Source organism: Rhincodon typus, chromosome 6 (genome assembly GCF_021869965.1).
Source record: "Rhincodon typus isolate 14 chromosome 6, sRhiTyp1.1, whole genome shotgun sequence".
Lineage (NCBI taxonomy): Eukaryota > Metazoa > Chordata > Chondrichthyes > Orectolobiformes > Rhincodontidae > Rhincodon > Rhincodon typus.
In genome coordinates this window covers 38,253,534-38,384,048 of record NC_063337.1, presented here as the reverse complement: position 1 = coordinate 38,384,048, position 130,515 = coordinate 38,253,534, and the positions used below count along the sequence as shown (strand labels likewise).

The window sequence follows — 130,515 nt, the reverse complement described above, 5'->3', positions numbered from 1 at the left end:
GCCCCTCAGTTTCACATTCACACATTCACTGTTTCTCATTCTCTGCTCCTCATCCTCTGTTTCTACTCAGCTGTTTATCATCCTGTGTTTCTCATCTGCGCCTCTGACACGCATCCTCTGCTTCTCATACTCTGTTTCTGATCCACTGTTTCTTATGCTCTGTTTCAGCCTCCATCTTTCTTATCCACTGTTTCTCATCCTCTGTTTTGGCCCATCTCTTTCTCATACACTGTTTCTCATTTTCTATTCCGCATTCTCTGAATTTCATTCTCAGTTTCTTCCTCCCTGTTCCCGCCCCTTTGTTTCTCCTCCTCTGATTCTTATTGTCTGTTTCTCATACTGTTTCAGCCTCTTTTGCTCATCCTCTGTTTCTCTTCCCCTGTTTCTGCTCTGTTTCTGCCATTCTGTTTCTCATTCCCTGTTTCTCAGTCTTTGTTTCTCATTGTTTGCTTAGGCCTTTCTGTTTCTCATCCTCTGTTTTTCATCCTCTGTTTTTGCCCCTCTTTTTCTCTTCCTCTGTTTCTGACCCTCTGTTTCTCATCCTCTGCTTCTTCCCCTCTGTTTCTGCCACTCTGTTTCTCATCCTTTGTTTCTGCCCCTCTGTTCCTCATCCTCTGTTTTAACCCCTCTGTTTCTGCCCCAATGCCTGTCATCCACTGTTGCTGCCCCTCTGTTTCTCGTCGTCCGTTTCTCCTCCTGTTTCTCATCCTCTGTTTCTGAAGCTCTGTTTCTAATATTCATTTTCTAATCATTTGTTTCTGCCCTCTGTCTCTCATCCTCTGTTTCGGCCTCTCTCTTTTCCATCCATTGCTTTTCATTCTCTGTTCACAACCTCTGTGTCTCATTCCCTGCTTCTCATTCGCTGCTTCTCATTCTGTTTCAGCCCCCCTGTTTCTCATTCTCTGTTTCTCATCCTGTTTCTGCCCCTCTGTTATTCTCTCTTTTTTCCCCCTCTTTCTGCCCCTCTGTTTATGCCCCTCTGTTCCTGCCCCTCTGTTTCTCATTCCCTGATTCTCATCCACCGTTTCTTACCCTCTGTTTCTCATGCTCTGTTTCCTATCATCTATTTCAGCCCCTCTCTTGCTTATCCACTGTTTCTCATTCCGTTTCTCATTCTCTGTTTGTCATTCTTTTTTTCTCATCGTCTGTTTCTGTCCCTGTGTTTCTCATCCCCTGTTCTACCCCTCTGTTTCTCATCCAATGTTTCTGCCCCTCTGTTTCTTACACTCTGTTTCTCATCCTATGTTTCTGCCCATCTATTTCTCATCCCCTGTACCTCATCCTCTGTTTCAGCCCCTCTGTTTCACATCCTCTGTGTCTGCCCTTTTGTTTCTCATCCTGTTTCTCTTCCCCGTTTCCGCCCCACTGTTTCTTATTCTCTGTTTCTGCCCCTCTGTTTCTCATTCTCTGCTTCTGGACCTCAATCTGTGCCCGTCTGTTCCGGCTCCTCTGTTTCTTATTCCCTATTTCTCATTCTCTGTTTCTCATCCTCTGCTTCTCATTCTCTGTTTCTCATTCAGTGTTTCCGCCCTTCTGTTACTCATCCTCTGCTTTTCGTTGTCTGGTTGGGACCCCCTGTTTCCCTTCCTTTGTTTATAATCCTCTGTTTTGGCTCCTCTCTTTGTCATTCACTGGTTTTCACTCTTTGTTCCTCATTCTCTGTTTCTCATCCTCGGTTTCTTCCCCTCAGTTCCGGGCCATTGCTTCTCCTCCTCTGATTCTCATTCTCTGTTTTTCATCCTCTGTTTCTGCCCCTTTCTTTCTCATCTTCTGTTTCTCATCCTCTGTTGGTGGGTGGCAATGAAGGATTGCTTTTCGGACTGGAGGCCTGTGACCAGCAGTGTGCCACAAGAATGGGTGCTGGATCCACTGCTTTTTGTCTTTCGTATAAATGAATTGGATGTGAACATAGGAGGTATAGTTAGCAAGTTTGCACATGACTCCAAAATTGGTGGTGTAAGGACAGCCAAGAAAGTTATCTCAGAGTACAAAGGGGCCTTGATCAGATGGGCAGGTGGACCGAGGACTGGCAGATGGAACTTAATTTAAATAAATATGAAATGCAACATTTTGGTAAGGCAAATAGGGGCAGGACTTATACACTTAATGGTAAGATCCTGGGGAGTGTTGCAGAACAAAGACACCCTGGGCAGCACGGTGGCTCAGTGGTTAACACTGCTGCCTCACAGTGCCACAGACCTGGGTTCGATTCCACCCTTGAGCGACTGTCTGTGTGGAGTTTGCATATTCTCTCCATGTCTGCGTGGTTTTCCACCAGGTGCTCTGGTTTCGTCCCACAGTCCAAAGATGTCCACGCTAGGTGGATTGGCCATGCTAAATTGCCCACAGTGTTTAGAGATGTGTGGATTATGTGGGTTACAGGGAAAGGGTAGGTGGGTGGGTCTGGGTGGGATGCTCTGACGGTTGGTGTGGACTTGATAGGCCAAAGAGCCTGTTTCCATACTGTAGGGATTCTATGAGTATAGGTTCATTGTTCTTTGAAAGTGCAGTCACAGGTAGATAGGATAGTAAAGAAGTTGTCTGGTATGCTTGCCTTTATTGGTCAGTGCATTGAGTATAGGAGTTGGGAGGTCATATTGCGGCTGTACAGGACATTGTTAAGCCACTTTTGGAATATTGTGTTCAATACTGATCTCCTTGCTATAGACAGGATGGTGTGAAACTTGAAAGGGTCCAGAAAAGATATACAAGGATGTTGTCAGGGTTGGAGGGTTTGAGCTGTAGGGAGAGGCTGAATAGGCTTGGGCTATTTTTCCTAGAGCGTCGGAGGATGAGGAGTGACTTTATAGATGTTCATAAAATCATGAGAGGCATAGATAGGGTGAATAGCCAAGGCCTTTTCACCAGGGTTGGGGAGTCCAAAACTAGAGGGAACAGGTTTAAAGTGAGAGGGGAAAGATTTAAAATGGACCTAAAGGGAAACTTGTTCACACTAAGGGTGGTGTGTGTATGGAATGAGCTGCCAGAGGAAGTCGGAGGCTTGTACACTTGTAACATTTAAAAGGTATCTGGATGGGTAATATGAATAGAAGGGATATGGGCCAAATGCTCGCAAATGGGACTAGATAATTTAGGATATCTGGTTGGCATGGACGAGTTGTACTGAAGGGTCTGTTTCCAAACTGCACCGCTCTATGACTGTATGACTCTGAATCCTCATCAGATTTAAAAAAAAACACTTGGCTATGCACTTGAGGCATCATAGCCCACAAGGCAATGGACCAACAGCTGGATGGTGAATTTAGGTAGGATAGTTCTCTTCCTGCCAGCAGGAACATGCTAGACCTTCGGGACTCAATTTCAAGTTACAATTTTAAGGCTTGAGCACCTTCTCCCATGTCCTTACCCCAACCCTCACTTACCAGACCTTGTCATCACATGGGCTGTTACCTCAAATAACCCATTGTCAACCCCTAATTGCTCCCATTAGGTGCTATTCATTCTCCTACACTGACCTTTACCCATTTCTTTGTCTGCTCACCTGGTTTTCTCTTTCTCAGGGCTCCATCTCCACTTATCATTTACTCTTTCCTCCTCCCGCCACCGCTTCTTTATATATTATAAATATACCAACCTTTTCTCAGCTATAACCAATTCTGAAGAAGGATCACTTGTCCAATATGTTAGCTGTGCTTTCTCTTCACAGATGCTGCCAGACCTGCTCAGTTTTTCCAACAATTTCCATTTTGGTTTCTGATTTCCTGCATCCACACGCAGTTCTTTGGTTTTTTTTTTATTTAGTGTTTAACTCACTTTCACATCTCTTCCAGGTGCGTGCCCACCTTCAGGAAGTTCTGCTCCTCTCTCCAACAGGATTTCTGTTCTAATCTCTTTTTCTTATTCCTTGTCATTACTTTTGTTGTTGCTCCTGGTGTTTGGCAAGATATTTGCCAAAACTTGCTTCCTCAGCCACATCACATTCCTCAGTAATTGCCTCTGATTCAGATTCACTCCATGTGGTTTCCAACTCAAGTTCCATCTTTTGTGTTTTGAATCCACCCAGGATAATAGATTTCTCCGTGATGTACAACACTCCTCAGACAGCTGCTCTCGCTACATCCAGAGATCCACACTCAGTACCATGCGTCGCCATCCTGCCAAATTTTTCCATTGACTTAAGCCTAACTGTATCTGTTGGCAGAACTCCGTATGTGCTCTTCAAAGCTTAATTTCCTATCAATCTATGTACCATTAGCAAATTTAGCAACCGTACATTTGATTCCAAGTCATTAACATAGATTGTAAATGGTTGAGACCCCAGTGTTAATCCATGTACAAATCACTGCTCATTACATCTTGCCAACACAACAATAGTCCATTAATCTCTACTGTTTCCACTTAGTAAACCAATCCTCGGTTCATGTCAATATATTACCCCAAACACTATAAAGTCATATTTCCTTTAGTAACCTTTGATACAACTCCTTGTCAAATGCCTTCTGAAAATCAAAGTACACATTTCTGCAGTTTCTACCTTATAGAAACACAGTAAATAGAATTCTCCATATTATTTGCTACTCCCTCAGAAATCAAGAAAATTAGTCAAAAATGATGGCCCCTTCACAAAGCTATGTTAAATTTGCTTGATGCATTAAGGTGTCACCTGCCCAGATGCACCTGTTCCCTCTATCACCTCTGCAGATGTCAGATTGGTCTTCCTGGGAGTAAACCCAAGGAAAGCAACAGCCCAGATGGAGTCCTCAGTCATGCATTTAGATCCTGTGCAGACCAGCTGGTGGAGGTATTCACTGACATCTTCAACCTCTCCTTGCTACAATCTAAAGTCCCCACCTGCTTCAAAAAGACCACCATCATCCCAATACCAAAGAAAGTACATGCAATGTGCCTCAACAACTACTGCCCAATGGCTCTGACCTCCATAATCATGAAGTGCTTCAAGAGGCTGGCCACGGCCCACATCAACTCTAACCTCCCAGCCTACCTCATTCCCCTGCAATTTGCCGACAAGCATAACTAGTCCACAACGGATGCCATCTCCCTGGAGCGTCTGGACAACAAGGACACATACATTAGGTTCCTACCCATCGACTACAGCTCCACCTTCAACACCATAATCCCGACCAGACTATCCAGAAACCCCAAGACCTAGGTCTTGGCTCTGCCCTCTGCAACTGGATCCTCAGCTTCCTGACCCACAGACCGCAAGCATTGAAGATAGACAACAACACCTTAGTAATCCTTACCACTGGCATCCCGCAAGGATGCGCTCTCAGCCCCCTACTGTACTCCCTGTACATCCACAACTGTGTAGCCAAATTCTATACAAACGCCATCTACAAGTTTGCTGACAACACCATCGTTGTATGCTGGGTATCAAACAACGATGAGTCAGAATATAAGAAGGAGTAGAGAGCTTGGTGTTGTGGTGCAATGATAACAATCTCTCTCTCAATGCCAGAAAAACAAAAGAACTGATCTTTGACTTCAGGAACAAGGAGGAGGACATGCCCCTATCTTCATCAACGGAGCTGAGGTGGAAAGGGTCAAGAGTGTCAAGTTCCTAGGAGCGAGATAACCAACAATCTGTCCTAGACTTTGAACATAGATGCAATGGTCAAGAAGGCATAACAATGTCTCTTCTTCCTCAGACAGCTTAGGAAATTCAGCATGTCCATTAGGATGCTCACCACCTTTCACTGATGCACCATAGAAAGCATATTATCTGGGTGCATAATGGTCTGGTATGACAACTGCTCTGCCCAGGACCGAAAGAAACTACAGAAAGTTGTGAGCACAGCCCAGACCATCACAGAAGCCAACCTCCCATCCACAGATTCCATTTACACTTCTTGTCACCATGGAAAGGCTGCCAACATCATCAAAGACCCCTCCCGCCCCGGTAATGCTCTCTTCCAACCTCTTCCGTCAGGCAGAAGATACAGAAGCTTGAACACGCGCACCAACAAGTTCAGGAACAGCTTCTTCCCTGCTGTTATTAGACTACTGAGTGGACCTCTCTAACTTCAAATAATGTTGATCTTGCTAATGTTAATCTTACTTTGTACACCTCCTGTGCAGTCATAACCTTGTATGCCTCGCTCTGTCTAAGCACCCTATGATCTGTATGTCTGTGTTTGCTATGATCTGCCTGAACTGCTCACAAAACAAAACTTTTCACTGTACGTAGGTACACATGACTACAATAAATCAGATCAAATCAAATCAAAGGAACCTGTTTAATCTCGTTATAAACAGATTCTAGCATTTTTCCAGTGACAGATGTTAAGCTAACTGGTCTGTTGTTTCCTGTTTTCTGACTCTCTCCTTTCTTGAACATTTGCTATTTTCCAAGCTGATAGACCCTTTCCAGAGTCTACTTCTTTTAAGACACAAAAATGAAGTGTTTCAGGATCGTAGTAAGACCATAAGATACAGGAGCAGAATTAGGTCATTCTGCTCAGCCATTCAATCATGGTTGATACGTTTCTCAACCCCATTCTCTTGTCTTCTCTCTGTAACCCTTGATCCCCTTACCAATCAAGAACCTACCTACCTTTGTCTTAAATACACTCAATGACTTGGCCTCCACAGTCATCTGTAGCATTAAGATCAGTAGATTAACCCCTTCTGGCTGAAGAAATTCTTCCTTATCTCAGTTCTAAAGGGTTGTCCATCAGGTCCAAGTCTCTCCTACTAGTGTAAACATTTTCTCCACATCCACACTATCCGTACTGGCCTACCAGTATTCTGTAAGTTTCAATCAGATGCCGCCCTCAACCTTCTAAACAGGGTCCAGTTCAGACCCAGAGTGTTCAACTGCTCCTCAGATGACAAGCCCTTCATGCACTTGTAAACCTCCTCTGGACCCCCTCCAATGTCAGCACATCCTTCCTTAAACACAGAACTCAAAACCACTCACAATATTTCAAATGTGGTCTGACCAGAACCTTATGTAGCCTCAGCAATGCATTTCTGCTCTTGTATTCTAGCTCTCTTGAAATGAATTCTAAAATTGCATTTGCCTTCCTAACTGCATGTTAACCTTAACAGAATCCTGAACCAGGACTCCCAAGTTCCTTTGTGCTTCAGATTTCTGAAGTCTTTCCCCTTGTAGAAAATAGTCTCTGACTCTTCTTACCGAAGTGCATACATAACCTCACAGTTTCCCACATTGTATTCCATCTGCGACCATCAGCTAGCAGCAAAACGGCACAATGAACTCTCCTTAACGTGTACAATGAAGGCCATCAGTTTAACTGGAACAAAGTAACCATAGTAGCCCAAGCCAAACATATACACGCACGGGAATTCCTAGAGGTATGATTCTCCACCCATACTTCAATCAACAAACATATAGAATTAGACCCCATATATAAACCCATACAGATCAAAACCGGAAATGACAGTACTCACCATAACGGACCGGACAGTATAAATTCCAAGCGGAGTAGAATAACATTGCTTCATCGGAGGCTCCACTGATGATGTCACCTAGCATGGTGACAAAACTTCTGAACAAAAACAAGCCAGCTCGGTGAACAAGTCAACAACCTCAACCTCTACCTGAGGTTGAATCAGAATATTTGTAATCTTGGCACCCACTAAACTCTGTGCTGAGATATCAAGCCCTCCTTTCCGTCAACTATATTGCCTTTTCCATCTTCAAATCATCATCTGTTTCTTGCCCTGCTGCAGCTAATTTGCTGTTAAAATCTTAATTCATTCCCTGTTACCTGTAAAATTAATTGTTCCAATGATTTTCTGGCTGGACTCCAACATTTCACTCTCTATGAATTTGGACTTATTCAAAACTACCTATGTCCTAAGCTAGTAAGTCTCATTCATCTGTCACCCTTTTCTCACTGACATTTTCTCCTAGTTGACTAATGCATCAGTTTGAAAATTCACATCCTTGTTTTCAGAGCCCTACACAGCTACAGTCCATGACCTACCTGTGTTATTTCCTCCAACCCCTACAACCCTCCGTGATACTTGTGCTGCTCCAATTCAGGCCTCTTGAACACCACCTGTTTTAATTGTTACACTGTTGGAGGCAATGTCTTCAAGTGCAGCCTGGAACATAAGATGTGGAATTTCTACAACTCAAACACCATGCTGCAACACCCACCGCCACTCACTTCTCACGACCCCCAACTTTTCTACTGTTCTTTCCTTTTTAAAAATGTTCTTTAAAACTTGTTTCTTTCAGACAACTTTCCAGATATCTGCATTTGTTGCTTGATGTCAAATTTTGTCAAAGAATTATCTGCAAATGGTAATTAAGGCAGTTATTTGAAAATCAGGATTCTAAATAGCAAGAGGAATTTGGGATTATTCTAATTTGTTTATGTGGGGAAATTATTAGCATGCTATAAGATATAGGAACAGTAATAAGCCATTCAGCCCATTGTGTCCGCTATTCAAGGAGATCATAGCTGATCTGATGATCCTCAACTACACTTTCTTGTCTTATCCCCTAACCCTAGACTCCCTTAATAATTAGAATTCAGCTTTGAATATACTTAACAACCCAGATTTGACAGCCATCCTCAGGCGACTGTCTGTGTGGAGTTTGCACATTCTCCCTGTATCTGCATGGGTTTCCTGCAGGTGCTCTGGTTTCCTCCCACAGTCCAAAGATGTGCAGGGTGGGTGGATTGGCCATGCTAAATTGCCCATAGTCCTCAGGGATGTGTAGATTAGGTGAGTTATAAGAGGATGGGTCTGGGTGGGATGCTCTGAGGATTGGTGTGGACTTGTTCGGCCAAAGGGCCTGTTTCCACACTGTAGGGATTCAATGATATCTATGAATTCCACAGATTCACCTGCCTTCAAGAGAAGAAGTTCCTTCCCATGTCTGTCTTAAATGGGTGACTCCTTACTCCGAGATTATGCCCTCTGAACCTAGTATTTTCCACAAGGGAAAACAACCTTTCTGTATCTACCCTGTCAATCCCACTAAGAATCTTATATGTTTCAATAAGGTCTCCTCTCATTCTCCTAAACTCCAATCAGTACACATTTTCTATAAAGAAAATCGATCGATTGATTGATTGAATGATTTATTGTCACGTGTACTGATGTACAGTGAAAAGCTTTGTTTACAAGCAGTACAGGCAGATCATAGTAAGCAAGGATGTACAGATCAAAAAGACTTAGACAGAGGCATACAGGTTATATTGCACAGAGCATGCACCAGGCAAGATCAACGTGGCAAGATCCGTATTATTTGGGGCTAGAGAGTCCACTCATTAGTCTAATACCAGTCGGAAAGAAGCTGTTCCCTCCATACACTAGATCAACCTAGTGAATCTTCTCTGGATTGCCTCCAATGCCAGCATATCTTCCTTTAGCTAAGGAAAAAAAAAACTGCTCACAGTATTCCAGGTATGGTTTGACTAGTACCTTGTTTAATTTTATAAAGGCCTCACTATTTTTATACTCCACTCCCTTTGAAGTAAGGGTAAACATTCCATTTGCTTTCACCATTAACCACTGAACTTGGATTCTAATTTTTTGTGATTTATGTACCAAGACTTCCAAAATCCCTTGTCCTGCAGCTTTCTGCAGTCTTTACACATTTAAATAATATTCAGCTCTTCTATTCTTCCTGCCAATGTGCATAACCTCACATTTTCCAGCACTATATTCCAATAACTAAGCTTTTAGCCACTTGCTTAACCTGTCTATATCCCTTTGTTGACTCTTTGTATCATTGTCACTACTTGCCTTCCTGCCTATGTTTGTGTCAGCTGCAAACTTGGTGATCATGCGTTCACTAGGGGTGAACCAAGTGACCAGTCATTGTCATTATCATAAACGAAAACAGAAGTTGCTGAAAAGCTCAGCAGGTCTGGCAGCATCTGTGAAGAAAAATCAGAGTTAGTGTTTTGGGTCTGGTGATCCTTCCTCAGAACTGATGGAGGCTAGGAAAATGTTGGTTTATATGCAGAAGATAGGATGGGGGAAGGGGGTAAGGAGTAAACGATAGGTGGGTATAGAGCCCAAAGAGAGAGAACAGTTGGACAAAGGAGTTGATTACAATCTGGCTAGGATGGTGATTAGCTGTTAATGGAGACTGTCAGTGGCTGACAATAGGTAGTGTGTAATGGCAGGTCTGATGTGTGGGGTGGGGGACGAGGACATGGGAGAGTTCAAACCCTAAAATTACTGAACTCAACATTGAGTCGGGTGGGCTGCATGGTTGCCAAGCGGAAAATGGGGTAACACAGTGTGGAGCTGGAGGAACACAGCAGGCCAGGCAGCATCGGAGGAGCAGGAAAGTTGATGTTTTGGGTTGGGACCCTTCTTCAGAAAATGGAGTGTTATCCTTCCAGCTTGTGCTGATCTTCACTGGAACACTGCAGCAAGCCTGAGACAGAGATATTGGCCAGGGAACAGGGTGGTGTGTTAAGGTGGCAGGCAACTGGAAGCTCAGGGTCATTTTTGCAGGCAGATGTTCTGCCTCATTTCCCCAAAGTAGAAGAGACCACATTGTGAGCAGCAAATGTTGTAGACTAGATTGAGTGAAGTGCAAGTGCTGCTTCCCTGGAAGGTATGTTTGGCCCCTTGGATGCTGGTGAGGTAGGAGGTAAGTGTGGTAACAAGGTGTAGAGCTTGATGAACACAGCAGGCCAAGCAGCATCAGAGGAGTAGGAAGGCTGACTTTTCGGGCCTAGACCCTCTAGCTTGGCCTGCTGTGTTCATCCAGCTCTACACCTTGTTATCTCAGATTCTCCAGCATCTGCAGTTCCTACTATCTAGGAGGTAAGTGTTGCAGCTTCAGTGGTTGCAGGAGAAGGTGCCGTGAGGCTACTGGGGAGGTTGGTGTCAGGAGAGAAGGAGTGTGGACCAAGATATCCCGAAGGGCACGGTCCCTGCGGAAGGCAGACAAGGGAGAAGACGGTAAGGACAAGGAGAACCTTATTGCTGTTGAGGGAGGGACAGTGGATAGTTCGGACCCCGTTGAGAGCCCTGTCGGCAACGGTGCTGAGGAATCCTCGGTTGAGGAAAAAGGTGGACTTTCGCTCTAATGCCAATCACCGTGGGCGGTTGTCAGGAGCAAAAATGGTCGCTGTATTTGTCACAAACAGGTTGTTGACATGCGCGTGCTGCGTGCGCAGCTCTCGGGGCTTGCTCGCTCTCTATGGTGCGGTCGCCATCGTTGAGAGAGCGGCGGGTAGGGAATATGGCGGTGGAGTCTAGAGTCACCCAGGAGGAGATCAAGAAAGAGCCAGAGAAGCCGGTGGATCGCGAAAAGGTGAAAACTGTTCATACTGACGGGGGTTGGCGGGGGCTAAGGTAGTAGCGGCGGCCCTGCAGGTTGAGTCAGGTCAGGGCCTGGGAAATGTCAACTCCGGGAAAGTGCACGTTGGACGATTCCGCTGCTGCCGCCTGAAAGTGTCCGGAGCTCGGATTCTGACTGTAAGGGTGCGGGCTCTCTCTTTCACAAATGTGAAGCATTTCTCACTGAGTGAACTGACTGAGGGGCCGCGGTCTAACCTGATTGAGGGTGAGGCCAAGGTTTCCCCTTCAGCCCAATTTTAACCAGTAACTGGAAATTTCTAAATCAGAAATTAGAAGTATTTTGTGTTTCAACCTTTGTTTTGTTCTGAATGTTTTTCTTTGTGATGTGTTGTGACGGTGCTAATAGGGTTCCAGTTAACCATAGAATTACGGCTAGGGATCAGTGTAATTGGAGCGGGGAGAAACAGGCGGTATCGGTCGCCTACGAGCGCCTACTGTTTAATTTCATTGACTAAAATTAAACTGGACATCGGGTACGTCGTAGAGAGGTGATATGACCCCCATTTTGCCAGCGCTCAGAACAAATTTCTGTTTTCATATATAAAAACAAAAAAGGGACACAGTGGTTTATGCAAATAATTAAGCCATGCCTGAATTTTGCATCCAATATTTTATGCCTGTTCACAGCATTCTTTTCTCTTCACATCTCAGTTCATTTGTGAAACGTATCCCATTCAGGAGAAAACGTAAATCTCTCAAATTGTTTCAAAATAGGTGTGAAATTAAATGGAGAATTTTAAATGCAGCAGGAAGCTTGTTTTTCGATAGCTTTTTAGCTTGTGATTTTTTTTTAATAAAAATCAGTTTCACTGCAGACTTTTGTGGGGTTTTTTGTTTCTTTGAACACCGGACCCGAAACGTTAACTCTGTTTTCTCCTCCACAGACGCTGCCAGACCTGCTGAGCTTTTCCAGCAACTTTGTTTTTGTTCCTGAGTTACAGCATCCGCAGTTCTTTTGTTTTTTTTTTATAAGTCACATCAGAAATAGGTTTCCACAATTCAGTGTTTTTTTTTCATTGTGGAATGTGAATGTTGCTGGATACCTAACCTAATGTTATGCCCATCCTGAACTGCCCTGGCAAAGGTGATGGTGAGCTACCATCTTGAACCATTTCTGCCGTAAGAGTGTAGGGACACCCACAATGCTGTTAGGAAGGGAATTCCAGAATTTTGATCCACAGCAGTAGATGAACTTAATGCTGTTGATTTTCCCATGTTTCTGCTACCCTTGTCCTTGTAGGCAGTAGAGCTTTGGAAGATGCTGTCAGGGGATCCTTGGTAAAATACTGTAGTGTACTTCGTAGGTGGTACACATTGCTGCCACTATGTCAGTGCTGAAAGAAGTGACTATTGAAAGTAGTGGTTAGGGTGCCAATCAGGTGGGTTGTTTGGCCTGGATAGTTTCTTGGCTGTTGTTGGAACTGCATACAGGCAATGGAGAGTATTCTGTGCCACTCCTGATTTGTGCTAGACTTGATATTGGGCAATGAGAATTTCCAACAGTTTTTTCCCCAGATTTTACAGCATTTTGCAGTATCTTGCTTTTACCTTAAATCTGTGTCCTTTGGTTCTCAATTCTTCCACCAACAGGAATACATTCTCTCAACTCTGAACTACACAATTTTTGACAAATGTCCTCTTTGGGGTTATCTCTAAGAAGAACAACCACAACTTCTCCAATCTATCCAACGAACTGAACTTTCCTATCCCTGAAACTATTCTCCAAAATCTTTTCTGCATACTCTGTAATGCCTTTACATCCTTCCTAAAAAGCGATGTGCTGACGTTGAGGCTGAGCCAATGTATTATACAGGCGTCTCAATTTTCTTCCTTTTGTGCTTCGTTCCTATTCTCCTGAGCATACTTTAGAAACTCTTTCACAACTAGCACAAAGTGCTGGAGGAACTCAGCAGGTCTGGTAGCATCTGTGGGGATAAACAAAGTTAAATTTTCAAGTCCAGGATGACACAAATGTTGCCAAACCTGAGTTTTTCCAGTATTTTCTGCATGTTACAGATTTCCACTATCCACAGTATTTTGCTTTTATTAGAAACTCTCTTCCCCTTTCTGCCCTTTATGCTATTACTATCCAGTCTCTACCGGATTAATTAAAGTTTTCTGTTGTAACTACACTATAGTTCAAGTATGTTCTGTAATTACGTTGCAGATTTGTTCCTGTACATCTTTCCCACTAGTTAGTTGCCTGTAGGGTACATGCAGAAGTGTAATTATATCCCTCTATTCCATAGCTGTATGACTCCTCTAGGATAACCTCTCTCACTAGTACTCTAATTTCTCTTTAATTAGTACTGCTCCCCACTTTTTTTTTCCAGAGTACCTTGCATCTAGGAATATTTAGTCACTCACTCTATCTTACTCATTCAAGGCATCCATTATCGCCACAACATCATTTGCATGTGGCTATTTGTGTCTACCCCTCACCAGCCGTATTTGGTGCACTCGATACATTCACATGCATCCATGTTAAAACTTATAGCATGCCCCTTACATTGACAGTATTTCATGTCATGTTGTATCCTATTTGAGTGCTTTGTCTTTCCAATTCATTGTGCACCTTGTTTTGCTTTGCTAATAATACCACCTTGCCACGCTTGTACCAATTAGTTTAAACCCACTGCAGTAGTATTAATAAACCACCTCAGCAGCTACTCACTAATCAAGTGCTGATGTCTGATATCTTTTTGCTTAATAGGGAGGCCAACTGAAATATTTTTGTTTAACTCTTATCTAAAAACCTTGGATTTAAATTTACTGAAAAATTCACTGTCCCTTAACTATTTAATTTTAACTGTATCTATCAGGTCTGATTAATTGAATACTGATTATAATGGAATGATGGTAGGCGCTGACCTAATCATATTATCAGTAGCCTATTAATCTAGAAATCCTGATAATGCTTTGCGTCATTGGGTTCAAGTCCTACCATGGCAGATGGTGCAATTTGAATTCAATAATAAACTTGAAATGAGAGTCTAATGATGATGTGAACCATTGCCAATTGTCAGGAAAAACCCATCTGATTAACTAATGTCCTTTAGGGAAGGAAATCTGCCATCCTTACATGGTCTGGCCTACATCTGACTCCAGACCCTTGCAATGTGGTTAACTCTTAACTGCCCTCTGGGCAATTAGGGATGAGGCAATATATACTGGCAACCACATCCCATAAATGAATTTTAAAAATCATAATAAATTATGAAATTATGTCTTTAGCTTTTGGTTTTGTACTTCTTAATTTATACTTGATTAATTTAGATTAAATCAAATTGTTACCATTACACTTGAACCACATGGTTCCTAATTCCAGGGGCAGCAAAGTTTCCATTTAGTGGTTATCACGTTTGCCTCGCATGCACAAGATCCCCAGTTTGATTCTGCGTGGAAACATTCTGATTACAAAGTAGGGAAATTGTGTCACTCAGTGTGCATGATAAAATATTCTTATTCCAGGAGTTTTTTCTTCCTCCACATTTTCATCATAATTTTCTTGAGGACTACATTTTGATTTTCTAAAACTCCTTTCGTTTTCACTAGCTGCTTCTTTTGGTGATGCAGTCATGTCATAACAATAACTTTTGCATTTGCGTTGACACAAGGGGTATTTGAACTCTTGGAAGCAAAAAGAATTTGACAGTATACACAATGACCGTCATTTCTCCATTAAACCTAAAATAGCAACGCATAAGGAAAGCATCAATTTCTAGAGACAGTTTTTAAATTGGCACAAGGCATCAGTTAGAAGTTAGGGAAAAACTTAGCTTTCTTAAAAGAAACTACAGATCTCTACACAAATCCATCAACACAAATATGATATCGAAGGACTGGTGTGATCACAGCTAAAGGGTTGCATGTTATCTTTAACATGGTCATTGCAGCCAAGTGATTTACAGAATGTGAGGTGCTTTGAGATGTGATAACCCAAGCGCAAGGCTTATCTGAAAGAGTGTTCAGTTATAAATTATCCAGTTGACACAATTTTCATTATGATATCATAAACGTTTGTTAAAATGTTTAAAACTACTCTCACCTGTTTGCAGCCCCTGTTCTTTCCTCCTCCTCACCCCCTAACCCCCACCCACATGCACATACATCCACCCCATTTCTTCCACTCTGCCTTACAGTGGGAGGTTTGACCACTTTTTGGTATGAATTCTCCCACCGCCCTAACGTATTTTGTATGTTGCCTTGTTCTGTTATGTCACTAAGTGATTATTTTTCCTTTTCGTTAAGTTCAGACTCTCTGGTCCCACAGTCTTGTTCAGTTCCTGATCATTTTAAACCTTTGCTTCGGCTGTTCAGTTCCTGTTTGTCTCAAATCTCTGCTCTGACTGCTCAAGTGCCACTCTTTTAAAATCTTCCATGAAGGTGCTTATCTGTGTTTATACATAAATTTGCAAAGTTGGCTTCATAAGTCCAGCAGTCCCTAACACTGACTTTAACCAGCTTAATCCTAGCTCGTGATGCAATGCATTTAAATCATGTAAAGTGGGTGCAGTAGAGTTTCAGAAATATAAGGTGTCTATTGACATTATTATTTTACTGTTACCTTTCAATTTGGAGAGCATACATTGTTTAGTTTACTTTAAATGCTGTGATTCAAAGAAATAAATTTTAATGGATGTTCTGGATGTTTATTAGAGAAAAATACAACTGAATCTCTGTGCAGCATTTCCCAAAGTTTGCTGCAAAAAAAAACCTGAAGTCTTATTTATTTGTGTTTCTGCTGTTAATTTCTTCGACCTAGACTTCACATTTCTGCCGCTGTTTTAGTGATGTCAAAATCATTAGAGAAAAGTTACATTTGAGATTTAATTTTAATTTTCCAAATAGATTAGATTCCACAACATTTTAAAATAAAATTTGTGCAATTTATGGTGGTTTAAGAAACAAATTATATTGATTTGTTAACTTTTTTTTTATTTAATGTTTAAAAATTAGACATGCCCTCTTCTGTTGAGAGTGTTCACAACTAACAATGGAAGGCATCACAGAGTCGATGATTTTGCTAGAGGAAATGTCCCATCTAGTGAGCTACAGATCTATACTTGGTAAGTATTGCAATTCTGCTGTAAAACATGTTTCCAATCATTAAATGATACAATTTTTGTACTTTATGACCATCTTGCTTTTGGAAATGGGAGTTATAATTACTGGTCTATTCAGTCAATACAACATGTTTTGCAAGGTTATTTTTATTAGATTCCATTTCAAAGATTTGTCTGATTCAATAGCCAGCTCTTTGCTTCGTTGACTAATCGTTTTTTTAGCCATACCTCCAATAATTGTCAATCAAATTGTAAAAATCCTTTTCTGATTTCAATTTTCTTTTTGCCTACAATCATAAAATTTGCATTATCTCTCCAATTATGCCTCTGATTCAACCTTATAACAGTTCCCTACCCACTTTATTGAATATCCTGAATAATATTTCTCTTACATAGAGATCAAAACAATCATTGCAAACAATTTTCAATCTTCTATTTTCTCCACCAATTCTCAGTAATTGTTTGTTCAGATAGCTTAAATTTATTGCCTTCTCTTTGGCTTTGAAGTAGACATACAATACAAAATTCCCTAATCAAGCAGTATCATATTGCTAATGTTTGTGTGCTTTGTATTCCTGATGGGTGTTATCCTTAATTAGGAAAGTTGCTCGAATATTTTAAATTTTTTTTAGAAATAACAACTCATTTCTTTGTTACCCCACCATCTGTGATAAGCTACAATCCAAGTCCATGCACATGAGCATTTAACAAAATTGTACTTCCATTGTTGTTTGAATTCAGGATGGATGCTACACTGAAAGAACTAACAAGCTTAGTAAAAGAAGTCTATCCAGAGGCCCGCAAAAAAGGAACACATTTCAGCTTTGCAATTGTGTATCCAGATCCGAAACGACCTGGCTACAGGTTTGTGTAATGATACAGTGGTTTTATATTTAATGTTTTTATGAACTTGAGATTGAAGGAGTTGTGTATCTGGATTAGTTTTACATAATTCGTCGAGAAAAGGTCATTAAAGTTAATAGAACTTTTTATTGAAATTCACATAGTTGGAAGTAAACATTTATACACGACAATCAGGATGCAGCTTCTGCACTGAAAATTAATTGGTGGTCTGTCTGTGAAAGAGAAAGAGATTTCCAACTCTGTTTCTGGAAAACCTCAATATGGTCCAGTCTGAACCTTGATTGTCTTCATGAAGAGCATCCCGAGGAACTTTCTGTGAAGATACTGTTTCCAGAGAAAGCTACATTAGAAAAGATCCCTGTGACATTGGTTTTTGTTTGCTGATCTCTATCTTTATAGGCCATAACTTTAGACAGAGACAACTTCTGAACATTGCACATTTTATCTCTTGTCTACCTTTAAAGACTAAGGCTTTTCGGCAAAATGTATCTTTCCCAAAATGATTCTCCACAGGGAGAAATATATTCTTTTCCTCGCAAGTTTATTGTTGTAATTGTGTTTGTTTGTGCGCATTTAGTTTATTTTGTTGCCAGTCCTTTTCAGGCAGCATAAATATAGTACTCCCTCAGAGGCATTTTCTGCACTGGGAGCTGGTGAATGAAAAAGGGGTAACTTTTATCTAAAGCCTAGTTTTTCCTTTTAATTTATGAGTTATCTAAATATTGCACTTTGAATTAAGAGAAGTTTTTTTTATTGCAGCCTTAAATCTCTCTCTCACTGCGAGAGAAGCTGTGTCTAATTAATCAGTGGCTGGATTAATCCAATTCTTTGGAGTTTGTCAGTTGTTTTCAAGAAGCGTCAGTAGAGGCTTTCCTCAGTGCTGCTTTGGTTGTGCAGAGTGGAAAGTATGAATTTATTGAGGTAGAGGAAGTTTGGTGAGGGGCAGGAGGTATTCCTTTCTTCTCTAATTTAACTTTTACAGCCAGCTGTAGTTGGCTTTTCCTTTGGTACAGGGAAAGAAGCTGATTGGTGAGAACTATTATGTTCTCTATTATTTCAAGTGTAATAATCTTTAAAATTACAAGATGGCAGGTCAGAGTGGCCAAGTGGAGTGTACATTCTGAATATCTATGAAGTCATTGATACACTATTTGTCCCAGATAAACTCTGCAGGAAGTATCACAGGCTGTAAAACCCTGAGCTCAGGATTTCAGAACTTGAACAACAGCTGGTACTCACTGCAGTGTAATCACAGGTTAGGAGCATACAGAGAGCAAATGGATGACTGCCAGGCAGTGTAAAGAAGAAAATAGACAGGCATTACAAGAGTCTATCTTGCTTGCTAATTGGTATACCATTTTAGATAGAGTAAACTTTGTTTGAACTGGCATTCTTGATAAACGGGCAAAAATTATATACCTGAAATACCAGAAATTTACTGTATTATCTCAATCTCCATGATGTCCAAATAGTCTTTTGAGGGTAAGAGTCTGTCTCTGCTGGTAAGTTTTATTTAAGGCAAAGTTGCATTATTATTTAAGTGATTTATGCTGTAAATAAAGTATAACAGTGATGCGCATACCCCCTGCTTTATGTTTCTATTACTTAGTATGTGTTTTTACATTGATTATGCAGACCTTTTGATCAACCAGCACAATCCTGGTCCCATAGGTGCTCGTTATAAAAAGTTTGCTGTACTAGTAAGGGTGAATGGTTCTTCAGGGGTGTGCAACCAGAGCAAAGTTGGTGGTACTACGGGCAGCTGTACAATGGAGGAAGAAGTTTAGAAAAGCAATAGCTATAGGAATTCCATTGTCAGAGGATCATAAGACATTTGTGTGGACATTAATGAGGCTCCAGAACGGTGTGTTGCTTCTCTAGTGCCAGGGTAAAGATAGTTATAGAGTTGCTGCAAGACAGGGTGATCTGCTAGAGGTCATGGTCCACGTTGGTAACAGTGATTTAGACAGGAGTGAGGCTAAAGTCCTGAAAGCTGATAGGGAATGAAAGGCAAAAATTTGTTAAGATGTAATCTCAGGATTACAGATTGTCCCATGTGTTCGTGAATGTAGAAATTTGAATACATGGCTAGGCAGCAGATTTCTGGGGCACTGCAACTGTTTCTGGTGAAGGTCAGACATATACAAGCCAGATATTCAGGTGCAGACTAGGACTGGGATAACTATCCTTTGCAAGGGAATTTGCTAGTGCTAATTCTAAAGAAGGGTTACTGGACCCAAAACATTAACTCTGTTTTCTTTCCACTGCTGCCAAACCTGCAGAGTTTCTCCCGCAATATTGTGTTTGCTTGTTTGTTTGTTTAAACTAGATTGGCTCGGGGGTTGGAAACCTGAGGACAAATTCAAAGCCAGAAACATAGGGGCAGAAATTTAGAGTGACTCTGAAAGACAGACGAAGCAGAGGTTGAAAAGTATACAACACAAGAATTTGGCAGTGTTAAAGGTAATGTAAAGATAAGGAGCATAGCAAATAATGCCGAGGAGCTGTAGACACAGGCATCTGGCAGCATCATATCGTTACTATTATGGCATCTTGGCTTAAGAACGGTCAATGATGGCAGCTCAACATCCCTAGATAGAGCATTTTTAGCAGGTTAGAGAGGAGGATAAAAAGGTGTGCACAGCATTCTTATTTAAACCTTCAATTATAGTTGAGAGAATGGATGATATTCTAAATGAAGTGTCAAATGTGGCCACTTATGCGTTAAGTTCAGAAACAAGAAAAGGGGCAGCCACATTGCTAGGCGTGTACTATAGATCCCCACACAGAGAGAGAGGAGCAAATATGTAGGCAGATTTCAGAGTAGAAAAACAACAAATGGTTGGGGACTTCAACTATCCCAATATCATTTGCGATACAAACTACCTGATAGACAAGGAGGGCACAAAATTCTTAAAACACAATCAAGAGAACTTTTTTAGCCAGCACGTAACAAGCTTATCAAGGAGGGCACATTGTAGACTTTGTCATAGGAAATTAAGTTGGGCAGGTGAATGAAAGAGCAGTGGTGACCATTTTGGACATCGTGATCATAGTATAATTAGATTTAGCATCATTATGGTTGGAGGAATAAACATAACATGAGTAACCATTCTAAATTGCAGTAAGACAGAGTTACAAACCTGAGGTGATCTGGATAAAGTCAGTGGGAGGCATTCAAAAGTGCACTTCTGGGCACGTTGTAGGCACGTGTCTACAAAAAAAAAGTGTGGTATTACCAAATCTAGGGCATCGTTTTGTTAAGGGAAGTTTATATCTTAGCGGCTTGGGTTGTCTTCCTTAGAGCAAAGACGACTGAGGGGTGACTTTATTGAAGTGTACAGAATAATGATGGCCTTAAATGGAGTGGACAGGGAAGACCGGTTTCCTGTAGTTGAGAGATCAGTTATCAATGGGCACAGATTCTAGGTTTTTGATGGGCTGGCTAGAGGGGACATAAGAAAAAACCTTTTCAACCAGAGGGTGTTAGATGTTCAGAATTCACTGCCTGGTTTGGAGGTTGAAATGGAAGCCCTCAACTTATTCAGTAGGAACGTAGATTTACACGTGAAGCATTGTAACCAGCAAGACTACAGATCAAGTGCTAAAAAATGGAATGAGGATTTATTCAGCCAAGGCAGAGGTGGTCAGGTTGAATCGCCTCTTTCTGTGCTGTACTTATCTGTAGTTCTGAGAGTTATTTGGAGGAGTAGAAGTTTGTATTTTTGTATTATAAATTGTTAACCAGATTTGCATCATTATTGATTTATTAGAAAGGTTATACATTTTTGTGTTTATTATAGAGAGCTGGTTGTTAGATCTTACGTCTTGGAGTTTAGAAGAGTGAGGGGGCTTCTCGTTGAGACTTACAGAACACTGAGGGGCCTGGATAGAGTGGATGTGGAGTGCGTTTTCTCAAGAAGGAGAGAATAGCACCCGAGGGCGCAGCTTCAGAATGAAGGGACGACTCTTTTGAACTGAGATTAAGAGGAATTTCTTCAGCCAGAGGGTGGTGAATCTGTGAAACTGATTGCTGTAGAAGCCAATGAAGGCCAAGTCCTTGAATGTCTTTAAGACAGATAGTTTCTTGGTTAGTAAGGCATCCAAGGAGATGGGTTGAGAAACAGATACAATGGATCGAATGGCCTGACTCTTCTACAATATCTTATGGTCTGATATAGAGAAACCATATAATTGACCATATCAGGAACAGATCGAGAAAGACAGCACTGTCCTCCTATCTCGGTCATAATAAGAGTGATCATATTGGATGGTGAAGCAGGATTAAGGGCCAAATGAGCTGCAAATCCTATACACTACAGGGTCATGGTGCCCACACACAAAATTGGAATTAGTGCTGCTATTAATTTGCATATTTTAAATTGTGGATGTTATCATTTGATTTTTGAATCTTCCGTCTGTAATCTAACAATACTCAATACCTCTTTCTGAACAGAAATATTTATACAAGGCCAAATTTAATATCAAAAACGCATGGCATCTTCAATTCAAATTGAGTTAGGGAGTGATGGAAAAATTGGACCAAGATAGAAGGATCCAGGCAGGGATCAAAAGGGAAAAATGACTAGGGTATAAAAGAGAGGGGAAATTATGTCAATGGGAGCAGCATTTATGTGGGACAATGGGTGTGCTGTGCAGCGTTGGACATTTAATACCTATTGCGGGGTTGGGGGGGTGTTAAGACGACAAAAAGAAGCATTTTCTTATGGAGGAAAACAGGAGGCACAGTTGTATTGCAAATATTAGCTTCTTGGTTAGTGGACCGGAATGTTGTAACATTGCAACAATGACTATTTTGCAGTGTTGATGGGGTAAATGTGGAAAGTGACCTTTTAACAGTAGTGTAGGTGTTCAATTGTTGTAATATTTTGTACACTGCCATTCCATTTACTGGCATTGATGTACGTCTGTGAACTTTTTGGAGATTTTCTATAGCTCTTGGGGTAGAAATGCAGTACTTGAAAGGGGGTGGGGTAGATTCCTAAAAATTCTGCACAGATATTTATGGGTGAACTGTGTTGTAGAGATGAGCATATGATGTGTAAGATATGTATGCTGTTGGGTGTCAGCTTTAAAGCGGCAGTGTGGAGGTGAGCAGTATGGTTAAGATGGATAGGAGGCAACAGGCAGGTGAATAGAGTGAATAAATCCACTCATCAGCTATTTTTTCATTGCTTAAGGGGAAAGGATTTCTGTCAAAAGATGTATGTTGGGGTAAACTATGTATTAAATAAGTTGCTTCCAAATAATATTTTCATAAGGCAAGTTACTTACTAGTTACTCATGTTTAGTGACAAGTTTGAGAATGCAATTGATGCGGAGTTATTTGGTAGCCGAAGCCTGAACTCTGTGGGTGCTTAAACTAGCCTGTTTCTTTTATTCACAGATGGGATGTGAGTATCGCTGGCTGGGCCAGCATTTATTGTTTATCCTTAATTACCCTTGAGAAGGTAGTGGTGAGCTGCCTTCTTTAACTGCTACGCTCCATTCATCGAATAAATGACATTGAAGGAACAGCAATATCTTTCCAAGTTAGGAGAGTGAGTGGCTTGGAGGGGTACTTGCAAATGCTGATATTCCCGTGTATCTGCTGTCCTTGTCTTTCTGGATGGAAGTGGTCATGGATTTGGAAGATGCTGTCCAAAGAGTCTTGGTGAATTTCTACAGTGCATCATGTAGATGGTACAAACTTCTGGTGTGGGGTATTGGTGGTCTAGGGAGTGGGGAGTATTCCATCACACTCCTGATTTGTGCCTTGTAGTTGGTGGACAGGTTTTGGGGAGTCAGGAGGTGAGTTTCTCATGTGAGGATTCCTAGCCCGTGACCTGCTCTTGTAAGGCTGTATTTATAAGGCTGGTCCAATCCAGTTTCTGATGAATGGTAACCCCCAGCATGTTGATAGTGTAGGATTTAGTGATGGTTATGCCACTGAACATGAAGAGGCAATGGCCAGACTCTCGTTGAGGAGAGTCATTGCCTGGCATTGGGAGGTTTGAATGTTACTTACCTGTTATCAGCCAAGCCTTGGACATGGACTACTTCACTATCTAAGGAGTTGCTGTATCTAAGTCCGTTGTTCTTGACTTTTCATATTATCAATATAAATCAAAACAACATAAAAGTAAGTGGATTGTACAGAGCATGTAGACTTGCCTGATTTGTTGTTTATTCATTCACGGGATGAAGGCGTCGCTGGCCAGGCAGCATTTATTGCCCATCTTTAATTGCCCAGAGAGCAGCTAAGGAATCAACCACATTGCTGTGGGTCCAGAATCACATCCTTACCAGATCAGGTAAGGATGGCAGTTTCCTTCCCTGAAGGACATTAGGGAACCAGATGGGTTTTTCCTGAAAATTGATTCATGGTTATCATTAGGCTCTTAATTCGAGATTTTTTTTTATTGAATTCAAATTCCACTATCTGCTGCGGCAGGATTCAAACCCAGGTTCCCTGAACATTATCTGGGTGTCTAGATTAACAGACCAGAGATAATACCGCCAGGCCATTACCTTCCCTGACATCGATACGCTATCTAAAAGGGCAAATGAGGTGCAGAATAATGCAAAAATTATAAAGTCTATGTAAAATTTGATCAGTGAATGTTTTGTATTATTAATTAGTCCCATTGTGGTTTTAAGAGGATATTTAGAATTGCTTAAAGAGAAAAGGTTAAAGTATAGAGTGTTTAATTTCATCTTAAACAAAAAGAATTTGCCCATTGAATAGTCCCAATAGATTTTTGTTTGTTTTTTAAACTGGTGAAAATTGCATCTGGATGACTACTGTTTTGCTTTTGTATAACAGAGTGAAGGAAATTGGTACGACTGTTTCAGGGAGGAAAGGACCAGATGACTCGATGACGTTACAATCGCAGAAATTTCAAATTGGGGACTACCTGGACATTGCAATAACGCCACCTAGTAGAGCACCGCCCCCACCTGGCCGCATGAGACCATATTAATGTTCCTTCCTTACCCTCTTTGGGCAGCTGTGGCTGTAATTTGGTGGCCCTGTACTATGTAACCAAGAATGTTCGCATGTTTCATTGTATTTTGTTCCTAAACAAGATAATTTTTGAGAAATAATTTTGACTGACTGCAGATGTGGGCAAGTATCTGTGCATTCTAGCTGCAAAGTTTTTGATTTTGTTCAGATTGTTTGCAATCTTTTAATAAAAGTGTGCCTTCATTTCATTGTTTTTGTCTCTAGAATGTGCGCATAGAATTTGTCTGAACTTTAACGCAATCTGGGTAATGTTAAAAATTAGATGTCACAATTTTCATAGTTTATGATCCTCTTCTCAACACCCTGAGCCAAGTTGTACTTCAGTTCACAACAATGTAACTCTACAGGTGTAAATCAGCTAGTATGTTCACGGTTTTAAAAGATTTACAATAAACTGCTGTTTACTCAGAATTATTCCTCTATTTCTTAAATATTACTGGTGGTCCTTTGATTCCGGTGGTCACTGTTGCCTTGTTGACTTCACCATGGTAAATCTCCTCTGTGCTGTCTCCAGTGCAATCACATCCCAGCTATAATGTGAATTCCAAATTGCAAACAGTATTTTATACGGTCTCAGCATAACCACTTTGCTCTTAAGCTGTCTGCTCAGCCAGTAAGGGCAAGTATCCTATATGCCTTTTCAACCACTTTATCTACCATTCCGCTACCTTAAGGGACCAGTGGATATGAACACCAAGCCCCTCTGATCCTCACTGCTTCCTGGGTCCTACTGTTTATCAAGTATTCCCTTGCCTTGTTCTGTCCAAGTGCGTAACCTGACACTTATCTGGAATGAATTCCATTTTGCACTGATTAGCCTAACTGACCAGCCCATCTATAATCTAAGGTTACATTCCTCCCTATTTACTACTCCTCCAGTTCTCGTGTCATCCCGTGAACTTTCTGATTAACTCTCCTACATTTGATTAAAACAGCAACCTCGGCCAGTGCAAGAATTGAGCCAATGCTTCTGGCGTCACTGCATTGCAAACAAGCTATTTGGCTAACTGAGCTAAACAACACCCATTCAAGTCAAAATCATTTATATATACTACAAGCAGTGAGGGTCATGTGGCACCCTGCTGGATGCCGACTTCCACTTACAAAGACAGCCCTTGACCATCACCCTCGGTCTCCTGCCACTCAGCCAATTCTGGATCCAATTGACAAATTTCACGGGCTCTTAACATCAGATATATTACCCTAATGTACACACCTGGTTGTCTCCTTGAAAAATTCAATCAAGTTGGTCAGACATGACCTCTCCTTAACAAAACAATGCTGGTTGTTCTTAACTAATCTCTACCTCACAAATGCAAGTTGATTCTGTCCTTCAGAGTTGCTTCCAGTAGTCTCCTAACCATTGAGGCTAGATGACTGACCTGTAGTTTCCTGGTTTATGCCTTCCTTCCTACCATGAATGATGGTACCACACTGGCAGTTCTGTGGCACTTCTACGATTAGAAAGGAATTGAAAATTACTGCCAGCAGCTCTGTTATTTCCTCCTTTGCTTCACTCAACAGCCTGCAGTGCATTACATCCAGCCTTGTAGATTTATTTTTTAAGCCTGCCAGACCACCCAGAACATCTGTGTATGCTACTTTCTTTCATAATTATCATAGTCTTACTTCCCGAATTCTATACGGATATAGTCCTTCTCACTAGTGAACAAAAGATTAACTTGGGGCCTACTTTTTCCCTAGTTATCCTTTTACCCCTAATGTATTTGTAAAGTAACGGGATAATTGCAGGTAAAAAAGGAAAATCCTTACATGATCCCTTTTTGCTGTTCTGATTTCCTTTTTATTAAGTTTCTCCTTGGACAATCTATACTTCTGTAAAACCTCTGCTGTTTTGGCACTTGGTATCTACCATAAGCCTCCCTGATTTCTTTATCCAATCCCGTATATTCCTCTATCTAGGGTTCACTGGATTTGTTGATCCTACCATTAGTCTTTATTTGAACAGATTAGCCCCGACAAACAGTGCCAATGTCCCAGAAATTTATAACCCTCCTGCATCATCTTTCAAACTATGCATTCATCTGGACTAACTTCCTATTTTCATACTCCATAGAAAGTGGCACTGGGAGTAGGTCAGAGATTATAAGTTTTTGGGTCCTGTTTTTCAATCGACTGCCTAGCTCCTTAAATTCTACTTGTAGGATCCCGTCTCTTTTTCAGCCTTTGTTGTAGTTATCAGTATGTAGTAAGATCTTTGTCTGATTGCCCTCCTCCTTCAGATTGCCCTTTAGCCGTTCAGTGATATCCATGACCTTGGCACCGGGCAGGCAATATAAAATCCTGGAGTCTCTTTTGTGGCTGCAGATATACCTGACTAGCCCTTTTACAGTTTAATCTGCTACCACTGTAGCCTTGCTGTTCTTTTTCCTCCCATCTTGGGCAGCAGACACACCCATGATGCCATGAATTTGGCTCCCACTGCCTTCCCCTGTAGTCGCCTTCCCCTGTAGTCACCTCCCCCAACACTATTCAAAATGGTATATCTGTCAGAAAGGGGTGTTGGGGAAATCCTGGGCTACTTAATTTCCTCTACTCAAGCCCTTTCTGCGTATTCAGCCTTCACCTACAGTGTGACCACCTCACTGAATGTGCTATCCACAATGTACTCAGTATTGCAGATGCTCCATAATGAATTCATACTCCAAAATGCAGTTAGCCAATATTTGCAGCTGGACACACTTATGTTCTAAAGAAAGGTCACTGGACTTGAAATGTTAACTCTGCTTTCTTTCCACAGATGCTGCCAGATCTGCTGCATTTGTACAGCAATTCCTGTTTTTGTTTCACACTTCCTGCATGTGGTCACCAGGGTCAATTGAAGTTTCCATGATTTTCCACACCGTACAGTAGGAACACATCACAGCTGCAAACTCTGCTGCCATGACTTCCCTTAAGCCGATCAGTTACTCCCTTTTGAAAAGAAAAAATGCTTTTGAGTCATATAGCATAGAAATAGTCCCTGTGGTCCAACCAGTTCATGCCGACCACAATTCCAAACTGAACTAGTCCACCTGCCTGCACTTAGCCCATATCTATCCAATCATTTCCTATTCATGAACGTATCCAAATGTCTTTTAAATGTTGTAACTGTACTTGCGTCCACCACTTCCTTTGGAAGTTCATTCCACACACAAATCACTGTGTAAAAGAAAAAAATGCCCCTCAAGAAGAGTCCCAACCCGAAACATCAGCTTTCCTGTTCCTCTGATGCTGCCTGGCCTGCTGTGTTCCTCCAGCTCCACACTTTGTTACAACGTCTGCAATTCTTGCTATCTCGTCAAAATGCCCCTCATGTCTTTTTTAAAATATTTTTCCTCTCACCTTAACGTATGCCCTCCAGTCTTGAAATCCCCCACCCTAAGGAAAAAGCACCTGCCATTCAACTTATCTATACCCTTCATCATATTATAAACCTCTATAAGGTTACCCCACAACTTCCAACACTCCAGTGAAAAAAGTCCCAGCCTATCCAGCCTCTTCTTGTAATTCAAAACCTCCATTCTTAGCAACATCCTGGTAAATCTCTTCTGAATCCTCTCCAGCTTAATAATATCCTCCCTATAACAGGGTGACCAGAACTGGACACGCTACTCCAGAAGCTGCCTAACCAACATCCTGTACAACCTCAATATGACATCCCAACTCCTACACTCAAATGTCTGAGTAATGAAGGCAACCTTAATCTTCTTAACCACCCTGTCTACATGTGGCACAAACTTCAAAGAATTATGTACCTGAATGCCTAGGTCTGTCTGTTCTACACCACTACTCAAGGCCCTACATTTAACTGTATAAGCCCTGACCTGGTTTGTTTTACCAAAATGCAATACCTCACATTTATTCAAATTAAACTCTATCTACTACTCCTCAGCCCATTGATCCAATTGATCAAGATTTCTTTGTCATCTTAGAACACCTTCACAGTCCACTATACCACCAATTTTGGTGCCATTGGCAAACTTACTAACCAAGCCTTTTATATTCTCATCTCAATCATTTATATAAATGACAAATAAAAAAGTGGACCCAGTACCAATCCCTATGGATCACCACTGGCAACAGGCCTCATGTAAGAATACTATAAATTTACCTTCCTTATGCTAAATGTGTTTCCCTTTCCCTACTTTGCTTTAATTGCTTTATATTGCCCTGACTTTCACATTTCTGTTGTTTCTTCATAATTTTTTTTCCAAAAAATACACTTTTTAAAATCACTAACCAATTATTATTCTTCCTATGCATCTGTTGGTTTACTGCTGAAAAGCCTCACCAAGCATCTTGTGATTTATCAAGGCGGCAAGAAAGTTTGTGGGACAGCACTCAGTTTGATGTGGCTGACATCTTCACGAGATCTTAAGTAGCTGTGTCATGAAACATCACAAAAGCAAACAGGCTCATAGTACAGAAATGGCCGGTTGATTTTACTAAAAAAAAAGGTCAAAACTAAATTCAGCTCTGCTGTCTCACCTTAGTTCTATCTGTTTCAAATATTCGTCCTTTTTTCCCCTTAAAAGATGCAATAGACTCTGCTTCAACCAGTTTCTGTAACAGAGCATTCAATGCTTCTAAAATCTATCACATCAAAAATCTAATGCCCTGTTCCCTGTGAAGCCTCAGAACCGATTTTCTCTGCTTAGAAACATGCAGGCTTATTAAATAGGAACAGAACATTTGACCTCTCAAGTCTCCTTTGCCCTTCAGTAGATTCATGGCTGCTTTATTTCTGTTTCGAATTCCACATGCCCTTCTGCTGTGACAACTTATGATTCCCTTGCCTAACAAGAATTTATGTTGCTCCTTAAGTATTCAATGATTGCCTTCTGAACCAAAGTGTTCAAAGCTGTTTTAACTCAAAAAAAGGTTCCTCCTCTGTCCTGAAATGGCAACTCCAAATTTTAAAATGCTAACCCTAATTCTGGACTATCTGCAAGAGGAAACATCCATTCCACATTAATTTTGTCAAGACCAATCAGGAAACTATACAAAATGAAAGCAAAATACCGTGGATGCCAAAAATCTGAAACAAACACAATGGTGAAGAAAGTCAGCAGGTCTGACATTTGTAGAGACAGAAACAGGGTTAACGCTTTGACTCCAATACGACTTCTTCAGAAATGGTTCATACTAGACTCATAAATTAACTATTTCTCTCTCCACAGATGCTCCCAGACCTCTTAGGTTCTTCTAGCATTCTCTGTATTTATTTCAGGATCTTACACACTTCAATCAAGTAACGCCTCATTCTAAACTCCAGTGGAACCAAGTCTAGCCTGTCCTTGTAAGACACAACCTGCTTATTCAAGATATTTATCTGGAGTAAATTTCCTCTGAACTGCCTCTTACACATTTACATCATTCCTTAAATAAGGAGACTAAACTTTACCCAGTATTCAAGATGAGATCTCACTAATAGTTTGTATAAATGAAGCATAAGATCCTTATTTCTCTGTTCAATTCCTCTTGTAATAAAGGATAGCATTCCAATAGCCCTCTTGATTATGTGCTGCATCTGTATGCTTAACTTTTTTTGAATAATGCACGAAAACAGATAAATCTGTCTGCACTTCAGAATTTTGGAGCCGTTCTCTGTTTAAGTGGTACCCTGCATTTTTATTCTTCCTGCCAAAGTAAACAACTTCACATTTCCCTACAAAATGCTCCATCTGGCAGATGTTTTACCCACTCATCCTATTTGTATCTGTCTGCATCCTCCTTACCAATGTCACAACATGGAAGTTATTCATAAGTTGACAGTCCTCTTAATTCTGTTAATCTTGTCTACTGCTATAGAAGTTTATGGTCTAGGATCATCCTGGTGAAACTGCACTAGATGTATGACAATTTAATTTCCTGCATACAACTAGTATTGGGACTAACCAATGTTTTCTTAAGTTCTTTTATGCTACTGCACCCATGATTCTATTTACAAAATTTAAACTCAAGAATGCTTCCAGCCTTTTATGTGACTGCATACTTGGAGAATTATTTGATCCTCAGCACATTATCCTGATAAATGATTCCTTCCAAAAAATGGTACATATCCCTGATGTCTACCAGTGATAGTTGTTAACTCCACATCCATTTCTTATCCCCTTGATTTATATCCTGATCAAATTCAAGAACAACTTAAGATGTTAGTGAAATGACATTAACAATAGAGTAGAAGTCCAGTATAATATGATTCGATATGCCGTAAATTTATTTATAGTGTGGGTGTACCATGCAGCCAAAAGGTCTAAATCTTTATTTAAATCACAAATTTATGAGTTAAAAATACTGGTGTTCTAATCAACATTGTCCAGCTGTTAGTTTCACCCTGGCACCTGCATTCTAACACTTCCACTGAAGAAGTCTTGTGACCTGGAGCTTAGAAAGAGTTACATTTGAGGGGGCCTCATTAAACAAGTTTATAGATTTCTAAGCAGGGAAAAGCCACTAGTTATCCAATGAATAGAGACTTGAGGTGAAAGTGATACCCTAGACATCAAGGTAGAATTTGAGTGTGTGGCAACAAGGATCCTAATGGGAATAGGGGGCAAGCTCTCAATTGATTGTAATTATACTTAGCACCAAAGAAGATAGTTATGGATGTTGGAAACCAATCATCTTAGTCCTAGAGTATTTCCAAAGGAGTTTGTCAGGACAGATATTCTTAATCAACCTGTTCAGAGTGTTATTACACACCTCTGGAGCAGGTGGGATTAGCACTGTAGCCTTCTGACTCAGAGAAAGGGACCCTCCACTGTGCCACAAGATCCTTTATTAAAAAATTACTATGCACTGACCGATTGTGCCACTAGAAGCAAAGCACGGTAGTAAGGTTAGATACTTTCTAATCAGTTTGTTCAGAGATGTTATTATACACTTTTGGAGCAGGGGATATTTAAATCTGCTCCTCTGTCTCTGAGGCAGGGGCACTACTTTAAGATCCCAAATTTTGTCAGGATGGATATTTTCTAATAAGGCTATTCAGAGATGTTATGACACACCTCTGGGACATGTAGGGCTTGAATCCAGGCTCCTGGCTCAGAGGTAGGGGCACCTCCACTGTACCACAGGTGAATTAATTCTGTCAGGATAGAGTCCTCTGCCCAACAATCTTCAGCTGCTTCATCAATAACTGTCCTACCATAATAAGCTTAGAAGTGAGGATATTTGTTGATAATTAAACAGCATTAAGTCCTACTTATGACTCCTCATACTGAAATAGTCAATGTTCATATGCAACAGAACCTGGATGAAATGCAGGCTTAGGCTGATGAACAACAAGTCACATTTGCACCTCATAAGTTCCAGCAATGACTATCTCTAACAAGAGATATTCTAATGATCTTCTCTTGTCATTCAATGCCAATGCTGAATTCCCTCACTATCAACATCTTAGAACTAACATTGGCCAGGAAGTGAACTTCAGTCATGAGGAAACTTCTGGAAACAATAATTCAGGACAAATTTAATAGTCATATCAATAAATTCAGGTTAGTTAAGGTAAGCCAACTTGAATTTGTTTGGGACTGGGGACAATTCATGTTGAACTAGCTTTGCAATTTTTTGAACAGGTATCAGAGGGTTGCTGAAGGCAATGTTATGAATCTCATGAGAAACATCAAAGGGTTGTAGTCCATATAAATAAATCACTCCAGAATTTACTTCAAAATGTTGTACCTCAATACAGTTGAACAATCTGTTGACATATTCAGTATGCATGCAAAATAGCATTTTCCATTCAATCTACATCTTCCTGTCATAACACTACCAACACCGATGTCGCTGTCATCCAGCTTGTTAAAATGGCATAGCATGGTTTGCCGCTTCTGAAACTGGTGTGTTAGTCAATACAGCTTTCAAGCTGTGAAAGGCACTGTGACATTCCTCTGTCTGTTCAATTTCTTGCCCTTTTTCTTGCCTTGGCAAAGAAGCCACCACAGTGCTGAAAAACAGAATGGAATTCTGATAGAATCCACGCATACTGATGTAGATCAATGCTTCTAATATTGTCTTAAACATGGGAAACTTCAAGGTAGCTTTTTTTGCTTCTCTATGTACTACTTAGCCTTGTTACACAGTGTGGCCCAAATAAGTTACTTTTGTTATGGTAAACTTGCTTCTGGCCATCTTTATGACAAAACTGTATCCTCGTATCAAATCAAACAGGTCAGTCAAGTGTTGTAAATGGCATTTCTGGGTTTGACTGGACATAACCAAATCTTAGCATTTTGTAATTGTGTTCCATATATTGATTACTTGGTTGTTTAACAATTGAAAAGCTGCTGGTACTTTGTTCATTGTAAACTACATGACTTTACATTGAAAAATTTCATCTGGGCTACAAAAGCTGCTGTTTCTTTAGCTGCATCAGTCATTGGAACAAGGCAGTAGCCCTTTGGAAAGTCAATTTTTGTGACAAATGGTGCTTGCCCAATCCTCCTGTCATGGAAATTGGTCGAAATCTGACTTACTTTTGTACCATCAATGACTTTATGATAATTTACACACAATCGTTCCCATTATCACAGTAGGTACGTTCCAGCTACTGTAACTTGGCTCAATAATGTGATTATCCATCATGAACTTGATCTCTTCCCTCACTTGACTAGGTTCTCTGGGTTAAGTCTGTAAGGATATTGCAATATGGGTAATGCACCCCCTACATTAACATCATGTATAGCCAAAGATGATGTTCCTGGACTACTAACACAAATCCATTCATGCATTTGTAATAGATTTTGTTAGTCATCTCAATAGTTTCTTGGGAGATAACATAATATTCTGACCAATATTTTAAGTAACTTCATATTAGCAAATCTGATTAATGGAAGGCTGATTTTTGAATTTTCAATTTTTGATTCATTCTTGACTCTCCAATAATCCACTCCCAATGTTAACCACTATGAATACACTTAAGGGGAGCAGAAGTAGCCATCAGATGATCTGATAATCCACAATCCCACTTTCCTGGCCTTTCTGTATAACCAACTCCTCTTCTTCCTCAGGTGGCTTAGGAAATTCACCATGTCCATAAGGATCTTCACCAGCTTTTACAGATGCACCATAGAAAATATACTATCCAGATGCATAATGGCCTGGTACGACAACTGCTCTGTAAGAAACTACAGAAGGTTGTGTGCATAGCCCAGACTATGAAGGAAGCCAACCTTCTGTCCATGGACTCTATTTACACTTCCCCTTGCCATGGAATGGCTGCCAACATTGTCAAAGGCCCCTCCCACTCCAGTAATGCTCTCCTACAACCTCTTCCGTCGGGCAGAAGATACAGAAGCTTGAAGACATGCACCAACAGGTTCAAGGACAGCTTCTTCCCTGCTGTTATTAAACTGGTGAATGGACTCTCTAACTTTAAGTAATATTGATCATGTTAATGTTAATCTTGCTTCATGCACCTCCTGTGCAGTGTAATCAGTATGGCTCACTCTTTCCAAGTACCCTATAATCTGTATGCAACAAAAACAAAGTCGCTGGAAAAGCTCAGCAGGTCTGGCAGCATCTGTGAAGGAGAAAACAGAGTTAACGTTTCGGGTCTGGTGACCCTTCCTCATGTGTCCTTGTTTACTGTAATCTGCCTGTACTGCTCACAAACAAAGCTTTTCACTGTGCTTAGGTACATGTAACAATAAATCAAATCAAATCAAAATCAAAAGGATTCCTGATTCCCTCATTGATTAAAAATATCCCTCAGTTTTGAATATTCTTAATTACCCAACCTCTACTGCTCTCTGCAGCAAAGAATTCCACAGATTCGCCACCCTCTGAGAGAAGTAATTCCTGTAAGTGTTTTAAATGTGTGACCCCCTCAAACACCTCTGACTATCCTCCCTGGTGTAGTATTGATTTAACATGTTAACAAGACAAGCTGGCTGATTTTTGCTCGAGTCTGAAGGACTCACTCCATAATTTACTTAATTGAATTTCTTTTCGATTTGTTAAGATCCAGTGAATAGTTCTCCAAGGACAGATAACAGTGCCATGTTTTCAGCAAAATTCTGAGCTTTGACCTTTTATTTGCTCAATTTCAGTATTTGTTGTGCATTCTTTGAAAACTGTCCACTCACAAGCCCCCCTTCAAGTCATTCACCATCCTGGCTTGGAAATACAGTGCAGTTCCTTCAATGTCGTTGAGTCATAATTCTGTAACTTCTTCTCTAACAGCCCTTATTCATGTAACTGCACCAAATCAACTGTAGCAACTCAAGAAAGCAGCTCACCACCTTCTCAAAGTCAATTAGGAATGGGAATAAATACTGGCCCAGCCAGCAAAGCCCAAGTCTCACAAATGTTTAAGAATAAAAGTAATTATTTTTGACCAAATCATACACTTTGGTTAGTTTTCCTCAGAAATCGGACATAATGGGCAGAATCTTCAGATCCCTTAATGACATGGGCAATGATGAGTCAATCTGGAAAATTTGATGAGATTGGCAGAAATGGAATTAGAATAGTAGAATAGTAATTTATTGCCACTTGTATTTATTAAAATACGGTGAAAAGTATGAGTAGCCAAAATCAGCATCATTTTTATTATGTAAATAAAAAAAAAGTAATTGAGATGAAGTCAGGACATAGTTAATCTTTTGTTCCCTTCATGGGTCCTGGATTTCTGAAGTGGCTACGGGGCTCCACCACCGAAGCTGCCTTTGAGACCACTAAAGCAAGATTTCCACAGAGGATTCACCACTCTGCTACCTCCAAAGCTGACGCCGAAGCTGCCGCATTGCCATCATAGCCAGGAGGAACACACTGGCACTACTAAGTCACCGACACTGAAGTTGTCACCATTTTAGTTGCCGCTGAAGCTGCCATAGCCACAAGGAATGAACTGGAACCATCATGCTGCCACCGTTGAAATTGCCGCACCACTACCAGGAGGAGCAGACCAGACCCACCAAGAGCCCTCCAGACTCAATACTGAGTTCAATAATTTTAGGGTCTAAACTCTCCCATGTCCAAGCTACCTACCCCACACACCAGGTTTTGTTATCACATCGCCTGCCACAACCTATTGTTACTCACTAAGAGTCCCCATTAACAACCATTCACCCTCCTAGCCAGATCGTTATCAACTGCTTTGTCTATCCAACTACTGTTCTCTCTTCGGATTCTGTTGTATCGTTTACTCCCTACCCCATCCCCCTCCCTATTTTCTGCATATAAACCGACGTTTTCCAAGCTACCATCAGTTCTAAGGAAGGGTAACTAGACCCGAAATGTTAATTCTGATATTTTCTTCATAAATGTGCCAGACTCGCTGTCACATCTCTTCTAGGCATGCCTACCTTGAAGAAGTTCTGCTCCTCTCTCCAACAGGATTTCCGTTCCGATCTTTCTTCTTGTCCACTGACATTAATTTTACTGTCAGTCCTGGTGTTTGACCAAGTATTTGCTAAAATTCATTTCCACAGCCATATCACATTCCTCAGTGACTGCCTCCGGCTCAGACTCACCCCATATGGATTCCAACTAAAGTTTCATCCCTCATGTTTTGAATCCTCCCAGGATCACAGATATCTCCGTGATGTTCAATGTTCCATGGACAGCTGCTCTCGCCGCATCCTGAGATCCGCACTCAGTGCCATGTGGCGTCACATGCACACTCTCAACCTTTCTCTCCAACAGCATCGCAACACACAGGACCAGAGTTACAACACTCCGCAATTCCACTTCATCCTCCGGCCCATTTGTAGTGCAAACAAGAAGCTTTTTCTTTTCCTTTCAGGCATCAAGGCCCACAGGATTAAACAACTCAAAGATATCCATGGCCTTCTGGAACTTTCCTCTCCTCCCATTCCTTTTGATTCCATCCCCTCTCCCAACCCCACCTCCTGTAAGGAATTTACCATCCCTCTTAACCTTCTGCTCTCCAATACTGAATGCTCTGTACTCAGCAAAGGCCTTAGCCTTATTCCTCTGCGTCCCCGCCTTAACAAATTTCAGGCATTACCTGCTGTCTTCGCCTCTGTGCCCATTTCTTTAGACAAGAATCCTCTTCCCATTCCACAGACCCCTTCGCCCAGTTCCAATACTCTCCTTCCACCTGGACCCCTCCCTCTGGCCTTTTACCTGCATTCGGTCTTATCATTGAGAGCTGTCAACATGATACTGGTTGCCTCAATTTCTCTGCCCCCCTCATGAAATCCAATCTATCTCCCACCAAACTGACTGCACTTCGTGCACTTAGATCTAACCCTGACATTGTTATTAAGCCTGTTGATAAGTGTGGTGCTGTTGTAGTCTGGCGTAGCGACCTCTATGTTGCAGAGGCTGAGCGCCGGCTCTCAGATACCTCCTCCTATCTTCCCCTGGACCATGACCCCACCATGACACATCAGGCCATCGTATCTACTACGGTAACTGATCTCATTTAATCTGGTGACCCCCCCCACCCCCCCCACCACTGCTTCCAAGCTGATAGTCCCCCAGCCCACACAGCTCGCTTCTACCTCCTTCCAAAAATCCATAAACAGGACTGTCCAGGCAGACTCATTGTTTCAGCCTGCTCCTGCCCCACAGAACGCATCTCTTCCTACCTTGACTCAGTCTTCTCTCCCCTGGTCCAATCCCTGTCCACGTACATCTGTGATTTCTCTGACACTTTATGCCAGTATCAAATCTTGCTGTTTACAGGTTCTAGCCACCTGCTCTTTACCATGGACGTGCAATCCCTTTACATGTCCATTCCTCACCAGGAGGGTCTTAGGGCTCTCTGCTTCTTCCTGAAGCAAAGACCTGAACTGTCCCCACCCACCACTACCTTCCTCCACTTGGCCGAGCTCATCCTCACCATCAACAATTTCTCTTTTAACTGCTCTCATTTTCTTCAGGTCAGAGGGGTAGCCATGGGTACCCGCATGGGCCCCAGTTATCCCTGCCTCTTTGTGGGGTATGTGGAACATTCCTTGTTCCAATCCTATTCCGGCTCACACCCACAACTCTCTCTCCGATATATCGATGAGATCATTGGTGGTGTTTCCTTCTCTCGTCCGGAATTGAAAAAGTTCATCAATTTCGCTTCCAATCTCCACCCTGCCATCACTTTCACCTGGGCTATCTCTTACTCCTCCTTTCCCTTCCTTGACATCTCTGTTTCCATTTCTGGGGATAGACTGGCCACTAATTCCCACTATAAACCCACTGACTCCCACAGCTACCTGGACTATACATCCTCGCACCCTGCTTCCTGTAAAGACTCCATCCCATTCTCCCAGTTCCTCAGTCTCTGTCGCAAATGTTCAGATGAGACCAACTTTGACAAGGGAGCCTCCGAAATATCGACCTTCTTCTTCAACCGAGGATTCCCAGCACCTTTGTTGACAGGGCCCTCAACTGAGTCTGACCCATCACCCGCACTTCCGCCCTCACCCCTTCTCTTGCCTCCCACAACAGCAACAGAGTTCCCCTTGTCCTTACCTACCATCCCACCAGCATCCACATTGAGAAGATTATAAGACGCTATTTCCACCACCTCCAGTGAGATGCCACCACCAGACACATATTCCCCTTCCTTCCCTTGTCCACCTTCTGCTCGGACCATTCCCTCTGGACACCCTGGTCCACACTTCCTTCACCTCAACACGCCCCTACAGCACCACAGCTCCTTACCCTGCAACCACAGAAGGTGCAACACTTGTCCATTTACCTCCTCCCTCCCCACTATCTAAGAGCCCAAACATACTTTCCAGTGAAGGAACACTTCACCTGCACTTCCCAGAACCTAGTCTATTGCATTCACTGCTCACAATGTGGTCTCCTCTACATTGGGGAAATGAAGCATAGACTGGGTGACCGTTTCGCAGAATATCTACATTCTGCTTACAAAAAAAGACCCTGAGCTACCTGTTGCCTGCCACTTTAACCTACCACCCTGTTCCCTGGCCAACATCTCTGTCTCTGGCTGGCTGCAGTGTTCCACCAAAGCTCAAAATGCAAGCTGGAAGAATAACACCTAATTTTCCACTTGGGTACCCTGCAGCCCTCCGGACTCAATATTGAGTTCAATAATTTGAAGGCCTAAACTGTCCCATGTCCTAGCCCCCTACCCCACACCAGGCTTTGTTATCACATAGCCTGCCATTACACACTACTTATTGCTACTCACTAACAGTCCCAATTAATAACTATTCACCCTCCTAGCCAGATCGTTATCAACTCCTTTGTCTATTCAACTGTTCTTCTTTCTCTTCAGGCTCTATCCTTTATCCTATCATTTACTCCCCACTCCCATTCCCCTCCCTATTTTCTGCATATAAACCGAAGTTTTCTCAGTTATCATTAGTTCTGAGGAAGGGTCACTGGACCCGAAACATTAACTCTGATTTTTTCTTCACAGACGCTGCAGACCTGCTGAGCTTTTCCAGCAACTTCTGTTTTTGCACCAAAGATGAAGCCTTCACTCAAGCTGCGGCCACCATGGATGAGAGAACGGACATCCAAATCCACTATTTGCAGCTGCCACTGAGGTCCTCGCAACTGCCTTCCTCCATTGTGGTTGCAGAAAAGAAGAAAAGGTGAATTTTGATACAAAACAGAAATGAAGAAACAAAAAAGAAGAACAAAGAAGAATGCAGCTGGCCACGTGAGTGGGAGCATTCGGCCTCAGGAGCCCTAACACTTCCTATCCTGCTGCCGCCATCTTGATATCAAGAAAAATATTCTGATTCTGTAACCATGTTTTGAATGGCAAGCCTAGAATCTAGTTCTGAGGAAGGTCACAGGACCCAAAACGTTAACTCTGGTTTTTTCTTCACAAATGCTGCCAGACCTGCTGAGCTTTTCCAGCAACTTCTGTTTTTGTTCCTGATTTACAGCATTCACAGTTCTTTCAGTTTTATTAAAGCCAGAATCTTGCTAGTGAACATTGAGAGCCCTATTTGCATGCATTAAAATGCCATTAGTTGCTAATCCTGCCTCATTGACATGCAATTTCCTACTCTGTGCTGGACAGAAACTGGAAAACAACAATTCCCAACACGAAGGTCAGAGCAGGTAGCTAAGGCATGCCACTTGCCCCACCAGGCCTCCATCATGGACTGTAATCACCAACAACTCAAAGAATGCTCTAAGGCAGAGAACGACTGCACTCCATCCCAAGAGATTGTCATACAGGTACCAGCCTCTTTACATCCTCATGGCACATCAGCCATGATTGTGATGAATGGTACAGCAGGTTTAAGGGCCGAATGGCCTCCTCCTGCTCCTATCTTCTATGTTTCTATCTCTGACCGATATACAATTCTCCAATTCAATCTGCACTTTGGAGTGCACTGGCATTTCCATTATAATGTTGTTGTCAGGACACTCTGCACACAGGGACAAGCACCCATCTCGTAGATAGGACCAGGTAAAAGTCAGGACTCCTCCTTTGCTCTCTTAGTGCCTACTCACTTCATGCATACTTGAATGCTCACAATACAGTTCTTCTGCCTTGCCTTTTTTCTGCAGACACAAAGCAAGGCAAATTGTTATGGTTGTCATCAGTGATCAGTCAAGGGAGTCAACATGTTGTTACAGCACCATGCCGTGTCATTGTTACATTTGCATCGCATATCAGCAGAATAACAGCAAACACATTGCATCAGTCAAATGGCCATGTCCTCAGTCAAGTCAAGATAGACGGCCCTTAGTCAGGTGGTACTGGCAGAGGAAGTCAAGAGCAGCAGTTCAGGGGTTTGGACATGGTTAGTCAGATGCTTGGTGCGATGAGGTCAGATGGTCTATACATCTTCTATATGCAGACTAGGCCATGTCAGTCTTGTGTTTCATTTCAACCAGTATGGGAAGTCACAGTAAGTCACTCGTGGAGCTGCACACATACCAATCAGGGATATGTTCATTCATCAGTCGTGCCTATCTCTCAAAGTTGGTGGGGTGTGGGCCACGGTCAGGCCTGTGGATCTGATCACTAAAAGGCTTATCAGGGGCCACTGCTGTGGTCGGGAAGGCAGGAACTCAATTGATGGGAATGAAGCAGCATACTGGAATGGAGAGGGGATAATAATTGCAAAGGGGCCAACTCAATATTCAAGTGGGAAAGTGATAGAGCGTGGGAGAGAAAGGGAGACTGCCAGGGCGTGGAGAGTGTGGTCAGCATCACCCTAGCTTTGATGAGAAGAGATGGGGAGGGGGCTTGGCAGTGTCCACCATATCCAGAATGAATGATGGTAATTATTACGTTGGCAACTCAGGTGCCCAAAATATTATGTTTGCATCATTAGTAGGATTAATTTAATGTTGAATGATATAGTCAGAGTTCTTGGTCAGAATTCTGAGTTGTGTGTGTGTGTGGTGAAGTGGGGGAGGGAGGGGAGGTGGGGTAGTGGATTCAGCGAGACTGAGAGGCTAAGCCTGTGACTTACTCCATGAAGGGCCACCACTGCTGCCTTCCATCCTCATCCAAATGACAAGAGCATGATGGAAATGAAAATGGTTGCTGCCAAACCTGAAGTGGGTGGACTAAGTATTACTTCTCTGAGGGAGGATGCTCCACTTTCATGCAATGTGGAGTTATTCAAAGGACAATAGCATTTAAACAGACACCCACGCACTACAAGTGAAAAACATCAGAGATCAAAACATGCTGTATTTGTGACCGACTGTGACCTATGCATTGATCTGCTGTGGCAACTTAGAATTCTGACCCCAAGAACTCTGACGACATCATTCAACATTAAATTAATCCTACTAATGATGCACATACAATATTTTGGGCCCTGGAAAGATTCACCTGAGTTGCCAAAGTAATAGTTACCTTCCAAGGTACCTTCGTCAGCACCAAGCTGCCCACTTTACCCCTTGGACCATAAAACATCCAAACCATTCTCTTATATGCAATGCAGTTTTTCTTGACTATTGTAGGAGTTGGAAATAAGGGGACAGTTCCTCATTTTTGTTGCCCACACATAGTTTCCTACAGTATTTGCACCAAAAGGTTTGAGCAACAGGTAGCTAAATCAGGGTAACAATGTGCAATGCCCAAAATGAAGCATTCTTCCTTGTGGGGTACCTCCATGTCTTTGATGTTTGGAGGATGGTGTTCATATGTTGTTTGTGTTTGCTGCGACTGCTGAATGATCATATTACTGATGAGCAGCTTTGACTCTGACATGCCACACAGGATCATTGGAACCTCCTATATGGATCCAGCATCAGAAGTTGTGGTCATTATTGTGCAGTGGATGTGGAGCGAAGGCCTACTGTGGAGCTTTCATCCACAGGTGTTCTTGGCAAAGATGCAGGACAACCATAGTCACTCATCTTTCATAAAATGTTGTTTGGATGAGAGAGGGAGTAGTGATGTTGAACCTTGTCCAGAGATGGAGGTCGAAATACCACATGATGCTCTCCAGCATATCTACAGTGCAGCACCTTTTTTCTTTGGGGCTAATGAAGGATATGTGTTGACCTCCCTATATAGGTCACATTTGTGGCTTCACAATGGTACAATCCAAATGTGAGATACCATTTGATCCTCAGCATCACTGATCCAAACAACTGGAGGGTCAATTGAGGAAATGGGATGGAGAATAGCATTCTGTAAGAACCACAGCATTGCAATGATAAGGATGTGCTTCAGATAGACCAGCACTCTTTAGTACAACAGTGTTGGCCAAAGCAACAGAGGAACTTCTTTGTGAATCTTATTTAATGGAACGGAGGTTGTGTGAATTTTGTTTTATTCACTCATGGGACACGTGGGTCATTGGTTGGGCCAGCACTTACAGATTACAAACTTACAAAAGGTTACAAACAGATTGAAGCCTTTCCAACATCAGATGCTGCCTCACTCAATCCTGACAAATGTAGTATTGCTATATGCACTATGGAAATACAACTGTCACTCAGATAGTGTTAAAACATCATGTGGTATCAAGAATGTCTAGTCTCTGCATCTTTGTTGTGTAGATACAAAATAAATGATACTTGCTCACACAACCAGTGATGAGAATGTGTATTTACAAATGTGTTAACCTATTATTACTTGTGTCACCTCTGTGCCCTCAAAAGGTTATCTTCCTTTCCCCCTAGGTGCAGTCAGGATCTGCAGCTGGGGCAGAAGGAGACTGCACTATTGAACAGCCTGCTTGACATGTCAGCCAGGCAATCTCAGGGCATTAGTGGCTCAAAAGGCCAAGATGTGCAGACTGTGACTTACCCAGATTCAGGTTCACCCTAAGTTTGACCTCCCATATGCCTGCAATTGAGAACCTGGTCAGCGTTATTTCCAGTGTGGAGAAATGCTCAGTAACGCTGCAACAAGGTTAATAATCTTCTCCACTTTGTCTTTTCTCTGCTACAGCATCTACATTCCACCCAAGCTCATAGTCTACGACTCTCACTGTTGCAAGCAGCCTTTACCCTTGCTCACCCAGTCCACCCCTCACACTCACTGCAAGCACACTACAAACCGTGCATGTCCTCTGTACTGCACCGGAACTAACAACTATGCCAGTCACTTTCATTTCACGTAATTACTCCCTAGTCTCATTTCAGGAGAAAACAGCCCACAATAAAGCAGAGAGCTCCAGGATTGGTAGTGGGTGCTAGACATCTGTTTCCTCAACTTCTAGAAAGAAGATAGATTTATGCCTTAGCAGGAAAGAAAGAAACCACTTGTTTGGTGATTCCAAAATCTGTCACACTACAAATAATGTGGTACAAAAATAGGGGAAAAAAGGTAGAAGACCTAATACTCATTAAATAGCTAGTGCAGAGACAATGCACCAGATGGCTTCATCTTGTTGCGTGATCTGAAGCTGAAATGGAGAATTCCAAAGATTTACCACTTTGAATCAAGAAACTTTTATTCATGTCACATTTAAAAAGAATAATTTATTGCAAAAAAAAAAAAAAAACACCCTCTTGACATGCAAATCAAACTGATATAAACTAAATGTGGGCAAAAAGAATCACTGAATTCCTAGTAATCCAACAATCACCAATCTTTGAGACAGAAAAACTGAACTGATTCAATGAAGTATTTGTCACCAAAAGTAATCAAAAGTAGTTTGGCAAGTGTTCTGGGAAGATGATTCATTGACTTCTCTCTCATTCATTTATTCATTCATGGGGTGTGGACATCACTGGCTAGGTCAGCATTTGTTGTGCATCCTTAATAGTCCAGAGGGCAGTTTGAACCAGATGGTTTTCACGACAACTGACAAGGGTTTCACGATAGCACCAGGCCAGTTCTTTTTAACATTTGATCATACATAACCAACTTGTCATAAGATTTTGAATTTCTACTTAATATCAAGCAAGGGAGGTATAAATGTGTTATATCTCAACAAACATGAAGCAGTAAAAACGTAGTTCAGGGAATTAGCCAGGCATCTCCATTCTGGCCAGATACACCCATAAAGCAATACACAGCCTTTGAGTTCGATGCCTGGCATGTAGTACCAGGAGAGAGACAGACAGAGCGCGCGAGCCAGGCACATAAATAAAGTAGAGACAACAAGGTGTAGAGCTGGAAGAACACAGCTGGCCAAGCAGCATTTAGGAGGAGCAGGAAAGCTGACGTTTCGGGTCTAGACCCTTCTTCAGAAATGGTGGGGGGGGGTAAGGGGGTTCTGAAATAAATAGGGAGAAAGGGGGAGGCAGATAGAAGATGGATAAAGGAGAAGATAGGTGGAGAGGAGACAGACAGGTCAAGGAGGTGGGGTTGGAGCCAGTAAAGGTGAGTGTAGGTGAGGAGTTAGGGAGGGGATTGGTCGGTCCAGGGAGGACAGACAGGTCAAGGAGGCTAGTAGGTAGGAGATGGGGGTGGAGCTTGAGGTGGGAGGAGTGGATAGGTGGGAGGACAGGTACAAGCTGGGCTGGTTTTGGGATGCGGTCGGGGGAGGGGAGATTTTGAAGCTTGAAGTCCACATTGATACCATTGGGCTGCAGGGTTCCCAAGCGAAATAGGAGATGCTGTTCCTGCAACCTTCGGGTGGCATCGTTGTGGCACTACAGGAGGCCCAGGATGGACATTTCGTCCAAGGAGTGGGAGGGGGAATTGAAATGGTTCACGACTGGGAGGTGCAGTTGTTTGGTGCAAACCGAGCGTAGGTGTTCCGCAAAGCGGTCCCCACGCCGCCGCTTGGTTTCTCCGGTGTAGAGGAGGCCACATCTGGAACAGCAGATACAGTATACCACATTAGCAGACGTGCAGGTGAACATCTGTTTGATGTAGAAGGTCTTCTTAGGGCCTGGGATGGGAGTGAGGTGTAGCACTTCCTGCGGTTGCAGGGAAAAGTGCCGGGTGTGGTGGGGCTGGTGGGGAGTGTGCAGCGGACAAGGGAGTCACGGACAGAGTGCTCCCTCTGGAGAGCAGATAAGAGAACATAAGAGCTAGGAGCAGGAGTAGGCCGTCCGGCCCTTCGAGCCTGCTCCGCCATTCAATAAGATCATGGCTGATCTTTTCGTGGACTCAGATCCACTTACCCACGTTCTCACCGTATCCCTTAATTGCCTTATTGTTCAAAAAAAAATCCACCTTATCTTTAAAAACATTTACTGAAGTAGCGTCAACTACTCCACTGGGCAAGGAATTCCATAGATTAACAACCCTCTGGGTGAAGAAGTTCCTTCTCAATTCAGTCCTAAATCTGCTCCCTCTAATCTTGAGGCTATGCCCTCTTGTCCTAGTTTCACCTGCCAGTGGAAACATCCTCTCTACTTCTATCTTATCTATTCCCTTCATAATTTTATATGTTTCTATAAGATCCCCCTCAGTCTTCTGAATTCCAATGAATATAATCCCAATCTACTCAGTCTCTCCTCATAAGCCAACCCCCTCAACTCTGGAATCAACCTAGTGAACCTCCTTTGCACCCCCTCCAGTGCCAGTACATTCTTTCTCAAGTAAAGAGAACAAAACTGCACAGAGTACTCCAGGTGTGGCCTCACCAGCACCTTGTACAGCTGCAACATAACCTCTCTGCTTTTAATCTCAATCCCTTTAGCAATGAAGGGCAAAATTCCATTTGCCTTCCTAATTACTTGTTGTACCTGCAAACCTACCTTCTGTGATTCATAAGAGTGGGGAGGGAAAAATGTCTTTGGTCGTGGGGTCGGATTGTAGATGGCGGAAGTGTTGGAGGATGATGCGTTGGATCCAGAGGTTGGTCGGGTGGTACGTGAGGATGAGGGGGATTCTGTTTTTGTTGTTATTGCGGGGAGGGGGTGTGAGGGAGGAGTTGCGGGAAATGCAAGAGACACGGTCAAGGGCGTTTTCGACCACTTTGGAGGGGAAGTTGCGGTCCTTGAAAAACGAGGACATCTGGGATGTCCGGGAGTGGAATGTCTCATCTTGGGAGCAGATGTGGCGGAGGTGAAGGAATTGGGAATAGGGGATGGCCTTTTTGCAGGAAGGTGGGCGAGAGGAGGTGTACTCTCGGTAGCTGTGGGAGTTGGTAGGCTTGAAATGGATATCGGTTTCCAGGTGGTTGTCAGAGATGGAAATAGAGAGGTCCAGGAAGGAGAGAGAGGTAGTGGAGATGGTCCAGGTGAAATAATGTAGGCTGCTTATTAAGTCTCGGGAAAATTTAAAAATGTAATAACTTTGGATATGTATATGACAAAGAAATCTGGACTGCACAAAAAGCATAATTCAAAAGTTTCTTTTAATGTTATTGATAGTGCTGGTGAAACTAATTGAAAATGGTGACAGTGAATGGCAACAATAGAAAAGGTGAACATTTAGAAAACTACATTGAACAATCACAGAAAAATGTTAAGATGAAATCTACAATTTGAACAGTATTGTAATTAAAGTGTTTTTGTATATAAACCTGTCCTAAAATACAAGTTCCACAATTAGTAATTAAACTTTTCTATAGCACCTCATATGTCCTTGAAAAGCTGCAAATCTTTCAGTTCCTTTCTTTGAACTAAAGTTGCTTACACACGTAAGTAAACATAAGGAGTACACCAAATAAAGCCAAGGAGCTGTAGACGCAGGCATCTGGCAGCATCATATTGTTACCATTATGGCATTTTGGCTTAAAGATGAAAAATGATGGCAGCTCGGCATTCCTGGATAGAGCATTTTCAGCATGTTAGAGAAGAGGATTAAAAAAAAAAGTATACCCAGCATTCTTATTTAAATCATTGATTACAGTGGAGAGAATTGAGGATATCCTAAATGAACTATGGGATGAGGCCACATTTTATGGATTAAGTTCAAAAACAAAAAAAAAGGGGACAGCCAAACTACTATACGTATACTATACAGCCCCAAACTGAAAGAGACAGAGGAGCAAATATGTAGGCAGATTTCACAGTAGGAAAACAACAAATAGTTGCGGACTTCAACTACCCCAATATCAGTTGGCATACAAACTGTATGATAGTCAAGGAGGGCACAAAATTCTTAAAACACAATCAAGACAACCTTTTCAGCCAGCATATAACAAATTCATCAAAAAAAAAAAGGGCACATTATAGCTCTTGTCTTAATTAATTAAAGTGGGCAGGTGAATGAAGTAACATTGGTGACCATTTTGGACAGTGATCATAATACAGTTAGACTTACCATTGAACCCCTACAGTGTGGAAACAGGCTCTTCGGCCCAACAAGTCCACTCCAACCCTCAGAGAATCCCACCTGGATCCATTCCTCAAACCTGCCTAACCTACACATCCCTGAACACTAGGGGCAATTTAGCATGGCTAATCCACCTAGCCTGCACATTTTTGGATTGTGGGAGGAAACTGGAGCACTCGGAGGAAACCCACACAGACACGGGGAGAATGTGCAAACTCCACACAGACAGTTGCCTGAGGGGGAATTGAACCCAGGCCCCTGGTGCTGTGAGGCAGTAATGCTAACCACTGAGCCACAGTGCTGCCTGTCTTTTCCTCATTCGATAATATGAGTAAAAAGTTCCAAATTGCAAGAAAGCAGCATTACAAAGCTGAGGATCTGGCAAAGGTGAACTGGATAAAGTCAGTGGGAGGCATTCAAAAGTGCAATTCTGGGCACATTGTAGGTACATGCTCACAAGAGAAAGTGTGGTACTGCCAAATGTAGAGCTCACCTGATTATCCAGTAAAATATTGGGCAAGACAAAATATAAGAGTACAAAAGCACAAAAATTGCGATTATGATAGTCACAAAAGAAAAAGTAAATCTTTTAGGAAGCTTGCAGATTAGAGAATGCAGGAGTGACATGAAAAATAGAAGTTTGGAAAGCAGAGGGGGTAATGAAAAAAATATTGATCAATAAAATTAAGGAAAATCCAAAAATGTTCTACCAGTACTTTAGGAACAAATTATTAAGGAAATGGTAGGGTTTTTTCAGAGACTGGCATGATAACTTTAGTTTGGTTTTAAATGTGTACTTCATCTCTGTTGTCTCAAATAAGAGGGATGCTGCAGGCATTCAATTCAAGGAGGAGCAGCGTAAAATATTAAATTAAAATGAGAAGACAAGTACTAGAAGGGCACTGTCTACTTTGAAAATAGTCAGTCAGAGCCAGATGATTTGCATCCAAAGCAGTTACAGGATTGCAAGTATTGTTATTTAAAACGTTTGAGAGGGATAGGCCAAATAATTAACGGCCAGTCAGTCAAACCTCTGTGGTGGGCAAATGACTATAATCAATATTGAGATTACAACAACTGGAAAAGCACAGATCAATTGGAGATAGTTAGCATACTTTTGTTAAGGGAAGGTTGTGTCTTAGATGCAGGTACAGCTACAACATTTAAAACACGTTTGGACAGATACATGAGTAGGAAAGATTGAGGGGGATGCAGGCCAAATGCAGGCAAGTGGGGTTAGTTTAGAAACATGATTGGCATGGACAAGTTGGATTGAAGAGACTGTTTCCGTGCTGTATGACTCTATGACACAGTTTGACATGTGGTCAAATTATGCAGTGAGGTGTTAACAATAGTCAAGTTTACACCCAGTAAAATATTGGTCACAGGCAACTCTGACATGTTGCCTCTTGTATCATAGAATTTGACCATCACTTGTAACACTATGAGAGGGGCTACACACAATGTAGTACTATTTTTCCATGAACGCACATATTCATACAAAGATCTCAAACTCTGTAACTTTGTCTCAGTTCAAATTAGAATAACTGTTTTCAAAGGTCATTGATCATGCTCTTAACCAATTTCTCCCTTCTTTCCAATGATGCATCACGTATAGCAATAATGCGCAACAGAAGAACTTTGCGAATCTTCAAAGCAGGAGCTGCTGGTAGCATTAAAAAGGTTTCTTCCGTCAAATGTACATATGTCATAAATCAGGCATGAGGTGGTTTTTCACAAAAAAGTAAATCAAAGAAGTAATTTATAAATCATTGTTAAACATCTCAGAATTTCATGCAAAATTTACAAAAAGTCATTTGGCTTTATGCAACACAACATATTTATAAGTCATTCATGAACAAAATGGTATCCAAACCATTTAATCCAAAATCTGCAGGTGAAGATTTGCAATTTAAAATGGCAGTTTAAAAAGTTGAAATTACATGGTACATCTCCTCTTGTTAATTGATACAACTTTATTTATGAATAAATCAAGGGGAAGATTATAAAATGCAATTTGAGATTAGAAGAAAGGACCAAAATATATGGATTCAAATTAAAGCAAAAGTACAGTAGATCGGAAATAAAAACCAAGTGCTGAAAAAACCTAACAAGTCTGGCAGCATCCGAAGTGAAAAAGTTAACTGAATCCAGTAAAGATCTTTATTGGAACTGCTCAGCAGTTCTGAAAAGTCATATTGGACTCAAAATGGTAACTACTTCTCTGTCCACAAATGCTGCCAGATCTGCGAGTTTCTCCAGCACTTTTCCTTGCAATTTCTCGCCCTTGACCACCTCCTTCTTCTGAAGCTAGTTGTTTAATTAAATTAAAATCTTCTAAATCCTAAATTTCATAAAAAATCTGATTAAAATGCCGAATCACATTTTCAGCATCGAAAGGCATCTTATTCCACCTTAACATAACGAATGCACGGCTTCAAACACCCAAAATTATTCTAACCCAGACGCAGCAAACAAGTATAAATGGAATTTAATTTTAAGAATCATTGTTAGTTACAGCTTTGATCTGATCTTAATATGCAAGAATGGAAACACTGTTTCAGCGACGCCACTTCTTTCCTCCATAGCACAGTTTACATGGCATCCTTTACTCCGGTGTGATTTTGGAGTTGCTCTTGTACTTAATAATTCAATTGCACAGAACTGTCCATTTGTATAACAATTCAAACATTTTGTTGTCTAATCCAGTATATTTCTTTTCCAACACCAAGTTTACCTTTTAAAATTCTTTTCATCAAGGCTGGACAAAGATGGATACATCACTCCCCCAAAAAACTGGAAGGGGAAAACATGAGTAATCATCAATCCAAGTGCTTTGCAATTACTAGAAGTACTGCATAAATGGGTTTTTCTAGCGTTAACTGTCCCATTAATTCTGTAGTTTTAAGCTTGTTTGTTTTGTACAATGATTAGACACCACAATGTCTTTACATTTATACGACAGCATAATCATCCTACAAAAATACTTTGATCGCAGTTGTGAAAAAGAAATCAATAAAAATAGTACTTCAGTTCATTGGCCAAGTCAAGAAGAGATCTTTTGAAGGTCCATCCTTTTTTTTCACTATTGCACGTGACTATATTGAACAAAAAAAAATTCAAACGTTTTTGCTGTATTAAAATCTCCTTAGAATATTATTCCAATTATTTAGCATACAGGATGAAGAAACTCATTTTACCTAGAATTTTCTCCTGGTATTGGCTATAAAATAGAACTTAATTGAAAAAGCATTTGTTAAGGACCCCTACTGGAAAGTCTGGTATCCAGAGTGATAAAGACCAGGTTTCACTATGCTTGCTGTTGCATATATTGAGCTATCACAACAGTACCTATCTTGAGGAATGCAGCAGGGCCAAATGGTAAAAAAAAAAGTGAACAAGAAACAGCATCAGTGCTCAAGAAAGATTGCAGTGGGCAAACATGCACGTACGAGAATGAGCAGAAATATCATACACCAAGTTAAATATAAAAAAACATGTAATAATAAATACAGAAATACTCGAGTAGGGAAGTCCACAGCATTAATTCTGAACAGCCATTTCAATTGATTACAATCTAACCTTTCTCCAGTTATATTCTAAATGAATTGAACTAAAAGATTAGAGATTAACGAGGGGTATGGAAGAATGTAGAATTGAGGTTAAAATAAGATCAGCTATAATCACACTGTATGGCGAAGCACATTTGAAGGGCCGAGGGACATACTCTTGTTCCTTGTTTGTATGTTTATGTATATGAATGTTTAAGGCCACAGAATACATGTAGTTTTGCAATTAAGATGTCTACATTAACACAGAGACAGAGACAGAGACAATCTTGTCTATCCACTCACTCTTCAGATATTCTGGAAATCTAAGCGGTCCTGATTCTGGTGCAATATCTTTCAATACCCGGAACTATGGAAGCATATTTTTCCATGTTTTCTCCTTCTTGGGTAGCCTAGAAGGAGTGTCAAAAGCTGACTCCTTGGTCGGATGCATTGCAATTAAAAAGGTAACCGGTGCTCAACTGATCCATCTCTGAAGTGGAGCTGTTTCTACTGGGAAAGTTATAATGCGCAGTCTTGAATTACATTAGTTTCAATAACTGAGGAATTTTAACTTATTCAGTACAGAATACAAGAGACTTTAAATATCAGTATTGAAGTAGCAAAGATCACACCTTACCCATTTTCTTTTTCAGTGTTCCTCCTGGATACAGGGGCCATTAGGTTAATGGAAGTCAAGTTGCGTCTATCAAATTTGTGCCTTGTATCATGTGGAGTCCTTAAATTTGCATCATATGACAATAAAATCTGGCATACAGATTAAATTATTAGTATATTATGACAAAATAATTGGAAAATTGCTATTTATAACAAGTGACAATTATACTTATTATTTGAATGCATAGTCAAGTCAGAAAAAAATCCTCTAAACGGATCAATGACAAACAATTTTAAAGCAAAAGGAAGTAGCTACGTGCATCTGTGCCATGTTTCTGAAATAGGTATCAATAATCTGTGTTTATCTAATATCATATAAATATAGGTTATTTGTGCCTATGTTAATTTAGTAAAATGTCCTGAAGTCATAAAATCAGAGTTATTACAGCACAGGAAATGGCCATTTGGTTTATCAAGTTCACACCAACTCTCCATGGTCAATCCGAATCAGTCCCACGACTATCCCCAGAGCCCTGCAAGTTTATTTCTATCAAGTGTGCATCCAATTTCCTTTGAAGTCATTCACTGCCTTGTTTTGCATCACCCTCCTAGGCAACAAGATCCAGGTCACTACCACTCACTATATACAAAAGTTCTGACATGCCTGTCATAGAGCACAGAATAGCCCCATTTGTCTAACTAATCCATGCTGTCCAAATATCCCAAACTAAACTAGTCCCACTTGCCTGTGTTTGGCCCATATCCCTCTAAACCTTTCCTATTCACGCACCTATCCAAATGTCTTTTAAATGTTGTAACTATACCTGCACCTACCACCTCCTCATCCACATATGAATTACTCTCAGCGTCCATATTCATGCTCCTGGCACATTTGGATTTTCAAAAGCATTCAATAATTTGCGACTACAAAGATTACCAGAATTATGGCTCTTGGGAATGCAAGTTCTACAGTCGGCGGGGGGGTGGGGGGGGTTGGTGGTGGTGGTTTGGGGTGTCATCACTCTCCCCACTCACATCTGTAGCTAGCAGGGTACAATAAGGACCGCTGCTGGAACTTAATGTATAGTAAACGACTTAGAGCACTGACCTACGCCTGGTGTATCCAGTATACAAAGTTAGGGGAGAAAGTAAGCTGTGCAGAGACCAAGAGGCTATAAAGAGATACAGACAAATCAATTAGGCAAATATACAGAAAGTGTAATATTGTGCTGATTAATGTGACGTTACCCATTTGGAAAAGACAGCAAAGTAAATTATTTTAATGTTGGTGTCCAGACAAACCTGGGTACCTTTGCTCAAAAATCACAAAATTGACATGTTAAAGCAGATCTTCTCATGCTTTTCAACACCAATGAGTACAGGCCCAACTTACCCAACTACAAAGAAAATCCCTCCATACTTGGAATCAACCCAGTGAACCTTCTTTGGACTGCCTCCAATGTCAGCACATCTTTCTTTAGATAAAAGGGACGAAAATTGTTCACAGTATTCCAGGCATGATCAGACTATACCTTGAACAGTTTTAGCAAAACCTATTTTTATATTCCATTCCCTTTGAAATAATGACCAAAATTCTATTTGCCTTCCCCATTACCTGTTAAATTTGGACGCTGGCTTTTTGGGATTCATGCATGAAAAATCTCAAATCTCTGTGCTGCAACTTCTACAGTTCTTCCCAGTTTAAATAATATTCAGCTCACCTATTCTTCCTGAGAAAGTGTACCATCTACTGACTTATTGCCACTCACAACCTATCTATATTCCTCTGGAGAGGGAGTCTTCCTCACTATTTGCACTCCCACTTATTTTGTGATATTAATATTGCATTTTACGGATTTAATTTTGAAGTGGTAGAAATTAAAGAAGAAACAGTACCAACCTTAAGAACATCTGCAGTGATCTGTGTGGTCATTTCTGGGACCTTTGGTGTATGTGGAATTTCATGTTCAATTATCATCAGTGGCGGCGATGGTGACTTATTGCATCCATTCGGAAGGCAATTCATAAAACTAATTGCTGGTGGTGGAGGCTCTTCTAAATCTGAAGAAGTTTTCTCTACAGGTGTAGTAGTTTTTTCATTCTCAGAATATTGACACTAATGAGAAAGGCAAAAAGAAAACCTAACTGTCCATTTGTAGAAAGGAATTTAGCACCATTATACCCAATCCTATTTCTTAGAAACAACTTTCCTTTGAGGATGATTCCCCTCCAAGTTATTTTTCTTCTCTCCAGCAATCTAAAGGCATTATGCTTGTACATTTCTGGCTAGACTGTGTGGAGTGCAAGAGTTTAGTTGGTAATTGTCATAGTTTCTCCATGATGGGAAGGAAAGTGCCCTTCAATTCCACTTTTCTACATTTCTACAGCAGCAAGATAATGGCAATTCCAAAAAGAGTATACATAGGAATTCATGCAATTTATGCCTCGTGAGTAGCATTTTTTTCACTGTGAGGTAACCAGAAAATATGATAATTTTTCCCTGCATGCTTTAGTAATGTGTTCAACACAGCAGGACAATGTTATATCTAAGCATTGTGAGCAACGAATAAAGAATCAAGTTTCATTTCATACAAGTCTCAGATGTTCTGTATTATCTGTAGCCTGGCTTGGAAAATTTCAGTTACATAGGAGCAGGGTGTAAATTATTCAATCCATTGAGGTTGAACAGACTCAATCAGATCATCGTCCATGATACTAGACATCAATGTCTGGAGATTGATTTTCTTTTATTCCTTCAGAGATTGTGAATGTTGTTGGTAAGGTCAACACACGTTGCTGGAGCTGCAATCCTCTAGGCAAGTCTTTTTTAAAATAAGAATGAATGCATGACTTGCAGATGCTGGAAATCAGAGACAAAAGAAAGAAATTGCTGGAAAAGCTTAGTAGGTCTAGCAGCATCTGTGGAGAGAAATCAGAGTTAATGTTTCAGGTCCAGTGACCCTTCTTCAGACCATTTATTTTTTGTTAAAGCACTTAGAAAATGGATGATAATAGATAGTGACAGGCAATAAATTCTTGTCTATCTGCCCTCAAGAACATGGTGGTGAGCCTTCTTGAATAACTGCAGTCCATGCGCTGAAGGTAGCCGTGCAATGCTGTTAGGGAGGGAAGTCCAGAATTTTGACACAATACTGAAGGAACAGTGACACATTTCCAAGTTAATAGCAGCATAAGGATTGACATCACCTTAGCATAATGCTATGAGAGAGTGTGTCCAATATCTTTACAAGTGATTTGGAACCAAGTGCCACAGTAGACTAGTTCAATTTGCAGATGTTACTAAGTCTTAATGAAGGTGGTAGACTTCAAACGATGATCAAGAGAACTACAGAAAGATTGAACATACTTTTGAATTGAATAGACAGGTAACTGGCAGAAGCAATTTAATGTTAGGAAATGCATATAAGGATCAGAGTTCAGAAAGGAACTATTATTTAAATTGAAGATAATACATAGTAATGAGAGAAATCTGGCATCTTGACAAACACATTTAAAGATACCACAAAAAATATTCTGCAGTGGCCTGTAAAGCAAATAAAAAGGAACAAAATAGTAAGGCAATCCTGTCAGTTCTAAATTATGGAGGCAAATGTACCAAAAATACCAAAATTATGAATGCAAAATACAAAATACTATTATACCAAATAGCAATATTAAAATTCTAAAAACTAAAAATCTAATTGTCACTATAATAATTGCAACATCCTTTTCCCTGTAGGGCCTAAAAGAGGAACTTGATGGATTGGGGTGATGGCAGAATTGGGTTATAAAGTAGCAATTATGTAATTTAGCCAGGTTCTCACTGGAAGAAAGAAGGTTGGGGGCGGGCGGGGTGGTGACATGACTGCAAGCTTAAAATTCTAAACTGGACTAGGCAACAATCAAATCACAAGTTATTTCATATGGTGTACAGTAGAACCAGAGGCGAGGACTGGAGGGAAATGGAATGGGAGAAGAGGATGATTTTGACAGGTGGCACGGAAACAGTTTCAATTAGAGTAATTGGATAGACTTTGTACGGAGACCACATAAGTGACTTGTTGCTAGATTTAAATACAAACTCAAATTTAAAAAAAAAATACATTTTGGTACAGAACACAAGTAATTCGAGGATTGACAAGACATATGCAAGCTTGGGAGGTAAATGTAACTTTGAGTTCATGGTTCTCAAAAGATTGCTTCCAAACATTTCTTATTCATGTACTTATCTAAAATGTCTTTTAAACATTGTAACTGTACCCACATCCACCACCTCCTCTGGAAGTTCATTCTACACACGAACCACTGTGGGCAAAAAAACTGCCCCTCATGTCGTTTTTAAAAATCTCTCTCCTCTCACCATAAAAATATGTCCCCGAGTCTTGAAATTCCCCACCCAGGGAAAAGACACCTGATATTCACCTTATCTATACTCATGATTTTATACACCTCTATAAGGTCATCCCTTAACATCTTATGCTCATGAAAAATGTCCCAGCTTATCCAGTCTCTCCCCAGAACTCAAATCCTCCATTCCTGGCAGCACCCTGACAAATCTCTTGTGAACCTTCTACAGTTTAATAGCATCCTTCCTATAACAGGGTGACCCGAACTAGACACGGTACTCCAAAAGAGGCCTCATCAACACCCTGTACAACCTTAACAAACATCCCACTCCTGTATTCAACAGGTCTGAGCAACGAAGGCAAGCATGTTAAACACTTTCTTAACCACCCTGTGATGTAACCTTCAAAGAATTACATACCTGAATTCAACATCAAATATTTTCTGATCAAGTTGTTCAGAGATGTTATCATACACCTCTGGAGCAGGTGGGACTTCAACCAGGACCTCCTGGCTCAGAGGTAGGGACACTACCATCACACCAATCCAGGAACTTGAGATGCAGTAAATCTTTGAGGGCCTGATGTGATTTGAACATGCAACCTTACACTTTTGGTCCACCCCTTGATGCCCTTTTCGAACTAAACCACAAAAATATCAATGAAACCATCTCCCCGGGGAAGAATCATTGATAATTTATAACACAATTACTACCATGGAGGACCTAGACAGAGGTTATTGACACTGACTGAAGGGTTGGGAGCTACTGAGCACCAGTTGAAGGCAACTGTCAAATACCAAAGTCTACAAGAGCCAAAAAATAGCAGTTAAATATGTAACTAGTGAGTGGTTACAATTTGGAATTACTATGTGGAAGAGATATTAAATTCAGAGCTTTCAAAGCACAAAGAATAAGCAGCTGAAGAGGAACACAAAAATTAGGAGCAGGGGTAGGCAATTCAGCCCTTCAAGCATGCTCCACCATTTAACGTGATCATGGCATATCTTATCCTGGTCTCAACTTCACTTTCTTGCTTGCTCCCCATAGTCCTTTATCCTGCTTTTCATCAGAAATATATCTATTTCTATCTTGAACCTGTTGATTGATCCTGTCTCCACAGTACTGAGGCATTGAGCTCCACAGATTCACAGCCCTCAGAAATAGTTTCTCCTCACTCTATATCTCTGACTCTTGTTTGAGACTGTCCCACAAGACGGAACGTCTGTTCAATGTCCATCTTATTAATATTAGCATTTTATATCCCTCAATTAGATTCCCCCGCCTCATTTTTCTGAACTACAGCAAGTACAAGCTCAAGCTATTCAACTGTTCCTTGTACATCAACCTTTCGTGGAATCAATCAATCTGATGAACCTCCTCTGAATGGCCTCCAGTACCACGACATCTTTCCTCAAGTAAGGAGGCCAATACTGGACATAATATTCTAGGTGTGGTCTCACTACCACCTTATATAATTGTAACACTTCTTTACTTTTATAGTCTCATCCTTCTGCAATAAATGCCAAAGATTCAATTTGCCTTTCTTATGATAATGCTAAACCCAGATACCTAGTTTCCACGATTCAAGCACAAGAACACCCAGATCCCTCTGCACTGATGCACTTTGAATTTGCTTCTCATTTAAATAATAATTTGCCCTATGTTTTACAGGCCAAAATGGATGAATTCACATTTATCCACATTAAACTCCACCTGACAGGCTAAGAGAATGGCCCAGGATCTATCAATATCCATCTGTAAACTCTCTCATCAAAGCCTGCTTTCCCACCTATTTTAGTATCATCCACAGATTTTATGTTACACCTCTGTCTCTACTTGCAACCATTTATGTAGATTGTTAACAGTTGCATTCTAGAACTTGACCCTGCAGCACTCCACTAGTTATAGTTTGCCATCCAGTGAAGGACCAATTTATATCAGCCCTCTTTCTGTCAGTCAGTTAATCCTCTATCCAAACCAATACTTTATCCCTAAATACCTGGGAACTAACCTTTTATGTGGTACCTTGTCAAAATGCTTTCTGGAAGTCTAGATATACCACATTACATTGGAAGACCATTTATCCACCTTGCTGGTTACATGCACAAAAGAACTCTAGCAAGTTTGTCAGCATGACTCACCCTTCATGAAACCATGCTGACACTGGTGAATTCTGCTTTGGTTTTCCAAGTGTTCAATTATGTCCTCCTTTATGATTGACTCGAGGTCAAACTAACCAGTTTATCCTTTCTCACTCTTGGCCTATCTACTTTTCTGAAGGAATGTGTCATATTAGCATATTTCCAATCCACCTTTCCAGAATCCATAGAATTTTTGAATATCATCACTAATGCATCAACTATCTCTGCTGCCATCTCCTTTAACACCCTCAGGTGTAAGCCACATTTGGGGACTTATCGGCCTTTAATCCCTCATTACTTAAAACCTTCTCCCTAATTATAGTAATTTCACCAAGTTCCTCTGTAGTAACTGTAGTTTTTGGGAAGAAATTATCTTCCACTGTGAAAACAGACAATATTGGTTTTGGGGCTCTGCAATTGGAGTTTCCCATTACTACCTCACCATTTTTGACTTCTAAAGGGCCAACATTTACTTTCACTATTCTACTTCTTTTTATATGCTTATAGAAGCTATTGGTATCATTAAAAACTGAAAGAACTGCGGATGCTGTAAATCATGAACAAAAACAAAAACAAAGTTGCTGGAGAAGCTCAGCAGGTCTGGCAGCATCTGTGAAGGGAAAAACAGTTAATGTTTCGGCTCCGGTGACCCTAGTTAGGTTTTGTTAGTTTCCTTTCTTGGTTCTTTTGATTTTGTTTTTAGTAACCCTTTGCTGACATTTAAAGTGCTGCCAATTCTCCAGAATGCTAATAACTTTTGAAATATGGTATGCCCTACTTTTAGCCTGTGTTATCCTCGACTTTGTTGATAAGCCATGGATAATTTTTCCATCATTTTTACAATTCCTCTTCTAGTCAGGAATATACTTTAATTGAAAGGTATTTCATACCTCCTTAAGTATTTGCCACTGTTTTTCAACTCTGCTGCCTTCACTATTTTTGCCCAGTCCACTAGGGCCAACTCCTTCTCCAGGCCTGTATCCAAAACAAACTAGATTATGCAACTGTCTTCACTCTTCATGTTGTCATCACTCCTTCCAACAGGACACAACTACAAGACCATTTATCAATCCTTCCTCATTACATGATACCAAAAACTTAAAGTAGCCAGTTCTCTTGCTCCATGACATGTTGCTCTAAGAAACAATTCCTCATACACTGAATCTTTCCACAAGGCTACCCTTGCCAAGTTGATTAATCCAGACAATATGCATGTTAAAAATCACCCACAATTACTGCTGCACCTACTCATTAGCCCTCTTTATTTCCTGATTTATACTATGCCTCACTTCTGAAGTAGTGTGCAGTAAATTACTCTTACCAAGACGTTTCTTCCCTTGCTTTTTATTTTCACCCAGGACTGACTGAACATTTTAGGTCCCTACTTGCAATATCAGTTTTTAATACAGCCTTGAAGAAATCCTCAACCAATAAAGCAAATGCATGTCTTGGTCCTTCTTATATATCCTTTCAGAATACCGATTCCCCTTGGACATTTAACTCCCAGTCCTGATCCTCCTGTAATCACATTTCAGTGATGCTCACCAGGTTGCACCCATTCGTTTCCATTTGTGCTGTCAGGTCAACAACTGTATTCCAAATAATGCACACATTTAGGCACAAGGTTTTTAAGAATATGTTCTACTGATTTGTCATTCTCTTTTAATATTTTCTTGTGCATTATGCTTTCCACACACTCCACCCCTGGTTATTAATCCCTAATAACACTGAGCCTCATCTCTAATATCTACTCCAACTTTCAACTCACATTTTGATATTTTATGATTCCTTCCCTCAATTATCGAGCTGCTCTTGCAGACAGCAAGTGTAAGCATGATGGGCTGAATGATTTCCTTCTTTGCCATAACCATTTAAGTTAAGAACCTTTGTCAACTCAATGAGTTATATTCAAGTAAAGTAAAATTAAGACAGGTATGTTTAGATTCAGCTCAGTCTAAACCAAATTGTGCGAACAACAAAATCATATACCAGAGATTCACATCAATTAAACTCACAGATACTTCTGTTCAAGCAGTTAATGGGACAACGTAATGTATTTGCTGAGAAAATATTCTTGGGACAGAGTTCATCTATTTGGTAAGTGTACTAGAAAGTGTCTTAAAACGACCTGCGCTTCCAACAAGACACTAAATAGGCAAACAAGCAGGAAGGAAAACTGCCACTTCTGATTTTTCAAGTGATGGTTTAGATCAGTGACTTGAAAATGCTGACAAAATTGAACAAGTTTTCTACAAAAATTGTACCAAAATTAAAAAATACAGTTAGTATAATATTAGTGAATATCATACTCACAGCGGATTGCTTTTTCAGCCATGGGGTTTCAAAATGTGGCAATACTGGAGATGGTAAAGAGCCATTTGATTTCCTTTCTTCATTTGCTGGAGCTTGGGAGGAATTTTTATGAATTTTCAGACCCGGAGTGCAAAACACAGGAGACAAAGGAGAATTCAGAAAATCTCCAGCTATAAGAAAAAAAATACAGCTTTTTCCTAAACTGTAATATTTTACTGAACACCACCAGCTAATACTTAGTATTTGAAACTCAAACTTACATATTATTTTCTACATATTGAAAAAGAGGAAAGGTATTTTGGGTATTTATGTACTTGTATTTGCAGTCTTTCATGATTACTTATCATCCCAAGGGCTTTGCAGTGAATTAAATACTTTGAAGTGCAGTTATTCATGAAGTGTAGAAAACATAACATTAGTTTGTATGCAACAAATTCCCATAAATAGGCGAGAGAATGACCAGATTATTTTTTCTGAAGTTGACAAAGAATGAGTAGAACAAAAATAAAATTAAATCCCAAAAGGTCTCTAGTACTCAAAACATTATTTCTGCTATTTCATACCAGAAATAAAATTGAAGACAATATATTCACCCAAGTATGAGGGACCTATTATGATGAACCATGTACAACAGGAGGTAATTCAATTCATCATCCCTCTGCAGGCAGTTTGAAAAAGCTATTAATCCTACTTCTCTACTCTTTTCCTCTAACACTGCAAATGTCTCTTCTTTGAAAAGTATTTATTCAATTCTATTCTAAAAGTTAAGATTGAATCTGTTGCTATCAGTTTCAGACAGTCCACTCCAGATCATAAATAACTTGAGTTTTTAAAAATCATCCTCATTGGAATTCTGGTTCTTTTGCCAGTTACTTCAACTCCGTTCCCTCCGATTACTAATCCGTCCATAACTTAAATTATTTTTCTTTATTCACCATATACAATATTTAATGATCTTGAATATCCTTATTAAATTTCCCTTAATCTGAATACAAAAGCAAAATACCCAGAATGCTGGAAAAGGAAAGTTATAAAGAAGCAAATACTAGAAACACTTCTCAGGTCTGGCATCTACAGATAGAGAGAAAGGCAGCACTTCAATTAAGCTTCACATTCAACACAATCTTCAACCAGTTCCACCATCTCCTGCACGATGCCAAACACATCTTCATTTCCTTTCAGCAATCTGAGAAGATAGCTCCCTCCGAAACATCCCAGCTCACTCTTCTACTTCTCTGCCATTAATTATCATGGAGCTTGGTGGTTGACAGACTAAACAATACTTAATCCAACAAGTTTAATTTAGGGCAATTTTCCTAGCTCCTAACCTAAAGCCAAGAAATATTCTCCGTTGCTGGTGAACACTCCATGTTTTGAGTCTTAATGCAATAACACTGAACATTCCTACACTGGATGCTTCCACATCAACGTCCAAAGGAATGCCCATGTTCTTTCCACTTAAGATGTTTGTCAATACATTCAAAATGGAAGCCAAAAGAATGGTTATGGAGAATAATACTTATAATTCCTTTTGAGTAACCTTACATACAAACAGAAGTCCCTGCAGCACTTTCTGATGAAAATCATGAATACTTTGCTTTCATGATAAATTTGAAGAGAAAATCATTTGTCCCATTTCAGCACCCTTATCCCTAAAAGTCTTCAGTTCTTTCCTCACAGCACTTGATTCATTCTTTAACGATTGAGAACTTCCCACTTCCCTCCACAACTCTAACCATGTGTTGACTATGCAATGAGAGAACTTCCTCAATATCATTCCTATATTTGCTTTTTACTAGTTCGAATTGAAGTTCCTGTGTCATAATTTCTTACTCAATACTTTTATTTTCTCTTGTATATCTCCAAAGTTCCACCACTTTCAAGGCTGAAAGAATTCCAAAATGCCAAATCACTTTTTTCTGCATCCTTTTGATATTACAGTCATTTGTTTTATTTCTGAACTGTTCTCCATGGTTCAAATGTCTAAAGAACATCAGTCATCATACTCAAGGAAGGTGTGACCAAAACACATCACATTTGTGTTCTAGTGAAAGTGACAGAATATTTTAAGTCAATCTCTGCAGATGTTTGACTTCAGCAGTCGCAGCTTTTTCTGTTTTTGCTACACATTTTCAACGTGATTTTCTCTTAGCTGAACAATACTGTATTGATTGCTTGGATAAGAATAGTATTTGCTCCAGGGTGGTCAGATATGCTGAATGGATGTTCAAGAGTAGCTGGATTTTTAAATTTTTCATTTTTTTTTCTTACATGAAATATTTCACACTAGTCTATATTAAACGTAATTGGGCTAAATACTTGAAAAATAAACAATTCATAACTCCTAAGTAGCTTCCATGGATTCAGCCCACCCTATTTGATCAATTTAGACAAAGATTTTTGAAACTGTGCGTTTTGCAAATTCTGATGAACCACTGAGACAACAGCTTAACTATTAAGACAAAAGGGTTAGAGCTTAAATATTCTGAACTGCAGGAATTCATCCTAATTCTAAAATCTTAGTCATAAGGTTTTAGCGTAGATTTGTAGCTCGGGTTGTGGATGTCGTAGTTGGTTTGCTTGTCAAACCGGTCTATTGTTTTGCAGACATTTCATTACCCTGCTGGGTAACATCATCAGTGTAGCCTCCGATGAAGCACCGTTGTGTTTTCCCGCCTGTTATTTGTTGTTAGTCATAAGCACAAGTTTATTTCTGTCTTTTTAATTGCCACGTTTGGATTGATTTCCCAGTAGAAATGCAATTTGTAGACCTACAAATGGATTCTACACACACAAGTCTGATACAGTTCAATATTAAAATTATACTTTAAAATTTTTTAAAATAATCCACCCCAATACTTACTGCTGGGATCAGCCTGTTGTGTCATAAAAGACTCAGAAGCATTTTCAATCTGCTTTGACACAGATATGACAAACTGATCTTCTTCAGTTGTTGGTATAGGATTACCACTGGAACAGAATTGTGTATTTTTTTTGGGGGGTTGGGGGAGGGAAGAGAAAGAGAAAGAAGAAATAATAGTAATAAAAAAAAAAATTCACCTTGGTAAAATTATGACAAATGCAGTAAACATACTTGCCAAAAACAAGAAAACCTGAACTGGGAATATTTAGGACAAGAATGCAAATACTTAATTACTTGTCCCCAATCCTAGGTCACAAATATAAAGACATGTATACTTACAATGCCAATACAAAACAAAACACTGGGTGACACATTTAGCATTGTTAGCATTTTCTACAGAAACTTCAATTGTGACAGAACCAATGCAGTATATAGTGGCATCACAAGTTACTGAACTTTCTGAACATAATATGTATTTCTCCTAAAAAGAAAACGCATTTTAACTAGAATTTATATAGTACCTTTAAAATCACAATATATCTAGTTTCCCACTTCATTTGTAAAAGGAAGATTTGGGGTTTTTTCTTAAATAACACCCATAGGAGGAACTCAAGCCAAGTCTCCGCTTCCCTGCCTAATAAGTTTAAGGGCAGAATGATGGAAACACTCAAGGTTACAGGGAGGCCGAGAAAAAAAACTGCTGTCTCCAAGAGGGTTAAAAAAAAGTGTTCTCTGGAGTTCTAAAAGTCAAACCATCTGGGGATTGCAAGATATTAAATTCAATAAAGTATTCACTTAGCATTATATGTACTAGAATGTCATCCAAAACCTTTTATTGGGATAACTACTTTGATGCTTTATGGTGCGGGTACGTTAGTTGGTATGCTATCTAATAAAACACTTGAGAGACAAATAGTGCAAGTGCAGGAACTCTGCAGGAACATGGCACTCTCACGTGGTCCCTCTGCAGGCAATTTGACAAAGCTATTAATCCTACTTCTCTACTCTTTTCCTCTAACACTGCGGCAGCTGGCAGCCAATACTTACAACTGAGTTATCATGCATGCCACCTTGAATTTGACAATTCAACTGCAGTACTGAAAAAGTGTAGGTATATTATATTTGAAGGTGCATTATATTTAGAAAATTAAGGTTGGTGCTTACATTGAACACAGTCTGCCATCACAGAATCAAGTTTGATTAATATACTCATTATTACTGCAAATGAGAAATTTCAGAATAGGGAGAAATAATAGTGCAAATAATTCACTTATGTTTATAAAGTGATTATATTAATCCCATTTCAAACCTTGGGGGTGCGGAAAGTGTAGGTTATTGGAAACAAAGAGAAATTGAATTATAATTATGTCTAAAAATTTTTAAATATTTACCTGTTTGTCTCTGGTTGAGCACATTTATTATACAAAGCCAGAGTAAAGTCATTTACATAACCAGTATGCTCTGTAATACCAAAATGTTCCAACTTTGGAGTGAGAAGCATCTCATCATCCAGCCGTAACGTGCATTTTGGTGTCTTTGGAATAATTGGACCTTGTAATGTTGAAGAACACTTATTATTTCCAGAGAATTCCAGAGTGATTTTGGGATTTGAGAACTGATTACATTCTGGCTCTCCCCATGCACTTTGAAACATTAAGTGGCCAAGTCCAAAGTCTTCAAGTTGAGGGGTACGCAAGGAGTCATTCAAAGTCTTCTCATGTGATGGAGTAACACCTTCATTATTTTGCTTTTCAAGTTCAGGATCAGAATTTTCAGTTCCATCTATTTTGGTACTTATTAATTTAATCTGTGGTTCTTGGAGGAAAATACATTATACGTTAGAGATTTTCCACTTCACATTTCTTTAAATTTTTCTTCTCTTTGAAGTCAAGGCTATTGTCTCTTGGAAACCTACCATTTCTACAGGATGCAAGATACCTACCCATACCATTTACCAAATGGTCATGTTTTATGTAATTTCTGAACAGTGAATGTTAACAGACTATTCGAGTGCCAGGGATACCACAGTAGAGCCTATCCCGTTTCACCTTGATGGTAACTTATGTAATAGTTAGTTACGAGAAATAGTGTCTTGATTTAGCACTGTTTAATTGAGCAACCCAAAAGTGAGTATTCATGACCTGTCATCATTGCTCTGGATGAAAGCAACAACACAGGTATTACTTTTCAATAATTTCCTGCAACTTGTCACACTGGCACAAGTGGCCTTTTGGTATTTTCTCACTCACAGGAATTACTACTTAGAGGGTCAGCATTTATTGCCTGTCCCCGATTGCCCTCAAAAAGATAGTTGGTAGCGAACTTCTTGAACTGAAGTTTGTGGGAGGATTTGCACCAGTGCTGCTAGGTAGAAAATGCCAATTGAGGATGGTGAACCTGAAGCAGCAATACATCTCATGTCTCCTTCCTTTATCCTTCCAGGTGGTAGAGGTGGGGTTTGAGTGTTTGCATCATGACATTTTATGGAACTTTGCATCCTCCACTTTTACTTTGCTGGTTAACTCAGCATCTGCGGTCCAAAGCCAACTAAAGGCATTTCCTGAACCACCACTGCATTTTAGAGTTGAAACTAATGGCACTCACGTGCTGCTAGTTACCTGATAGCGATATGAAAGGATCCATCATCTGACTTCACCTCAGCCACCTTTGCTCCAAGTGTGGAGTTTCACCAATCTAACCTTGTAGCTAAAATCCTTCATGGCTAGAACTAGTCTGGTAAATCTCCCATAAACTCCCTTCAGGAGCCTTACATTCTTTCTAAAGTTGGTGACCAGAATTGGACACAACACTCTAGTTATAGTATGACCAGAACAATTTACAGCTTAATTTCTCTGTCTTTGAACTCAATACTTCAATTTTGAAATCCAAAGTCCCATAATTATTATCTCCATGCCCTATCATGTTCTAACTTTGAACCCTCAAGTGTCCCTGGAAATTTCTTAGAACCGAGTCATCAAATCTATACTGCCTTTCATTATCCTTTCCACCAAAATTCATCCATTTACACTTTTCTGCACGAATTTTCATCTACCATTTGTTTGTCTATTTGGTTAACTTATGTCCTGTTGTAACTGTTTGGTATCATCCACACTGTCTGCCAGAATTCAGAAAAATTGAAAAATCTTGAAACACTACCCTGCAGTACTTTGTCAAGTGCTATCCAGATGCTTTCATTGCACTCCCTTCAACTTTCTCTATTAGTGCATTATAAAGAAACCAATTTGATTAGTTATAATATGATCTGCCATTTCCAAAATCTATTTGCTTTCTCTAATTAACTCAAGCACCTTCAAGTACATGCTAGTTCTTTTGCTAAGTACAAAAAGACATGCTGCCAATTTATATCTTGCACAAATACAAGAATGCAAAATAATCAATGACCTCAACAAACTTATACCACTGCAGCAAAAGGGTGCTACTTGATTGACAAGTTGATTCCAATTAATTGATTATTCATGGTGACAACTGAAACAAAAAGACAAGGAACTATAACCTCCTGGGTAATTCAAAAAGACAAGGCTTGACAATATCCTGTTTCCAGAATTTAGGTCCTTGGGAATGAACATACTTTGGTCCTGGCAAGCATAAACGAGCCAGGTTATAAGCTCGGCTAATCATCATAAATTAATTTTCATTATTGCTATAAGTACACTAAAGAATTGTTCAGCAAATGTTGCCCAATTGCATAATCACAACAAGGAGCAGAAAAAGTGTTTTGGGTTTTGCAAGCAGCCATTCATTGAATATAATCTATTAGTGATATAGAAAGAGGGAGAAAAGAGCTTAAAGCAGCCATTTGTGATCCAAATCAAATTACTGCCACCGTACATTTAAAAGCATGTGAACACTACTGCGCTCTGTATGCGACAAACGACAACACCTTCCGACTGCGAACCGTTTAACTCCCCCGTTCCACTCCCTGGGCCTCCTCCAGTGTCACAAATGACACCACCCGCAAACTGGAGGAGCAGCACTTCATATTCCGCCTCGGGAGACTACAGCCTGATGGCCTAAACAGGGATTTCACCAGCTTTAAAATCTCCCCACCCCGGCCTCATCCCATGTCCAACCCTCCCTCTCATTCCCACCTCCTTCACCTGACAAAACCTATCCATCTTCTCTTCTACCCATCTGCCCCTCCCACCTCACTGACCAGCCCCACCCCTCCATTTATTTCTGAGGTTCCTTACCTTTCCCCCGTTTCTGAAGAAGGGTTCTGACCCGAAACGTCAATTTTCCTGCTCCTCAGTTGCTGCCTAGCCTACTCTGTTCCTCCAGCTCCACTCTTCTGACTCCAGCATCTGCATTCTTGCTATCTCTGAACGTTATTGTGCAATTTCAATCATTTAAAATTCTGCTCCTTATATTTAATATAAATTATATGAGCATGTTGTACCACGTTCTGAGGCATACCAATACAATACAGCACTCTAGAAAGTCACATTCTATTTTGTTTTAAGGAATCTTTAAAAATTATCACAGTAAACATAATCATGAAATTAAGGACAACTCTGCTCACTCCCCATTACGTACCTTCATCTTTTCTACTCAAGGGTTCATAGCCATAATTCTGAAAATGTTCTTCAATTTCTTCAAGTTCTGCACAATTTTTTTGCTGTAGTATTTGGAAGGCTCTAATTAATTCACTATTTTCTCTACATTCATTATTAAAGGTTTCCACTCGTTTTTGAACATCAGCCTTTAAAAAGAAGTTAGAAAGTATTTTATGCAAAAGCTCCTCTATTTGAAATTAAAGGAGATACAAGGCAATTAAATCCAAATATTACCACGCATTGTTGAAATTTTTAATTCTCTGCTTTGGCAAAGATTTTAATCGAATCTATCCAGCAAGTTACCTTCTTGTTTTTACAATAAAACGTCTGATCTACTGAATCAGGACACTTTTCTTCAAAATATTTGCAGGTAGTTCAACATAACTTGCATCAAAATATTATCAGATGTGCAAAACATGTTATTTCAGGTGGACAAGAGTTTGAGGTAGGGGTGGGGTAAGAACTGGAAGAGAAAATAGACAGAAACCAATAATTATTATAGAATAAATTGATATAACTGGACATGATTAATTTGGACTGGAATTAGGTGGAGAAGTAAGAACCAATATTACTGAATCCTGCAGTATTCTTCTATAAAAAATACTACCAGAATACTAACTTGTCTTTTGATGTATAAAGTTACAACACAGAACTATATTAATATTACTACACATTTAATTACTAGAGACCATTGAGGGAAAAAAGCAAGATTGAAAAAAGGTGTTGGCAAAATTTAGGTCAGATTGCAACAAACAATTTTGTTTTGGGAATTGTAACCTACATAAGGGATTAACACAGTCAATGGTGGACTGGTATCATTTATTTCATGTCAGTGATTTTAAAGGTAGTAATTGGTGTATAGACACACATCCAAGTATGGCCTTTGTGCTATTCTTTTCTGTGAGCAAGGGGAGGAAGGAAACAAACTACCAGATATTGAACAAATGGGCACGACTGAGGTAATGTGACATCACCTTAACTCTATTTCTTCACTCTTTCTCCAATTCTAAGTAATGTACAGAAAAGATTTTGTTGAACTTATTCAATTGACATTAAAACTCCTTCAAAACACAGATATTGCCACCAACTGCAGTTTCTGCAGCACTCTCCACTGTCCCCCTAAAAATAAAGTTATCTAATGCAATAGGGTTGAGCCCTACATGGCACCCAGATTGATTTAAAAAAAAGTGTTGAACGTGCTTATTATCTGCTTATATGCTGAACAACGAACCTTTTAAAAATATCCCCATTACAACAATTTACAGCTGTCACATAAATTCTTCCTTCCTTTCTTGCATTTCAATTCTGACAAGTGCAAGATGAAAACTGTTGACTTCATGTCTCTTTTTAGCAACGTTTACAATCTGTACATCTTTCTCTTTGTGCATTTTACACTTTTGGAACTAATATAGGGGAAGAATAAAAGTCGGATCACACTCAAACAAATCACTTATTGAAGACTGACATTGGATTTCTCACAAAATATTTTAGAATGAAGGAATTCATCAGTTTGGTGTAAATGATCATGATAAACTCACTTACTTCCTGATTTCACCAGAATATTTGAAATATTGTGAAGTGTGAATATACATTGAAGATGCAGCACATCTATTGAAATCACAATAGGAAAAATTCATATGGCCCTTAAAACATTCATCCTGCTCAGACAATGCACAAAATGCCCTAATTAATCTCTCAAATATTAGCTCCATTTGCAGAATCTCAAAAGATAATCCAGCGTAGTATTTAATCATACCCCGCCAGTAACTCTTTTGGAAGGAATAATAATTACAGGATCATTGTGTTTTCAAATTACAGCATTTTCTACACACTTCTACAAAATTGGGGATAGTAAGAAAGATAGTGAGTAACAACAAAAACAGAGACTGAAATCCCCTAGACCTCACATATCACCCCACTAACCTCCGTATCCAATGAATCATTCTCCGCCAGTTCCACCACCTGCAATCCGACCCCACAACCAAAGATATATTTCCCTCCCCACCCCTACCTGCCTTTCGTAGAGATCACACTCTCCGCAACTCCCTCATCTGCTCCACGCTCCCCACTAGCCCCAACACCCCTGGCACCTTTCCCTGCAACCGCAGGAAGTGCTACACCTGCTCCTACACCTTCCCCCTTACCTCCATCCCAGGCACCAAACAAGCCTTTCACATCAGACAGAGGTTCATCTGCACATCTGTCAATGTGGTCTATTGCATCCACTGCTCCCAATGAGGTCTCCTCTAGATCGGTGAGACCAAGCAGAGGCTCAGAGACCAGTTTGTAGAGCACCTGTACTCTGTTCGCGGCAAACACCACCACCTTCCAGTTGCGAACAATTTCAACTCCCCCTCCCACTCCCTGAGCGACATATCCATCCTGGGACTCCTCCAGCGTCACAATAATGCCACCCGCAAACTGGAGGAGCAGCACCTCATATTCCACCTTGGGAGCCTACAGCCCAATGGCCTAAATGGGGACTTTACCAGTTTCAAAATCTCCCTACCCCCGGCCTCATCCCATGACCAACCCTCCCTCTCATCCCCGCTTCCTTGACCTGATACAACCTGTCCATCATCTCTCCCACCTATCCGCTCTTCTCACCTCACTGGCCAAGCTCCACCACTCCCCACCTGCACTCCCCTATCACCATCCCACCTACCTTTCCCAGCCCCACCCCTCCTCTCTCTATTTATTTCTGAGCTTCCTTCCTCCTCCCCCATTTCTGAAGGGTTCCGACCGGAAACGTCAACCTTCCTACTCCTCTGATGCTACCTGGCCTGTGTTCCTCCAGCTCCACACTGTGTTATCTCTACAAAATTGGGGTAAGGCATGAATCAGACAATAGGGAGTTGCTTACAGCTACAAATCACAGAACTTTACAGTGCAGAAGGAGGCCATTCAGCCCATCATATCTGTACTGCACATGAAAGTTACCTGGCCAGTCGCATTCTCCAGCCCTACTGCCATAGCCAATATTCAAATACACATCCAGCTCTCTTCTGAAATCTATGGAATCCACTTCCACCACTCTTCCAAGCAGTGCATTCCAAATCCTAACAACTCTAAAGAAGTCTCTCCTCATCTCACTCCTAGCTAACTTGCTGACGATCTTGAAATCGTGACCCCTAGTTACTGACATACCAGCTAGTGAGAATAGAATATCCTTCTTTACCCTGTCAAAATTGTTCATGATTTTGAACATCTCAATAAAGTCACCTTCTAACCTTCTCTGCTCCAAGGAGAATAAGCCCAATTTCTCTAATCTTTCTATGTATCTAAAATCCCTTATTCCTGGTATCATTGTAGTAAATCTCCTGTACCCTCTCTCTAAGGCTTTAACATTCTTCCTTAAATAAGGTGCCCAGAACTGAAAACAACACTCCAAGTGAGGTGCAGCCAAAGACATGTAGAGAATTAGCATCACTTCCTTGCTTTTATATTCTTTGCCTCTATTTATAAACCCCAAGGATCCTATAAGATTTTTCAACAACTGTTTCTGCTTGTCACCTTCAGAGAATCCAAAAAGGTTCCTCTACTCCTGTTCTCCCTTCAAAGTTGTACATTGAGCCTGTCTGGTGTCTCCATGGTTTCTTCTGCCAAAACGCATTATCTCACATTTCCCTGCATCGAAATTCATCTGCCAGCTATCTGTTCATTTGGCTGACTTGTCAATGGGTCTCTGAAGTCGTTCAATGTCATCTTTACAATTCAATGTTTTCCCTAGCTTAGTATCGCCTGCAAATTTAGAAACTTTGCCCTCAATACCCATTTCCAACTTGTTTATATAAAATCAGAAAAAGCAAGGGTCCCTGGGAGACACTTTCAACTCGTCTCCAGTCTGAGAAATGCCCACATGTACCTACTCTCTGTCTCCTATTCTTTTAGCCAACTTCTAATTACATGCTGCCAAGAGCCTATCAACACCAAAAATTTCTAATTTGCTTGTCATATGGCACAGTATCAAACGATTTCTTAATGTCCAAATATACAACATTCACAGCACTACCCTCATCCACTATCTATTACTTCAAAGAATTCAATTAAACTTCTCAGACAAGACTTTCCCTTGACAAAGCCATGTTGACTTTCTACTATTAATTCATTTTTTCCCTCTAAGTGTATACTTATTTTATCCCGTATCTTATCCTGTATTATGGTCTTCAGTTTTCCCACTATCAATGTCAAGCTGACAGGTCTGGGATGTAGGTACCACTGGATATGCCAGTCATTGCCTATCCATCCTGAATTTCCCTCAAGGTGGTGATGGTGATCTGCCTTTTATGCAGTCCATCTGGAGCAGGTGCACCTATGGAGTTGTTAGTAGGGGTGGTTGACGATTTTGACCCAGTTATAGCAAAAGGAACAGTGGTTTAGTTTCAAGTCAGGATAACTTGGTGGGGACCTTGCAGACGTGCCCATCTGTCTGCTCCCATCATTCCAGGTTGTAGAGATTGCTGATTTGGAAAGGCTGTTGAGGTAGGCCCGGTGACTCATTGCAGCATATTCTTGTATATGCAACTGCCACAATGCATTGATAGCAGCTAAAGTGAATATTTACAAACTAATACATGAATTAGGAAGAGTGGGCTATTTGGTCTCTAGCCTGTCCTACCATTCAATAAAATCATGGCTGATCCAAATGTGCCACATCTCCCACCTACTGCTGATAGCCTTCAACTCCCTTGTTAGTCAGTATCCATCCACATATGCCTTAAAAAAAAAACAACTTGACAGCCCGGGAAAAGAGAGTGTTCCAAAGATGACTCATGGCCCTCAGAAAAAGATTAAGTTTATCTTAAGTGGGACACATTTTATTTTTAAACTGTGTATCTTAGTTCTGGTCTCCCCATACATTCAGTATGTTATGATCCCAGTTGGCGTTACTACTGGTTAATCCAGACTGAACTCTGGCTTGATCAAATATATTGTTTTCTTTACTTTTCTTCAGTGGTTTTTCCACTGAAACACAAATATGCAATGCTGTAAATTTATTTTGAACAATAAACAGTTATTATACAAATGAAGAGATGATAAAAGAGAACAAATCAATTTACAGAATGTACTTTGAAAGATTTCAAAGTACACAGAAAAAAATATAATCCCAAAACCATCACTTTACAGTATTCAAACAACAGAGAGCATTCCTTTCGATTACATCTAAAGGTTTAACTTAAATGTTTCTTTCAATTCTGGGTCTTAGGAGCTTGGTGGCCTCTTCCTTGAGGAGTCTCACAACTGAACTTAGGACTTTCTCAATTGAGAATAACACCTTCACCTGTTTCAATTAAATACTTCTGGTTTGGAACTTTCAAACTAGAATCCTTACACTGGCTTAACAGTTCTAAACTAACTACTTTTGTTAGGAGAAACTGTTGCATACATCTAAGTTCAACCAGATTTCTGCTAGCTGGACAACAAAAGCTTTCCTCTCCAAGAAAAATGAATGTTCCTGATCCTTCCAAACAGAAAGCAAGTCCTAGTTATATGACTTGCCAAAGCAGTGGACACATCATCATTTAAAGTGAACACCGTCTAAACGATGCAGCTCGGACTTTCCTGGTTCTGGCGCCAGTTCCCCGTGAATCAGGGCCCATTTATTCTACATCAATTTTTCTTCAATGGAATTAACCTCTTATTTTGTTTAGCCTACAATTGGTTTATGGCTCAAGTAGTGATCCAGAGATTGTGACCTTTTTAGTTCTGCTCACAAAACAGAGATTAAAAATAGGAGTATGTAATTTGGGACTTTGAGCTGTCATACTGATCTGTCATTCAGTACGATATGAGGAACTGAATAATTACTTCACGTCAGTCTTCACAGTGGAAGAGATGAGTAAAATCCCAAAAATTCAAGAGAGTCAGGGGGCAGAGCTGAGTATGGTGGCCATCACCAAGGAAAAAGTGCTAGTGAAAATGATTGGCCTGAAGGTGCATAAATCACCTGGACCAGATGGACTACACCCCAGAGTTCTAAAGGAGATGCTGAAGAGATAGTGGAAGCATTAGTGGTGATCCTTCAGGAATCGCCAGAGTCAGGACTGAAAAATTGCTAATATGACACCCCTGTTTAAAAAGGGAGTAAGGCAAAAGATGGAAAATTACAGGCCGATTAGCCTAAGCTCAGTCACGGGTAAGTCCATTGTAAAGATTTCTGAATATTTGGAAATGTATAGTAAAATAGGGCAAAGTCAGCATGGTTTCATCAAGGGGAGGTCATGCCTGACAAATCTGCTAGAATTCTTTGAGGAAGTAATGAGCAGGGTAGACCAAGGAGAGCCAATGGATGTTATCTACCTGGACTTCAAGGAGGCCTTTGATGAGGTGCCACACAGGAGGCTGTTGAGTAAGATAAGGGCCCATGGTGTCAGAGGCAGGATGCTAGCATGGATAGAAGATTGGCTGTCTGGCAGAAAACAGAGTGGGGATAAAGGGATCTTTCTCAGGATGGCAGCCGGCGACAAATGGTGTTCTGCAAGGGTCAGTGCTGGGACCACAACTTTTCACTCTGTACATTAATGATCTCAATGAAGGAACTGTGGGCATTCTGGGTAAGTTTGCAGACGACACAAAGATAGGTGGAGGGACAGGTAGTATTGAGAATGTGGCAAGGCTTCAGAAGGATTTGGACAGGTTAGGAGAGTGGGCAAAGAAGTGGCAGATGGAGTACAATGATGGAAAGTGTGAGGTTACGCACAATGGTAAGAAGAATAGAAGCATGGACTATTTTCTAAATGGGGAGAAAATTCAGAAGTCTGAAGTGCAAAGAGACTTGGGAGTTCTAGTCCAGGATTCTGTCAAGGTAAACTTGCAGGTTGAGTCAGTAGTCAGGAAGGCAAATGCAATGTTGGCATTTATTTTAAAAGGACTTGAATATAAAAGCAGGGATGTACTGCTGAAGCTTTATAAGGCTCTGGTCAGGCCACATTTGGAGTATTGTGTGCAGTTTTGGGCCCCATATCTCAGGAAGGATGTACTGGCCCTGAAGTGGGTTCAGAGGAGGTTCACAAGAATGGTCCCAGGAATGGAAAGCTTACCATATGAGGAACGTTTGAGGACTCTGGGACTGTACTCATTGGAGTTTAGAAGGATGAGGGGGATCTAATTGAAGCATACAGAATACTGAATGGCCTGGACAAAACGGATGTTGGGAAGATGCTTCCATTGGTAGGAGAGTCTAGGATCCGAGGGCACAGCCTTAGAGTAAAGGGAAGACCTTTTAGAACGGAGATAAGGAGAAAGTTCTTCAGCCAGAGAGTAGTGAATCTATGGAATTCACTGCCACAGAAGGCTGTGGAGGCCAGGTCATTGAGGACAATTAAGACTGAGATAGCTTCTTGATTAACAAGGGGATCAAGGGTTACGGGGAGAAAGCAGGAGAATGGGGTTGAGAAACTTATCAGCCATGATTGAGTGTCTGAGCAGACTCGATGGGCCGAATGGCTTAATTTCTGCTCCTATGTCTTATGGTCTTATTCACGCTTTCTCATCATACCCCCTTGATGACTTGTATCTAAAAAATATACTCACTCCTGACTTGGCCTCCAAGGCCTTCTGCATTGTCACTGACTTTTGAGCAAAGAAAGTTCTCATTTGAATCCTAAATGGCTACCCCATGTCCTAAGATGGTGACCGTGGTTCTAAATTTCCCAACTAGGGAAAACATCCTCCCTGCATCTAGTCTGTCCAGTTCAAATTTTATTTAATTTTAGTTACAAATCAGATCACCTCTCATTCTTCTAAACTCTAGTGAATATAGACCCGGTTGAACAGTCCTGTCACTGCAATATTAACATAGTAAGCCTCTGACGTATGGCAAGTATATCCTTTCTTTAGATAGGAGACCAAAACTGCATGGAATATTCCAGGTGCACTCTCACCAAAGCCCTGTATAACAATCCCTGCTTCTGAACTCAATCCCTCTTGCAATGAAGGCCCATATAGATCATAGAATCATAGAATCCCCACAGTGTGAAAACAGGCCCTTCGGCCCAACAAGTCCACACCGACCCTCAGAGCATTCCACCTAACTTACACATCTCTGATCACATCGGGCAATTTCCCATGGCCAATCCACCTAACCTGCACATCTTTGGACTGTGGGCGGAAACTGAAGCACCTGGAGGAAACCCACGCAGACATGGGGAGCATGTGCAAACTCCACACAGACAGTCGCCCGAGGGTGGGATTGAACCCGGGTCCCTGGCACTGTGAGGCAGCAGTGCTAACCACTGAGCCACCGTGCCACCCCAGTGGAAGATTTTCCAACAATTGGAAATGGATTCATGGTCATTGTTAGATTCCTAATTCAAGATTTTTATTGAACTCAAATTCCACCATCTGCTGTGGCAGGATTTGAACCCAGGTCCACAGAATGTTACCTGGGTCTCTGGATTAACAGTCCAGTGATAATGCCACTAGGCCATCTCCTCCCCTATACCATTTGCCTTCCTAAATTCTGGCTGCTCTTGCCTGTCTACTTTCATTGACTGCTGTACAAGGACACCCCGATCCTTGAACACATCCACATTTCCCCAATAATCACTAAGTAATATTCTTTCTTTTCACACTAAAGTGTATGACTTCACATTTAGCCACGCTTGGTCCATTCACACAACTTGTCTAAATCATTTGAAGCCTTTTTGTACCATCCTTGGTCTTCAGCAAACTTGGAAATATTGCATTTAGCTTCCTCATCCAGGTCATTTATGTAGCTAGGGCCCAAGCACTGAACCTTGTGGTATGCCACAAGTCAATGCCTGCCATCTGGAAAAATACCTTTATTCCCACACTTTTCTTGTCAGTCAACCAATTCGCAATCCATGCCAATATGTAGTATTCCCTATCCCATGCATTTTATTTTTATCCACTAATCTCTTTTGTGGAATCTTATCAAAAATATCACATCCACTGGTTGTCCCTTATCTATTCCACCAGCTACATCCTCAAACGGCTCCAGTAGATCAGTTAAGCATGAGTTACCTTTTATAAATTCAGGCTGGGTTTGTCCAGTCTCAATGCTTTCCAGTCTTTTTTAATACTCTTGCATTTTCCCTACTATTGATGTTAGATTAACTTATCTATTATCTTTCCCATCCTTTTTAAATAGTTGTGTTACATTTACCACCACCCAACCTGTAGGAACTGCTCTAGAATCAATAGAATTTTGGAAGCTGACCACCAATGCATCCAATATTACCAGGACCACATCTTTTAGTGTTTTGGAATGCAAGTTAACAGGCCCTGGTGATCGGTCAGCCTTTAACCCCACTAAAATCTCCCTAGCACTATTCCTTTCACATTGCACAGTAATTAGTTTGTTTTCTGGTTGGTTCCTCAACATATTGGGTTTTTTTAAGACCAATCATGTGCACACTTAGGAAATCCTCCTCCACAATACCATTGTTCTTTTGGCTTGTCAAAATGGTGAGCAAATTAAAATCTGCTGTGATTACGGTTGTACCCACATTGCATGCATCGGATTTCTTGCATAAAATGTCTTCACTTACGTCTCCAATACTGTTTGTGGGCCCATAGACAACCCCCAACATTTTCTGCCCCTTGGTGCTTCTTATTTCCATCCATGCAAACTTAACGTCATGACCTACTGAGCCAATATCCTTCCCCACAATGAATTGATTTCCTTCTTTACTAACCATTCTAAACTACCTCCAGTCCCTTTTTCCATTTGTCCTTCCTAAATAATGAATACTCCTGGAACTATCGTTCCTATCCTCAGTCACCTTGCAGCCATGTTTCTGTAATTGCAACCATTTCATAACCGTTTATATCTATTTGTGTTAATTCATTTATTTTATTGCAATTATTCCACACATTAAGCCACAAAGCCTTTAGAATTTGCCTTTTTAATCTCGTTAGCCATCATAGCTTTCCAATGTTTCTTCTGCCTTCTATTTTTACTTCTTACTTTTCTATGTTTTGTTTCCAACTTTGTTTCTCCCCTCTTTGGTTCCCATCCCTGTCATTTTATTTTAAAGCTTTCCAACAGCACAAGAACTATCACACCTTGCCCCACCCCCAAATAGTTCAAGGTAACTTACCCCTCCCTGCAGTGTTACACTGAGCTGGATACGGAATGCAAATACTGAGTTGAAATTCAAAATACAGGCATTTATGGCAAACAGACTTACAGCCAAATCACATAATTGTCCAGAAATTACAAAGCATCACCTCCCCTATCAGCTTTGTGTTAATTTATTATTCAATGCCATTCTCCCAAAACTGTTGGTCCGATGCCTCTGTCACACTGCTTCATACTAATTTGTTCCTCTCCTCCGCGCTGCTTTACATTACTTGAATGTAGATGGTGCCAGTCCATGGGCTGCTTTCTCCTGGATGGTATCGAGCTCGGAGTATTGTTGATGTGATATTCATTTAGGCAAATGTGTTTGTTCACGTTCCTGACTTTTGCCTTACAAACATCTTACAAGGCTTTGGAAAGTTAGGTGGACAGGTAGTTTCCACAGATTTGTCAGCCTCTGATCTGTCCTTGTAGCCGTATTATTTATATAGCTAACCCAGCTCAGTAACCAGTCAATGATGATCCCCAGAATGTTGACTCGGGGCATTCGGTAATGGCAATGGTGCTGAACATTAAGGGGTGATTGTTGGCTTCTGCTTTTATTGGAGAGGGCCTTTACTTGGATTTACTTCCCACTTATCAAAGTACATGAACGCCAACTGGCTACAAAAAGACACGACCAATACTCACTCATCTCAATCCACATGGACAAGGGGAACCATGACTTCGACTGGGACAACACCAAGATCCTGGGACAGGCTAGGCAGAGACAAGCATGGCACTCCACGCAGCATGCTATTAATAAACACATTGAACTCGACCCCGTATACATTCCACTAAGGAGGAAACCCGGAAGTGAGGCAATCCATCGCAACGGACCCCAGAGTTTAAAAACCAGGCGGGAAACACACCGACGCTTCATCAGAGGCTGCACTGAGGATGTTACCAAGCACGGTAACGAAACGTCTACGGAACAACCAGCTCGGCGAGCCAACCAACCTCAACACCCACAACCCGAGCTACAGATCTACTCCAAAACTTATCAAACTAACCATGTTTTCTATGGATGCATGCAGACCCAGACTATTTCAAAAGCTGAGGAATTGCAAATAGTGCTGAACTTTGTGCAGTCAAACTTCCTGATGTCTGACCTTATGATGGAGAAAAGATCATTGATGAAGTAAGTAAGTGCTTGTATCTGGGACACTAACCTGAGGAACCCCTGCAGTGATATACTGGGGCTGAGATGCTTGGCCTTCAACAACCACAACAATTTTTCTTTGAGCTAGTTATGGCTAAGAAAAAAAATAAAGTGAAGAGCTATCCTCACTTCTCCCTTCCCAAACTCCAATGATTTCAGTTTTACTAAAGTTCCTTGGTACCACACTTGGTCAAATGCTATCTTGACATCAAGGACAGTTATTCCCATCACAACTGAAACATTCATGGTCACTAGATAGAATGTCTATCTTACCTGTTAACTGAAGGATTTGCCCCCAAAGTAAGTAAACTCTGATGCATTTTAGATCTAGAACATCAACTTTCTTCCTTTCCAGAGAAAATTCCTCTGCTGAACTAAAATTCTGGAATCATTGGTTAATAGTAACTTCCTTTTGTTTTATACACAGGATCAACATTTGTTGAATTTTCTAACATATATCTTAAATAAAGTTGTTCTGTTTTATGTAATCTTGTAACACAGCAATTCTCCATGAGTTGCATAAATACTGTTGTGTCATTCATTTCTCAAAGTGAGGTGCAAGTAGAATCTGTAGGACTGAGCACATGAATCATCTGGTACTCATCTCTTCTCCCTCCCAAAACAATTAAACAATATTTACTGAGGCAGGTAGTAGGATCCTGTTCTAAATAATTCTTTTGGACAGTAAATAAATGATTTAACACTGGTCATGTTATTCACGGAGGTTAAAAGTTCAAATGTTATACATACCATTTGAAAATGATGTAATGAACAAGAATATTTAGAGGAACTTTTAATTAAAAAATGTAGATATGTTCAAATAGGGAAAGTCACTGAAACAAAGTGTCCAATGGCTTCAAAAGTCACAAAGGTGCTTTTGGGCGAGAATGCATACATGGAATTGAGATCAATGCAAATGGAATCGTTTTAGAGTGGGGATAATCGTTTTTGGAATGATTTTATTCCTTTTAAAATTAGGGGAAAATCAAATGATTAATCCTGGTGAATTCACTTAAGATGAATGTAATACTTCATGTATGAAAATTAATGCACGTTGATGAAATAGTTAGTACATCACTATTTATATTTGGCATTTATACAGGTCCTCAAAATAAAGATATGCAGTAATTTCTTATTGGTTGGCCTAAAAAGATTTCCGAAACATCTGTATCTCAAACTCCAACCACAATATGCAACTTGCAGGAATCACAACTGCAGCCAAAAGATCAAATTGCAAGCAATCAGCACACTGATTTAAAAAAAAATATTTTAAACCCCTAGATGGCTTACTCAAAAAAGGAGGAGGAAAATACAGTGGGAAATAAAGCTTGAACGTTGCAGACAAGAATGAGGAAAATAACTAGATTTAGCACTTACAACATACAGTCAATCAATGGTAATGAATAAATTCATAATTTAAACTCTACCTTTATATGTCTGACTTCAGAATGTAACTCATGAAGGATCTTCTTTGGAGCTTCTTCTTCATGATCTTCATGAGATGGAAATAAAAAATACATTTAGACTTCTTCGGATTTATTGGGAAAATTCAAAGCTAAAGTTATAAATCAATGCACCAAATTAGGAAACAATATATTAAAATCAGCACAAGACAAGGTATACATACAGAATACTGTTAGGTAACAGCTGAAATTTTAGCCAGAGAGGAAGCTTTATGCAAAATATTTCCTTTAACTGGCAGTTCCAAAACATTTTACAAAGCACAATTAAGTTGCAAGTGGCCACATGGATACAACTTTTAAGGATTGCATCATTTTAGTAGAATTGATTATTTTCCCATTACAACAGTACTTTAACTATTAATTTGCCACCTTACCAGATTTGTTATTCAAAGCATGATCTAGGTATTTGGTTTCGTTCTCCAAATTTATTGCGAGGGTCCTCAACTTGGTGAAGAAATTATGTATTGGATCCATTGAGAATAAACTATTTAAAAAAAAAAGTGAAAAATGCTTAAACACCTACAAATTCCTCAACTGTGAAAGCTGCTGTCACGTCATACATTTTTATGCTGCGCTGATTAATAAATCAAAAGATTAGGACCTTTAACAGACTACTATGAAGTAGCTTTTAGGAAAGCAATTAAACATTTAATCGTTTATAATGCCACCTTGCCTTAGTTTACAGAAGTATGTTACCCATCTAGAGGTTCACAGATCATTATCCATGTGACTCGCCATCCTTTTACAGACATGATTCATTACAGTTGGGCATTTATCTACCAATGCAACCATGTGTTCATCTTCCACCAGTCTAGGTTTATGCTGGCACTTCCTTTACTCTCCACACTGCACCATACTTCCAATTCCATTGGTTTTTCCTTCCAACTATAAATGCCTTTCCTCCTAACCATTTTATGCTCTTGCCTTCTGCTGCTTTTATTCCACCCTTCTGGCCACCTATTTCCTAGTTTCTTTAGCACCATTCGTACACAAGTACTGTTGTTAATAAAGTAATCATTTTTTATATCACAAGGTAGCCAAATATTTGAAATGTTAACTAGCATTGGCATGGAAGGGAAAAGGGCCCCAGTCAGAACTGATTTTGTCAACAACGCTCTTAACCAATTGGGCACCAAAACAATGATCAACATGATCGTATATCCAGTCAGTTCCAAATTGTAGATGTAAACAGATTTCCTGTTAGGTGTATCAATACTGGTCACTCCCATAAGTCTATTGAAGGTTTCTGCACATACAGTTCTCCAATCTTTCAGAAGACAGAAACAGTTGGCCTGACAGTCAGACATAATGGTTGTTGAATAAAAACAGTCAAAGCATTCCAACTTGCAACACTGAAATTCATTTTCCCATCAAAACTTGTGATAGAGCATTCACTTCATTATGTTTTTAAAAGTTTTACTGTTTGTGTTTCAACTCCCATCATGACCTTTTCACCCATATTCACGGAGTCAAGTGAGATGTCAATTTTAAGATTTGCATTCTCGTTTACAAATTCTTCCAAGCCTTGCTCCTTTCTTTTACTCTCCTTCAGACCTACAACCAACGTTCCCTCTAAGGTGTGCGGCCATGCTCAAGGCTCCAAACATGACAGGTGCGCCAACACATTGGCTTCTGCTTTTGGAAGCTGCTGTCGCATTCAGACCTCAGATATGTACAGCAGAAAAAAAGAATTGGTGATGATGGTGTGAAATAAAAAGGCAATTATTACACTTCCTGTGATTGAGTGAAAAGGAATCCCTGGGAGGGTAATAACGTGTCGAGGGTAACAGAGGAGCGAACAAAGGCACCAGAGAGAAGACGCCATTAAAAATACTGATGGAGACTAGGGGGAGAAATGTAATTTGTTCTAGTGTTATGCTGGAGATGGTAGAAATGGCACACAACAATCCTTTGACTAGAGTAGCCAATGGGGTCGAGAGCGAGGGAAGAGAACCCTATAATGGTTCTGAGAGGTATGGGAAGTGAGTTTGACTTCGTCGAGGGCTCTATCCACCACAGTGGGCAATTGCTTGGTTGAGGAGAAAGGAAGACACATCATAAGCACCATCACGGAAAGTGTATCATCAGAACAGTTGAAACAGATGCAGAAATGGCGAGAATACCATGCAGAATACACATGAGTACATGTAAATGAAGTAGCTGTGAGAATCAGTGGGTTTGTAATGAATATTACTAAACATCCTATCCGCATAAATGGAAACAAGAAATGCAGGAATGGGTGGGGTGGGTCAAATCAGATGGAATTGGAGAAGGTAAGAAAAGGGTGGAAATGATTGCAAAAGAAAACGTGAATAATTTTTCCAACGTGATCAGGAAAAGGCACCATTACAGAAAACCAGAAAAAAAGAATGCTATTATGGGGGCTTTTACCACCAATACCCAATAGTATCTGTGTGGCATGTACCAAATGTACTGCAGCAACTCACCAAGCCTCCTTTGACAGCACCTTCCCAAAAGCACAACCTTTAGGCAACAGGCACAGGGAATGGATGGGAACCATCACCTATTGGCTTTCCCCCCCTTCAAGTCATAGTACCCTGAATTAGAACTATAATCACTTCCTTCACAGTCACTGGGTTAATATCCTGACAATTCCTTTCCTATAGAGATGGAGAGTGTGAAGATAAAATCCAATACAAGGGTCCTGTGCTTGAACAAGGGGAACTACAATAGAATGAGGGAGGACTTGGCTAAAGTAAACTGGATACAAAGATTTTATGGTGGGACAGTTGACGAGCAGTGGAGGACTTTCAAAGCAATCTTTCCAAGTGCTCAGCAAAAGTATATTCCAATGAAAAGGAAGGATTGTAAGAAAAGGGGTAATCTGCCATGGGTGTCTAAAGAAATAAGGGAGGCTATCAAATTGAAAGAGAAGGCATACAAAGTGGCCAAAAACAGCATGAAACTAGAAGATTGGGAAAACTTTAAAGGTCAACAGAAAGCCACAAAAAGAGCTATAAGGAAAAGTAAGATAGAACATGAGAAAAAACTAGCACAGAATATAAAGACAGATAGGAAAAGTTTCTATAAATATATAAAACGAAAAAGAGTGGCTAAAGTAAACGTTGGCCCTTTAGAGCATGAGAAGGGGAATTTAGTTATGGGATATGATGAAATGGCTGAGGCATTGAACAGGTATTTTGTATCGGTCTTCACAGTGGAGGACACTAATAACACGCCAGTAATAGACAAAGAGACGAAGGTAGGTGAGGACCTGGAAACAATCATAATTACGGAAGCGGTAGTGTTGGGCAAGCTAATGGAGCTAAGGATTGATAAGTCTCCTGGCCCTGATGGAATGCATCCCAGGGTACTAAAAGAGATGGCGGGAGAAATAGCAGGTGCACTGGCGGTAATTTTCCAAAATTCGCTGGACTCTGGGGCAGTCCCAGCAGATTGGAAAACAGCAAATGTGACGCCACTGTTTAAAAAGGGAAGTAGACAAAAGATGGGGAATTATAGACCAGTTAGCTTAACCTCTGTAGTGGGGAAGATGCTCGAGTCTATTATCAAGGAAGAAATAGCAAGGCATCTTGATAGAATTTGTCCCGTTGGGCAGACGCAGCATGGGTTCATGAGGGGCGGGTCATGCTTGGCAAATCTTTTGGAATTCTACGAAGACATTACGAGCGAGGTGGACAATGGGGACCCAGTGGATGTGGTGTACCTAGACTTCCAAAAGGCCTTCGACAAGGTGCCGCACAAGAGGCTACTGCATAAGATAAGGATGCATGGCATTAAGGGTAAAGTATCAGCATGGATAGAGGATTGGTTGACTAACAGGAAGCAAAGAGTGGGGATAAATGAGTGCTATTCTAGCTGGCAGTCAGTGACTAGTGGTGTGCCTCAGGGATCAGTATTGGGACCGCAATTATTTACAATTTATATAGACGACTTGGAGCTGGGGACCACGTGTAGGGTGTCAAAGTTTGCAGATGACACTAAGATGAGTGGCAAAGCAAAGTGTGCAGAGGACTGTGAAACTTTGCAGAGGAACATAGATACATTGAGTGAGTGGGCAAAGGTCTGGCAGATGGAATACAATGTAAATAAATGTGAAGTCATACATTTTGGTAGGAGTAATAGTAAAAAGGATTATTACTTGAATGGTAAAAAGTTGCAGCACTCTGCTATGCAGAGGGACCTGGGTGTCCTTGTGCATGAATCACAGAAGGTAGGTTTGCAGGTACAACAAGTAATTAGGAAGGGAAATGGAATTTTTTGTCCTTCATTGCTAAAGGGATTGAAATAAAAAGCAGAGAGGTTATGTTGCAGCTGTACAAGGTGCTGGTGAGGCCACACCTAGAGTACTGTGTGCAGTTTTGGTCTCCTTACTTGAGAAAGGATGTACTGGCACTGGAGGGGGTACAAAGGAGGTTCACTAGGTTGATTCCGGAGTTGAGGGGGTTGGCTTATGAGGAGAGACTGAGTAGATTGGGATTATATTCATTGGAATTCAGAAGATTGAGGGGGGGGATCTTATAGAAACATATAAAATTATGAAGGGAATAGATAAGATAGAAGTAGAGAGGATGTTTCCACTGACAGGTGAAGCTAGGACAAGAGGGCATAGCCTCAAGATTAGAGGGAGCAGATTTAGGACTGAACGGAGAAGGAATTTCTTCACCCAGAGGGTTGTTAATCGATGGAATTCCTTGCCCAGTGAAGTAGTTGACGCTACTTCAGTAAACACTTTTAAAAAAAGGTAGATTTTTTTTGAACAATAAAGGAATTAAGGGATACGTTGAGAACGCGGGTAAGTGGATCTGAGTCCACGAAAGGATCAGCCATGATCTTATTGAATGGCGGAGCAGGCTCGCAGGGCCAGACAGCCTACTCCTGCTCCTAGTTCTTGTATAGCATGGTGGTGTACCTTCTCAGATCAATTGCAGTGTTGAAGGCAGTAAGGGCAATTAGACATTGCCAACAAATGTCAGCCTTATCAGTGACACCCACATTTCATGAAAGAATAGGAACCCTTCAAGCCCTAGTATTATTCTGGTAAATCTGCACACCCTTCCAAAGTCAATATTTTTTCTACAGTTTCATGTCAAAAACAGAACAGCATACCACATGGAACCTGACCAAGGCCCCGTAAAACTGTACCACAAGGTTTCTTCTGTTTTGAATCTCAACAACTCAAACCAAAAGGCCAATATTTCACTAGTCAGTTTTGACCACATTTCATACTTGTGCATTAGATGTTACTGATCGTGGAAATGGATACCTAAAATTTCTTTTCTCATCACAAAGAAAATATTTCATTTTGTCTTTATGATTTAAAATGAATGTCATTGTAATCTTAGCTTGAAATCGAGCTACCAGTTTTGTTTACTCACTCAATTTGTTTTGGTCATTTCCCATCATCCTCCAACCAAACACACACACACACACACACACACACACGTTGAAGAAGTGTCTATTCTGGCTCAGTTATTCTTATTTTTCCCTCAAAACCAGAAGATTGTGAATTTGAGGCACACTCCAGAGAGTTTAAAACAAAAGCTGTGTTTAGAATCATGTGTAATACTGAGGAATTCCTTGTAACCAGCCATCTGCAACCAGTCTCTAAAAATCCCTTAGCACTACTTCTATGGTGCCCTGGCCAATAGTTAGCAATCAACCACCATCATAACTTATCTTGTCGGTGTCACAGTCCTATTTGTGTACCTTGCTGTGCACAATTTGACTATTATACTTCCTATATTAACATTAGTAACAACTTGTTTAAAATTAACTTATTTTGCTGTAAACATTTTTGGCATTTCTAAAGGGCTGAAAGCTGCTCTATAGTTGCAAGAGATAACAGTGTGGATCTCTACAGTTGCACGTATTTCTTCCATTATTCCTCATAATTTAATGTAAACCTGTTGATTTAGGTGTATTGCTGCATTCGACCCAAATCACACACAATCAACACCCGCGCACTCAACATTAAATAATTGGTGAGTAATAACTAATAAAGCAAGTTCTGACTAAGGGCTGTTCATTTACAGAAGTTTCTGCTTTAGTTTCAGCAGTGGCTCCAATCAACAAGGTGAAACAGCCTCTGCCTAAGAAAATTAAAACTCATTACATTCAGACGCAATAACCACGGATCTTCATTCACATTCTGAAGACCTGACTCCAGGACGGGAACCAGTTGAGGACAGCTCAACGAATCCGTCCATCAACCTTTCCGTTTTGAAACATTGCCAAATATTGTACAAAGTTAGCACACTACCATAAACAACTACCGTTCACACAGAAATCAAAAGACGATATCTCATTACTCTTACCTTTTGATATCCCCAGCGATAAAGCTCACTAACGTTTAAACTCACCACCGATACAGTTGGATCCTACTACAACCTCGCGCCACTCAATTTAAAATCAGCTTCAAGAACGGAACCCACTAACCGCGCCTGCGCATACACCATCACACACAACGGTCTGTTAAGGCACATGCGCAATTACCATCTTCCTTTTCCCCAGCCCCGGCTGCTTATAGTGATTGTATGTTTATCACCTTCTCTTGGAAGTTCCACCACAATCACAAAACGGATTGTGTGAAAACGGGCCTGCTCTAAAATTATGATCTGGCTGTTCTGCTTAATTTGATTAGTTTCCGTAATATTATCTCAAGATTTAGTCCTCCAACGTCAAGTTCCAGCAAAAGGAGAATTTTCAGAATCACAGTGAGCCCCAAAATAATTGTGAGACTTGCACTGATGTTAAAAAAAATTAGAGAAGCAGGTCTGATAGCAACTATGGAAAGAGACTTGACACTCATTAATTTTGTTTCACTTCAACTCCACCTGTTTGCACTATCCCCGTGTCCTTTTACCAGTTACCAGATAAAAACCAAAAGAACTGCGGATGCTGTAAATTAGGAACAAAAACAGAAGTTGCTGGAAAAGCGCAGTAAGTCTGGCAGCAATAGTGAGGAAAAATCAGAGTTAAAGTTTTGGGCCCGGTGAGCTTTTCCAGCAACTTCTGTTTTTGTTCCTTCAATTACCAGATGTTCACTAAGCTTGCAGAGATAGGGAATTCCAAAGATTCACAACATTTTGAGTGAAGAAATGTCGTCTTATCTCACTCCTAAGTAGTTGATTCTGACTTCATTTTCTCGATCCCCGAGCTGAGGAAAACATTTTTCTCAGCATCCACTATGTCAAGTCCCTTACACGTTTTGTTATGGACGGGGGAGCGATAATTTGAATTGTATTTCTCCCCTTCTCTCAGTACAGAGAGTAAATTATTTTACAAAAGGCTGAGAGTAGGGTCCTCCAAAATTCTCTGTCTGTGAATCCGATTGAAAAATGACCCACAACAAAATATTTAGGATTAAAACAGAACATTCAGACTTGGGATGGAGATAGTTAATTGTTGCAATATGCGCGCACGCAAAGGATATGAGGAAGGGGAGAAAAAGGAAAGTTTACAAGTAATATCTTTTTAAAGAATTCAAAGATATGGACATTAATTAATATTATTTTTGTCTAAGTCCAGAAAGTTAGTGTCCAGTCCTTTTGATAGAAGTTCCCATTCAAGTGTGTGTAGTTGGCTAAAGTTGCAGAATTCCTTTTAAAGACCCAGCAATGTTAGGTTGGTGTATAGCTATTGTTCATTTTTCAGGTAAATACAAATTTTCTTCCAGAACTAAATTTTAAAGGACATCTAACCTGTTTAAGCATAGCTAAGACTGGTGTCTGGTTGTGATGTCCCAGTTAAGTTCTTATCTGACACTGAAAAAACTTTAATTATACATATCTAAACTCTCACCACAGTCCGGTGAAAACCTAGTCTACTTTAACATAAGTTTGTTTTCAAAAACCAGAGGACTTCTGTTATCTGACGGGCCTATAAAGAGCCATTTTCATTTTGACAGTTGGTTTCTGTCCCTTGGGCCCAGGATTCAGTGTTCACCTGGAGAGATAAATGGAATTATTAGTATCTCCACAAACAAAAGGAGGCTAAGCTTCTATGCAGCCTTACTCTTGCCTTAATTTACCTTGGCTCCCGAGGCCAGCTTGAACTGGTTGCAGACACTCAGGAGTCTGCGCATTGACAATGGATCCGAGCAGAAAATGGCAACATCATTAATCTACAGGGAGGCACTGACCTGCAGGCCTCTGTGGCCTGGAATAGTCACCCCTTTTCCTTCTTGATAGACTCGGCAAAAGCTCTGTACAATGCAAAAACAAAGCAGGAGAGAGTTGCAGTCCTGCCTGTCTCTGGATCTGATGGGTAACTTTCTGATTCCCACCCGTTGATTAAGACTGTCAATAACCGTGAAATGCTACAAGAGGCTGGTCATGGCCCACATCAACTGCAGTCTCTGCCTCAATCCCATACAGTTTGCCTACTCACATAACAGATCCACAGAGGATGCTGTATTCCTCACCCTGCACTCATCCCTGGAACGTCTGGACAACAAAAACACCTATGTCAGACTCGCTGATTGACTACAGCTCCGCCTTCATCAACATTATCTGCTCCAGATTGATCTCAAAACTGCATGACCTTGGTCTCAGCTTGACCCTCTGCAATTGAATCCTCAGCTTTCTGACCCATAGGCCGCAATCAGTGAGGATAGGTAACTGCACCTCCTCCACAATAACACTCAACACTGGGGCCCCCCAAGGATGCATCCTCAGCCCCCTACTGTATCACTGTACACCTACAACTATATTGCAAAATTCCAAGAGAACGCCATAAACAAGATCACTGACGACACCACCATAGTGGGACAGATATCTAACAACGACGAGTCAAAATACAGAAGGGAGATAGAGGACTTGGTGATGTGGTGCAATGAAAACAATCTGTCTCTCAATGTTGGCAAACTAAAGAACTGATCATCAACTTCAGAAAGAATGGAGGAGAACATGTCCCCCATCTACATCAATGGAACTGAGGTTGAGAGGGTGAAGAGCATCAAGTTCCTCAGAGAGATGATAACCGATGACCCGTCCTGGACTTCCCAAGTCAATGCAACAGTCAAAAAGGCACAACAATGCCTGTTCTTCCTCAGGAGGCTCAGGAAATTTGGCATGTCCATAAGGTCAGATGCGCTGTTGAAAGCATACTATCTGGGTGCATAACGGCCTGGTATGGCTACTGCTCTGCCCAAGACTGTAAGAAACTACAGAAGGTTGTTTACACAGCCCACACCATCACAGAAGCCAGCCTTCCATCCATGGATTATGTTTATACGGCTCGCTGCTGTAGAAAGCAGCCAACATCATCAAAGATCCATCGCACGCTGGTAATGACCTCCTACTACCTATAACCTACAGTCAGGCAGAAGATACAGAAGCCTGAATACACACACAAGCAGATTCAGGAACAGCTTCTTTCCAGCTGTTGTCAGACTGTTGAATGGTCTGTAGCCTCAAATAATGTAACCTGCAATGTGACCTGTATGCTTCTAAGTCTTTTTGATCTGTTTATCCTTTGCTTGCTGTGATCTGCTTGTACTGCTCGGAAACAAAGCTTTTCACTGTATTTCTGTACGTGACAATAAAAATCAGTCAATACTGAATTTGGTGTAGAGTAGTCAGATCCAATTCTGTAGGTACGCCCATAATGCAGTAGGAGAGTAATTCTAGAATTTCGGCCCAGAAGAACAGAGATTTAGTTCCATAACTTATGGCTGTTGACATTTCAATACATCTTCTAGATGATAGAGGAAATGGGTTTGGGAGATGCTGTCAAAGGAACTTCGGTGAGTAGCTGTAGAGTATCTTGTAGAATGAATGGGTTGATTGCCTTAATAAAACTGATGAAGACAATATACAGCGTTCTCCTATGGCATTTCTCTTGAAGTTACCAGACTCAGTACATCATGTATTTCTTCTAGTTCTGAAACCACACGGTGATATGGGATAGATGTATTTAGCAGGTTCTGCAGTCTGACAAGGCTAACAGAAATAAATACTTTACCCAGTGTGAAAATGCGTCAATAGCTGTTGCAAAGTTGCAATTTCTGCTGATTCTCTTGTTCTTTTACAGGGTCACAATTTTTCCAATAAGCAGAGGATTTATCAGGTACCAATTCCTAAAGAATTAACATATCTATAGTGCCTTTACTCTTCTCTGGAATTTCTCTGGAATTACTTTTCTCTGGAATTGTTGTCAAAGCTCTTTCAAAACGGAGATCTTAACTGGCACTACTAAGAAAGGAATCAAATTTTCAGAACTTGCAAGGAGAATAAAACAAATTTGAAAGCTGGATTCAACATTTTTGTGTAGCTAGAAAGGAACGCACTGTATACAAATTGGACATTCTAATCTTTGGCACTCGTCCATCTATGTGACATGATGGATATGCGACATGTCTATTGGCAATAGATTAGCATTAACATCTGCAGCCTTCCATTTTGTAAGATAATTGTCTGTGCTATGGTGGTCAACCCTGCTAAGCATCATCTAATATGGTTCAGGAGCCCCACTCAGGTATAGCAATTTCTACTGCATTTGCTGTAGAGGATGACAGTGGACTGAAAGGTTTTGGATTCACTGTCCTCTGTTTTCTTGAGACCCTTTTCTCAGCCAACTAACTTTTTGTTTCTGCTGACCTGTTCCAATGCTTTTTCATATAGTCAACTTCCAGACATCACAGCCTACTGGTTACAATCTCCCAGTGTTTGCAGCATCCTCCATTTTCCTATCTCACTTACTGGTGTCGTGGTAGACATGACAAGGAGGCTGTGAACCAGTGGCCCGAAAGACTTTGGGTATCTGGTTGTCATCCATCCAGTGAACTGGGGAGGCAATGGCCTGGAGGTATTATCATCAGATTATTAATCCAGAGACTCCAGTAATATTCTGGGGACCCTGGTTTAAATTCTGCTGTAGCTGATGATGAAATTTGAATTCAATAAAATATCTGGAACTAAGAGTCTAGTGATAACCTGTCAATTGTCAAGAAAAACCCATATGGTTTACTTTAGGGAAGAAAACTGTAGTTCTTACCTGGTCTGGCCTACATGCGACTTCTGACCCACAGCAATATGGTTTATACTTAACTGCCCCCTGGACAATTAGAGATATGTCAGGCGAGTGATGTCCACATCCCATGAATGAATAAAAAAAACTGGCTGAGCCAATGCAGACATTATTGGATGAGAAATGAATGTATGCTGAAAGGCATGCTCCAAGTTGCTGCCATCTACTCTTAATCCCAATTTGGTTTCAAAACAGGTAGCTCTACATTCAGCACGATGTTCTCAAATGAACAGCTACAAGACAAGTGAACAAAGGAAATTATGATATATTGTCTTAATTGATCTCATCAAGGCATTCGACCTTGTAAGCAGAGACTGTATATTAAGCTGCTGGAGGAAATTGGCTGCCATTGAAGTTGGTCTATGTGATCTATACTTGTGACAATATGATGGGAAAGGTCAGCTGTGATGGGACGTCGCCAGCACGTTGAAATCTGTAGTGGGATGTAATGCTGACAGTCACATATTCCTCTCTTTGCTGCAGCATACACCTTTGGGTAATGTACGTAAGGTATCTAGTTACATACCACACCTGATAGAAAATTTTCAGCCTGCCTGCCTGTGATCCAAGACAAAGGCACACATGGTTTTATCAGAGAGTTGATCTACGCTGTTGATGCATCACAAGCATTTCATACTGAGGAAAGTCTTCAATAGCAAATAGGAGTACATTTTCACATCTGTAAAGAGTTTGGTTTGACCATCAACATCAGACCGGGAAGAATTTGTGCCAGTTAGCATTACTGTGAAGCAGACTGGGAGGATCTTGGCATAAAGTATGAGAGGAGAGTGGTGAACTTGGTATAAACAGTGTGAGTGGAGAAAAGTATCCTGGTGAGATATTTACCTGGCTGGAGTGAGACCATGATCCAGAAGGTGGTTGTCCCAGGACAAGTCTGAGCTGAGAACCTTGATCACCAGCAGATCTTGAGATTGTTGCTGGATCGTGATTGTGAGTGGAACTTGGAGAATGTTTGGTTGACCTGAACTGCAAATGGTGGATTTCTTTTCTCTTTTTTTCTATCAAAGTCTCTGTCCAGCAGGAACTCCATTCTGTACACTAGCTGTGGTCACCTAGCTCAGGTTAGGCGATGGCCTAGTGGTATTATTGCTAGACTATTAATCCAGAAACCCAGCTGATGTTCTGGGGACCCGGGTTCGAATCCCACCACAGCAGATGGTGGAATTAGAATTCAAAAAAAAAGTCTGAAATCATTGCCGATTGTCGGAAAAACCCATCTGGTTCACTAATGCCCTTCAGGGGAGGAAATCTACCACCCTTACCTAGTCTGGCCTACATGTGACTCCAGACCCACAGCAATGTGGTTGACTCTCAACTGCCTTCTGAAATGGCCTAGCAAGCCACTTAGTTGTATCAATTGCTACAAAGGCTCAAAGAAATGAAACTGGACGGATCACCTGGCATCGACCTAGGCACTGGAAAAGACAATGGGATAAACAGCCCTGTCAACCATGCAAAGTCCTCCTCACTAACATCTGGGGGTTAATGCCAAAATTGGGAGAGCTGTCTGACAGACTAGTCGAGCAACAGCCTCACATAGTCATACTCACAGAATCATACCTTACAAACAATGTCCCAGACACCACCATCACCATCCCTGAATATGTCCTGTCCCATCGGCAGGACAGACCCAGCAGAGGGGGTGCAGAGTGGTATACAGTTGGGAGGGTGTTGCTCTAGGAGTCCTCAACATTGACTCTGGACCCCATGAAGTCTCACGGCTTCAAGTTAAACATGGGCAAGGAAACCTCCTGCTGATTACCACATACCGTCCTCCCTCAGCTGATGAATCAGTACTCCTCAATGTTGAACAACACTTAGAGGAAGCACTGAGGATGGCAAAGACACAAAATGTACTCTGGGTGGGGGATTTCAATGTCCACCACCAAGAGTGGCTCGGCAGCAGTACTACTGATCGAGCTGGTTGGGTCGTAAAGGACATATCTGCTACACTGGGTCTGCAGCAGGTGGTGAGGGAACCAACAAGAGGGAAAAACATACTTGACCTCATCCTTACTAATCTGCCAGGTGCAGTTGCATCTGTCCATGACAGTATCGGTAAGAGTGACCATCGCACAGTCCTTGTGGAGACGAATTCCCGCTTTCACATTCATAACAACCTCCATCATGTTGTGTGGCACTATCACCGTGCTAAATGGGACAGACTTCGCACTGATCTAGCAACTCAAGACTGAGCATCCATGAGGCGCTGTGGGCCATCAACAGCAGCAGAATTGTTCACCAGCACAATCTGTAATCTCAAGGCCTGGCATAGACCCCACTCAACCATTACCATCAAGCCAGGGGATCAACCCTGGTTCAATGAAGAGTGCAGGAGGGCATGACAGGAGCAGCACCAGGCAGACCTGAAGATGAGGTATCAACCTGGTGAAGCCACCAAACAGGACTACTTGCACGCCAAACAGCGAAAGCAGCAAGCAATAGACAGAGCTAAGCAATCCCACAACCAATGGATCAGATCTAAGCTCTGCAGTCCTGCCACATCCCGTAGTGAATGGTGGTGGACAATTAAACAACTCACTGGAGGAGGAGGCTCCACAAATATCCGTATCCGCAATGATGGAAGAGCCCAGCACATCAGTGCAAAAGATAAGGCTGAAGCATTCGTTGCAATCTTCAGCCAGAAGTGCCGAGTGGATGATCCATCTCAGCCTCCTCCAGTTGTCCCCAGCATTACAGATACCAGTCTTCAGCCAATTCGATTCACTCCACGTGATATCAAGAAACGGTTGGAGACACTGGATACTGCAAAGGTTGGGGGCCCTGACAACATTCTGGCAATAGTACTGAAGACTTGTGCTCCAGAACTTGCCGCTCCCCTAGCCAAGCTGTTCCAGTACAGTTACAACACTGGTATCTACCCGACAATATGGAAAATTGCCCAAGTATGGCCTGTACACAAAAAGCAGGACAAACCAACCCGGCCAATTACCACCCCATCAGTTTACTCTCAATCATCAGTAAAGTGATGGAAGGTGTCATCAACAGTGCTATCAAGCAGCACCTGCTCAGAAATAACCTGTTCAGTGATGCCCAGTTTGGGTTCTGCCAGGGCCACTCAATCCTGATCTCATTACAGCCTTGGTTCAAACATGGACAAAAGAGCTGAATTCCTGAGGTGAGGTGAGAATGACAGCCCTTGATATCAAGGCTGCATTCAGCCGAGTGTGGCATCAAGGATCCCTGGCAAAATTGGAATCAATGGGTATGACGGGGCAAACTCTCCAGTGGTTGGAGTCATACCTGACACATAGGAAGATGGTCATGGTTGTGGGAGGTCAATCATCTCAGCTCCAGGACATCTCTGAGGAGTTCCTCAGGGTAATGTCCTAGGCCCAACCATCTTCAACTGCTTCATCAATGACCTTCCCTCCATCATAAGGTCAGAACAGGGGATGTTCGCCGATGATTGCACCATTCATGACTCCTCAGATAGTGAAGCAGTCCATGTTCACATGCAACAAGATCTGGACAATATCCAGGCTTGGGTTGACAAGTGGCAAGTGACATTCACACAAATGCCAGGCTATGATCATCACCAATAAGAGAGAATCTAATTACTGTCCTTTGACATTCAACGGTGTTACCATCACTGAATCTCCCACTATCAACATCCTGGGAGTTACCATTGACCAGAAACTCAACTGGACTCACCACATTAACAGAGTGGCTACAAGAGCAGGCCAGAAGCTAGGAATACTACAGTAAGTAACTCATCTCTGACTCCTCAAAGCCTATCCACCATCTACAAGGCACAAGTCAGGAGTGTGATGGAATACTCCCCACTTGCCTGGATGAGCGCAGCCCCAACAACACTCAAGAAGCTTGACACCATCCAGGATAAAGCAGCCCGCTTGATTGGCACTGCATCCACAAGTATTCACTCCCCCCAACCACCGATGCTCGGTAGTAACAATGTGTACTATCTACAAGATGCACTGCAGAAATTCACCAAAGATCCTCAGATGGCACCTTCCAAACCCACAACCACTTCCATTTAGAAGAACTAGGGCATCAGACATATGGGAACACCAACACCTCCAAGTTCCCCTCCCTCCAAGTCACTCACCATCCTGACTTGAAATATATCGCCATTCCTTCACAGTCGCTGAGTCAAAATCCTGGAATTCCCTCCCTAATAGCATTGTGGGTCAACCCACAGCAGAAGGACTGCAGTGGTTCAAGAAGGAAGCTCACCATCACCTTCTCAAGGGCAACTGTGGATGGGCAAGAAATGCCCACATCCCACAAATGAATAGAAAAAAAAAGTCAGTCCCTAGACTGAGGAGACATTCTGAATCTCCTGTTTTCTTTTGTTTATTCCCCCTACACTAATACAGCAGAGCAGTAGTGCTTATTTTCTCCCCACTTCACATGTTTTGTGTGTGTATGTGCAGTGTCTCAGCAAAAAGACACCATGTGCAAAAAATTTATTCAATACTTCAACCATCAGGAAAACACCCATGTGGCCAGTGAACCAGTAACAAGCAAAGCCTGATAAGGGCAATGCTTACGTGGTGGTGAATTTTTATGCTGGCTTCAGTCTAACACCAATGCAGTGACCAAGCCAGCCAGAGCCATGGCCTCTGCAAGCACCCATGCCCCAGGTCCACAGTACAATTAGGGTGACTGTGAAGAAGCTGGAGGAAGAACTGCAAGTCAACCAGACCTTTTTTGTGAGAGAATCCTCCTGGATTGCTGCAAGTTCCAAGCAACAGATATTTTCTGCCTGCAGGATTTCTCCTCAGTGGTCCCCTTCTCACGATCTCCTTCTGTCCCAAATGTAACAGAGCCTGCGGAAGCCATATCAGTCTGTACAACCACTTATGGACTCACCCTGAGAGTGGAACAGAGTCATCCTTGTCTGCGAGGGACCGCCGATGAATGAATGATTGATTGAGACGTGACCTTCAGGAGTATGAAGCAATGTGAACGTCTTCTGAAGGTATTTGAGGAGAAAGCAGGTGAACGTCCCCGCTCTGTCCTCTCTGCAGCACTATTGTTTCTTCTTTGTGCACAGAGGAATTGGGTTGTTACAATGCAGCCTCCATCCATCAGAAACCAAGCGGTACTCACTGCACCACAATTCTAGCAACTGGGAACAGTGACAATCCGAATAAGGAGCAGAGCACGTCAGCCCGTCTTTTGAACTCCAAACTGGGCCTTCCTGGCTTCACCCTCGCTCCAATGACACCTGATCAGGGCAATGTCCTCAGGGAGGAAGAGGATGGCTACTCAGGGCTGATAGTGTCTAACAGTTCACCCACACCACAGGGGTGCAAGAACTCCCCCAGTTACAAGACTGAAAAGATATTGGGTCTATGGGTAATTCTATAAAATCTGAATGGGTTTTAAAATTTCCAGTATTAATGTGTGTAGCGTTAAATCTACTTCCTTCGGCCTGGATATTCTGCTGCAAGGAGGCAACTTCGCGATCTCTGAAGTTAAGGAAGTGATGGGCAGGTACTTCCATGTAGCTGACGTTATGTATAGAAACACTCCCCTGAGTGTAAATAACATGTAAGCCCTAGTTGTAAAGAGTGAGCAGCTGGCCATCCTGCAGCAGCCCCCACTGCTGTTGGCAACGTCCAGGCTGATCATTTTAGCCGGAGACTTTAATCACATCATCGACGTGGATGGACAATCTGGAGGGGCTGTCAGCAAACCGGACATCACATCAGATTCCTGATGGAAATGGTTAAAGTCACCAAGCTGAACAATGTCTTCAGCACCCCCGCAGACCAGCGTAGATATCCCTGGTTGCAGCCAGATGAGTATATCTGTTCAAGGATAGATTTCCTGTTTGTGTCCCACACCTCCTCAGTCAGATCCACCGATGTCAAGCTGGTTTTATTGTCTGACCACTGCCTCCTGCTGGCTGACCATCATCTACAGGATAACCAGTGGGCAGGCAAGGGAATGTGGAACCTGAATGTGAAACTGTCGACCCCAGAACTCATTGAGGAGCTCAAAAGGGATTACATGGGTAGGAGAACAATGAAGCCCCTCTTTGAGTCTCCAGCAGACTTGTGGGAAACAGTCAAGAGGCATATCAAGAAATTCTTTATCCTCAAAGGTGTTCAGAAGGCAAGGGAGAGATAGGGAAAGCTTTCTAAACTCCAGAAAAGCATGCAGAACCTACTCCTGGTGGTCGATGTCACAGAAGATCTCTAGGAGGTGAAGAGCCAGCAAGCCTCATTCTTTACTTTGGAGGCCTCCAAAATAATCTAGCGGTCCCATGTCTGCACCAAGAAGCAGGTAGAAATGTGCTCGCATTTCTTCTTCCAGAAGTTTCACAAGGAGAGCTGTACGCTCAGCAGCCTGAAGGAAGAAGATGGCTCAGTAACGTCATCTCATCCTAAGGATCAGCACATCCTTTTGTGCCAGACTGTATGAAGCGAAGCCCGCAGACAGTATGGCCTCCCAGTTGTTCCTGTCCTATATCATGGAGGCCTTAGAGAACAACATGTGGGAGAGGTTAGACAAGCTGACCAAAGACCTTGAGTCCTTAGAAAAATATAAAACTCCAAGAAGTGACGGCTAACTGGCTGAGTTTTATTCAACTCTTTGGGACTTGATTGGCCAGAATGTGCTGGAGCTGTACAATAGAAAGCTTCTGGTATGTGGTATGTACGAATCCATGAGGATTCTTATGTATCCTTATCTACAAGTGAAAGGGAGAGAGGGAGAAAATTAGAAATTGGCGACAAATTTCACAGCTGAATGCAGATTACAAAATCCTGTCTAAGGTCATCGCCAAATCAGGTCTGCTCTGGGATCAGTGATTCACCCTGACCTAACCTGTGCTGTACTTGGCAGGATGATCTCTGATAGCCTCACGTTCCTCAGGGATGTGATAACCTACGTGCAAGACAGAGGTTGGATGCCTGCCTCATCAACCTGGACCAGGAGACAGGATATCACACACCTACGTGTGGGACGTACTCTCCAAAATGGGCTTTGGGAAAGGAATCCGCAATTGGATCCATCTATTCTACACCAACATCAGTAATGCAGTCTCAATCAATGGGTGGGAATCAGCAAGTTTCCCAATCAAATCAGGGCTGCCCACTCTCTCCTGCCTTGTTTTTGGGTTGTACAGAGCCTTTTGCCGAGTCCATAAGGAAGGATACGAGCCTAAGGCGGATGAATATTTCAGACAATGGAGGCCTGCAGGTCAAAGCCTCCCTCTATATGGATGATATTGCCGTTTTCTGCTTGGATCGCTGTCAGTGCACAGACTCATGAGCATCTGCAACTAGTTCAAACTGGCCTCAGGTGCCAAGGTAAATTGAGGCAAGAGCAAGGCCATGTTCTTTGGGAACTGGGATGACCGATCCTTTATCCCTTTCACGATCAGGACATATTACCTGAAGGTGCTAGGATTATGGTTCAGAGGAGCTGGGAGGTGCGCAAAAGCTTGGGAGGAGCATTACGCCATGATGAGGCAGAAACTGGGCTTTTGGGGGTACCACTCCCTCTCCATTGTGGGTAAAAACCTGGTCCTCAGGTGTGAGGTACTCTTGTTGTAAGTGGTGCAGATCTGGCCCATTCCCAGAACCTGTGTCATTGCAGTCATCCGAGTCATCTTCCACTTCATCTGGAGGTTTAAAATAGACCGTGTCTGCAGAGACATCATGTACAAAGCTCTGGATAAAGTAGGGAAGAATACCCAAAGCCACGTTCATCCTGATGGCCACCTCTGTTTGTGGCTGCATCAAGCTGTGCGCAGACCCTTGGTAAGCAAAGTGTCACTATGTACTGAGGTTCTATCTGTCCCCAGTGTTGTGTAGAATGGGTCAGGCCCTATTGCTGTGGACTGCTCCAAGTAGTTGGACTGTTCTGTATCACCTGTCCTTCCATGAAGAAATTTGCAAACAAAAACAACCTTGACTACAAGTCTATCAGGGAGTGGTCAGCAAGTAGTTTCCTTGAGACCTTACAGGAAAAGGAGCTGGTGGATCATGTGAGGTTGTTCCCAGACTGTCAAAGTCATTTGACAGAATGCCTTATCACTAGAACTTTCTAACAAGCACCTTGGCTGGTGATGAGAAGAGCACTACTTGTGAGATTGTTTATGTATGCCCCAAATGTCTGTGCCACTGCACGCTGCCCTCAAAGTGGCTGTGGTGGGGCAGAGACGGTCACACACCCCCTTCTAGAATGCACCATTGTAAAGGAAGTCTGGAGAGAGATGCAATGGTTTTTGTTGAGGTTCGTCCTGAGCAAATCTGTTACACAGGTCTGTTCCCTGGGATACACATCAAGACAAACATTGACTGCACCTGGAGGACTATCAACTTGGTGAAAGACTCCTTTTGGTGTGCCCGAAACTTGTTGGTCTTCCAGAGAAAAGAGCTGACCTCGCCCGACTGTTGCAGACTGGCACATTCCAAGGTGCAGGACTATGTGCTGACGGACAAACTAAAGCTTGGGGCAGCTGCAGCCAAGGCACAGTATGGAAAGATCACTATCTAAGGTCTTTCTGCCAAAGTACAATGGGTGTCCATTCAGTTATTGGACCCTTCTAGTGCTTCAACTGTATGTAAATGTAGTCTTGTTTAAATCAGAAATGCTTTGGATTTTTTTTTTCATAAATAAAGACAGTGTACAATATCAAACTGCTCTAGTGACTATATGTTTTTGAAATAATAAAGAACTAGTGAGATGGTACAGTGTGTCTATAAATAGGCATAAATAGCATCTGGGGTACAGTACATTAACTTGACAAAATAAATTAGGGACTTTGGACTATGGTTGGAGTGTTTGGAGTGGAGAAAAGTCCCAGCATAATTGTGTTCTTTAAAGGGAGTCACTATAAAGCTTAATCTGAAGGAAAAGTATGGCAGCAGAACCTGCACCTGTTGAATGCTCCTCCTGCACTACGTGGGATATCATGGACACTCCTAGTATCCCCGCTGACCATGTGTCCAGGAAATGTTCCAGCTGCAGTTACTGGTTGTTTTGGAGGCAGACACTGAATACACAGAAAGGGACGAGTGATTTTGTTTTGACTAATATGTTGAGGAACCAACTAGAGAGCAGGCTATCCTGGACTGGGTATTTTGCAATGAGAAAGCATTAATTAACAATCTTCTTGTGTGGCATCAGCTGTGGAAAAATGACCATAAAATGGCAGAATTGTTTATTTAAGATGGAAAGTGAAGAAATTGAATCTTGTACAAGGTCCTGAATCTTAATAAATGGAATGAGGCACGAGATGGCAATGATGAATTTTGGAACCATACTAAAAGACTGGTCAGGCCCATATCCTGATAATCTTCATCCTAGAATATGAAAGAAAGCAGCCCTGGAACTATTTAGGATGCATTGATGGTCATCTTCCAAAATGCTACAGACACTGGAGCAGTTCCTACAGATTGAAGGGTGGCAAATATAACACCACTACTTAAAAAAAGGAGTGGAGATAAAAAAACAGTACATTACAGACTATTTAACATCAATAATGAGGAGAGCACGTGGAAGACATTAATGGGTTTGAACAAAATCAGAATGAGTCTATGAAAGGCAAATCAAATCATGCTTAAATGACTAAATCATACTGGTGTCTTTAGAAGATGTAATTAGAAAAATAGATAAGGAAGAATAGTGGATGTGGTGTACTTGTCTTTCAAGAAGTGTTTTGAGACTATCCCACATAATAAACTAGTGGGAAAAATTAAGATCCCATGTGACTGGGGATATATACTGACATGGTTTGAGAATTGGCTGATAGCCTGGAAACTGAGAATAAATGGCTTATTTTTCTGGGTGGCAAGTAGTGACTATTGGTGTACTACAGGAATCAGTGCTTGGGCCCTAGCAGTTCACAACATATATAAAACAATTTGGATAAGGGAACGAAATGTAATATTTCCAAGTTTGCTGATGATAGAACACTGGCTGTGGTTATGAGGAGGGTGCATGGAGACATCAGGGCAATCTAGACAGGATGAGTATCTGGGCAAACAGCTGGCTAACACAGTACAACATGGATAAATGTGACGTTGTACACTTCAATGTGGAAAACAGAAAGGCAGAGTATTATTTAAATGCTGACTTATTGGGAAATGTGGATATACAAAGGGATCTGGTGTTCTTACACATCAATTAGTGAGAGTAAACAGGTAAGCACAGCAAACAATTAACAATGTAAATGGTATATTTGTCTTCATTGCAAGAGAATGAGAGTTCAGAGATAGTGATATCATACTACAGGGCCTTGGTGAGACTGCACTGGAATATTGTGCGCTGTTTTGGTCTCCCAAATATACTTGCCTTACAGGGAGTGCAGCAAAGGTTCACTAGGTTATTGCCAGGGATGGCAGGGCTGTTGTATGAGGAGAGATTGGTTCAATTAGGCCTGTTTTCACTGGAATTTAGAAGAATGTGGAGATTATGATTGAAATCTATAAAATCCTAACAGAGTTAGACAGACTAGAAGTGATGTTTTCGTTGTTTGATGGAGTCTAGAACTAGGATTCACAGTGTCAGGATATGGGATAGGCCATTTAGGAGTGAGATCAAGAAACATTTCTACACTCAGAGGGTAGTCAACTTATTTAATTTGCTACGACTGAAGGAAGGCTGTGGAAGATAGGTTACTGAGTATATTCAATAAAGCATCCACCATTACTGCTGCCAGTCTCGCAGTTTTAACTCTCTGCTCTTCCACAAGTTCTCAGTACTTCAGGAAGTAAATTTTTGAAATACCCCAAAATACCAGTCTTTCTAACAGTATGTTTATTTTTAATGTCCTTATCCACTTATCAAAGTTACTTTGTTTTATCCTTTCAAATTCTATGTATGTCCGACCAGGTTTCCTCCTTAGATTCCTGAAACATTGTTTGTATTCCTCTGGCATTAATTCATATACATTTAAGATGGCTTTTTTCACGTCATCATACTCCTCAGATTTCTTCTCTGATAGTGATGCAAACACCTCACTAGCTCCACCTACCAACTTTGTTTGAATCAACAATACCCACATGGTCAGTGGCCATTTCATTTGTTGTGCCATTTTCTTAAATGAAATGAAAAAGGCTTCTACATCCTTCTCGTCAAACTTTGGCAACACTTGGACATATTTAAACAGATCCCCACCAGGTCTTTGGCTATGATGGATTTGCTCTTCGGCTATGATGGATTTGCTCTTCATCACTGTCCTCATCACTTCTCCCACATTTTACCTATACCTCTGTCATCTAAGTCAACTTTCAATTTTTAATTCCACCTTCTGACGTTCAAAAGGTCTCTTTATCCCTTTCATCTGCTTTTAATTGTGACTCAAACTGTTTCATTTCCTTTTCATATTCAAACTTTTTTTTTTGCTTTTGCCTCTAATTCAAGCTGCTTCTTTTGAAATTGAACTTTAGCCATTTCCAGTGATTCTGATTGCGTTTCTGGAAATTGTAGATGCGGAGTTATTGCTGCAATTAACTCCTCTTTCCTTACAGACACTGACAAACACCACCTTCAGATTGTCTGCCAATTCCAAATGCTTTGCATTATTCACCTTCTGTAAATCACCCCAAGTGACTTTTTCCAAACCCAGGATACTCAGTCACTAAAAGAGCCATTAATACACAATGCACTCCCTACATAAACCAACCTAATGTAACACCTGAAAAGAGAACACCAACACTCAGCACTCACTGTATTTGAGTCCAGTAATCCTAAACCTAACCTAGAATTAGAGATTTTGATCCTGTGCCTCCAATTGGTTATGGGTCAGATCAGAACTCCCAAAATATATTATGGAGATAGCCTCAATGCTAACTTTTGTATTTTTAAAAAGGCAAGTGTAAGGTGCTGTGTTCCAGATATGATTCAATTGATCCACCACTGAGCTTTAGTTAAAACACACTTTATTCTGACAACACAGTGAAAATACAACAAAAAGAAGGGTTGGCATAACTTTACTCTATTGAAATACTTAAGAAGATAATATATTATTTAACCACTAATCATCAACTATTTTAATATAGGCAGCATCCCCTAAACACACCTTTTGACAAAAAGTGAAATTCAGCAAAACAATTATGATTCTCACATGCTGATGTCTCTCCAGTCCAGCAGAAAAAAACACAGAAAGAAACAATCTGCCCTTTTTGTATTTTAAGTGGAAGATTCGCTATCTAAGACTCCACTCTATCAGCAGAGAACTCAAGCTTTTAGATCCAGCAGCCAGCAGAAACCTTCTCACTAACTGAAAAGCAAAACTGAAAGCTTTCCTGGATCTTTGAGAGCCCTGACCCTGCCCACTCACGATTCTTTTGTCTTATTTTAAAAAAACCCAGGGCAATTTCAAAACTGTTTACCAACTGCCTGTCTGAAGGAGATATTTTTTCACCACTGTGCCAACACCTCTCTGCAAGAGAAACAGGACAGAACATACCTCTTAAATTCACAATACCGTAACACTACCATTAACTGTATCTTACCAAAATGCAAAACCTCACATGTATCTGCCTTAAACACCATTTGCCAATCCTTGGCCCTTTGACCCAGCTGATCAAGATCCTGATGTACTCTTAGATAACCTTCTTCACTGTCTACTACGCCACCAATTTGATGTATTTGCAAACTTATTAACCATGCTTCCTATATTCTCATCTAAATCATTCATATATATGACAAACAACAGTCACAGGCCTCCAGTCTATTAAACAAACCTCTACCACTACCCACTGTCTCCTGCCGTCAAGCCAATTTTGTATTCAATGAGGTAACTGCCCCTAGATCCGAAGTAATCTCTAAGTTTGACTTACTCAAAGGATATTGGCAAGTAACTTTGTCCGAAAGAGCGAAGAAAATTTTGGCTTTCATTACACCAAATGGACTTTAGCAGGTTAACGTAATGCTATATGGTATGAAGAATGCACCAGCCATATCAAAGATTAATCAATAAAGTCATTTCAGGATTACCCAATTGCATGGTGTACATTGACGATCTGATGATTTTTAATCACACATGGAAGGAACATTTGGAGCATCTAGCAGAATCGTTTGATTGACTTCAGGAGGTGGTCTTGGTGATAAACCTGGCTAACAGTTAGTTTGCAAAAGTCCAAGTCACATTCCTAGGCCACGTCATTGGTTGTAGGCAGAAGGCTACACATTGCTGACAAAGGGGGAAGTACCTGTGATTCCTGGGTCTGAGTGGATTTTACTGGAAATTCATGCTGAATTTTAGCAGTAAGGCTGCTCCACCATGTGACCTGTTAAAGAAGTGCAGAAAATTTCAGTGAACCAATGAGTGTCAGAAGGTATTTGACAGTCTGAAAACTATGTCGACCACTGCCCCAGTGTTAGCAACATCCAATTATGCAAAGCTGTTCAAGGTGACTATTGATGCGAGTGATGTGGGTGTCCATGCTGTACTTTTGCAAGAAGAGGATGAGGGTATAGCAAGACTTATTGGGTACTTTTCCAGAGAGTTGAATGTTCATCAAAAGAAATATTCCACCATTGAGAAAGAGACTTTGTGCTTGGTGTTGGAGTTGTAACATTTCCATAGTTATGTTGCCAGCAATGTATCTGAGATGATTGTGTAATCTGATCATAATGCTTTAATGTTTTTTTTTGGCAAAAACTTAAGGATACAAATGCCAGACTATTCAGACAGAGTTTATTGCTGCAGTCATTCAATTTGAGAATCATGCATGTGGCAGGACAAGAGAATAATGCCAATGCATTGTCATGTCTTTGATGAAGGAAGATGTACGTGTTAGATGACAGAAGAAATGGACTGTATTATTGTATGTTTACACGCTTTGAGTTTGTATTGAATGTATAAATAAAATGAAGAGTTACTAATAGCATGAGACTAAAGTCTTTGAAAATAAAGCCATCCTTGTACATTGATGGTACAGTTTTTTTTTAAGGGGGTGATGTGACGGTACTGTGCCTGTAAGAGATGTGTTCTGTCCTTGCAGAGAGGTGTTGTCACAATGGTGAAAAAGCTCTCCTTCAGACAGGCAGTTGATAAACAGTTTTGAGTTTGCCCTGGCTTCTTTTTAAAAATAAGACGAAAGAATCATGAGTGGGCAGGGTCAGGGCTCACAAAGACCCAGGAAAGCTTTCAGTTTCATTTTTCAGTTACTGAGAAGGTTTCTGCAGACTGCTGGATCTTAAAGCCGGAGTTCTCTGCTGCTAAAGTGGAGTCTTAGATAGCAAGACTTCCTCTTAAGGTTCAGAAAGGGCAGACTGTTTCTTTTGGTATTTCTTTCTTCTAGACTGGAGAGAGACAGCATGTGAGAATCATTACTGTTTTGCTGAATTTCATTTTTTTTGCCAAAGGGTATGTTTAGGGGATGCTGCCTAATTTGAAATAGTTGATGATTAGTGGCTAAGTAATACAGAATCTTAAGTATTTATGCTAATTCTTCTTTTTGTTGTATTGTCACTCTGTTGTAAGAATAAAGTGTGTTTTTATTAAAGCTTAATGGTGGACCAATCAAATTATAACACAGTGCTTTACAACAAAATTCTAAAAGTTAAGGGCTAGGGTAGGCTATATCCTTGGTATATTTGGAGGATCTGATCTGGTCCATAAAAGTAGGGCCCTATGGTACTTGTTGAACAGAAAGACCTAGAGGTACAGGTACAAAGTTCCTTGAAAACAGATCACAGGTAGACAGGGTGGTGAAGAAGGTGTTTGGCATGCTTGCCTTCAATGATCAGGGCATTGAGTACAGTAGTTGGGATGTCATGTTACAGCTGTGCCAAACATTGGTAAGGCCACATTTGAACAATTCTGGTTGGTCTGCCTATAGGAAGGATGTAATTAAATTGGAAAGGGTGAAAAAAAGATTTGCAACAATGTCACAGAACTAGAAGGTTTGAGTTATAAGGAGAGGCTAGGACTTTTTTTCCCTGGAGCATAGGAGGCTGAGGTGTGACCTGACAGAGATTTATAAATCATGAAGGGCACAGATAAGGGGAATATCCAAGGTCTTTTCCCCAGGGTAGGGGAGTCCAAAACTAGAGGACATACATTTAAGATAAGAGGGAAAATATTTAAAAGGCAGCGGAGGGGCAAATTTTTCACACAGAGGGTGGTGTGTATATGGAATTTCACTGCCAGAGAAAGTAGTAGAGGCAGGTACAATTACAACATTTAAAAGACATTTAGATAGTTACATGGATAGTAAAGCTTTAGAAGGATATGGGCCAAACACAGGAAAATGGGACCAGTTCAGTTTAGGAAACCTAGCAGGCATAGAATGATTGGGCTGAAGGGCCTGTTTCTATGCTGTATACCTCTGTGCCACAGTCCATTTGCTGTAGCTAGACACACAATACTATTGCAAAAGGATTTCCAGGATTTTGACCCAGTGACACTAAAGAAAGTGATATTCTTGCAAGTCAGGATGATGCGTGGCTTGGAGGGGAACTCGCAAGTGATGGTCCTTCACGTCCTTCCAGATGGTACAACGTTTAACATTTTAATGAAGATCTGTAGCTCGGGTTGCAGTGGGAGTTGTTGGTTGGTTCACCAAGCTGGCTTGTTTTTGTGCAAATGTTTCTTCTCCCTTCTAGGTGACATCATCAGCGCTGCGTCGCCTCTGTTGAATGTTGTTGTCTGTTCTGCTCTGAATTTATATGAACTGGTCTGTCATGGTGGGCTTTCTTGTTTCTGGTTTCGTACCATAGTGGTGTGTAGATGGGGTCTATTTCAACATGTTTGTTAATTGCATTGGTGGTTGAAAACAAGGCCTTCAGGAAATCTTGTGCTTGTCCTTGTCTCACTTGTTCTAGTACTGTAACTTTGTCCCAGTCAACTTGATGTCCTTCTATGTCAGAGTGTATTGAAACGAGGGAAGAACGGGTCATGGTACACTGTTAATGGGTTTGGAATCTACTGTCTAAGAAGCCTTAGTGAATTTCCGTAGCGCGTAAGCCGAGGTGGAGAAGGGGGGTGAATGTTTGCTGATATGGTGTCATCAAGTGGGCCACTTTGTCCTGGATCATGTCAAGCTTCCTCAATATTGTTGGAGCTGCAGCTATCCAGGTAAGTGGGGAGTATTCCATAATACTACTAACTTGTGCTTTGTAGGTGGTGGAAGGGTTTGGGGAGGCAGGAGATTAGTTACTTATTACAGTATTTGTAGTCTCTGACCTGCCCTTGTAGCCATTGCATTTGTATTGCTAATCCATTTCAGTTTCTAGTCAATGGTACCCTAGAGATTCAATGATGGCTATGCCATTGAATGTCAAGTGGTAATGGTTAGATTCTCTTTTGTTGGAGATAGTCCATTCTCTGGCATTTTTTCTGGCACAAACGTTACTTGCCACTTGTCAGCCCAAACCGAGATATTGTCTAGGTCCTGACATATTTGGATTTGTCCTGATTCAGTATCTGAGTACTCACAAGTGGTGTTGACTCATGCACAGCCAGTGAATATATCCATTTCTGAATGGCAGGAAAATCGTTGATAAAATACCTGAAGATAGTTGAGCCAACACCGCTAGCCTGAGGAACTTCTGCAGAGATGACTGACCTCTGATAAATACAACCATCTTTTGTGCCAGTTATGACTCTAACCATCAGAAAATTTTCTGTCCAGATTCCCAAGACTCTGATTTTGCTAGGGTTCTTTAATGCCAATTTCACTCAAAAGCAGCCTTGATATCAAGGGTCGTCACTCTCACCTCCCCATTCAACCTGTTAAGCCTACTCTGCCATTCAGCTAGTTCACAACTGATCACCTGCTTCAGCATCTTTTTCTTGCAACATCTCCATATCATTTAATATCATTAGTCTCCAGAAATCTATCGATTTCTGTCTTGAACACGCACAGTGATTGAGCATCTACAGCCCTGAGTAGAACATTCCAAAGATGCATCACCCTCTAAGTGAAGAAATTCCTCCTTAAATCAGTGTAAATAGCCTACCCCTTATTGAGAATGGCTCAGATACTCTGAGGAGTGGCAATCAAAGTCAGAGTGGAACTGCTTTTATTTTTGTTAGGGCTGAACTCCACATTTCTAGCTGACAATTCTGATCCTGAGCATACCAGAAATCAAACAATTGCTTCATTATAAAAATGAAGTCATAAATTCAGCAGATCTGGCAGCACCTGTGGAGAGCATGAGAGAAATAATTAGTTTCAAGTTCAATAAGAATTTTCTGAAGTTTAGTAATGGGCTATGAAGTGGGAGAGATTTCCAGAGGAGATGTCGGTGACAGTCCTGGAAATAACACCTTGATGTTCAGTGAGGTCATGATCTATGGGAGATTAGAAGGAAGTGTCTGAGCGCTAGCACTCAGCCTTTGCCAAGTAGGGATCAGCACACCAGATGACAACAGCACCACCCTTACTAGGGGGCTTGATAAAGCCAGGGTTAGACCGGAGAGAACAGTGTGCAGCAACATCAGAAGGAGACAGGTTAGAGCAGATGAAGACGGGAAGACATTTAGGCAGCTGATTTCATCAAGAACTGTTGATGTGATAAGATCAAGTGTAAATAAATAGCCAGAGATTAGGGATTCTTGGAGATGGGTGAAAGAGGACTCCTGTTCAAAGAAGTAGGCATGGAGGTGAAGCCAAAATTCAGTGGGGGAGGGGGAGTTGTAAGTATAAAATGCTTTGATGAGCACAGATTGTTCAGCATTAATGGGAGAAAGGTCAGAAGACGAGAAGTGGGGTTGACTTAGAGGGGAGGTGATGAAGAATCCAGAGGGATGGCAGTACCTGACAGTATTTGGAACTTGTATTCCTTAACACCTGAAAGGAAGAGAAGAAGTTTCTTGTTAAAGCATTAAGAGAGACAAGAAATGGAACTGGGAACCAGGAACCAGGAACCAGGACAAATTTGGTACAGCATGAGGTAGTGCTGATGGCGAGACGTTGAGAATAGCATGGTACTGAGTGTGGATCTCAGGATGTGGCAGGAGAAGCTGTCTGAGGAAAGCGGCATGTGTTGGAGATACCTATAAATTGGGTTGAGTTTGAAACATGAAAGACAGAACTTCAGTTGGAATCGGTGTAGGGTAAGGCCAAGTTGGACACACTCAGAGGAAGGAGATGTGGCTATAAGAGTGAATTTTGGCAAACACCATCAAACTCTAGGACAGAGATAGAATTTGCCGAAAAGTTTAAAACAGAAACCCTGGAGAGAAGAATGGAACTTCAAAGTGGGCACACCTGAAAGAGAATGACAGTCAATTAAACAGTACAATATTGAGGTGCTGGAAATTGGAAATAAGAGTGCTGGAGAAACTCAGAGGCTTGCCAACATCTACGGAGAGAGAAACAGAGTTAACATTTGAAGTCTGATAAGACTTACTCAGAACCATTGGCTTCAAGTATAAATCCAGTTTGTGTTGATCTAATAACTCTTTGCTCATTGGAATATCTCAACCCCTTCCAGTACAGGAAGTCAAATCAAACTCCCTTTCATTTCAGTGTGCAGTATTCTGTGTTTTAAATATGCAACAGCCATCCATCTTGACAGCTTCTCTGAAAGAGCAACTACATAGATGAAAGTGGAGTCAGAGTGGAAGTTGGTTGAGGGGTTCAGGTGCTGGGTGCACAGGATACCAGGTACATATCAGATTGTTTAGGATAGCTGATGGCTGGGGGTGTGTTGGGTACAGTGGTAGAGGGCATGGGGAAATTGGATCTGGCAACTGGAGTGAGGTGTGTTCATCTGCAGTAGGCGTGGTCTGTCATAGTGACAGGCTGGTGGCAAGGGAGGGGGGGTCGTTCAATGTAGTGTCAGACTGATTGGGAAAGCACTAGGTGATGTGTTGTGCCCAGTGTTCGGGGAATTGTTTGTGGTGAGAGGAGGTTGAGGAGTGGTGTGTGTGTGTGTGTGTGTGTGTGTCGGGGAGAACAGGAGGCTTCAGATGAATAGCAGGGTGTGTTTTAGTTAGAACAGACTTTTTTTAATCCTCAACTTTTTGCTGGTCATTATCCATTTAATTGAAGTGGAAACCTCCTTTTGCCTTTAATGGCTTATTTTGGAGGTTATAGATTCTAGTCAGCACCTTTAATTTCCTAGGCAAATACCACAGACTGCCAAGTATCAACTTGTCTTAAGCACCAGGGCCACGGTCAAATCATACAACAACATATGGTTTTTTCAGTTAAAAGATATTGATAAACTTGAATAAACTTCAACATCAGTTTAGGACATCTGGGACGCATGGACGAGTTGGACCCAAAGGTCTGTTTCTGTGCTGTATAACTATGACTCAAGGTTTTTCAGAACATTCAGATGGCTCACTGGAAAATTTCAAACTAGATTAAAGCACTGAGAGTTTCATTGCATAAATATTCTCTAATCAACCTCTACAGTAAGTGAGACTTGAATGCAAGTCTCCTGGCTCAGACAAACGGATATTGCCACTGCACTGTAACAGCCCTTGGGAATTAGACTACACACTTTGAGGTAGACACAAAGGTGCAACATTATCACTAAGGTTGTAAAAGCTAATAGGTTGATGCAAATAATCTATCAAAAAGAGCTTATGATACAAAGATAGAATCAGGGAATAGTAGTAGGAAGTAACAATTAACTGACCAAGAACCAGGAAGAGGACCATCTTTAATGAAGCCAAGCGGGAATTGGGCAGATATTATCAACTGAATCCAAGATTAACCAAGAATTGTCAATGCACTATTAAGTCAATTGGAGCTCTGGGTGCTTCTGATCATAGCCAGAGATAGTGGCTATTAAATGCCAATAAGGCTTTCTGAGTCATTTCAGGTGTGCAAAAAGAAGTCAGAAGGAAAACTTTGGACAACACATAGGAAGAGACAGGACCTCAGTCAGCTGTAATTTGAGAGTCAGAATTCCATTGTGAATTGACCAAGTCCACTGCCTAAGTATCATTTTTTTGTACTTGTTTTGATATACAAATTCATGAATCTATTTTAAGCATACTTACTACTGTATTGGTCTTGTGTTTAGTTGGTTAGCTTTGACTTTCTCGAGTTTGGATTTTAATTGTAATTGAAGTCAAAGTTTCATAGTTTGGCAAGAGGCCCTTTGGCCCAGCCTGATCATTCAGCAGGCACAGCACACACAAATAACATTTTGAACAGCATTCCCTGAACACTGGAACATGGAGGCTTCTGACAAGGAGTTGGGCTGCCTCTGCATGGACCTTTCACAACATTGCTCTGATTCAGACTGTTAGATTTTGGGGATTTAACCACAGTGTTTGTAATGGTAGACAATTTTAACTTTCCAAACAGAGGCTGGGACTGTGTTAAGTGCCTGGATGGGGAGGAATTTATTAAGTGTTCTCAAGAAAATTTGGATATAGCTATTAGAGAATGAGCAACACATATTGCGAAATAAGGCTGAGTGGCTGAGCTGTCAGTGGGGGAGCACTTTGGGGCAAGTGATCATAACTATTTTAAATCTAACAGAAGTACAAAAAAGATAGAACTGATCAAAAACACAGCTTTCTAAATTGGAGTAAGGCCAATTTTGATGGTATTGGACAGGAACTTTCAAAAGTTTATTGGGGCAGACTATTCACAGGTAAAGGGACAGTTGGAAAGTGGGAGGCCTTTAAGAATGAGATAACAAGAGTTCAGAGACAGTATGTTCCGGTGTGTGAAGGGCAAGGCTGGTTGGTGTACCAGGACTGAAGTACAAGGACTGAAGGAGCATAGTTAAAAGGGAAATCAGGAAAGCAAAAATGGGACGAGGTATTTTTGGCAAACACAGTTAAGGAGAATCCAAAGTGATTCTATAAATAGATTAAAGGCAATAGAGTAACTAGGGAGAGAATAGGGCATCTTAAAGATCAACATAGCCATCTACGTTTGGAACCACAGGAGATGGGTAAATATTTTACACCATATTTACTGTGGAGAAGGACATGGAAGCCAGGTAACTTGGGGAAGTAAATAGTGATGTCTCAACAGGAGTTCTTATTACAAAAGAGGTGGTGCTGGAGGGTCTTAAAACGTGTAAAGGCAGATAAATCCCCACGATCCGATCAGGTGTTCCTAGAATTTTGCAGGAAGCTAGGGAAGAGATTGCTGAGCCCCTTGCCAAGATATTTGTATCATCAATAACCAAGGGGCCAGAAAGCTAGAAGAAAAGGCAAGGGAACTACAGACCGGTGAGACTTATGTCAGTGGTAGGTAAGTTGTTGGAGGGGATTCTGACGGGTAGAATTTGCATGCATTTGCAAAGGCAAGGACTGATGAGGGATCATCAGCATGGCTTTGAGAGTGGGAAATCGTGTCTCATTAATTTAACTGATTTTTTTGAAGAGGTGACAAAGAAGATTGACGAAGGCAGAGTAGTCAATGTTGATTAAATGGACTTCAGCAAGGCATTCGAGAAAGTTCCATGGTTAGCAAGGTTAGATCACATTTCACCCAGGGGGTGCTAGCTAATTGGATACAAAATTGGCTTGAATGTTGGAGGCAGACAGTGGTGGTAGATCTGTGACCAGAGGTGTTCAGCAAGGGTTGGTGCTTGTCCACTGCTTTTTGTCATTCACATAAATGATTTGGAGGTGAATATAGGAGGTATGGCTAATAAGTTTGCAGATGACACCAAAACTAGTGGTGTAGTGGATAGTGAAGGTTATCCCAATACAACAGGACCTTGATCAGATGGGCCAATGAGCCAGGGTGGCAGATAGAATTTAATTTTGATAAATGTGAGGTGTTGCATTTTGCTAAGGCAAACCAGGGCAGGACTTATACAATTAATGGTAGAGCTCGGAGGAGTGTCGCTGAACAAAGAGACTTAGGGGTGCAGGTGCATAGTTCCTTGAAAGTGGAGTCGCAGGTAGACAGGGTAGTGACAGTGGCATTAGGCACGCTCACTTTCATTGGTCAGTGCATTCAGTATAGGAGTTGGGACATCGTGTTGCAGCTGTACAGGACATTGGTGAGGCACCTGGATGGGTATATGAATAGGAAGGGTTTAGAGGGATATGGGCCAAATGCTGGCAAATAGTACTAGGTCAGATTGAGATATCTGGTTGGCGTGAATGAGTTGAACCAAAAAGGGTCTGTTTCTGTGTTGTATGACTCTGACTCTCATATTCACTGTTGCCTCAAATTATATAGTTACTGTGATATAATTGTACAAATAAAGTCAAATGCAGATCGATAGTGACATTATTGCATATAATCCACAGTAAATACCAGGGTCTATGCCGTTTTTTAAAATCATTTTTGGCTTTTATTCATCCTCTGTATTTATTGACAAATTTGACTGAACAAAGTTAGAAATAGTAGCCAGTTTAACTTAGGAATAGTCGAGAAATGACAAAACAGAGCAACACATGCATATACTGCATGCAATATGTTTAATTTGGCTATTAGGAGAAATAAAACATACAACTAAAATGTTTGCATGACATGCCAAGTTAAAATATCATTCACCCTTGATCACTGGCACTAATTTGTCTACATTAGGTTGAATTATTAATAAAAAATGTCACAAGAACATGGCTGTCTTCAGGATAAATTTCAGACAAGTTTTAGTTGCCCATATGCATGAAAGATAGGGGAAAAAAATGAATGATAGGAAAAAGTGCACCACTTATAGTTTAAGTCTGAACATACTCTATCAAACAATATCAATTTCATTTGGATAATCTGTTGGTAAACATCAATACAAAATCTACTACTGATTTGAGTACATTAAATTAGCATTCCTATATAGATTTTTTCTGGGATAAATCTGTTTGTTTAATACTGTCACAATGTTCATGATTGGTATACCATTTTTCTGCTTAATGCTTATGTCACAGATATGTACAATGGTAAGAATTACCACAGCACCAATGTCACTTCAGTAACAGGCTAAGTTTTCTTTCACCTGAAGAATGCATCAGGAGCCCTGATAATTGAAGCTGAAAGTGAAAAATCCAATGCTGAAATTGAGCACTTATTACTATGTTTACAAAATACATTGAACTTACCTTAGTAATGGAAAACAAATTGGACAACATGGAGCACAACAGGTGTACTGAGGATGTACATGATAAATTCGTACACTTTTATCAACTTGCCAATTCACACAACACAAATGATAATTCAGTGTGAAGGAATTTACAAATCAATTGAAAGATTCAGCATCTTCATTGTGAATCAGAATCTCCCTATTCTTCAATCTGACTGGATGCATTAATTTCTAATACATTTGTTTGTGTTTGGATACGTGTCATTTGCAACTTTTCCAATAAAAAAATAACATTGGATTCATACAGTACATAGCATTGCTTACATCAATTGTTCGAGACACAAGTCGAATCACCAAATATATAGTATACTATAAAATATCCCTTTCTTAAATCACTTTTGTTTAATGTCTCATTTGACTGATGGCTACTGTAGGTCTATGATAGTTACTGCTATTGACTACTACCTATGCAATATAAAAAAAATCCTTTGGGCACATAAAAAAAGACAACCAGTGAACAAGATAGCTAGAAATATTGACCACAAGTTTAAAAAAAAGGAAAAACTAAAAGATTATGTCACTTGTAAACCACAGTTCATTCGGAGCCTGCAATAAATAAAGTGTTTCATAAACAGTAACTGCGCTTTGGTGCACAGCAGCTCTGATTAACAACATACATACAAGGACACCAAATATTAGTGCAGAAAATCTTGCATAAATTTACAGAAGTGACAGCACACTTCCCCTCAAGATTATTGGCTTTTGCTTGATTAAAATACAGACCTGCAGCAGCAATTGATTTTATGTTACAGCTTGCAGTCTTTAACAGTTATATTAAAATCCTTGTAAGTACAATTTAACTATTATACAGTTCAATCCCTTGCATCCCTCACTTATGTAGTACATCTGATATATATTGCTTATTATAATGTTAACACAATTATAATATTTCCTTTCAGTGCCTTTTACATCCTATAACACCATAACCTGGCAGTTAAGTAGAGGTTTAAAATCAAGGTATCTGACTGTAGATTTGACATCCAATTAAACAAGAAAAATATAACTGACTGGATATTTCAAATCGCAACTACAGATTACATACTGTAAGGCTATTGTGTTTTAGGATACTGATTATAATAGTCTTGGGGATCTGTACATTCTGACATAGAGAAGACTAGTGGCTTTGTAATCTGGGACCCCGATTACATTTGTATCATTACCACAGTGTCTGTGGGTCCTTTGAATAAAGTTATTTAAGGCAACAAGCAACGCTAATTTTAAATTATTGCCTTTCACAACATTACTGCTAATGACTTTCCATAAGTACAAAAACTCTGATGCACAAGTAGTTGTTCACATCATTAGAAATCAAGCTTCTATTAGTTTCCTCTTCCGCAGAAGTGAGCAGCATTCCAGTCTCAACATTGTGTACCAGAAATATCTAGATGAAAAAAAATGGTTTATTAACAAATCATTTGAAGGAAATTTATTTGCATCCATACTGTTCATTCTAAGTAGTTTTGATCAACGTAGTTTTGTTATTTAATTGTTAACAAAATACTAGCTATTTATTTGTTGCATATGTCACGTAGCCTACTCTCATTATTAAGCAGTTGGGAATTGGGTGAAGATTTTGTAAATTTTTCATAGTATCAGCCTGTAAAACAATGACAGGGCATCTTCCCCATTCTCTAGAACTTTTGGCATTGATTTTGGTCTCTTTCCCACCCCATCCCCCACCTTAGAATTGTACCCTTGGTTTACCCAGTGGCTGCTTACTTGCAGTCAGATTGAGGGTACACCTTGTGACTGAATTCAACTACTTCCTTCAGGAACGCTGCATATTCCATAGTAGTAACAATATCAGTGCAGGAGCAGTCCATGGCTGTTCAAACTCTCATTTATTCACCTCCGAGCTGGAAAAGCCCGCTATACAAGGTTAACCAGGAGCCTAGCTGCTCCAATCCAGCTGACCACCAGTGTGTTTTAAATCTTCAGAGACTTGTTGGAGCACTCAATGGCCTCCAGTACTTCTAGCACTTGGAGAATGGTTACAGGTTGAAGAGGCCTAAGGCTGGGTAGCTTTTCAGTAGTAGGACAAGCATCCAATACCAGGAGATAGACAGGGAGCAATTGTAGCTTGTTAGAGAGCAACCCAGAAAAAACAAAACCAGTTCATTTTGATTATTTTCCAGTGGGAATGTAGAAGATTCATCAACATTTTGTTTTCCTTAACTTTATTGAGGTCAAAAATATTGGGCTGGGGATGCATGCCCTCATATTAATAGCTTTGATTCATGTAATGGTTTCCAAGAATGTATCTACCACTTAGAACAGGATATTTCAGCAGTTAAGACATTTCACGCAGAATTAGATATTGTTTTCCCTTTTCAGAAGGTACATATAGTTTTGTGTTTGAATCTTTATTGTGCTCATTAAGTAATTTCAGTACAATGGCAAAAGGGAACTAGAGGCTATTTCTCAAAAAAGAATTTCCAATAATTTGCCTTTTTGATATATTGACTCAGCTATAGTAAATGAAACAAAAATAGCCTCTGTAGGAAGATACACTCTACACAATAAAGTAAATTTTTGTACTTAACAAAACAGTGTCACGTAACAATGCTGAATGCAACACAAGCTGTTAAGACTAGTAACGCTTTTACTATTTTACCTTCCTTATGTTGAGTGTTTAGTAGATTCCTCGTCTATTGAAACGGCAGCATTCTGATTTGGAACTGAAAATGTTGGGGAAAGAAAACAGCAATGAAGTGAACATTTTGAGCTTCAGACCACTCTTCTTATTTGGAATCTTGTAAATTAACCACTTAAGTTAAATTGACAGTTTCCAGTTTTCAGTGAAATTGTCCCATCTACAAACTAAGAGGCCTCAAGAACCCTAGGTAATGAGCCTCCAACCTAGTTACTGAGCAGCTGCCATTGTGGGATGATGTTCTCTGGGAAGAGGGTAGAACAAAGATCAGTTAGCACTATAATGGTTCAGAGAATGATTGAAAGCTTCAGGACATGGGATAGTGGTAGTGAAGGAAATTTGGGAAATGTCACTATTAGGTGGAAAGAATTTTGGATCAGTGACCTCAGATAGTGGATAGGGATAATCAGGAAGAGGAAAAGTCACAGGCCTCAGGACATTGGGACTGGAGAGATGGACAGCTAACAAGAGTCTTACATCCATTCATTCTTCCTCCCTCCCTTCTTACACAATCTTTCAACAATTCAGAAATCTTTAACTTATTTCATCATTTCATACTTTAGTCAATGCTTTTACAATAACTTTTTTTTAGCAATGTGTATAATCTTTACATGCTTGAAACAACGGTCTCTGCAGACTCACAGTTTTAAACTTTTCAATGCATACCAATTGATTATGGTTTATTATAATAGATGTTAACGATTAATGTTTCTATGTTACAGTGTTAGACATAGACTTGAAGGTATTGAAGTGTCAGCAATAATCCTAAAGTCTCTTTTACTATGGTAAAGTACTTCCTCTGATATTAGTTTAGCTCCTTACAGAAGTACCCCACTGGCTTCGCTGTTCACGACTCATCATCCTGTAACAAGGCTGCACCTATCCCAAGTCACTAATATCAATGACCACTTTAAAAAGGTTTGGAAAATTCTGGGGTGACCAGTGCCTTTATTGAGAAGCTGAAGACAATTCTAAAGGCTGGTTGGCATTCTGCTGAACATTCCAATTTTGTTCATTTCCGAAATCATGTACAAACTTCTGGTGAAAGGCACACATTCCTACAAATCTTATGATTTCTTGTTTAATTTTAGGAACAGGAAATTCTTTGAGTGTTTTCACTTCCACTGTATTTGGTAACCCCTTTCCTTGTCCTACGACATATCTTAGATATGTCATTCCTGCTTTAGTGAATTCATTTTATGTTAAATTTATTATTAAACCAGCCAACTGTAATTGCTTAAACAGGTCTACTTATCTCATAAGCACTTCCCACGAGTTACTAAATATTGTGATACCATCCATATAACTAATAGTTATATATTACAGCTACGACTTGATTCATAAGTCTTTGGAATGTTCCTAGCGTGTTAACCCCTATGGCATTACTCAACAGTGTTAAACCTTTTTGGTAGGACAGAAGTGGACATCTCTTTAGCCTTTGATGTTAATGGAATTGCCAGTATCCCTCAGTACATCATTCATAGAAAGGAATGAGAAATTGTCAACCCTACAGGTATAGTCTCTTAACCGTAGGACTGGGTACAAAACTGTTTTCGTGACTGCATTTAATTTCCTGTAGTCTATACTGCATTCTGGATCAGTACTGGTTGATCCATCCAGTACAGCAACTGACACCACCAGTGAACTCCAGCAGCTTTAGCTGGGTTCATACCAGTAATTATCCAGCGCATACTGAATCTCTGCTTTTATTGAGTTTGTGCACTAAATTCAATCAATAAGGATGTTGTTTCACCAGTCCTGATTCTCCTTTGTCCACATCATGCCTAGCATCTAGTAAGCAAAAAATAATTTATTAATATGGTAACTTTAGAATGACAAAGGTAAACAATGAGGTAATCTAATTAATATCAATGATTTAAACCAATCTTCTTTGGGCATCATCCCCTCACAGACAGCCAGATACAGTAAAGGGATAAATTAGAAAGAAAATACAAGAATTGAGATTGGGTGGTTCAATTAAACAGTTTCAAACAATGGACGACAAGCCTTCATGTAATTCTTGGAAAAAGGAGTTGCTTCCAGGCATGTGTTGTATATCTAATTTCAAAGTCTTCAGTGAATACAAACAATTTCAACAGACTTCCAGAATTGTTTACTTATTTCTTTTCACAGAACATTCAATAATTCTTTAATAGGATAGAAAATCAGACAGCGTAAAATCATAGCAGCTAGTCCCAAAGCTACCAAAAATCACTCAGCACCTGCCAAAACCAGTCAGAACCAGTATTAAAATGATAAGAAATAGGAACTGAGTAGGCCGTTGGCCCATTGAGCCTGCTCTGTCATTAAACAGATCATGACCGATCCGACATTCCACATATTCACTTTTTTGCCTTTTCATCATAATCCTTGATTATTCTACTGATCACGAATCTCAGCCTTAAATATTCACAAGGATTCCTACCTCTCAGTTCTCTGTGGCATAAAGATCCAAAGACTGTTAACCCTCAGAAGAAATTCCTTCTCATTTCAGTCTTAACTTGGTGCCCCTTTATTCATGAGACTGTGCGCTCTGGCCCTATATTCTCTCGAGGGGAAACATCCTCTCAGCATTTATCCTGTCAATCCTCCTAAGAATCCTATATGTTTCAATCCCTCCATATCAAGGATCATCCGAGTGAAACTTCTCTGAACTTACTACAACAAAATGATATCGTCCCTTAAAAAGGCAACTGGCACCCTATACAGTAAGACTTCCCTAGTTTTATACTCCAACACCCTTGAAATAAGCATTCCATATAAGAAATAACATTCTATTAGCTTTCCTGATTACTGCCTCACCTGTGTGCCAGCTTTCTGTGTTTCATGTACAAGTAGTTCAAGTCCCTTTGTGGGTGCAGACTTTTGCAGTTTTTCTCCATTTAAATAATACTGTTCTTTTGCTGTTCATTTTGGAAGGAAGAACTTCACATGTTCTCACACTATTACTCCATTTGCCATCTTTATGCCCACTCACTTAATCTACCAATATCCCTCTGTAAACTAAAAACAAAGAACTGCAGATGCTGGAAATCTGAAACAAAACAGAAAAAGCTGAAGAAACTCAGTAGGTCTGGCTGAGTTTCTTCAGCTATTTCCGTTTCGTCTCTAAACTGTTTGCATCCTTCTCGCTACTTACCTTTCCGTATATATTTGTGTCATTTGCAAATTTGGCTATGATGCATTTGCTTCCTTCCACCAAGTCGTTAATATATATTGTAAACAATTGCTGTTGCAGCACTGCAATTTGTGGAACCTCACTGGTTACTGGTGAGACCTGAACCTGAGAAAGAACCCCTTATCCCACTTGCTGTTTCCAGTCCATTATCTAAATCTCTATCCATGCCTCTAACACTATGAACTCTTATGGCTTAACCCTCTGTAAGGTACCTTGTCAAATGACCTCTGAAAGTCCAAACAGAACACGTACTGTTTTTCCTCCACCTGCTCTGACTGACACTTCCTCAAAAAACTCTAATAAATTAGAGAGACATGGTTTCCTTTTCCTGAAGCCAGCTGACGTTGCTTGATTAGATTTTGCTTTTCCAAGTGCGCTTCTATTACATCCCTTTTTTCAAAAAAATATTCTCTATAGTTAGCTGGTTAACATTGGTCCTTCCTTAATTGACCAATTCAACATCCAACTAGTTGTCAGCCCTGGACACAGCAACACTTGATGCTGTATCATCCAGTGTGCCTTAGATTAGTACTTAAGTTGCATTATCTTCAAGGCCAATCATCAACAGCAAACATCTGCATTTGATTTATTTTAAAACACACAGATGTTCAAAGTTCAACTAACTCAGCAGTTCCACCAAAAAAAATGAGAAAAATAAAAGAAATGCAGCGAGAGTCTCTACAGTTACATGCTCCTGTGAGTCTTTCTAGAAAAGATGAAAATGTAATCCAACATTAATAATTCATCTTTTTGTCTTCAGATATTTCCCTAATCAAATTTAATTAACCCCTAAGCATATAACCATAAATCAAATGAAAAAAATCCAGTAGATTCATCTGGGGAATCTCTGGGTGCAGTTATGAAGAAATCTAATGGTTCGTAACAATGCTGAGTATTCATGACAGTATGCCAAAGCTATCTCTATTTGCAGATGATACGCAGTTGACTTCAACTGTTTTATACTCAAACTGATGATGTTCTGAAACACTTTAGACAAAGTTAGAACCTTAATCAGATTGTATCTCAATTGGTAATCCATAACAAGTATAAAAAAAAGTTAGATTTTCCATAGCTACTTTAGTTGTAATGGTCCTTAAAGAAATAGCTCTGGGAATCAGGTTGTCATATGCACAATTGAGAGGATAGGTGTATGTCCTCCTTTTGTCTTCGATAATCCCTACGATCCACTAACACTTGACTGAATAGTTCTTCAAAAACTGGTAAGGCTATCAAAGCTGCTATTTATTTATTGATGGTTGTGTTTTCCATATTTCCAAATGTTCTGCCACAGGAATGTCACATCTTATACACAATATTTCCTTACAATATCAAAGCAGTAGCACTCTTTGATGAATAACCATCCATTCCTTCTCCACAGGTTCCTCATCAGAAGTCAGCTTTTATTATAATAGTACTCTGGAACTCCTTCAGCCATAATTTGGAACTAGGTAAGTGCAGTATTCTTGGAGAGTTGGAGGAGATTAGAGCTGTGAAGAGGTTAGGTTATTTCCAGGAGGGTGGGGCGGGGGGGCGGTGGTGTTTGCACAGCCTGTGCAGGGATTTAAACCAAAATGAATTCCAAACTTTACACATACATAAAATAATGGGGAATGCAAACATTTAAGTGGTTTGTTTCATGACGATTCTTCCTGGTCAAGTAGAAATGTCTTAATTGAAGAATTTATTTATTCTTCATCAATCTATACAGTGAACAAGCATAGCACTGTGGAAAATATTACTACCTTGAGAACTTTCTTCATCTGATTCCTCATCTATCCAGTGCTGATCAGTGCCTCCTAACAATCGGTTTTGAGATTCGCTCAACGGTCTTGGAGGAAGTGTCTGTCCATCAGCATTGCTGTGGGGGTGTAAAGTGTATCAATTAAAACAACAAGTTTTATCAATACAGAAGGGTCAGCATAGTAAAAAACTTCAAGAAAATGGAAGAAGAATCATACTTATGCATAATGACTGGAATTTTCAAAGCACTCTATAGCCAATGAATACTTTTGAAGCATATGCATTGATGTGAAATAAGAAATATGGCAGCCAATTCATAAGACATGGGAGCAGAAATTAGGCCATTCAACCAATCAAGTCTGCTCCTCCATTCAATCATGGCTGATCAGTTTCTCAAACCCATTCTTCCACCTTCTCCCTGTAAGCTTTGATCCCCTTAACAATCAAGAACCGATCTATCTCTGTCTTAAATATACTCAATGACCCAGCCTCCAAAGTCTTCTGTGGCAATGAATTTGATAGATTCACCACTCTCTGGCTGAACAGGTTTCCCTCATCTCCATGCTAAAGGGTCTTCCCTTTATTCTAAGGCTGTGCCCTTGGGTCCTAGTCTCTCCTGCTAATGGAAACATCTTCCCTACATCCACTCTATCCAGGCATTTCAGCATTCTGAAAGTTTCAATCAGATCCCCCTTCATCGTTCTAAACTCCATCAAGTAAAGACCCAGAGTCCTCAAATGTTTCTCATATGTTAAGCCTTTCATTCTTGGGATCATTCTCATGCTCCAGGGCCAGTACATCCTTTCTGAGATATGGGGCCCAAAATCGCTCACAATATTCTAAATGTGGTCTGATGTGCATTTTAAAGCCTCAGAAGTATATCCCTGCTTTTCTATTCTAGTCCTGTCAAAATAAATGCCAATATTGCATTTCCCTTCCTAACCACTGACTCAACCTGCAAGCTAACCTTCAGAGAATCCTGGACAAGGACTCCCAAGTCCCTTTGCACATCAGATTTCTGGATTTTCTCCCCATTTAGAACATAGTCTACGCCTCGATTCTTCCTTCCAAAACGCATGACCTCACATTGTATTCCATTTGCCAGTTCTTCGCCCACTCTCCTAACCTGTCCAAATCCTTCTGCAGCCTCCCTGCCTCAACACTACCTGTCCTTCTATCTTTGTAGCATCTGCAAACTTAGCCTGAATGTCCCAAGTTCCTTCATCTAGATCATTAATGTATAAAGTGAAAAGTTGTGGTCCCAATACTAACCCTCGCGGAACACCACTATTCACCACCTGCCATCCTGAGAAGGACCCTTATATCCCCACTCTTTGCTTTCTGCCAGACAGCCATGGATCTTCTATCCATGCTAGTACCTTGCTTCTAACACCATGGGCTCTTATCTTACTCAGCAGCCTCCTGTGCAGCACCTTGTCAAAGGCCCTCTGGAAGTCCAAGTAGATAACATTCATTGGCCATCCTTTGTCTAACCTGCTTGTTACCTCCTCAAAGATTTCTAACAGATTTGTCAGGCATAACCTCCACTAGATAAAATCATGCTGACTTTGCCTTCTTTTTAAACTGTGCATTTCCAAGTATTCAGAAATCTCATCCTTCACAATGGGCTCCAAAATCTTACCAAGATTGATGCGAAGTTCAGTTCCTCTGCCATTTCTTTGTTCCCCATTACTGTTTCTCCAGCATTATTTTCGACTAGCCCAATATCCACTTTTACCCCAGTTTTGCCCTTTATATATATCTGAAGAAATTCTTGTAATCTTCTTTTATATTGCTGGCTAGCTTACACTCATATTTAATCTTCTGCCTCCTTATTTCTTTTTTTAGTGAAAACAGGTCTGATGAAGAGTCATCTAGACTCAAAATGTTAGCTTCCTCTCTCTCCATGGATGCTGTCTGATCCACTGTGATCTCCAGCATTTCTTGTGTTCAGTACAGCTTCCAGCGTCTGCAGCGATTTGTTCCCTTATTTCTTTTTTGGTTGTCCTCTATTGGTCTTTTTAGGCTTCCCACTGCCCTTCACCGCATTATGTACTTTATCTTTTGCTTTTATGCTGACCCGGACTTCCCTAGTCAGCCATGGTTGCCTCATTGTCCCTGTACCATGCTTCTTTTCCCTAGGGATGTATTTTTGCTGTGTCTCCCAAATAATCCCAGAAACTCCTGCCATTGCTGTTCTACTGTCTTTCCTGCTATGCTCCTCTCCCAGTAACTTCTGGCCAACTCCTCCCTCATGCCTCCAGAGTTGCCTTTATTCAACTGTAATACCATTACATCTGATTCCAGCTTCTCCCTCTCAAATTGCAGAGTAAATTCTATCCCATTATGATCGCTGCCTCCTAAGGGTTCCTTCACCTTAAGATCCCTTATCAAGTCTGCCTCATTGCACATCACTAAATCCAGAATTGCCTGTTCCCTAGTAGTCTCCACCACAAGCTGCTCCAAAATGCCATCTCGTAGACCTTTCACAAATTTCTTTTCTTGTGATCCACTACCAACCTGATTTTCCCAGTCCACCTACATATGAAATTCCCCATGATCACTGTAACCTTGCCCTTCTTACACACCTTTTCTTTTCTTGTGCCCCACATCCTGACTACTGTTTGGAGGCCCGTACATAATTCCCAATATGGCTTTACCACCTTTGCGGTCCCTCAATTCTACTCTCACAGGCTCTACATCATCTGACCCTACGTCATTTCTTGCTATTGATTTAATTTCATTTCTTACTAATAAGGCAACCCCACTCTCTCTACCAACCTGCCTGTCTTTTTGGTAGGATTATATCCTTGGATATTTAGCTCCCTGTCCTGATTCCCTTGCAGCCACGTCCCTGTGATGCCGACCACATCATACTTGCCAATTTCAATCTGCGCCATTTGCTCATTTACCTAATTTTGTATACTGCATGCATTCAGATACAACACCTTCAGTCCTGTACTTACCGTCCCTGTTCTCGTTGTCATCCCTTTATCCAATGTGCTTGAAGTTAGATTCCTAACCCTTTCCAAACAGTTTATCCTATTGTGTGTTCTGGAGAGTTTAATAACCTCTCCTGAGTTCTCCCTCCTTTTCATTTTTTAAATATATTTTTCCATACAGTTGAATCCACCCCCACAGATGTTAACCTGCTGCTTTGATTCCCATTTGGTGTTATACCCTTCCCTTCCCTCCAACTTTCTAATTTAAAGTCCTGTTGACCATCCTATTTACCCTTTTCGCTAGAAAATTGGTCCCAGTTTGATTCAGGTAGAGACTGTCCCAATGGTACAGATCCCTCCTGTTCCAATACTGATGCCAGCGCCCCACGAAATGGATGTTCAGAACAGGGTTCAGAATAGGCTTTAACCTGCACATAATTTGATGGAAGACGTGACCACAGTATCTGACGTTGTCACAAGTTGACCAAGACTGAAATCTACCACTCTCAGCACTGACGTCTTAGGTTGAATAGTATAACAAATTCAACTAAAAAGTGTCATAGCTTTCAAAGTAAATACCTAATGTAAACTCAGCATTCCAATAATAACTGTCATATAGCATTGCTATATGATTCACATACAATTGATTTTATGACAATGTGAAAAACCATATTGGACAATCCAAAAACTCATGCATTCATGAACACACTGAAAAGCTGTTTTAATGTCACAAGTTTTTCAGTCTATTGGTGAACCCTCACCAGAATACAGCAGCATGTGAAAATGGGATGGGTGCTTGTCATCCACTGACAAGCCAGTATTAGAAGAAGCTAGTCATTTTACAATGTGCTCTACATTTCTGGATAAAACAGGATCAGAAGCCTTGTACAAAACAATGGAGCTTGGCCATGAAGAGTGAAACTAGAAGCAGAGTGTTTATCTGACAGTGACTGATGCTGCTTATAATATTTGGACTTTTGTATGTCTACTGCTTATACACAACAGTTTGAAAGTTAATAGATGCTGGGACAGAACACAGGATTTTCCTGAATGCTGTGGTGTTCTAATTTCAGTGTGCATCTGTTCTCTTTAACAGGTCCTTGCCAAGAAGTCAATCTGATGGAGAGGGAACTCTCCTGTAGATCAGATGATCAGTTATACCCAATCCTTAAGCCTGAGGAGCTTTAGGTTGAGTACTGGATGGGAAGGGGAGGAAAATCAAGGGACTGCACTCTTGTTTCTCCTTTTCACAAGCAGATCTGTAAAAACACATCTCCCCAAGCTGTCTTTACCTTCTTCTAATTACCAGGAGGGCACAGATTTGGCAAAGGGGAAATAACAGTTAAAAAACAAAAATGAACGTACTAGCTGTACTATTCCTCTATTTTGAAGTTTACAGATCTTGAAGGTAGTAGGTAGATAAGGTGATCAATAAACATACAGGATACTTTCCTTTATTAGCCAAGGCATAGAATACAGGTGGTTATACAAGAACAGTAGGAAATGCTAGTCACTTCATAACTGAAGTACTACGTGCAGTTCTGGTTGCTAAATTATAGGAAGCATGTGACTGCATGAGATGGGGTGCATAGGAGATTTACCAGAATGCTGCCGGGGCTGGAGGCTACGAGGAAAGATTGGATAGGAAGAGGCTGTTTTCCTTGGAGCAGTAAAGACTGAGAGGAGCCCTGAATGTGTGTGTGCTTTTAGCAGAGAAAAAAAGAAGTGGGAATTAATATTTCTGGCTAGAATATATTCAGGAATTAAACAACTCATTAGTGCTAGCTACACCTCTCCCTACTGTTATTGTTTTAAATTCGTGCATAGCTTGCCTAGGCTACATTAAGGATTAATGAAGGATTTGTTGTCACTTTGGGAGCACATTATTAACCATGGAATGGCAAAGAAAAAGGTTTATGAGCACCTGCGAGTGAAAAGTTATTACAGATGACTTTAACAGGACAAGTCAGTTACCCAAACCTAATTAGGTTCAAATTAAAACTAAAGAACACAAAGAAAAAAACAAAGGTGATTCCCTGGAAATTACATAATTTTAACTAACATTTATGTGAAAGTACCAATCAGTGGAAGTGATATAGAGACCTCATGTAATAGGTTTCAAGTCTGTTAACAACAATATGCGGATGTGTCTGGCACAGGGAAAATTCTCCCGTCAAGACATTAAAACCAAGGGTGTCCAAGCTTTTGTTTCTGTTGGTCATGGAATTATTTATTGTGGTGCCCAAAGAGATAGGTGTAGTATAGAAATATCTTTTAATCAACCTATTCAGACATGTTATCACATGCCTCCTGGCTCACACGTACAGACTCTACCACTGCACCACAATATGTAGTTTATATGCACTTTATACCCTATGCAGTACGGACGGTATGATCTGCCTATACTGCACACAAAACAGAACTTCTCACTGTACCTAGGTACATGTGACAATAATAAATCAAATCAAAATCAAATATGTTGGTAGTAAAGACCCATGATTGGTTTCCAATAATTACTTCAATTATTATAACCATCACCACGAGGAAAAGGAAGATCCAAATAACGGAAAGCATTGATGCAATCCTCAACTTAAATTGTATTAGATAAGAAAGATGGACTTGTCAATATTCCAATTCAGATACTGGTCTGTTCTAAACGCTGGAATCTTGTGGCTTTTAGCTTTATCAGTTAATTCTGATTTTGTTTGAACAGTTTACTAATGGAAAAGCAATTCAATAGGCAGCAAATAGAATTAATCAAAGGAAGCATTCAATTAAAAGATATTTGGAAACAAAGATAATAAATGTACTTTTTGGCAGGTTCAGTATGGTTGATTGAGTTGGGCTGCTCTGGATCTTGACTGACCAGGCGAGTTGGATAAGAACATCCATCACCGAGGCTGAAAGATAAAACATTAAAATACCATACATACCACCACCAACAATGGCCATTCTAATTGATACAAAGCATATTAGTTTCTTATAAGAACTGCCGGAGAAACTCAGGAGGCTTGGCAGTATTTGTGAAGATAAGTTAATGTTTCAAGTCCAGAGACCGTTCTTCAGAACTGATACTAACTAGGAAAATGCGGCATTTATGCTGATGACGTTGGGGGCCGGACAGGCAGAGTCAGTGGATAGATGGAGATGAAGCCCAGAGAGAGAGGGAGAGGGAGGAGAGAGAGAAAGTTAGGCAGACACAGGGATGGTTGATAGTAAGCTAGGGAGGGAGAAAACCTAATAATGGGGATCATAACTAAGTGAAAATGAGTTGACAGTGCTGAAAACAGTGCATGCCATGACAGGGCCTTAAGATACAGGGGTGGGGTAAGGACATGGAAGGTGGTGTTGGTGGTGCTATTGACTCATAGGGCTGTAGGATCCCCAAGTGAAAGATGAAATGTGCTTCCAGCTTGCACTGAGCCTTGCTGGAGGTTTGAGACAAAATTTTGTACAGCAAGCATGCTGATGTGTTGAAGTGGCAGGCAACTGGAAGCTCAGTGCTTTATTTAGGGACAGAATGTAGGTGTTGTCTAAAAGACGTCACCCAGTCTATATTTCATCCCCGCTAATGTCAAGACATTATGAGCAGCGAACACAGTAGAACAAATTGAGTGAAGTGCAGATAAACCACTATTTCACTTGGAAAGTGTGTCTGCAGCACTGTATAGTGAGGAGGGAGGAGGTAAATTGACAAGTGTTGCACTTTTTAAACATGTATAGGAAGGTGCTGTGGGAGTATACGGAGGTATTAGGAGGAGTGGACAAAGGTGTCCCAGAGGGAACAGTCCCTGCAAAATGCTGACGAGGGAAGGGGAATGTGTGTCTGATGGTGACATCCTGCTGGAAGAAGTGGCAGAAAACATGATTAATGATACTTTAAATGCAGATGCTAGTGGTATGGAAAGTCAGGACCAGGGATCCTAGCAGTGTTGTGCAAGAGAAGAGACCATCCGAGTTTCTCCAACAATTTCTGTTTTCATTTCAGATCTGCAGCATCCACGATTTTTTTTTACATTAATTTCTTATATTTGTTAAGATAGCATTAGGACATTTAATGTATGTATTAAGTTATGCTTTCATGTAAAAGGCGACTGCTAACAAATGCTTAACTTTTAAGCAATTAGCCTTCAATACATTATTTCAACCATGCGCATAACAGTGTAATGAGTTTGGGGATAGCAGCCCAATGGTAATATTACTGGACCAGTGATACAGGGACAGGAGTTAAATTCCACCCTGGAAGTTGGAGGGAATATAAATTCAAATCATAAATAAAATGCTGTTATCAGTGATGGTCATAGAACTACAAGATCGGTTATTATGGCCATTCTGCTTCACTAATGTCCCAAGGGAAGGACATACACCATCCTGACCTTCAAGAGACTCCAGACTGAGAGCAATGTTGCTCAACAAAACATACCTTGTAAAAATCGGAAGAAGCCAGTACTTCCCTTGGTCTCCATACACCTGTTTTAAATTTTTGGTAAATCCCAAGCTAAATCCATTCTTGTCAGGGCCATTTCGGAACACTGGTGCACGGAAAGCCTCTGGAGTGAAAATGTACTCAGTTAGCAGTATAACAATGTTTTCTTCAAAGTAGTAATACAAATATACCAAGACAGATATGAAAAGTCTCTTTCTATTAACAAAACAGATAATGTTTTACGTCATAATCATTGGCAGCATTGCAGCTGCAAAAACCAGTACTTCAGTTTTATTCCAATTGTCAGAATAAATTTGTACGCAGTTAAAGACCATCTTACCTATTGTTGACCTATTTTTGCTGACTAGCCAGCAGTGATAACTGAAGAGTGATAGTAGACTGATGAAGAACATGGCCGCCACAAAGAAAAGAAACAAGACATGGAATTTTGCATGAGTATCAGGCAGGTCACCCTACAAGAAGCCAAAAAAAAAAAAAAATCAGCTATATATGTTTGGATGTAAGCCTGGCACCTGGCAGTCAGATATTATATTAACATATCTATTTCAGATCTCAACTACTATTTACAGAAAATTAATCCATAACTGAACTTTTTCTGCTTAAAAACGACCAGAAACAGTTTTTCGATATTTTCAGCTGTTCAGTAATGTATCAAGTTGTATTCATTCATAAAAACCAATTATTAAATACAATACCAGTGACTTGAGCCGTTCACGGCTTTTTCCTGGAACAAAGCTGACAGTTGTTGAATCACATCATATATTATATAAATACATCACATTCAAAATACAATTTAAATATAAAAAATACTCACTCGTTACACACGTATCCAATTATCTAACCTGTTCACTTCTCTCAGGTGATGCACCAACTGCAGCCTAAAGGTATGCAACTCATCTATCCATCTACACCAGTCTTGATCTGGCCTTGCTATAGGTGCAGGAATAGCTTTGTTCAGAAGATCTTTCAGTTCATTTCTCTATCTACCATGGTGAAATTGCTGCCATGCACTTGGCGCCACCTCAAGGGGTAATTTAGTAGCTTCCAGTCCAAACTACATCATAAAATGCATTCTACTAAGTAAACTATCATAACATCTAGAATTTAAACACAAACTTCAAGATTTTGTAACTTTAAATATGGTAGAAACATTTTGCATAAAAAATGAACACTTGGTACATCCAGTAACAGTGGGATGTGGGAGGGAATAAAACAATGGCTTTATTTTCCATACTGCTGAGTTACTGATAACCGTGTGTGATATAACTATGGGTTATGCTAAAAGTTATAGGTTATAGAGGTCAGGCATACAAGGAGAAAATAGAATTTTATCCAATTGGTGAAGCAGCAGAAAAGGAAAAACATTATGGAAATGGATTTAATGCAGTTTGTTGTGGCTGGACCTACTTGATTGTGGGAGGGCCACACGTCTGTGTCTTGGTTGGAAATGACTTACGTTAAGTTGATGGCAGGAACTGGTCCGAGCTTGCTCATTGAAGGTTGTTAATTAGGCTCATTAATGAGCTAGCTGACATCCCCTTATCCCTCAGCCTCCCAAAACTTCATGTGATTTAGGAATTACATGTAAGTGGCTCGACTTTCCCAAGGCCACCAGGCTAACTC

The 130,515-nt window shown here is 40.7% G+C and overlaps 3 protein-coding genes across 6 annotated transcripts in view; 1 reads left to right on the top strand and 2 right to left on the bottom strand.

Annotated features, from left to right (window-relative positions):
- The first annotated feature begins 11,091 nt into the window (after positions 1–11,091).
- Positions 11,092–24,657, top strand: sap18 (Sin3A-associated protein). Its single transcript, XM_020515043.2, has 4 exons — positions 11,092–11,242; positions 16,249–16,358; positions 17,097–17,219; positions 24,046–24,657. The coding sequence occupies exons 1-4, from the start codon at positions 11,129–11,131 to the stop codon at positions 24,200–24,202; spliced, it is 504 nt and encodes a 167-aa protein (XP_020370632.2). The 5' UTR covers positions 11,092–11,128; the 3' UTR covers positions 24,203–24,657.
- A 7,491-nt stretch (positions 24,658–32,148) lies between these two features.
- On the bottom strand, positions 32,149–86,336 carry ska3 (spindle and kinetochore associated complex subunit 3). Of its 4 annotated transcripts, none has more exons than XM_048598118.1 (11): positions 86,221–86,336; positions 80,296–80,405; positions 79,886–79,950; positions 67,193–67,358; positions 64,030–64,453; positions 62,639–62,745; positions 59,776–59,945; positions 52,877–53,092; positions 50,999–51,126; positions 49,548–49,606; positions 32,149–32,200 (listed from the first exon to the last, which is right to left on the bottom strand). In XM_048598118.1, exons 2-10 carry the CDS (start codon positions 80,393–80,395, stop codon positions 49,591–49,593), a joined length of 1,392 nt encoding a protein of 463 aa, XP_048454075.1. In that variant the 5' UTR covers positions 80,396–80,405; positions 86,221–86,336; the 3' UTR covers positions 32,149–32,200; positions 49,548–49,590. The 4 variants fall into 4 exon arrangements, with proteins under 4 accessions (XP_048454075.1, XP_048454074.1, XP_048454076.1 ...); XM_048598117.1 differs by lacking the exon at positions 32,149–32,200 and adding an exon at positions 45,934–46,299; XM_048598119.1 differs by lacking the exon at positions 32,149–32,200 and having other exon boundaries at positions 49,286–49,908.
- Positions 86,337–113,123: 26,787 nt separating this feature from the next.
- Positions 113,124–130,515, bottom strand: part of LOC109915426 (zinc finger DHHC-type palmitoyltransferase 20) — a 64,373-nt gene continuing 46,981 nt past the window's right edge. The window contains exons 6-11 of the mRNA XM_048597936.1: positions 129,212–129,344; positions 128,869–128,995; positions 127,256–127,345; positions 121,506–121,621; positions 116,547–116,610; positions 113,124–115,313 (exon numbers count right to left, since the gene is read on the bottom strand). Coding sequence (XP_048453893.1) covers positions 116,552–116,610; positions 121,506–121,621; positions 127,256–127,345; positions 128,869–128,995; positions 129,212–129,344 — 525 coding nt within the window. The 3' untranslated portion in view covers positions 113,124–115,313; positions 116,547–116,551. The remainder of the gene's footprint in view (positions 115,314–116,546; positions 116,611–121,505; positions 121,622–127,255; positions 127,346–128,868; positions 128,996–129,211; positions 129,345–130,515) is intronic.

Coding starts and splice junctions, on each gene's coding strand:
- ska3 (XM_048598118.1), bottom strand. CDS start 80,395: ATGGATCCAATACATAATTTCTTCACCAAGTTGAGGACCCTCGCAATA. Junction 62,746..64,029: donor GCTCAACCAGAGACAAACAG/GTAAATATTTAA, acceptor ATTCTGTTCCAG/TGGTAATCCTATACCAACAA. Junction 51,127..52,876: donor TCACTGCAGATGTTCTTAAG/GTTGGTACTGTT, acceptor TCTGTATGCCAG/ATTTTATTGTCATATGATGC.
- sap18 (XM_020515043.2), top strand. CDS start 11,129: ATGGTGCGGTCGCCATCGTTGAGAGAGCGGCGGGTAGGGAATATGGCG. Junction 16,359..17,096: donor GAGCTACAGATCTATACTTG/GTAAGTATTGCA, acceptor GTTTGAATTCAG/GATGGATGCTACACTGAAAG. Junction 17,220..24,045: donor CCGAAACGACCTGGCTACAG/GTTTGTGTAATG, acceptor TTTGTATAACAG/AGTGAAGGAAATTGGTACGA.